General features: G+C 38.6%; 2 protein-coding genes across 6 annotated transcripts; one reads left to right on the top strand and one right to left on the bottom strand.

Moving 5' to 3' along the window:
* Positions 1 to 46,239: 46,239 nt before the first annotated feature.
* Positions 46,240 to 111,654, top strand: LOC134315183 (regulator of microtubule dynamics protein 2). Of its 5 annotated transcripts, XM_062996205.1 has the most exons (13): positions 46,668 to 46,796; positions 46,930 to 46,965; positions 48,810 to 48,880; positions 54,701 to 55,123; positions 79,006 to 79,180; positions 80,279 to 80,381; positions 81,252 to 81,312; positions 94,058 to 94,133; positions 95,821 to 95,898; positions 96,859 to 96,957; positions 100,901 to 100,954; positions 101,055 to 101,135; positions 104,470 to 107,280. In XM_062996205.1, exons 4-13 carry the CDS (start codon positions 54,702 to 54,704, stop codon positions 104,515 to 104,517), a joined length of 1,197 nt encoding a protein of 398 aa, XP_062852275.1. In that variant the 5' UTR covers positions 46,668 to 46,796; positions 46,930 to 46,965; positions 48,810 to 48,880; position 54,701; the 3' UTR covers positions 104,518 to 107,280. The 5 variants fall into 5 exon arrangements, with proteins under 5 accessions (XP_062852277.1, XP_062852275.1, XP_062852279.1 ...); XM_062996209.1 differs by lacking the exons at positions 46,668 to 46,796; positions 46,930 to 46,965 and adding an exon at positions 111,514 to 111,654 and having other exon boundaries at positions 46,988 to 48,880; positions 104,470 to 104,545; XM_062996208.1 differs by lacking the exons at positions 46,668 to 46,796; positions 46,930 to 46,965 and adding an exon at positions 111,514 to 111,654 and having other exon boundaries at positions 46,988 to 48,880; positions 104,470 to 104,550.
* A 4,079-nt stretch (positions 111,655 to 115,733) lies between these two features.
* On the bottom strand, positions 115,734 to 119,560 carry LOC134315182 (cytochrome P450 1B1). Its single transcript, XM_062996203.1, has 2 exons — positions 118,554 to 119,560; positions 115,734 to 116,456 (listed from the first exon to the last, which is right to left on the bottom strand). Exons 1-2 carry the CDS (start codon positions 119,558 to 119,560, stop codon positions 115,904 to 115,906), a joined length of 1,560 nt encoding a protein of 519 aa, XP_062852273.1. The 3' UTR covers positions 115,734 to 115,903.
* Between the last annotated feature and the right edge of the window lie 24,619 nt (positions 119,561 to 144,179).

The raw sequence follows: 144,179 nt of genomic DNA, 5'->3' as shown, positions 1-144,179 counted from the left end.
CTTTAAACATGAATTAAGCACAGATTACCAAGAATAAATAAATAAATAAGTAATACATCTGTCCTAGGACATCCAGATGCATAAAGTGGTGTATCTATGTTTGTGGTATACTTTTATAAAAAGCATTACATCTATGGCTGTAAAGAAACTTAAAACCAAGAGACTGTACAATTACGACCTAAAACTTATTCCATCTGTAAAGCTTGGTGAAAGGAGTATGTTTTCATCTCCAAACATCGCACAGGGACAGTGTAGCCTAGCGGTTAAGGTACTGGACTAGTAATCAGAATGTCGCTGGTTCAAGCCCCACCTCTGCCAGGTTGCCACTGTTGGGCCCTTGAGCAAGGCCCTTAACCCTCAATTGCTTAGACTGTGTTCTGTCCCAGTAATGTTAGTCGCTTTGGATAAAAAGCGTCTGCTAAATGCTGTAAATGTAAATGGATTCTTGTATCTTTGCCAAAAGACATCTGTCTCATCTGCCCTGAACATCTAGGTGGTCTTTTGTAAATGAAGCTTATTGTAATTAAATAAAGGATTAAAGGATAATAGTGTTTTGTTATTGTATTATACTTTTACATTTGCATTACCTTTTTAATACCTCCAATAATATTGCATGAAGACCACTATTCACTCACTCAGCTTAAATATGGCTCAGACATAATGCATGTGTACTGTCCTGATGGAGTTTTAATCAAGTCAAGTCAAGTCAAGTCAAATGAATTTGTATAGTGCTTTATACAATGGACATTGTCTCAAAGCAGTTTTACAGAATCCAGGACCAACAGACCAAAAACCCCTTTTGAGCAAGCCGAGGGCGACAGTGGCAAAGAAAAACTCCCTTAAATATACAGGAAGAAACCTTGAGAGGAACCAGACATTATTAATCCATTATTTTATGATTTCAAGATGTCCAGGCTACAAGCCAGCAAAGCATCTTCAAACCATGTTGCTACCTCCACCACGCTTTACAGAGGTAATGATGTTGTCATGCAGTACAATCAAATCACTGTGTAATTCTGCCCCAACATTTTTTGTATTCGACTTATTTCTCTTGGAAAATCAATGGAATACTTTGTAGACTAAGCATTTTGGAAAGCAATCATTTTCTCTGTGCCCTGTAAAACCCACAATTTAACATTTTTCTCATAGTGGACAAATAAACAGCTTCTGCAGGTTTTTGTTATTACCCCAGGTGTAGCTTTATACCCTACAGAAGTGTGGAATTATTGCTTTAATTTATTTGCTAAACATAGACATAAATAGACAAATCATTAGCTCAAAAATACCTCAGACATAATTCATATAGCATGGTATTTTCGGAGCCAGTTACCTTTTTTGTATCTTCCTAAAACAAATGTCTTCTCAAATCCTCCTCTTGCTTGAAGATCCACTGTCCAAGATTCTGAATAAATCAAATTTAATGCAGTCTCTCTTTTCCTTCCTTTACTCTTTGCCTTCAAGCCTCTTAGCCCTGGAAGTCTGTTTCTCCAGGCAGGACGTCTGCCGGACAGCTGTTTTTGAATTCCTTTAGGTTGCAGTGTGCAGCTCCTCTCTTCTGCGTTCTGCTCGAGGAGAAATCTCCTCCTTCTTTTTTTCTATCCCGTATTGCAGCACCTGCCTCTGTCTGTCTGTATTCGTCTGCTGCTCCTTTCCTCATACAGTGGTTTCTTAGCTTAGCTTTGGTCGGTCTGCTGCTATGTCCAGGATGCACAGGTCAGGTTTTGTGAGGCTAATGCTGCAGTGCTTTGTGTATTTACTCCTCAAACCAGTGGTGTTCGCACAGCCCTGTAAGGAAATATGTAGCTTTTCATCCTCCCTGCCTCTCTCCCCCTCTCCCTCTCTTTATTCGAACACTCTCTGCCCTCCCCTTGTCGTTTTTCTTTCCTCCTGTGTACTCCTCTCTGAGTTTTTACACATATTGATACAAGCATCAGTGTAAATACAACAGAGAACAGTCTACCCTTTCATTATCATAAATACAACTTCACTGTTAGTTATATGGTTCTTTATAAGTCACTCCCTGCTGGTCAATAAAGCCACGTGCATTTCTGCATTTATTTATTAGCAAATTAACTTTTCTGAAATTATCTTATTAAATTTCTTACTCCAGTTTTAAATTTCTTGTTTCTACAATGGCTTCAAGCTAAGACCTTGAGTCAGCAAAACAGCTATAATCCGTGCACCCTTCACCACACTTTACCATTGCTATGAGGTTATAATGCTCATTAGAATTCTTTTTTTTCACTCACTGTAGCTTAAGTGAGCTTTAGCAAACTTAAATGCAGCAAGGTGTTTTAAAAAGCAGTGTGTTTGCAGCATTTTTCCAGTGGTATCTGTGCAAGACATCTACTCATTGGGAGTAATCTATTAAAATGATTAATTGCTTGTAGACACTTTGTCTTATTCCGAAGTAAAAAATAAATACCAATAAATGTTTTTGGCATCATGCATTTCTACATTTCCTTTTCTGTAGTTTTTTGAAATGTGTAATTAGAGGTTACCTCTAAAGCCCAACCTTCAATGTCATAAACTGTCTTGGATAGACAGGTAAATAGATAGATGTATGGATGGATGGATAAAGATAAACAAATACACATCATGTAATAATGTGTAGCAAAAATACAATGTCCATTTTTACATTATACAGTGGTTAAAAATACACCAATCAGCCATAACATTTAAACCACCTCCTTGTTTCTACACTCACTGTCCATTTGATCAGCTCCACTTACCATAGAGAAGCACTTTGTAGTTCTACAATTACTGATTGTAGTCCATCTGTTTCTCTGCATGCATTGTTAGCCCCCTTTCATGCTGTTCTTTAATGGTCAGGACCCCAACATGACCCCCACAGAGCAGGTATTATTTGGGTGGTGGATCATTCTCAGCACTGCAGTGACACTGACATGGTGGTGGTGTGTTAGTGTGTGTTGTGCTGGTATGAGTGGATTAAACACAGCAGTGCTGATGGAGTTTTTAAACACCTCACTGTCCCTGCTGGACTGAGAATAGTCCACCAACCAAAAGTATATTCAGCCAACAGCATCCTGTGACCACTGATGAAGGTCTAAAAGATGACCAACTCAAAGAGCAGCAATAGATGAGCGATCGTCTCTGACTTTACATCTACAAGGTGGACCAACTAGGTAGGAGTGTCCCATAGAGTGGACAGTGAGTGAACACGGTATTTAAAAACTCCAGCAGCGCTGCTGTGTCTGATCCACTCATACCAGCAGACTCATTGTCACTGCAGTGCTGAGAATGATCCACAACCCAAATAATACCTACACTGTGGGGGTCCTGACCATTGAAGAACAGGGTGAAAGCAGGCTAAAAAGGTATGTAGAGAAACAGATAGACCACAGTCAGTAATTGTAGAACTTCAAAGTGCTTCTATATGGTAAGTGAGCTGATAAGATTGACAGTGAGTGTAGAAACAAGGAGGTGGTTTAAATGTTATGGCTAATCAGTGTATATCAGTATAGTAATAAAAAAGTAGTGAAAGTAACGGGGTGCGTGATTAAGGAAGCATATAAGTAATTTAAGATGTACATGGCAAACCTTTGAAGCAATTGTAAGCCCAAAGGTTCATATGTTTTACATGGATTGTGAATATATAATCAGCATGATTAATAAAAACATTAAAAGTGATGTGTTCATCTGTTTTCATGGCTTAAGATCAGACCACATTGTATGAGTAATTAGTGCTCAGTAATTAAATAACCCAAGGAACCCGGGTCATTCATAAAGGTTTGTAAACTATTTCTTACAATCGTATGCATGATTTGTCTTTATATTATCCTGACTAGGACTGGCTCGATGCCACTTTTTTATGTCCGATACCGATACTGCAAATTTAGTATCTGCCGATAATGATACCAATCTGATACCGTCATTTCTCCTCTCAAACAACTAAGCAGTAATAATACACGTCTCAATGCACCATGGTTAAACTAGCTATCTAAATAACAATGCTCAGACTGTAAAACAAATATTCTAAAGGAATAAATACAGAAGCCACAACATCACACTTATACAAAACTGCTGTTTTTATTTTAACTTTTACACACAGAACATTTAGCAGCATTTTTGGCTTGTTTAACAAATTGGAAGATGTAGATGTCAATCAAACGCGATGGACCAATTAGAATTGAGTTGAAAGTTCTGTCACATTTTTAGATTATTAAAAACCCCTGCTGGATTTTGAAGAGGACGTCTGTGGCTAAACGGGAAACGGTGTAGTTTGTTTTATTTCATTACACTAATGGATTAATCGTTGAGGATGTGAGAGATCTCCATTTTATTGTGTTTAAACAGTGTTTTTAGTTGTGGCAGTAGTAGATGATTTTTTTTTAAATGCTAAAAGTTTAAGTAGATCAGTGTGTTTTAATTTCTGAATGGCTGTTGCGGATGAGTTGTAGATCAGTGGCACATGTTAATGATGTTATCAAAAGTGAGTGGCAATAAACAGCACTCTGTTGGAACGTATCTTCGTGTGTTATTTGCTTTACACACAAACAATGGCCTTATTTACATTAAGTGTTATTTACATTAAGTGTTATTTACATTAAGCAACAGTATCAGATCGGATTACACATTGTTTTCCTTCCAATATCCGATCCAGTGATTTGGGCCAATATTGGACCGATACCGATACAGAGTATCAGATCGGGGCCAGCCCTAATTCTGACATCCTTTTTAAAAAAAATATTCTCCTATTTACAATTCATCTTGATTTGTCTCTCCTCCCTGGGGTAGAAGAAGAAATAGAAAAAAAGCAAGCAAGAGAGCACATGACAAATTGCACAACAGGATCTATTTAAACCATGTGTGAGAGTTACAACCCAGGCTCATTACAACAAACAACATTGGTCTTCACTGAGTGGCCTCAACAAACACACACACAACACACTACAGGCTCATCTTGTTGGAATTGCCTCAGGTTTCACAGGATCTGCCTGACTGTGGAGTAGTAAAAGGAAAAGCGTATTTACAGAGCATGCATGCTCTACATTTCTGAGCACTGGAGTGAGTACTGTTTAAGAATATACACCAGTTTTAGTAAGGCTGTGCCATCCGTTCACACATTTTCTCTAATCCTGGTTTCCTTGGCAACAATCGCTGCTCTGCAGTGATGTCACATTTTAGGGAGGTGAGGCGTGTGTGTATAGCGCCTGTGTGTACCTGCCTGAGAGGCATGAAGCGTGCGTGTAAGAGTGTTTAGGTGCAGTTAGTTTCTGGCATGTTCTCGCAGGTTGACTTTAAAGCTCTGTGATTTGTCCGAGCAGCGTCAGCATTCGACAATCATCTCCAGCACATAAAAACATCATAAATCTCTTCTTTCTTTTAACTGACTCCTCAAGCTTCTTAACCATCTGCACCCTGCTCTGCAAAACATTCAGGCCTTTTCACTTTATTTTCATGTTTTATGACTGCTTTATCTTGGTAAGGGTTATGGTGGGTCTGGTTTGCCTTGGGAGCAATGCCAACACACCTCAGACAAGATGCCGATCCACAGAGGGGCAACATTTAGACTTGAGTTACCAAATTTCAAAATAATAGCATTGTATGACTTTAAAAAGCCAAACTGCTTTATTTTCATCACAATCTTCATATGTGTTTTTTAATATTAGTTTTATTTTTTGCATATAAAATTTGACAGTCTAATTGTTGTGTACAAATCCATAGTCATAAATGCCTGGTTTCTGTCCCTGATAGGCTGGGGAGGGCGCATTGCCAGATGGCGTCCAGCAGCTGACCGGTGGCAATGTCGAATTTCAAACCGAGGAGTTCAGAATCTCGGTGCTGGTGTGCTAGCGAAATATCCCGTTGTGCCACCTGGCACCTGATGTGCTTTCATTTTAATTGCGTAGTTGATTGTCAGTGAGAGATTTTCTGATTTCTTATTTGCCCTGATGTATTTAAGTCAAACAAGAGAGTGCATAATGCGCTACTGTTCATATAAGTTAGACTTTGCCGTACCACCTGGGGTTTAAATTTAGGATTTTCTGTTATTTTAGTGACTGATAATTTTAGTTGTTTGTTGCCCTTTAGCTACAGTATTGTTCTATAATGATTAAGTGTCCTTTAGTTGGGCTTTTATCCCGAGCTCACAGATACGAAGCTTAACCTGTTGCCTCAGTAGTGAGGCGTGACTGGTCTCCGGCTAATTATTCACAGCTGCACCTCGTCTGAGGTAATATGCTAAGAGCATTTAAGCAAGCAGCGGTGGACCAGTCAGCTGAGGTTATTTTGATGTTGATGTAGCTTTGTTTGCTCCTGTAGTTTTGTCTTTAGCTCTTGTCCATGCCTTTGTCCATGTTAGTCATGTTCATGTTAGTCAATCAATGTTCTTCATTAGTTTAGCGTAGGGTTTAGGTTCATGTTCATGTGTGTTTAGATTAGTGTTAGCAAAGCATTAAGTTTAGCTTTAGCATTGTTTATGTGTTTGAATTAGTTTGTTAGCTGTTAGCTTAGTGATTAGCTTAGTTCACGTGTTTGTATGTCTTGTCTTGTGTTTTTCTATTATTAAACGTTTAGTATAACATCCCTGCATGTGTGTCCACCCTTCTTGTCTCGTCTAGCCCTAAATCGTTACCCCCACCCTATATGTTTTATGCTTGGTTATGACAAAATGCCCAACATTACATATCCATTAAAGCAAACACCTAAAACCAAATTACTTGTGTTATTTTTCTCAATTTAAGGCACAAATCTACATATTTACTTTTGGACTTCATTCCACATATTAAAGCACATGCCGATGTCATCAGGTTTGTGAGTTTTGACAGGTAAAACAGGGTCTTAGTCATGTAATAGATGGTAAAAAGAGTCTCTAAGCATGTTTCTGCAGGGCTGGATGATGTGACTGATGACTGATGAACTTGAACCACCCACAAATTATGTGAAACAACCTTCATTTGGTAGCATCTAAACAGCTCTCTGAATGGTCTTGAGGGTGGTTTCTCAAAGATTAAAGTCGTTGATGCAGGCATGTGAAAAGCACATGGTTTTAGAAAGAATACAGAGTAGTGTCTTTAAATAGTTCAAGTTAAACAAGTTTAAGGCTTGCCCCTACACACCCAGAATGAATTTTCTCAGGGGAAAAAGGCTTCATTCTATTTCATGTGAAGTACACTGTCTTATATTAGATTTTAGAAAATCATCCAAACTATTCAGTAAATTTTTGATTCAGGCTGTGAGACTTGTCTGCAGGAGTAATTACAACAAATATTCACAGTTTAAACTTATGACCAGCAGCCAGGAATCTTGTGGTCATCTGAGTCTGCCACTGTGAGTTTTCATCTTTCAAACAGACATATTTCACCACCGAGGGGTCTGAGTGGAGTTTCTGAAAGGGGTTTCTGAAGGTATTACCACATTTCCCCAGTTTCTGAGAATTTTGTTTTTGCCAAAATGAAGAGAACAAGTGAACAATTGTGATGTGTGGTCTCTATTTCCAGAATGTCATGTGCTGACTAACTGCTTCCACTGTGGTAACTTTATTTACTCACCGAGCTCTCGAGAAGGCTAAAGGAGCCTTCTGTATTTCTGTGTGTTTTTTTAGTTGTATGCTTTTTAGGTAGAATGTATCATTTAAAGGTCTACTCAGCAATTTTGGTGAAAGTTGGTGGACGCTGTTTTGAAACACCCTCTCACTAGTTATTGCACCAAAGCTACACCCATCAAACAATCATGTACACTGATCAGATCCTTGTTTCTACACTCACTGTCCATTTTATCAGCTCCACTTACCATATAGAAGCACTTTGTAGCTCTACAATTACTGACTGTAGTCCATCTGTTTCTCTACATGCTTTGTTACCCCCCTTTCATGCTGTTCTTCAATGGTCAGGACCCCCACAGGACCACTACAGAGTAGGTATTATTTAGGTGGTGGATCATTCTCAGCACTGCAGTGACACTGACATGGTGGTGGTGTGTTAGTGTGTGTTGTGCTGGTATGAGTGGATCAGACACAGCAGCACTGATGGAGTTTTTAAACACATCACTGTCACTGCTGGACTGAGAATAGTCCACCAACCAAAAATACCCAGCCAACAGCGCTCCGTGGGCAGCGTCCTGTGACCATTGATGAAGGTCTAAGATGACCAACTCAAACAGCAGCAATAGATGAGCAATCGTCTCTGACTTTACATCTACAAGGTGAACCAACTAGGTAGGAGTGTTTAATAGAGTGGGCAGTGAGTGGATATGGCAGTGCTGCTGTGTCTGATCCACTCATACCAGCACAACACACACTAACACACCACCACCACCATGTCAGTGTCACTACAGTGCTGAGAATCATTCACCACCTAAATAATATCTACTCTGCAGTGGTCCTGTGTTAGTCCTGACCATTGAAGAACAGGGTGAAAGCAGGCTAAAAAAAAGCATACAGAGAAACAGATGGACTACAGTCAGTAATTGTAGAACTACAAAGTGCTCCTATATGGTAAGTGGAGCTGATGAAATGGACAGTGAGTGTAGAAACAAGGAGGTGGTTTTAATGTTATGGCTGATCGGTGTATACTGCCTGTGAAGGAATTATAAGAGCACTAGCCTACATTTAGTTAAAACTAGGGCTGTCGAAGTTAACGCGATAATAACGCATTAACGCGACCTCAATTTAACGCGATTAAAAAAATTAGTGCCATTAACGCAAATTCTAGTTCATGTTGACACTTGACTGGTAGAACAAACGTTTTAATGTCGGACTTGCCACCGTTTTTCATTTGCGGTTTGTTAACATAATGTAACCGATCGTGGTAGTGATGCACTTGCATAATAAAGAAATAAATACACGCTATATTCACAAGTTGTCGGGAGCAGAACACTTTATTACACTTAATTAACTTCTTCTTCTGTACCGAATACCGGAAAGCTGAGTCGAGCGCGTTAGTTCATGAACTATGGAAGCCCCAAAGGGTCAAAACACACTCACTTCGTGTAGAAACGTCCATCAAACCATCGTCACGATACAACCACAGACAAGTCTGTTACAATAACTACGCCTTATCCCACCTAAAGCACCGCTGATCTACAATGTTTGCTGATGGAGAAATTCTAACCTACAATCTGACATTTACTGCCTAGTATGTGAGTGAATAAAACTCCCTTACAGTTTTCTCTTGTCCCAGCAGTTTTTAACATAAGTACATTTAGCATAAAATGTGTTCACCATTTTAATTGTAACATTTCACTTAAAAATCCTTGTTTTCTATAACATTTACACAGATTTTTTTTAATGCGATTAATCGCGATTAACTATATGAAATTCTGAGATTAATCGCGATTAAAAATTTTAATCGTTTGACAGCCCTAGTTAAAACCCATGAGGCCTGCCCCATCAAGACTGTACAAGTGTCAGGTGCTGTCGTTGTGAATATTATTTAAGCATTTAATGCTACATGATAGAAGCAACTATTGGCTACTAATAAAGTTTTTGATGCGTTATGTGTCTAGTAATAATAATAATAATAATAATTTAATGTAACAGGGTGAGTCACGCCTCACTACTGAAGCAGCAGGTTCAGCTCCATATCTGCAAGATTGTGGTACCCATAATTATAAGCTGTTTAATAAAGAATGCATAAGCTGTGCATGTTGCTTCACTCTGGCTTCAGCTTCAGATCCGGTCTTAAAATCAACTACTGAGTCACTAAAAGTTCCAGCTGGCCAGCTTCCTAGAACCCCTCTTCCCTTTTAATACACAAATAAATTTCCATCTGACAGCTGACACGGGTGCAGCGCCTCCTTGTTGCACCTAAATTAAGCCTGACTGATAAGCTGGAGTTGTGTGGTGATTAGGAATGGAAGTGTGCATCATGCAGTGGTAGCAGTGTTTATCAAGAATATGATGGACTGGGTACTTTAAAAGCTCTTGTACACAAGGATCTATTCAGGCATCATAAAAAGCACAAATATTCCTAATAAATGCTATGCCATTAGTGTGCTCAGGGCTCTAGACTAACGTTTTGCACTGGTTGCACTGGTGCACCTAACTTTTTTTCTTAGGTGCACCAGCACAAAAGTTAGGTGCACCCAAATTTTCGACCGCATCGCATTTAACACCGCAGTTTTACAGGTTCACTTTTTTTATTTATTTTTTTATCACTGTCCATACAGGCAATATTGACTTGGAAATAACTAACAATCTGGTCAACATGGCCTCGTCTGATGATCTGTTTGCTGCTGCCTGACAATGAAGGGCAGTGGGGAGAGGGGACACTTGGGCAGTGCATTTATCGCGGCATGTAATGTGTTTTATAGATGCATTGGGCTTTTTCAGCCTTTCAATTCGAAATGTATTAGAACCAGTCACAAATATACTATTGCCGGCCATGGTCTTCCCATGCTCTTTACAGTTAATATACTGTAGTAATTATACAGTTAATACAGTTAATTATAGTATTATAGACTAATTATAGCACACTTATAAAAATTATAAAAATAATAGAGTAAATGTGTATGTATGTGTGTATATCTATTTATATGTGTGTGTATATTTAAAATTATATGTATATGTTTGTGTGTGTGTTAGAGTGTAATCTTAAATGCAGTGCATTATATTATCGGCTTTACTGAATCTTTTACACAGATTCCCAAAATCGCTTGCGGTGCACTCACTGCGTATTTTGACTACATGTATTGTAATATATTTTGGTCTTTTAGTTATTTTTATATTTTACTTAACGAAAATATTGTCGTGTTTTTACTTTCACTATCGCCACACTTTACCGCTAGCATTAGCCCCTTGCTACTGTAGAGGGTCGGCTCACCTAGCCGCTGTCCGGTGGGGATGCTGCGGGTCTTTTGCTGTGCGGTGGTGGAGGTGTGGGAATAAAGACACACGACAGGGTCGAGTCACTTTAACTGTTTAGTCAGGACTTAAGTGAGCGGTTCAACACTTTACACCGCCGAGCTCCAGAACCCGAACTTCCATTCTGGAACATCCGGCGAGTCTCGTACACAAAACTAAACTTACTGCAGAACGTCCGAACGCACGTGTGCTGCATTCTGATTGGCTGAGCTGAATGTCGCTCACATATCACCGCTACAATATTGTCCCGCCCTTCACTATCTCTGATTGGTTTAGACCATGTTATTGGCCTAATGTGTGTCTGTTGTTTTTTTTTTCCCTCGGACGCCTGGTCGCACCGGTGCGACCTGAGATTTTTTTTAGTCGCACCATTGAGAAATTAGGTCGCATGTGCGACCAAATTGGTCGCACTCTAGAGCCCTGGTGCTTATTAAATCATGGTTCACTGAGGTTTGGCACACTTCCACAAAAAAGAGAATGAAGAAAACAATTTCAGAGGGAGTTAATGTTCTCCGAAATCTTCCAGCCTCCTCCACAGACATTAACGTCGTGTAATCAGATTGCAGTTGGCCAAAACAACCGGCATCAGAGTTGCCCCTGAGGACAACTTCAGTACACATATATTTATTTGCTGAGAACAGGCAGCACACTTAAATCTTATTACAGAGAGAAAATGGGACGGGAAAAAGAGCCACAGGAAGAGAGAGACACTGTGACCAATGTAAAGACTGACCTGAGGCAACTTCCACTATACCACTGTTTATGTACACAGTTCATTTAAAGACATACAATATTAGTTCCTCATTAACAGTGATCTAAAATAAGCAGCAGTAATTGAATTAAGCAGTCTAATAAATCAGACATTCTTTTAGTTTCAAATCAAGACCAAGACAAGAGTAAGACAAAAATAAAAGACAGAGATTAAGATCACCCACAGTTTAAATGTTTTAGTACACTTAGTATTTATGTATAAATTATTCATTTATGTCTGTTTTACGACTGCTTTATCCAACTCAGAGTTGCAGTGGGTACAATTCACTGGGCGAAAAGTAGGAAACACCAGTCCATCACAGGGCAAACACACATACACACACACATACATATATGGCAATTAAAGTATCTCCAATTAACCTGACTGCATTCTTTGGACTGTGGGAGGAAACCAGAGCTCCTGGTGGAAACCCACACAGACACGGGGAGAACATGCAAACTCCACACAGAAAGGACCCGGACCACTCCACCTGGACCTTCTCGCTGTGGCAACAGTGCTACCCACAGAGCCACCATGCCACCCTATGTACAAATTATAAATGGAAAACACAGGCCACTCAGGTGGCGCAGCGGTAAAGACACACGCTGTTCACCAGAGCTGAGATCTCGAATACATACTAGTGCAGGTCATAAAATTAGAATATCATGAAAAAGTTGATTTATTTCAGTAATTCCATTCAAAAAGTGAAACTTGTATATTATATTCATTCATTACACACAGACTGATATATTTCAAATGTTTATTTCTTTTAATGTTGATGATTATAACTGACAACTAATGAAAACCCCAAATTCAGTATCTCAGAAAATTTGAATATTGTGACAAGGTACAATTTTGAAGCCACCTGGTGCCACACTCTAATCAGCTAATTAACTCAAAACACCTTTAAGGCCTTTAAATGGTCTCTCAGTCTAGTTCTGTAGGCTACACAAGCATGGGGAAGACTGCTGACTTGACAGTTGTCCAAAAGACGACCATTGACACTTTACACAAGGACGGCAAGACACACAAGGTCATTGCTAAAGAGGCTGGCTGTTCACAGAGCTCTGTGTCCAAGCACATTAATAGAGAGGCGAAGGGAAGGAAAAGATGTGGTAAAAAAAAAGTGTACAAGCAATAGGGATAACCGCACCCTGGAGAGGATTGTGAAACAAAACCCGTTCAAAAATGTGGGGGAGATTCACAAAGAGTGGACTGCAGCTGGAGTCAGTGCTTCAAGAACCACCACGCACAGACATATGCAAGACATGGGTTTCAGCTGTCACATTCCTTGTGTCAAGCCACTCTTGAACAAGAGACAGCGTCAGAAGCGTCTCGCCTGGGCTAAGGACTGGACTGCTGCTGAGTGGTCCAAAGTTATGTTCTCTGATGAAAGTAAATTTTGCATTACCTTTGGAAATCAAGGTCCCAGAGTCTGGAGGAAGAGATGAGAGGCACAGAATCCACGTTGCTTGAGGTCCAGTGTAAATTTTCCACAGTCAGTGATGGTTTGGAGTGCCATGTCATCTGCTGGTGTTGGTCCACTGTGTTTTCTGAGGTCCAAGGTCAACGCAGCCGTCTACCAGGAAGTTTTAGAGCACTTCATGCTTCCTGCTGCTGACCAACTTTATGGAGATGCAGATTTCATTTTCCAACAGGACTTGGCACCTGCACACAGTGCCAAAGCTACCAGTACCTGGTTTAAGGACCATGGTATCCCTGTTCTTAATTGGCCAGCAAACTCGCCTGACCTTAACCCCATAGAAAATCTATGAGGTATTGTGAAGAGGAAGATGCGATACGCCAGACCCAACAATTCAGAAGAGCTGAAGGCCACTATCAGAGCAACCTGGGCTCTCATAACACCTGAGCAGTGCCACAGACTGATGGACTCCATGCCACGCCGCATTGCTGCAGTAATCCAGGCAAAAGGAGCCCCAACTAAGTACTGAGTGCTGTACATGCTCATACTTTTCATGTTCATACTTTTCAGTTGGCCAACATTTCTAAAAATCCTTTTTTTGTATTGGTCTTAAGTAATATTCTAATTTTCTGAGATACTGAATTTGGGGTTTTCATTAGTTGTCAGTTATAATCATCAACATTAAAAGAAATAAACATTTGAAATATATCAGTCTGTGTGTAATGAATGAATATAATATACAAGTTTCACTTTTTGAATGGAATTACTGAAATAAATCAACTTTTTCATGATATTCTAATTTTATGACCTGCACTAGTAGTGTCTCGGCTCTGCCGGCTGGTTGGTGGCGCCTGCACAGAGATGGGAAAGGAGTACGGTAGAGGGTGTGGCTCTCTGTACACAGCGCTGTACTGCACTGCACTCGTCAAGTGTAGGTGATAAAATGTTCGATTGCTGTGCACATGTCGGAGGGGGCGTGGAGCAGCCTTGTCCTCCCCAATCAGGAGCAGGGACCAGCATTAGTGGGAGGATGATTGACGGGCAGAAATTGGATGCGCTAAAGTGGGAGAAAAGGGGGGAAAAAAGGAAAAGGAAAATACTTCCTTACTCAAATAACAAAATCTTAGATACTAGGACAGTTACATTTGAAAATTGACTTTTATTTCTTTGTAACACCTTGATAATGAAAAAGTGTTCACTTACATTTGGAACTATGAGGTTGGAAACCAGGAATTGTTAGCTAACATGAATGCTCTAGAGAAAAGGAGGCAATTTTCACTAATTTAAAAAGGCTATTTTTAATTCTAACTGATCACAAAAATATAGAATAAGTCAAATTGGCAAAATGCTTTAATTCCAGTCAAGCCAGATGTGCTCCCTTCTTTACCCATTTTATTTTTACTCCTATTTACCATTCCGGTACCAAAAATTGTATAAAGCAGAAATAACCATGACAGACACTGAAAGTACCCTATTACAGATGGAACTCCCTGAAACTGCTATACCTTAAGGTCTGAATTCTATAGGCCTAGTTGTGAAACCATGCCCACTTTCTCAGTTTATTTTTCGAGCATTTATTTATTCATTCTGTGGCCTTGCCTTTTTTTTCTTTTCTTGATTTCTTTACGTTTTTATTATTCCATGGATTAGGTAGCTGTTATATTATATTATTAGTGTTTAAGACCCCTAATTTTTTGCACTTTTGCCCTCAATAAACTTTTGCAAAGGGATGTTCTGGGGTTCAGTCTATATTCTTACAGTGTGTATGTAAACATTCACTGAGCACTATAGGTATGTCTATTTGGTATGTCCACTGATTATTTTTCAAGCTCCACCTGCCATACATGTTGAATTCATTGGTATTCATTGACTTTATTGGTATACAATCACTGACTTTATTGGTATGCAATCACTGACTTTATTGGTATACAATGACTGTAGCCTATGTTGCTTTCTACACTTTTTTACCCCTATATCCTATTTATCAATCAACACGGCCCCTATGAGGCTTCCACTGACAAGGCTGGTGCATGACACTAACACTGTAATGACATAATAGTGTGTGTAGTTCTAGTGTACCAGGTGCAGTAGTATTACCAGGATTTTTCAATACTGTTTAAACTTACTGGAATCTTTATTAGAAACACAAACCCTGTTAGTGCTTGTTGTAGATTAATTAAAGACTAGAACTTGTTTTCTTGTTCATGCACAACATGTGTTACTCTTTCATAAGTACTCTACTTCTAGTCTTTTATCAGTGAACACAGGCCTACAAACACCTGAGGTGTTTCAAAATCCCAACACTGTAGTACCTGATAAATTCATTTCACTGCAACACATTACCATGTTATTGCCTTTGCAGTGCTGAGAATGGTCCACCACCCACCACCCAAAACACATCTGGTCAGTGGGGGTCCTGTGGTGGTCCTTTTCAACTGATATGTGGGGCAGTAGTAGTGTAGAGTATGATAATAGACAAATAATATAAAATAATAAACATTGTAGTATTGTGTTGGTCCCGCTTTGCTGACCCATACACAACAAACTGTGATGCACTGTGTATTCTGACACCTTTCTATCAGAACCAGCATTAACTTCTTTGGCAGCTTGAGCTACAGTAGCTCGTCTGTTGGATGGGACCACACGGGCCAGCCTTCACTTCCCACGTGCATCAATGAGCCTTGGCCGCCCATGACCCTGTCGCCGGTTTACCACTGTTCCTTACTTGGACCACTTTTGATAGATACACCCCACAAGAGCTGCAGTTTTGGAGATGCTCTGACCTGGTCGTCTAGCCATCACAATTTTACTTTTGTCAAACTCGCTCAAATCCTTATGCTCGCTCATTTTTCCTGCTTCTAACACATCAACTTTGAGGATAAAATGTTCATTTGCTGCTTAATATATCCCACCCACTAACAGGTGCCGTAATGAAGAGATAATCAGTGTTATTCACTTCACCTGTCAATGGTCATAATGTTATGCCTTGTCGGTGTATATATCTATGTCTCTAAGCTCCTGAAAAGTTGGGCAGTGCTGAAAGCTCAAATGAGTGCAATTATACATTTACAATTATACAGTTACACAATTATACAGTACAAATGTGGGACAGTAAAAAAAAACTCTATTATAAAGAGCAAAGTGCCCAAGCAGGTTTGTATGGAAGTAAGAGCTAGGTTGGGGCTCGGTAGGATAAAGACTTTTAAAAGATAAATGATATTATAATATTTGGTAGCCATCGATTAAGATTAAAATGATGGGAGTAATGGGGTATAATTCAGTGCACTGCTGTCTGTTAAAAGATGTATTTGGAAAGTTAAATAATCAGAGCTTTGCAATAATCTAATGAAGAAAAACAGAAGCATGTATTAGCATTTCGTCTGCAGGAGGGGGTTAGTGTAGGACAGAGCTGTGTGAATTTTCTTAAAATTCAAATGCTACTTTCCTCATAAGAATATACCGACTAGGCATAACATTATGACCACTGTCAGGTGAAGTGCATAACACTGATTATCTCTTCATCACGACACCTGTTAGTGGGTGGAATATATTAAGTGAACATTTTATCCTCAAAGTTGATTCCCGGTCTGCAGTGGTCAGTATCTATCAAAAGTGGTCCAAGGAAGGAACAGTGGTAAACCTGTGACAGGGTCAAGGCTACTCAAGCGAAGGCCGCCCTATAGTGGAGTCAAGCTTATTTAATTTTAACCCTTTACATTCCATTACAAATTGAGTAGGAAGGTATGAAGGACTTATTCACTTATATTTGTATTTGATTAAATGTTGTGAATGTATGAGTACATAACAAATAGAACTGAACAGTAATTGTAATGGAATTATTATATATTATATTATATTATTTTAAGAATAAATAAGGCTTTTTCTAATGGCCTGACGGTATCCCTCTGCATAAAGGAAATCTTGTTTTTATATGTTTATTTATGGCTGTTACCCGGACTGCCTGATATCTCTCTCTTTTTTGGTAGATTAATTTATTGTTCCTGGTTTTGCCCTATCAAAGTTTATGATAACAATTATTACTTCGTGTTCAGCCCACTGCCTACAGTTAAAATAAATGTTTGTGAAAATATGTTGAAATTTCCCATAAAATGCATCTCATTAGATTTTATCTGTGACTGGTAATTACTTATTTGTATGAGTCCCAAGAGGGGGCCGGGTTTGTCACTCCCTTAAGGGAATCCGTAAGATCCTCCTGTCTTATCAGTGCTCAGTAAATAGCATTCCACAGACCAAAAGATTAGTTTGAGAAATGTCTGCTGACTTGTTGATATTTGGAATGTTTGCCTGCCCTGAAAACCATGCTGGCTGATATATCTCTATAGCTGCACAATGTGGGGGGAACTAGTATTCAACTATTTTTGTTTTCATAACTAAACATAATTTCAGTGCACATATAGACTTCAATTGTGCACACAACTTTAAAGAAAATGAGTTTGTAAACATTACATACAATTAAAAAGCAGGGAACAATTAATTGGCATATATACATATACTGTATATACTACTGTTGGTTAGAACTTTTTACCACAGATCAAAATTTACATTTTCAGCAGATGCCTTTATCCAAAGAGACTTACATTACAGTTACAGTATACAGTCTGAGCAATTAAGGGTTAAGGGCCCTGCTCAAGGACCCAACAGCAGCATCCTGGCAGTGGTGGGGCTTGAACCAGCGACCCTCTGATCACTGGTCCAGTACCTTAACCACTAGGCTACAGCTGGCCTCTAGTTCATGGAACCACAGATTGTCCCTGGACTGGTGCTTTTAGGCTGATAATGAGGAAGCTTAGAGAGAATTTATTAAAAAGGGGTTGCCAGACAACCTGAAAGCAACAGGAACAGCAGTTACACATAGCAAATGTACTTATCTCTGTACCATAAAAACAATAAATTGTGTAGGTCGGAGCATCATAATAATGCTGCTTCTATGCAAACAGTACTGCGGCATTGCACTTAAGAAAAAAACATGAATTAACTGGGACACATTAGGAAAAGAATTAATCTCTTTGGTTTTTAAGCACACCAAGTTGTTTGAAATATTTACAGCTAATGCTTGTTTTCATTCCCGAACTGCTAAGTCTTAACTTTGGCTCAACACCTAATTAACAGCTGGGGAGGCCTCCAAACTCCCTGCTACAGATTCATTCTGGGGACTCTTATCTTAAGGAATTTCAACATTCTGGAAGTTCTAATTAATGTAAAAGGTAATATCACTAACACATTTTATGGTAATATGGTCCATAATTTCTAAATTTCTAAAAATAGTTTTTTTTTTCTTGTTTCTGTTTTGTGTCCACAATGTTGGATGGGAAATTACTTGCAATGGCATTGGACTTAACATAATCATAAGCTAACCATGGTCTCACTGACAGGGATAGATGGTTCTATCTAGAAAAAAATGTCTAGAAAGTAATGAGCCAAAAGGTCACAGTTTTGCATGAGCACCACTATGACTCAGTCTTAACAAAAGAATGCACTGTGAACTCAAAACAAAACTAAAATTAATGACAGGTCTTTCAATCAGTAATATTTGATAGTTAATGCACTAATAGCTAAAAACTAATAGCTTGGTGCAGGGAACACAAAACCTGGCCCTCTGAGCAAAAAGAATCAGGTAAATGCTACCCACAAATTCTGCATTATTTATATCCATATTTGTCTGAGCAGTCATTTGGTTAAAATTATTAAGGTCAAAAGATTCGCATGACTGTTAAGTAGTAGGGCTGGCACGATCCGATACTCGGTATCGGTCCGATATTGGCCCAAATCACTGGATCGGATATCGGAAGGAAAAAACACGTGTAATCCAATCCAATACTGTTGCCTAATGTAAATAACACTTAATGTAAATAACACTTAATGTAAATAAGGCCATTGTTTGTGTGTAAAGAAAATAACACACTAAGATACGTTCCAACAGAGTGTTGTAAAATAATTAAATGTTCAAACATTCAAGTGGGGTTTCACGAGAATGCTAATTTAATGTCTCAAACACCCAGTGCAAACAGTGCAAACACAGAACAACATAGCACAGCCGAAGACTATCATTTTCTAATCTCTTCCCTACACACTTGCTCCCTATACCCTAGCATTGTACACTTAACATTCTTAAAGAGCCAGACAATATATATATGTAATTCACATTACATGACAAGTGTCGTTTATTGCCACTCACTCATGATGACATCATTAACATGTGCCACTGATCTACAACTCATCCGCAACAGCCATTCAGAAATGAAAACACACTGATCTACTTAAACTTTTACCATTTAAAAAAATAATCTACTACTGCCACATCTAAAATCACTGTTTAAACACAGTAAATCGCTTTATAAATAATAAATCGGACTTGGATAAATTAGTCTTGTCCTGGCTTGGAGATCTCTCACATCCTCAACTACACCATTTCCTGTTTAGCCACAGATGTCCTCTTCAAAATCCAGCAGGGTTTTTAATCAGCGAGCTTTGGTTTTTAATCATCTAAAAATGTGACAGAACTTTAACGGAAAATCTCAACCAAACACTCAGTCAATTCTAATTGGTCCACTGCATTTGATTGACATCCACATCTTCCAATTGTAGACACTTTTGTTAAACAAGCCAAAAATGTTGCTAAATGTTCTGTGTGTAAAAGTTAAAATAAAAACAGCAGTTTTGTGTAAGTGTGATGTTGTAGGTTCAGTATTTATTCCTTTAGAATATTTGTTTCACAGTCTGAGCATTGTTATTTAGATAGCTAGTTTAACCATGGTGCATTGAGACATGGATTATTACTGCTTAGTTGTTTGAGAGGAGAAATGACCTCGGACATGGTATCGGACATAAAAAAAGTGGTATTGAGCCAGCCCTATTAAGTAGTCTACAAAAGATTTTTTCATGACCACTTGCACCCTATGATGCTAATTTTCTTTTTAGATAATGTTTACATATTACAAAATGCTGCCATACATGCTGCTAAAATTGCTTATATTATTTAATAAACAACAGTATGGAGTCAAGCTCGATCTGAGGCCTCTTCAATCAGCAGGGTTAAATATTGTTGAACCTTTCTGGGCAGACTGAATAAAAAAAATTAAGGGAACATGACAATTTAATTACACATCAGATCTCAGTGCATAAAAGATTCAAGATGAATCTTTTTACTCAAACAAATTGTGTTTGTTTTGAAAACAAAATGGCGTAACAATGGTGAAAAAAAAAATTTTTTTTTAGCCTGCTTTCACCCTGTTCTTCAATGGTCAGGACTTGCTTGGGTGGTGGGTCATTCTCAGCACTGCAGTGACACTGACATGGTGGTGGTGTGTTAGTGTGTGTTGTGCTGGTATGAGTGGATCAGACACAGCAGTGCTGATGGAGTTTTTAAACACCTCACTGTCACTGCTGGACTGAGAATAGTCCACCAACCAAAAATATCCAGCCAACAGCGCCTCGTGGGCAGCGTCCTGTGACCACTGATGAAGGTCTAGATGATGACCAACTCAAACAGCAGCAATAGATGAGCGACCTCTGACTTCACATCTACAAGGTGGACCAACTAGGTAGGAGTGTCTAATAGAGTGGACAGTGAGTGGATGTGCTGCTGTGTCTGATCCACTCATACCAGCACAACACACAGTAACAAACCATTTTGTAGAACTACAAAGTGCCCCTATATGGTGAGTGGAGCTGATAAAATGGACAGTGTGTATAGAAACCAGGAGGTGGTTTTAATGTTATGGCTGTTCAGTGTATTACTTTATTTTGATTAAATACAGTAAATACATTTACAACAAAGACTTCTATGATAAGCCATGAATAGTCTTAACTGTTTATAACTTGGTATGTCATCTGTGCAGACATTTCTTTAGAAACTTAACTTTGTATATAGAGTGCATGCCACAGATACTTCAGCTCGGACTTTATGGAGACACAGTGAGTGTGTGCAGAGGGGTAGGAACAAATGGTACATGCTGGCAGCTGAGTGTCTACGCAGGAGCCAGTTTGGAATTTGTGTAGTTGTGCTAAATGTGTTTGTCTGTACGGAGGAGGAAACTCAGTCATGAGACAAATGTGAGGATCAAAAGATTTCAACCCCTTAGAAGAGATTGATTATTGTTTAATTCTAAATCACAAGACTGTGGTTATTAGTCTAAATGCGCCTAATCAGTCATGGCCCGTTTGATGTTTGCTACGAGTGTACAATGCACATTCCTTTCTAGATCTTTTTAGTAATCTAGTTGGTGATTCATGTCCAGATTTTCATACCACATTTATTTAACTATAATAAAACAGCACTGTTTTCATTTAAGGAGCGGCATGGTGGTTTGGTGGGTAGCACTGTCGCCTCACAGCAAGAAGGTCCTGGGTTTGTTCCTCAGGCGGGGTGGTCCCGGTCCTTTCTGTGCGGAGTTTGTATGTTCACCCCGTGTCTGTGTAGGTTTCCTCCAGGAGTTCCGGTTTCCCCAAAGTCCAAAAACATGCAGTCCGGTTAATTGGAGACACTGAATTGCCCCTTAGGACTGACACCGATTTGATACTCTGTATCAGTATCGGTCCGATATTGGCCCAAATCACTGGATCGGATATCGGAAGGAAAAAAACGTGTAATCCGATCCAATACTGTAGCTTAATGTAAATAACACTTAATGTAAATAACACTTAATGTAAATAACACTTAATGTAAATAAGGCCATTGTTTGTGTGTAAAGTAAATAACACACAATTATTATTGCCAGCTTGCATCTTGATGACATCATCAACATGTGCCACTTAAGCAATAGAACAAGAGCGGGCGTGATGTTATTCGCGATAACACACAACCTCAAGTGTTCTATTGCTTTTATACAACAGTTTTTACAAAATAAAGAAAGAAAATAAATCAAAGAAGCCCTGAATTTCATATTGAATACGATTTACGGTAAAACGGTAAAAATTCCCTACCCTGCCTTAACACATTAGGCAAAAAAAGGCATATAGTTTAACAATACAAAGTAACGCTAGTTTGGAATAAAAATAATAAGCGAATATGAATAAGCGAAGATGAAAGGAAAAGGAGAAAAAGCTAAAAAATAAAATTAATTAAGAATTAAAAGATAGAATTGAGGTTGAATGTTATCTGAAAGTGATCCATTTTATTAATTTCTGGATGTGTATGAGCACAAATAGGCCTACAAAACAACCGCGGCTTGTGTACATGAAGCTTGTCGTTACTGGCAACGCGTCAGCGGAGCAATACAGTTGTGGTGTGAAAAGGCCGTGCTGATATTTGTGATAACGCTTCTCAACCAATCAGATTGTAATGTCGGAACTAACTGTTGTATAATGATCTACAACTCATCCGCAACAGCCATTCAGAAATAAAAACACACTCATCTACTTCAACTTTTAGCATTTCAAAAAATCATCTACTACTGCCACAACTAAAATCACTGTTTAAACACATCACTTTATAAATGATAAATCGCTCACTTAAGATAAAGATAAACTATCTTGTCCCAGCTTGGAGATCTCTCATATCCTCAATGATTAATCCATTAGTGTTATGAAATAAAACAAACTACACCGTTTCCCGTTTAGCCACAAACGACATCTTCAAAATCCAGCAGGGTTTTTTAATAAGCGCGCTTTGGTTTTTAATCATCTAAAAATGTGACCGAACTTTACCGGAAAATCTCAACTCAATTCTAATTGGTCCATCGCGTTTGATTGCTCGAACATAAGTAAAACCAAAAATGCTGCTAAATGTTCTGTGTGTAAAAGTTAAAATAAAAGCTGGAGTTTTGCATAAGTGTGATGTTGTAGGTTCTGTATTTATTCCTTTAGAATATTTGTTTCACAGTCTGAGCATTGTTATTTAGATAGCTAGTTTAACCATGGTGCATTGAGACATGGATTATTACTGCTTAGTTGTTTGAGAGGAGAAATGACGGTATCGGCCCTAATTGCCCTATAGATGAATGGGTGTGTGCATGTGTGTGTTTATGTGTGTCTGCCCTGCGATGGACTGGCGCCCGGTCCAGGGTGTTACTATGTGGCTCCAGGACCCCCCATGCAACCCTAATTGGATAAGCAGTTAAGTGAGTGAGTGAGTGAGTGAGTGAGTGAGTGAGTGAGTGAGTGAGTGAGTGAGTGAGTGAGTGAGTGAGTGAGTGAGTGTTTTCATTTATATATAGTCTGGTAACACTTTATTTGCAGTACCAACAGTGGACTTTTATGACACAAATATTACATACATTTTACATACCTTTGTTGTTTGGTATGTTCTATAGCTAGACATTAGTACAGTCATCCAACATTTAGATAATCTTATAAAGACAATGCACTTGGTTTTGTAGCTTGTTTTTTCATTGGAGTTAAAACACACCATGTCATTATGAATCTCATTTTGCACGTGAAGCATTGCCATGTTCAGTAGGTCTGTAAAATGTAGCTCCTAATCCAACAACATGTATTTATACTTAAGTTGAAACAGTAGGAAAAACTACTGTTGACAGATAGGAGTATCTTTCTTGCCACAGTAACCGTATAAGGCATTTGAGCAATGAGCTCAATCACAGGGATTCATTTCCACGTTTGAGGTCCTTTAGAGGGGTGTGGTTTGAGTTTCTTCCATGAAAGCAAAACAGCTGTGGTCAGTGCATTCCTTCTTTGTGTCTGACATGCTTCTCTTGGAGTATATACTGTCATGCTCTGGTTTGTATTACCAGATAACAGTTTAGCTATCATATCAACAGTTCATTGTCATGGTCTCATTTTATCTTCCTGACATTATTTGATGCATCTGCATCAGCAACCCACAAGGAGAAATATCATGGTTTGTTATTAGTTCATTTTTCTTATATGTTCAGTCATCAGCATTATGCAGAATGGCTAGAGTTGTAATTTAGTTTACGTTATGACTTAATATGACTTTAATATTCAGTGCCTTAACAAAGGACATTTACATGTATGGCATTAAACCTTTATCATAAGTGACTTACAACCCCAAATCAAAAAAACTTGGGACAGTATGGAAAATGCAAATAAAATAAAAATGCAGTGTTCTTTATATTTACTTGGACTTTTATTTAATTGCAGACAGTTTGAATGCCGTGATCTTTGAAAACCACATGGGTGTGGGATGACTTTGGCAAACCTTTGTTAAGCACTACAATACGGAGTTGTACATGCACAAATGCCACTTAAAACTAAGTGGTGAAAAGGAATGGAAACATTACAAAGTGGTAAATGTGTTGCAGGCCTGAAATGCAGGAATGGATGTTTATTAATAAATGAAATGAAGTTAAGCAGATAAAACATGAAATATCTCAGGTTCATCCTGTCTGCAATCAAATAAAGATCAAAGTAAGTGTAAGAAACTCTGTGTTTTTATTATTTGCATTTTTCTTGCTGTCCCAACTTTTTCTGATTTGCGGTTGTACATTAAATTACAACCACATACAATCCAGGTAATTAAGGCAACCTGGTAGTGGTGGGTCTTTAAGAAGGTCCTGGATTCAATCCCCAAGTGGAGCGGTCCGGGTCCTTTCTGTGTGGAGTTGGCATGTTCTTGCCATGCCTGCGTGGGTTTCCTTCGGGAGCCCTGGTTTCCTCCCACAGTCCAAAGCAATTGAGGTGAATTGGAGATACTACATTGTCCAGGACTGTGTTTGACATTTAGATTGTTATTAAGTAACAAGTGAAATGTTAAAAATATTTTGGGGGCTGAATAATTTTCCAAGGCACTGTATATAATCCACAGTGACATTACCCAGCATCTGTTGTATTCGTTAATAACTGTGCTTTAAAGCAGTATATCTGAAACATACTTGTTATTAACACCCTGATGTCAGAATCAGTTGATGGTGTGTGTGTGTGTGTCATCTCAGATTCTGTTGTGAGAAAGTTTGAGACAGGTATATTGCTTGAAATAAAATATCTGAGGATTGCAGTAGGAAAAGCATCACAGCCCAATTATTCTCAACTATAAATAATAGTTCTGGCAACCCCCACCCCAGTATAATTATGATCTTACTATATAATATAACTGTTGAACAGTGTTCACAATAAAATTATACGTTCTCTGTTCATTTCAAGTTGAAAGAAAAATACCCAGTTGGATTCTCTGTTCTACATATGTGCCAGATGAAAAGGGATTGCTCACACCTCCATGTGGTTTGAATTTCCCTCAAAGGCAGCAGCAGGTTCTTGGGTCCTCGGTTGTCACTGAGCTGGGTGTAAATCATCAGTCGTTCTGTGTCCACTCATCCCCGGTGTCCAGCTGTGCCCAGTTATCTGTCACGCTGGAGCCAAAGTGACCAGTCCATCCATAAGAAGGGAAATATTCCTGGGGTCAAAATTTCTGGGGTAAAATTCCACACTAGGTAGCTCCATATGTGTGTTAATGACCACATTTATAAATGGCTGTTTCATGGCTGTTGTATCTGGACTGTGTCCTGATTCCATTTAACACATGAATTATACCAATCAGCCATAACATTAAAACCACCTCCTGGTTTCTACACTCACTGTCCATTTTATCAGCTCCACTTACCATATAGAAGCACTTTGTAGTTCTACAATTACTGACTGTAGTCCATCTGTTTCTCTGCATGCTTTGTTAACCCCCTTTCATGCTGTTCTTCAATGGTCAGGACCCCCACAGAGTAGGTATTATTTGGGTGGTGGATCATTCTCAGCACTGCAGTGACACTGACATGGTGGTGGTGTGTTAGTGTGTGTTGTGCTGGTATGAGTGGATCAGACACAGCAGCGCTGCTGGAGTTTTTAAAATACCATGTCCACTCACAGTCCACTCTATTAGACACTCCTACCAAGTTGGTTCACCTTGTAGATGTAAAGTCAGAGACGATCGCTCATCTATTGCTGCTGTTTGAGTTGGTCATCTTTGAGATCTTCATCAGGGGTCACAGGACGCTGCCCACGGGGCGCTGTTGGCTGGATATTTTTGGTTGGTGGACTATTCTCAGTCCAGCATGACAGTGAGGTGTTTAAAAACTCCAGCAGCGCTGCTGTGTCTTATCCACTCATACCAGCACAACACACACTAACACCCCATCACCATGTCAGTGTGACTGCAGTGCTGAGAATGATCCACTACACAAATAATACCTACTCTGTGGTGGTCCCACACCCATGTAGCTTTGGCTGAGGGCTCAAATGATATGTAAATTCAACCGTGGTTTCCAGCCTTGCGCCACACAGACTTTTTGGATTTTCTCAATCTTTTTACAATGTTGTTTACAGTAAAAATATCTCAATTATTTGCAGTCATACCTTGTGGTGATTTACTAACCATTTAAGCTTGCATGAGTTAGCTTGAGTCTTTGGGAAATCCTCATAATATCCTCTTTTAACTTATAACTTTTAATACCTTATAAACTTTTCTGTCCTATTATGTCACTTTCCAAACTTTATTACGTTCAAAATTTGTTTTTCAGTTGGTCAGTCAAAACATTAAAATCTACTTCCATAGCTGCTCAGGTGGCGCAGTGGTAAAACACTCTAGCACACCAGAGCTGGGATTTCAAATACATCATATCGAATCTCAGCTCTGCCATCCAGCTAGACTAGACGGCTACATGAGCAAAGATTGGCTGTTGTTCATAGGGTAGGATAAAAGCGGATAGGGACTCCTCATGACTGAGCGAATTACAACCTCTGCTGGCTGGTTGATGGCGTCTGCACAGAGTTGAGGAATAATGCTGATCAGGGTGTGGCTCTCCGTGCACAAAGCTGATCAACACATGAACTCGCCTCGTGCAGGTGAAAAGATGCAGTCGGCTACTGCACACGTGTCAGAGGGGCGGGGCGGGGGTCAGCTCCAGCAGAGAGGAAGCATAACACAATTGGGTAAAATTTGGATGCGCTAAAAAGGGGACAAAATTTATTTAAAAAAATCTACTTCCATGTACTTTTGTGAATAGCATAAAAAGTTTAGGAAAATAAACAAATAACAGATTATTTTACTGCATTGTACAAACTGTCTCAGGGTATCCAGATATGGGGTTACCACACCAGTCAATTTTGAGGTACTACCTATACAACAATCAAAACTGAGTGTCAGATCATTACTGACACCATTAGTAGTAATAGGGTCGTAGAACACCAGTGCCGAGATTCTGAACTCCTCGGTTCAAAACTCGGCATTGCCACCAGTCGGCTGGGCGTCATCTAGCGGGCATGATTGGCAGTGCCTGCAGCAGGCACCGTTCTGCTAGTTTAGGATGACCGGACTATGTGGGTGGGGTCTTCAAACGCTGTGTAAGGACCCTGATTAGCAGATAGAGAGGCACCTGTGCAGAATGCATAGGTGAAAAAGGGTTCCGCTAAGGGCTGCGCGCGGTTCGGAGGAGGCATGAGCAGCAATATACCCACTTCAACTGCAATCAGGGATCCCCCAGCAGTAGAATACAAACTGACTACACTAAACTGGGAGAAAATGCATAAATAAAATATTTAAAAAATACAGCAGTCCCTCTGTTTATCAGACACTCATTTGTTCACATTTCCTTAATCACTAAAATGCCACAATTTAAATGCCAAATGATTTTCTGGAATCAGTCTCCAGCTCTCTCTCTAGCCTTTTTTCTCTTTGCTTTCTCTTTTAGACCGGTTACAGATGGAACGGGGGTGAAACAGGCAGAAATAAAGAGACTGAAATAGTCGAGGGTGTGTAGGCAGAAGCCTGACCACTGGCATGCATAAGGAAACAGGCTCCTCTGTCCTCCACATGGCAGCAGCAGCAGCGGCGCTGTACTCATGCCAGCAGACCACATGCAAGTACTTACTCCTAAACCACCCTTTATTATTTTAATCCTTAAATACTAGATGGTCTGTAAGTTTTTCTACAGGAAACACCATCAAGGGAAGTGAAAAACTTTACAACTTCTGGCAATATTTTTATTTGAACTCTTGAACTAAATGTAGGTTAGGTCTGTCAGACAACATTATTCTCTAAATAAGATCCATCATTAAGCGTCCTTCAGGATGAACCTCTAAGGCCCAAATACACTTGCATCTTAAATATGCATTGTTACGTATTCACCTGAGTAGATTTTTACATCTATGGAGGTGTAAAAACCTCATCCAGGGGAAGATAAGTCAGAGCAAAGTAAATCATATACTAACTTGATTTATGAGGCAAGACATGTTTTAGATCTTCTGTTTTTAAATATTTCATTAATTTAAATAGATATACTCCAATCAGCCGTAACATTAAAACCACCTCTTTGTTTCTACACTCACTGTCCATTTTATCAGCTCCACTTAACATATAGAAACACTTTGTGGTTCTACAATTACTGACTGTAGTCCATCTGTTTCTCTGCATACTTTGTTAGCCCTCTTTCATGCTGTTCTTCAATGGTCAGGACTCTCCCAGGTCCACTACAGAGCAGGTATTATTTAGGTGGTGGATCATTATCAGCACTGCAGTGACACTGACATAGTGGTGGTGTGTTAGTGTGTGTTGTGCTGGTATGAGTGGATCAGACACAGCAGTGCTGATGGAGTTTTTAAACACCTCACTGTCACTGCTGGACTGAGAATAGTCCACCAACCAAAAATATCCAGCCAACAGCGCCCCGTGGGCAGCGTCCTGTGACCACTAATGAAGGTCTAGAAGATGATCAACTCAAACAGCAGCAATAGATGAGCGATCATCTCTGACTTTACATCTACAAGGTGGACCAACTAGGTAGGAGTGTCTAATAGAGTGTACAGTGAGTGGACACGGTATGAGAATCATCCACCACCTAAATAATACCTGCTCTGTGGTGGTCCTGTGGGGGTTTTGACCATTGAAGAACAGTGAAAGCAGGCTAAAAAAGTATGTAGAGAAATAGATGGACTACAGTCGGTAATTGTGGAACTACTATAATAGAAGTGCTTCTATATGGTAAGTGGAGCTGATAAAATGGACAGTGAGTGTAGAAAAAAGGAGGTGGTTTTAATGTTATGGCTGATCGGTGTATACGGTCTCAGCTAACCAACCATGTAAGAGAAACAGGATTTTCATTAAACCAATTTTTATAAATTTTTTTCTTTATTTCATATTTAGATTTTTGCCAAATGTTTGACACACCAAAAGCTGTTTTATTTTGATCAGTTAAACCAAAGTTTGAAGTCCTTAAGTATCTAATAAGGGTATATTATTTAGGGTGGCACTGTGGCTCGGTGGGTAGCACTGTCGCCTCACAGCAAGAAGGTCCTGGGTGGAGTTTGCAAGTTTGGGTTTTCTCTGGGAGCTCCGGTTTCCTCCCACTGTCCAAAAATATGCAGTCAGGTTAATTGGAGACACTGAATTGCCCTATAAATGAATGTGTGTGTGTGTGTGTGTGTGTGTCTGCCCTGTGATGGACTGGTGCCCCGTCCAGGGTGTTACTGTGTACCTTGCCCCTATTGAAAAGCTGGGATAGGCTCCAGCAGACCCCCCAATATAATCAATGTTCCTGGGCAAAAAAAGATGCCAGGCTCCAAGTCAGGCTCTTCGTATATTTTAACCTAACCCATCTTATGTATTCCTATATTTTTGTTTTTCCAAATAAATAGATTAATCCGCTTAGACACACACTAAACCTGTATGTATGTATGTATGTATGTATGTATGTAACCTGCATGGTCAGGTGAAGTTTCTTATATATTAATAGCTGTTGGGTACATTGCTGTTAATTGAAAAACACTGTTACTAGCTCATTAAATCAACAGGTTGTGTTAATTAACCAGCTAGTTTCCCAGAGGCCACACAATAAGGATTAACAGTACACTGCTTTGTACACTATTTGGTTAAACATGTGAGTACACCTGACAGTGAGCTTGATGGACATGGACAAGGACTAAAATGACATTTTTTGTTTGTTTGCAAAAGTTGTTGCTAAATGTGGTGTGAAATTAAAGGGACAATTACTTTTTACTTTAGTGTTGGATAACATTTTCAGTTACAAAATATGTTCCCTTAGTATATCGCTTCGTTTAAAGATTTAAAATAAGATTAGTGTATAATAATTTAGTGTTACAAATTTCAATAATAGATAAAACAGATCAGAAAGTGAACGATAACTACACCATTGTATTTGTCCAAAAGTGGCTATATTAAATAAACTATACGCTTCTATTTTTATGACAACAAATGGAGAAATGCGCTTTACCATTTTCTGTATAATTGTGCCCCTATGCACAAAGCAAGGTTCACAAATACTTAGTTTATTAAGTTTAGTGTGGAGAAACTTCAGTGGCCTGCAAAGAGCCGTAACCTTAACCCCACTGAACACATGTAAGCTAAACTGGAACACTCAATGCCAGGCTTTGTTGTCCCAGTCAATGACTGAATCGTGCCGTGCTAAAATGCCAAAGCTGTTTCAATAACAGTGATACAAGCGCCACCTGCTGGTATTACAGGGAGATTACATTTATCACAGTAGATGCTTAATCACAGACAAATATACAGTATTACCAACATGTCTGTGTTTAATCATACAGTTCTGAAAGCAGTGTAAGCTACATATAACAATATCCTAGTTAGTTTTTTTGTAGTCCATGAGCTGCAGACTGAATAAGGCATTTAAATACAGCATTCAAGTAGAAAAAAAAATAATGAACATTGTAATTAATTTATTAGAACTTTAAGTTTTTATACTTATGAACCCTTTAGTTATGTTTTCTGTATTACTTACTCATAGAAATAATAATAATCAAGCTTATTTAACTCAAACTGTAAACACACAAACAATAGCACTTTTTGTGTCTTTCTTGAATACTTTTGGTGTGTTCGAAAACCTAGTGAGCTGCCTTGCTGTCTAAATACACTTGTGCAAGTTTATACAAATTAAAAATCAATAATCATTTAATTACGTTTGAAAATCTTTTATTTTTCTGTAAAAAAAGTTGTGCTGCACTGAATGCTGGGATTGCCTTCACCGCTAAGGCAGAATCGGATGCTCTCTCGTTCTTGAGTCAAGGGTGGCACGGTGGCTAAGTGGGTAGCACTGTCGCCTCACAGCAAGAAGGTCCTGGGTTTGATCCCCAGCTGGGGCGGTCCGAGTCCTTTCTGTGTGGAGTTTGTATGTTCTCCCCGTGACCGCGTGGGTTTCTTCCGGGAGCTCCGGTTTCTGCCCACAGTCCAAAGACATGCAAGTGAGGTGAACTGGAGAAACTAAATTGTCCAGGACTGTGTTTGATATAACCTTGTGAACTTATGAACCTTGTGTAACGAGTAACTACCGTTCCTGTCATGAATGTAACCAAAGTGTAAAACATGATGTTAAAATCCTAATAAACAAACGATCTTGAGTCAAAATACAATTGAAATTTTGAGATACCTTACTAATGAGGAAATATATTTTGTTATTGACTTACCTTCAAGATTACAGTCTATATCCATATTTTATTGCTTCCTTAATTACTGTAAATTATAAGGCAACAAAGCAGGTCTAAACCAAGATGCTTCCTCCACCATACTTTAGTTGAGGTTAGATTTTGGTGCTTAGGACTTTTTGATTTTGTCTCATTTGTTTATAAAACACTGTCTAAGAAATTTTGGAACATTCATGCTGTCATTTGCAGTCATTACTGCTGTCTCACAAACTACTGTAATTAAAATAGCATTATTAATAAATAAATGTTGTATTTAATATTGTTTTTATTATATCTAATAGATTGATTTTAGATTTTATAATATTACTCAGTAATATTATAATGGAATGCTATTAGTAATCTTATTTCTTCTTATTATTAACGTCTTTATTAACTATTTTATTACTATTATGTTCATCTTGCTCTTTAGTCCAGTTCAGTTTATGTTAATATAATTTACATTTACATTTTTAGCATTTAGCAGACGCCTTTATCCAAAGCAACTTACATTACAGTTACAGTTACAGTCTGAGCAATTGAGGGTAAGGGCCTTGCTCAAGGGCCAAACAGCAGCAACCTGGCAGTGGTGGGGCTTGAACCAGCAACCCTCTGATCACTGGTCCAGTACCTTAACCACTAGGCTACAACTAACCCATGACAACTGAAATTTAATTTAATGTAATTCACACTGGGCTGGGTCACGAATGAGTAAAAGAATTGGCAACAATGACCAGGAACAACATTTCCTGAGGCATTTATAAAATAAGTCCATAGGGAACCAAGACCTAAAGGGAGGAACCCATCCTAATTTAGGCAACACTGGATATTGAATTCAAGCCAAAGGATCTTTTAAAATTAATCCCAAATTATCTATTTATATGTTGCACTAATATAACATTTACTTTAGAGAAGATATAATCTCTACTTCCAAATGCTGCATTTTTTTACAATCAGATCCATTTGGCATTCCAAAGATAAGGACATCATTAACATTATCATAGATACTATGTGTATGCATGCACACTAGCACGCAGACATGAAGACCCTCAGTGACCCTTCGTGTGAGTGGACATGTACACTTTTTTCCTACAGTCTCCTGTAGCTACAGTACAGTAAACTACAGAGAGAAATGTATTACAGCTACAGGTATAAACATACAGACACAAAACAATATCTGTGGTGGACAGGGCCTGATGGTATCTTCTGCTTTTGGTATGCAAGGCTACTGCAGGGTGTCACGTACAGTCACAGTCTGGGTCCAACCTGAAGGTTGTTATATCACCAGTATTAAAGGGCACCGGGTTTGTGTAGATGAACTGTATTAAAGCATATTACAGTTGCAATTGAAAATATTTATTTACCTTATCATAAATGGTATTACAATGTGTGTATGACTAAAAATATACATGATGTCTGTGCATAACAGAATGAAAATACTCTGTTCTGGATTCTCACTCGTTCTTGAGTCAAAATACCGTTAATATTTTAATACCTTACTAGTGAGCATATTAAGACATCTAGGATTTCGAACAGTCTAATTCTCGAAGAGCACGAGTGTCTATGTAGAGAGCTCCCTAGGTTTTCAAACACACCCTTATAGAAACAACATATAGAAACATGTAGAAACATTTATATCACGGTGAGTAAGAGGTTTCTATGTCTGCATTTAATAACAAATACCATTTTATCTGCTGATCATGCTTGTGCAACAGATAGGATGAATTTTTTGACCAATGGTACTTCATGCATCTTATTTCTAGTCCTTTTCAGGTAGTACTCCATATGCAATTTGGTTATAGCAATTTGGTTATTTTGAAAATGGATTTTGGTATTGAACTACTTCAAGATTAGCATCTATATTCATTTTTTATTGCTCCCTTAATGACTGTAAATTATAAGGCAACAAAGCTTTACTCCACCATACTTGAGGTGAGGTTAGATTTTGATGCTTAAGATTTCTCTCTGTAGTTTACTGTACAGTATAATGTGTGTATGATTGAAAATATACATAATGCCTGTGCATAACAGAATGAAAATACACAAGATGTCTTAATAAACAGGGAAAGAATATTTGTTGATGCATACAATCAATTTTGATTTGACATATGATATTGTGTTTAAATTAAAAAAGCATTTAATTTAGTTATTATTCAACCCCCAGATCTAGAACATCATTTTGCCCTGATAACCTTTAATAAGTGATTTCTGTAAATGATATGGAGCTGGTGTTCCAGCCCATGGCTTAAATACTGTAATTGCTTTCATTTAATACCACAAATGTTATCCAGTTATCACCAAGGTTCAGTTTCACCACAGATGGCAGAACATTCTTTCTCAAAATGCCTTGTTATTTCTGTGAATCGAGGATACGAGTTACATGGTTAATATTAAATGCAGCCTTCAATGCAACATTGCAAATAATTTAGGTCTATTAATTGTCTGTCCTATTTAGTATTGGAAAATGATTTAGTGACTCTGGAGGAATTTCTGAGTAGGACAAGGCTGGAAATCATAGTTGAATGTACTGTATATGACCTTTGAGTCCTCAGATGGCATTGCATGAGAAGCCATTGTGCAACTGTTGATACTTAACAGTCTGCTGCTATATCAAGAAATGCAACCGAAAACTGTATTATGTGAAGAAAAAGTCACACATCAATTCTATGTGGAAACGCCAAGGTGCAAAAACCTACATATTTAATGGTATGTGGGTGATCAGTAAAGAAAAAAGTAATTTACTTGTATGTATATATGATGGTACCATTGAGGAGTATATTGGAAGAGACACGTGCCACCATCAAGGCAATGTCTTATCATGGGAAGTCCATGAATAATTCTGCAAGTCAATGCCAGACATTATTTTGCACATTCATAAAAGATTATTACAAATTCTTGGAATGTGATTTTTCAGTAAAGAAGGATTTAATATAACACTGTATCCTCTTAAGTCTGTGTACATTATTATGCTCTGTAAAGATGTAGAAGTACAACTTCTTGTATTCTGGAATTGTACACAGATTAGCCATAACATTAAAACCTTATTTCTACACTCACTGTCCATTTCATCAGCTCCACTGACCATATAGAAGCACTTTGTGGTTCTACAATTACTGACTGTAGTCCATCTGTTTCTCTACATACTTTTTAGCCTGCTTTCACCCTGTTCTTCAAAGGTCAGGACCCCCACAGGACCACTACAGAGCAGGTATTATTTAGGGGGTGGATCATTCTCAGCACTGCAGTGACACTGACATGGTGGTGGTGTGTTAGTGTGTGTTGTGCTGGTATGAGTGGATCAGACACAGCAGTGCTGCTGGAGTTTTTAAATACCTCACTGTCACTGATGGACTGAGAATAGTCCACCAACCAAAAATATCCAGCAAACAGCATCCTGTGACCACTGATGATGGTCTAGAAGATGACCAACTGAAACAGCAGCAATAGATGAGCAATCGTCTCTAACTTCCCATCTACAAGGTGGACCAACTAGGTGTTGGTGTGTCTAATAGAGTGGCCAGTGAGTGGACACGGTATTTAAAAACTCCAGCAGCACTGCTGTGTCTGATCCACTCATACCAGCACAACACACACTAACACACCACCACCATGTCAGTGTCACTGCAGTGCTGAGAATGATTTTAAATACCGTGTCCACTCACTGGCCACTCTATTAGACACACCAACACCTAGTTGGTCCACCTTGTAGATGGGAAGTTAGAGACGATTGCTCATCTATTGCTGCTGTTTCAGTTGGTCATCTTCTAGACCATCATCAGTGGTCACAGGATGCTGTTTGCTGGATATTTTTGGTTGGTGGACTATTCTCAGTCCATCAGTGACAGTGAGGTGTTTAAAAACTCCAGCAGCGCTGCTGTCTGATCCACTCATACCAGCACAACACACACTAACACACCACCACCATGTCAGTGTCACTGCAGTGCTGAGAATGATCCACCACCCAAATAATACCTACTCTGTAGTGGTCCTGTGGGGGTCCTGACCATTGAAGAACAGGGTGAAAGCAGGCTAAATAGTATGTAGAGAAACAGATGGACTACAGTCAGTAATTGTAGAACTACAAAGTGCTTCTATATGGTAAGTGGAGCTGATAAAATGGACAGTGAGTGTAGAAAAAAGGAGGTGGTTTTAATGTTATGGCTGATCGGTGTATATTTTCTCAATCAGTCTGAATTGGTTTCCAAGCCTGTGTGCTCGGTTCCATATTATACTCTGACTGAAGATGCTGTAAGTCTTAGGAACAGTCAGGATGGTAACTGCACTGGGGCCCCTTAGGGCGGTGTTCTGCATTGTTCTTTATTTATAGGACTTAATACCGTTTCTTGGAATGGGGTTCTAATTTTTTTCAAACAACCTTCATTCAGTCAGGGTTGATGACGCTAGAGCCGCTCAAGGCTGTGTCCTCGGTTCCATGGTGTACTTTGTTTATAGGATTTAAAACCACTTTTTGTACTGGGATTACAGATTTTCTCACAACAGGTCTTAGTCAGTCAGCGTTGGTGAATGCACTTGAGCCCTACAGGGTTATCTGCTCACACCCATGCTATCTTCATCTATGACAGCATCCGTAGGCATTAGAATAACCCCATTATGAGGACTGAGGATGACACCACTGTTGGCATGATTACTGACTGGGATGAGTCATACTGTAAGAAGCAGTTCAAGAAGCAGCATGATGCTCAAGCAATAACATCATGCTTAATGTCATAAGAAAACAGGGACTGATTGTTGATTTTAGGAAGTAAGAAAGGGCAGGGCGCACCCCACCAATGTAAATATTTCTTTTGAGTTGTAAACTTACTTGGCAGTCGTTTTCACCCAAAACTTAATTCAAAAAATAAAACAGTTTCATGTTTGTATGAAAACATGCAGAAGTTGAATTGGTGATTGTAATTTCCCCTAGGGGGGTAAATAAAAAAGAGTACATGTTAACGTTCGTTACAGGTCACTGTGGGTAATTTCTATCATTTTAAGTTGTTTATTTAAGTTCAAATTGTATTTCATCTATATCTTTATTTCACCAGTTTTAAACAAAAGCACTTGTATTTTTAAAACACTAACATTACAAATAGATGTGATGTCAATTTCTAAAAACCCCATTTCCAATAATCTGTAATTTTGTTGAACCTTTATTTTACTTGAAAAAGTATCAAGAAAAGATTAAATATACAGTAGACCCTTGACTTACGAATTTAATTGGTTCTGAAGGGCTGTTCTTGAGTCAAAATGTTCGTTAGTTAAACCTATTTTTGCCATAAGAAATAATGTAAATATAAATAATACGTGCCAGACCTCCCAAACCCCCTTACCTAACCTTTCTAATGTCTTAAATGGTCTTTTTTGTTATAAATACAAGTATATTTTCCCTTAAATCTTAAATTATAGAATAGACACTCCTGTAATAAACAATAATAAACAACAAAACACAGTAGTACTGTACATAAACACACATCACATTTCAGTACAGTACGTGTGCTGTACCATACACCATAATACATTTCCTTCTGTTATTATAAAATGCATCTACCAGAAACAACAATAAGGTGTAGGTGTAATTGCACGAAAGAAAGAACACTTTACTCCGAGTTAAGCCGAGTTCCTTCTTCTCTCTCACACACTCACTGTCCTCTCTGTCTGATACACAGTGACAGCTACTGGCAGGAGTAATTATACAACAACAAATATTTTCTCAACACTTCGCTTTCTCTGCACATTCTTTGGGGACATTTTAATATTGAATTTTACAAAATATGAAGAAAACACCGGAAAAACACCGTCCGCTGTCCGAATGTTTGCTCACTGTATATATATGGAGAGAGAGAGACGGTTGGAGTCAACTTGTTCGTGACATCACGTGTTTCGCGAATTTCGGTTCGTAATCCGAAATTTGTTCAGACGTTAAGTTGAAAAAGATCGCTCGTAACCCGAAATGTTCTGATGGTAAACGGTTTGTAACTCAAGGGTCTACTGTATGTAAATATATGTAAATATAATATATATGTAAATATAAACTAAAAATAAAGTTGGGGTGGACTCACCTACCAATCAAATGGCTATATTAATGGGTCAAGAGTTCAAGGGGGATGGTCAACAACAAATTGCCATGGTAACTTGACCCAGTCAGGCAGCCACAGTGGCACCAAAACAAACAGTCAATAAATTACCAAGGGGGCGATACTCCTTAAGTGGTACAATACTAAAGTAGCCTGTAAGCATTTGCAGTTTAATAATAATATAACTATATTTTGTGGTTTTTCTTACTAGAAAATATGCTGCATAACTAATCTATACCACTACTACTGATAATAATAATAATAATAATTATTATTATTATAATAATAATAATAATAATAATAGCATATGCATAAAATCAGCCACATAACGAACACCAGTGTGTTTAACCGTTTGTTTATTGGAATATTTAACCTATTACTTCGATTCAAGGACTGGAGTGAAGCCGGTTCAGCCAAATAATCTGAGTCCGCTGTGTTTCCGGTGACTCTGCTCACTCGCCTTGTGTACATAGCAGTAGCCTGTCAGAGGACTCACAGGATCCTGGTTAATTGAGACCTTGGACTCGTGATTCCTGATTCAGTACGAAGATTTGATTCATTAACCCGGGTGAATCAGGAATCGCCCAGCTCTATCAGTGGGTAGCACTGTCGCCTCACAGCAAGAAGGTCCTGGGTTCGATCCCTAGGTGGAGCAGTCTGGGTCCTTTCTGTGTGGAGTTTGCATGTTCTCCCCGTGTCTGCGTGGGTTTCCTCCGGGAACTCCGGTTTCCTCCTACAGTCCAAAAACATGCAAGTGAGGTGAACTGGAAATACAAAATTGTCCATGACTGTGTTTGACATTAAACTTGAACTGATACATCATGTGTAACCAGTAACTAACTACCTGTCCTGTCATGAATGTAACCAAAGTGTGTGAAACATGACGTCAAAATCCAGAGGATTTTGAGGATACCAGTTATTGAAGTTTTCGTCACGCCTCTGTGGTGTGTGCAGAATGAGGTCTGCATTGTCTTGCTGAAATAACCATGGACTTTGTGGGAAAAGACGTCACCTTGATGGCAGCATGTGTCTCTCTAAAATCCCAAAATACATCTCTTTGTCATTTACCTTCACACACATATGCAAATTACCCATGCTGTGAACAGCCATGCACCCCTATACTATGACAGATGTTGGCTTTTGCACCTCTTGTTGACAAGTCTGGATGGTCCTTTTAATTTTTGGCACTGAAACCCAGCATCCATTGTCCCTAAAAGCTGATCTGAACAGCAGGACATGTTCCCACTGTATTTTGGTCCATCTCAGATGAGCTTGGGACCAGAGAACGTGGCAGCATTTCTTTATAGAATTGATGTAACTGAGATTTCTGCTGATTCCCTAAACAATATTTTCACAACATGATGTATGCTTGTTTTAGGCCCACCTGCCATGGAGATCACCAGATGGGCACAGTTAAAGAATCGTGTCCTCCTGCCTTGCCATTTCTAACCAGCAGCATGGAGGACATGGCAGCACAGATTTATGTGATGGTTTCTCTTAACTGACAGTCACCAGTGCCTTGCTGAGCATTAGTTTGCCCAAATGAAAGTGCTTTTATTTATCATAAATTGTCCTCGCAGACTTGCCAGAATCACTGTTGGCAATCTGCTTTTCACTGTGGTGCCAGGCTTAATCTGATCAGGTTTTATAAGGATGTTTTTGAGTATTTAATTTGTTTCTTTGTTTCCATTATTCTGGCCACTGCTTTTATTTTCATTTGTAGCTTTTTAGCCACTGTATTGCTCTACCTTAGTTAAGCATCCTGCAAACTGGGTTTATTTTTGTAATGAGAGGCTATTAGAGGTAAGGAGAAGATTTAACAGAATATGAACACGGCATTAAAGAAAACATGGCACAGACTAAAACGTTCTAGTTTCTGTGGTACAAAGGAGTACTTCAGATCATTCTTAGAACAGTTATACAACTCAGACAGTTCCAAGATTATCACTGCGGATAATACTGGCAGTTCTTAGAACTAGAATACACAGGAGGACTCAGGTAGTTCTTAGAATAATACAAAGGACTCAGACAATAGATTAGTTAGATTAGTTTGCAAAGGTTAACTTAATTTTTAGACTAGTAGTTTTAGAAAAGTATATAAAAAAGAGGACTCAGACAGTTCTTAGATTATTATGCATGCTTAGTAACAATATACTAGGAAAACAAAAAAACAACACAATGGACAAGGAAACAAGGCTGACATGTAAAACACAGAAAAAAAGCTCATACTACTGAGCTCCCTAAACTAATCAAACCTCAAACCCCAAACAAACAGGAAATGCTAATCCATATGTTAAGCTAATGCCAACCCTATACAAATGATAAACACAAGAGCCAAATAACCGATTCCTAATCTAAATACTCAACTAGAACACATAGGTATACAAGCCAAGGGGATACTACAGTACACACTGATCAGCCATAACATTAAAACCACCTCCTTGTTTCTACACTCACTATCCGTTTTATCAGCTCCACTTACCATATAGAAGCACTTTGTAGTTCTACAATTACTGACTGTAGTCCATCTGTTTCTCTACATACTTTTTTAACCTGCTTTCACCCTGTTCTTCAATGGTCAGGACCCCCACAGGACCACCACAGAGCAGGTATTATTTAGGTGGTGGATGATTCTCAGCACTGCAGTGACACTGACATGGTGGTGGTGTGTTAGTGTGTGTTGTGCTGGTATCAGTGGATCAGACACAGCAATGCTGATGGAGTTTTTAAATACCGTGTCCACTCATTGCTCACTCTATTAGACATTCCCTAGTTGGTCCACCTTGTAAATGTAAAGTCAGAGACGATCGCTCATCTATTGCTGCTGTTTGAGTTGGTCATCTTCTAGACCTTCATCAGTGGTCACAGGACGCTGTCCATGGGGCGCTGTTGGCTGGATATTTTTGGTTGGTTGACTATTCTCAGTCCAGCAATGACAGTGAGGTGTTTAAAAACTCCAGCAGCACTGCTGTGTCTCATCCACTCATACCAGCACAACACACACTAACACACCACCACCATGTCAATGTCACTGCAGTGCTGAGAATGATCCACCACCTAAATAATACCTGCTCTGTGGTGGTCCTGGGAGAGTCCTGACTATTGAAGAACAGCATGAAAGGGGGGTAACAAAGCATGCAGAGAAACAGATGGACTACAGTCAGTAATTGTAGAACTACAAAATGCTTCTATATGGTAAGTGGAGCTGATAAAATGGACAGTGAGTGTAGAAACAAGAAGGTGGTTTTAATGGTATGACTGATCAGTGTATACACGGGACAATAATTGACACATGAGGAACAGCTGTGGGTCATGAACCTGGGGACGAATCAGAAGGAAGAGGTGGAGGCAGAGCTGGTGTGTGACAATAACAAAAACATTGAGTCCATGTGCTTAGGATATCGGAATGGGGACAGAAAACTGGAACTTGTTACTTTTTTTAATAAGTTGGGGGTGAGGAGCCACACATGGCACATCAGTGTGCCATCAGTCAGACGTTTTGTTATAATATGGTAAATTACTAAAATATTTTGTTGAGAAAAGATTTTTGAACATACAGTGTATCACAAAAGTGAGTACACCCCTCACATTTCTGCAGATATTTAAGTATATCTTTTCATGGGACAACACTGACAAAATGACACTTTGACACAGTGAAAAGTAGTCTGTGTGCAGCTTATATAACAGTGTAAATTTATTCTTCCCTCAAAATAACTCAATATACAGCCATTAATGTCTAAACCACCGGCAACAAAAGTGAGTACACCCCTAAGAGACTACACCCCTAAATGTCCAAATTGAGCACTGCTTGTCATTTTTCCTCCAAAATGTCATGTGATTTGTTAGTGTTACTAGGTCTCAGGTGTGCATAGGGAGCAGGTGTGTTCAATTTAGTAATACAGCTCTCACACTCTCTCATACTGGTCACTGAAAGTTCCAACATGGCACCTCATGGCAAAGAACTCTCTGAGGATCTTAAAAGACGAATTGTTGCGCTACATGAAGATGGCCAAGGCTACAAGAAGATTGCCAACACCCTGAAACTGAGCTGCAGCACAGTGGCCAAGATCATTCAGCGTTTTAAAAGAGTAGGGTCCACTCAGAACAGACCTCGCGTTGGTCGTCCAAAGAAGCTGAGTGCACGTGCTCAGCGTCACATCCAACTGCTGTCTTTGAAAGATAGGCGCAGGAGTGCTGTCAGCATTGCTGCAGAGATTGAAAAGGTGGGGGGTCAGCCTGTCAGTGCTCAGACCATACGCCGCACACTACATCAAATTGGTCTGCATGGCTGTCACCCCAGAAGGAAGCCTCTTCTGAAGTCTCTACACAAGAAAGCCCGCAAACAGTTTGCTGAAGACATGTCAACAAAGGACATGGATTACTGGAACCATGTCCTATGGTCTGATGAGACCAAGATTAATTTGTTTGGTTCAGATGGTCTCAAGCATGTGTGGCGGCAATCAGGTGAGGAGTACAAAGATAAGTGTGTCATGCCTACAGTCAAGCATGGTGGTGGGAATGCCATGGTCTGGGGCTGCATGAGTGCAGCAGGTGTTGGGGAGTTACATTTCATTGAGGGACACATGAACTCCAATATGTACTGTGAAATACTGAAGCAGAGCATGATCCCCTCCCTCCGGAAACTGGGTCGCAGGGCAGTGTTCCAGCATGATAATGACCCCAAACACACCTCTAAGACGACCACTGCTTTATTGAAGAGGCTGAGGGTAAAGGTGATGGACTGGCCAAGCATGTCTCCAGACCTAAACCCAATAGAACATCTTTGGGGCATCCTCAAGTGGAAGGTGGAGGAGCGCAAAGTCTCGAATATCCGCCAGTTCCGTGATGTCGTCATGGAGGAGTGGAAAAGCATTCCAGTGGCAACCTGTGAAGCTCTGGTAAACTCCATGCCCAGGAGAGTTAAGGCAGTTCTGGGAAATAATGGTGGCCACACAAAATATTGACACTTCAGGAACTTTCACTAAGGGGTGTACTCACTTTTGTTGCCGGTGGTTTAGACATTAATGGCTGTATATTTAGTTATTTTGAGGGAAGAATAAATTTACACTGTTATATAAGCTGCACACAGACTACTTTTCATTGCGTCAAAGTGTCATTTTGTCAGTGTTGTCCCATGAAAAGATATACTTAAATATCTGCAGAAATGTGAGGGGTGTACTCACTTTTGTGATACACTGTATTTACACTCAACCTACAGAGCTATGACCCACCTTTGCTTGCAAAGGAGTCTCTAAATATACCTTCACCTATTACGTAGTCAACTCTGCCTGGAACCCCTTTGGGGGTTCCTGCCGGTCCCAAGCCCGGACAAAGGAGGAGGGTTGGGCGTAGGGCTAGCAACCCCACCCCGCAAAACAAAACATCCCACAAAAATCACAACAGCATCATCATCATCCCAGCGACAGCCTGGATTGGAAGATTCTCCCTCAGTATGGCCCATGACGTGTGCTGGTGACAGCTTTCGGGAAGACAGTTCATGATTCATCTTCTTACATCCAAGGCAAGAACCAGGATAGGGACCTGGAACATCATAACCTTATCAGAGCGGGGAGGCCAAAACAGATGTGGAGGAGATCAGTCAAGGGCGATCATGGACCCAGCTGCGGAGGGACGCACAGAACAGAGTCTGCTGGAGGGGTGTGGTTACGGCCCTTTACTCCACAAGGAGCACACAGGCAAAATGAAAATAAATGATTACCAAGTCATCTGCTTAGTGTGGAAATTTTAAAATCAGTGTACTGAATATTTTATAAACTTCTGACCCTTTTCCACCCGTTTGAGTGTGTTGCCGCCGGCCAAACTGTTAATTATTGATGTGGTAAAGTCCATTATGGTATATTTCTCAGTCAAATGAAGGTTTAAAAGATGTATTTTATTTATTCATTAGGATTTTAACATCATGTTTTACACAATTGGTAACATTCATGACAGGACAGGTAGTTACTGGTTACACAAGTTCAATATCAAACACAGTCATGGACAATTTAGTATCTCCGAAACACCTCACTTGTATGTCTTTGGACTGTGGGAGAAAACCGGAGCTCCTGGAGGAAACCCACACAGAAACAGGTGAGAACATTCAAACTCCACACAAAAAGGACCTGGACCGCTCCACCTGGGGATAGAACCCAGGACCTTCTTTCTGTGAGGCGACAGTGCTACCCACCGAGTCACCGTGCCACGCGTTTAAAAGAACTAACAAACCCTATATTCTTTTTTTAATGCATTTTTTTTAAATGTCCCAACTTTTCTGAACATGTGGTTTGTATATCTGGTATATCTGAATCTGGAGCCACTCCTTTTATGTAAGGTGCTTATTTTCATTCCATCAAAACCTTCTATTCATGCTCGAAGGTCTGTTTCTAATGTTCTGATAAGCACAGATGATTTTAACCACCTCTTTAAATATAAATTCAGGTGTTCCAGGTCCGTGACTACGATGAGTCACAGTAACAAGTGTTTGCTTCGTGCTGGAGCATGAGGACAGGAGCAGCTGCGGGGCTTGGAAAAAAGTCTCTGCCTTTAGGATAGTCTGTAATCTGCAGGCTTTGACCTGAACCGAGCGAGGCCATGGCTGGATGCATGACTGTTATCTTCTCATCTGTTTTGCTGACTGTGGGGTTAGCCCAAAAAAAGCTGTGTCTCCCTGCCTACGTGCAATCCAGTTCCAGCTATAGAGACTCCTGTATGTGGGCTTGAAACAATAGTGTTCTCTAGGAGGGAAGGTCCTGAAAGAAACTGCACGTAGCCCTCGCAGATGTTCCATGAAGAAAAGCATTTCATCGAAGCTTATGTAATCGCACAAAGTGTGTCTTTCCTGTTTGGAAGCTGTTAGAGTTACATTTGCACCTACAAGACGTGGTATACAGGCTGCTGGCAGTAAGGAGGCACAGTAGGTGGTAACGGTGCCATGCAGTGATTTTAAACCTTGTTTCTGGCCTCTAGTTCTACACAAGTTGGTTTTTACTGGTTATTACTTTCTGTACATTTATTGTTTTATTCTTTTTACTGTGTCTTTAAGGGCGGGTGATTAAACACATCTCTGTGCACTTTTCTGTAAAGCTAACTTGTTTTTAAGGTCGAAAGCATTAAAAATTACATTAACTATTTTGAAAACACCTCTGCTCACCCTTTGCTCACTAGCCATACATTTTCTGCAGCCTTTAGTCCTTTGAAATAGCTTCCAGTACAAACCGTCTATCTTAGCTTGCTTTCGGCCCACCAGTGCACCATGTCAAACTAGGTGGCTAGTAGTGCCTTCAGCCATCTCGCCAACTTTCTATTTGGTGACTTAAAGCTTAGCAGCCAGCTAAGCTAGAGATAGTGCCTGAATTGTTTTACTACCTCCACCACAGCAGCAAGTCCCTTCACGTTATGCAGTAGTTATGCTCTTGATGACTTAACACCCGGTTGAAGTATGGCACCACTCTTTTCCCCCTTTAGCTGACCTGGCTGAATACTGCTCTAATCTCCTGGTCCAGCAGAAACTTTTTTACAAGTTTTTGCAGAGTTAGCACTGGAGGTTTACACAACTGCTTTTTCAGTTAGTCAAACTCCCATTGGCAAGCCTCAGTACATTGAAAATGGGGATTCTTTTTCATCAAAAAGTGCAGGGGTCAGGCTACATCCATGTCAGCTCACTGCCACTGCTTATATCTGCCAGCATCTGGATACCCGGCATTACTGGGATAATGGTGGCACTGAGCATAGCCAGGACATCAAACCCAAGAATGCAGGTATCACCTACGTCTGCCACAAAGAACGGATGACTTTTTGTCCGCCCACCTTCAGGAGTTAAAGACTCCTTGCTCCTTGCTCTTTGTGGCTTACCGTTTGGCCAGTCTCTTTTTCCAACAATCACTGGCTGGCTGCCACTACTGCTGATGGTTGACCGTCCTGAGATGCACCAAGCTGATTGTGGACCACCGGCATCCACCAGAGCTTTGATTAGTTGTCCTTCCAACAAGCATATTACGGTCAGTTGCTTGGCACTTAACAGCCAGAAATTTTAATTGTGGAGAATGTTTTTCAAGCAGTTTGTTGTTGGGCATCACTGCCGCTGGCACTGTGTTTGGAAGTAGCCAGGCTGTGTGCAGTAAAGGTGTAGCATTTAAGGTGTTACTCATATTGTCTCTTTTGGAGCATTTGTGGGTTGACTTGCAACCAAAGCATCAGTGACACTGGACAGGTTTCATTGGCTCCTCTAAATGTGAGTGAGTGAGCGTGATGGATTGTTCCATGTTCAGAATGTATTCCTGCCTTTCAGGGTTTCCAGACGACCTTGAGCCCACAGTAACCCTGACCAGGATTAAGCTACTTATTTGCTTATTTGCTACCGTACATTCTCAAGATTTCTGAGCACTTTCTGCATTGTGTCCTTTTTTTTGGACACATTGATACAGTTTGTCTTCATTGTTCTCTAGCACATTTTGGGTTGGTTTATTAGATTTCCTAATAGCAGACAATGCCACAAAATTGATTTCTTTTATTTAACACCCTAGCCCCTTTTACCCTAACCCACTTTGCTTTTTGGTTTGAGGGAAAATAATGTTACTTTTTCTTTAAAGCTCTGGCATTACACAGCCATGTCTGCTATTTAAAAAAAGCTAAACACAAGTCTGCCCCTTTAAGTTAGCAAAACAGCTTCATAATAGAGTACTTTTTTTTTTCTTAAATAAGTGTTCATCTCTAGTTAATATTAAACTGCATCTGTATCAGCTCTGTTTAAAAACATTATCTGTTAGTTGAAGCAGCACTTTTGGAATGGACTGTGAGGTTCAAGGTTGATCAGATTATACATGTATTAACTACAGTCCACCACTTTGGAGTCCTCAGGGATAAACGTTACAACGGAAATCCAGTCCTTTTCTTCTGACAAGTAAGCTTTAAATGTATACTATTGGATTTGATATGTTACCTTACATTTTTGTACATTAAAGTATGTGTAGGTTGGAAAAAGTGTTAATTAAATCATTGTAAAATACAACAGAAATGACGCTTTGCCCAAAAAATTAATTTGGCTACTTTATTAATATAAAAAACAAAACTTTTTAAGTGTCACCATACTTTTTTCAAAAAACTAACATATACAATATGTATGTGGTCTTATTTACAATGTTTTATCACTGATGCTTGTCTCAGACAACAGTTAATGAGTGACTGTGATGAACTTTGTTCATCACAGGCTTTTGGCTTTGGTATTTTTATGTTTTTAAATGTTTAACTCTAAATGAGCTTCTCCTGTTCTTGTTCTTCTTTAAGTGTCATCAAGTGAAAACTGAGATTTTACTCTCAGGTTAAGCAAGAACATTTTTACATGGATACAGGGGCTCAGTTGCTGCATTTCTTACTGTAAGATGTGTAATTAATTCTATTTAGTTAGCCAAAAATCTATTCTGTATATTCTAAAGGCAGTTAGCAAAAATAAACAATTTGTTAAAAGAATACAGTTGTTTTCTGATGACTGGAACTGTATTTTTTGCAGAAGATGATTAATTTAGCAAGTTTGGAAACATAAAAAGTAAGGCATTGATGATATTTGTTTACTTGTAGAATATAAAGTTACTTTATTTTGTTGCTTTATGTAAACTGGTTTAGTTGGTTGACTAAAATACTTATGCTAACACTCACCAGTGGGGACCAATTACCATTGATGATTATTAGCATACTATTATGTTGTCAATAACAAACATTTTTAATGTTATTAAATGTCTTACAATTTGTTTTTGGCTTGAAAAGCCTGAAGGTGGACTAGCTGCTCTAAATGCCCCTAGGTGTGAGTAAGTGATTTAATGAGTGAGTAAATGGTTAAGTGAACAAACTATATAGACAAAAGTGTTGGGACACCCCTTCTATTCTTTTAATTATTTATGCTTCCAACTTTGTAGTAACAATATAGGGAAATCCATTTTCCATTCCCAGGATGACTGTTGTGTGTCCCTGTGCACAAAACAAGGTATATAAAGACATGATTAAAAGCTTGGTTTAAAGAAACTTCAGTTCTGCACAGAGACCTGATCTCATTGAGGCTTTTAGTACTCAGCCATAAAATGCTTTTTTGATCGAATGGGCCCAAATTTCCACAAACAAACTTCAAAGTCTTGTGAGAAGCCTTCTCAGAAAAGTGTTGTTATAGATTAAAAGATCATGTAGAGGTCACTCTTTTGTAATATCGTGATAAAGTGTCCATAAACTTTTAGCCATACAGTGATGCCCTGTCTAGGGTGTATTACTGACTTGTGTTTAATCTTTCTGGGTTTACTCTGGACTAGGGTTGCCAACCGTCCCGTAAAATACGGAATCGTTCCTTATTTGGTAACTAAACATATTGAACTGATACCGGACGCGCTTTGTTTTTTTTGTTTTTTTATCAATGGGAGAGAAATGCTGAAGATTAAACTGAGACAGGGCGTGGGAATTAGAAAGCGTTTGGTTATTATTTTTAGTAGTTTTCACTTTTAGTCATAGTAACGCCGTATGTGCGCAGGCATATCAGCATAACAACCTGTTTATTATTCCACTGTTTGAGTAGTGCAGTGGGCAGAGCGCATAGCGCATATTTTTCCGCCGCAGGTTCGAATCCAGCTTAAGGCGAAACTAAAGTAACACAAGCAGGTCTGGCGCTATGGGGCCGCTTGGGTGGGCATTGCCTCACTGCCCCCCTAAGCAACGCAGTCCAAAACTGGGGCGGCATGTCAGTGTGAAGATGGATTATGTAAAAATGTTGTTTGCACTATTGAGAAAAAATGTTACATGATTTTCTTTATGCATGTCGTTTTGCCTAAAATATGGTTCTGATTTATTATTATAAATAATGAAAATAATAAATTTTTAAATTTTTGTAAATGAAACATTTTGATAATGTTCCTATGACGTATTTTTTATACGTGCAACCCTAACCGCCCAGGACCTTCTTGCTGTGAGGCGACAGTGCTACCCACTTAGCCACCGTCCGTGCCACCCAGCCTAGGGTGTTCCTTATTTCCAGTTCTGAAAGTTGGCAACCCTACTCTGGACCCATCACAAGCCTTAAAATAATGAAACATGCACATGGGAATGCTGTAATTAGGAAAACATATGAATGCCACGTATGAAGTATTAGCCTCATACATTACATTGTTAGCTCAACAATTAAGATAATGGAGTAGTAATTATTAGGTTGCTTGTTCATGCCTCACTGCAACTGTGTTGACATCTTTGGCAGCTTGAGCAATTATGCTAAGCTAAGCTAAAAGCTAAAAAATGATTGTTGTCAATAATGACAACAAGACAGCTTTATGTTGGTTTTGATAGTTTGACAGTATAATTTGATCTGATTTCTGTTATGTTGTGTGTTGTCGTTTTAACCGGAACGTTTGCTGTGAGACCTCGGGAGTAGCACGGATTGTTGTTGAAGTTGTACCAGGTGCTGTCAGACGAGGGGCATTCGTTTTGTAGTAAGAGTTATATTTTAACTTTTATTCTTCTATATTCTATATGCGTTGTAAATACTTTGGTGTTTTAATGACGGTAATGTTGTATTATTTATGCCGGGTCTGTAGTGGTTATTCAGTGCTCTTGTTAGGTATCGGTGGAGGTAGCTGTGCAGTATTCGCAGTGGTGTTTAAATACCACTGTGTTTACACTTAATGCTAATTTATGTAACGTTGAAAGTATTTAATGCAAATTACATTTTTCCGGGCAGTTTTGCTGCACAACAGATGTAGTTAAAGTTATTTTTAATCTGCATTATAACACCTGGTTTGTTTATTTTGTTTGTTTAATACCACCTGCACATCTTACTGTGTGGAACACTGTTAGTGTTAACCCGAATTTCACTGTCATTCTTTAAAAAATATCAGTGTTTATTAAAATTCCATTCATTATGCTGCTTTTACTGTTTCTTTTCTATTTTTGTTTATTAAACGATCAAATGAGCATGGATTTTGGTTGAGGGATGATACACAGCTTTCAGTCTTGTTTACTGTAGCTCAGTGATTACTCTAATAACCAGTGTTACCAGTCTGTCTGCATATCTTGTTCTCCACTTATGTAGAAAAAAAAACATCTATTAAACCTGACTTCTGATCATATCACATAATCATAACACATGCTTTGAAGAAAACAGAAAGCAGAATAAAAAACAACTATTTAAGTTAATCTGGGCCAGCTGTAGCCTAGTGGTTAAGGTACTGGACCAGTGATCAGAGGGTCGCTGGTTCAAGCCCCACCACTGCCAGGTTGCTGCTGTTGGGCCCTTGACCAGGGCCCTTAACCCTCAATTGCTCAGGCTGTATACTGTAACTGTATTGTAAGTCGCTTTGGATAAAGGCGTCTGCTAAATGCTGAAAATGTAAATGTAAATCAGCAAAACCCTCCATCAGTGAGCATTGGTAGCCTAGTGGTTAGAGCTTTGGGTCGTCAATTGGGATTCAAATCAAGTTGTGGATCTGAATCCCCATTCTGCCATGCAGCCACCATTGGGCACTTGTACATGGCATTTAAACCTCTAGGCTCCAGGGGCATTTTGACCCCAGCTTCCCAACAAGCTGTGAATTTTACCTATGTGTATATGACAAATAAAGGCATTTCATCAACCATCCTCCAGGATGTTGAATCTTGGATGCAGTCGATAATTCAAGACAGTGACCCAAAACTTATATGGAACTGGTTTTGGAATAATGTAATGCTAAAATTAGTCTTTCGAAATGCCCGTCTTAAACTCCTGACCTCAGAATAGATGTACTATGAAAGTCACGATTGTGCCTAACAAATAACTAACAAATTTGGTTAAAGTGCCAGGCAAGGAAATCAAACGTTCAACAAAAGCTTGTTATTGGCCATCAAAACTGTGTGAAGAGTTCATTGAGGGTAAACATATTCAACTATGTTAATTTTTGTTGCTTTTTTATACTTCCAGTGCATGAAGCCACTTTAAGTTGACACACAATGTTTTTTTTTGTTGTTGTTGTTTTTATATTTACGAAAACAAGGTGTTTGCCTTTTGCATTGTCCCAATTTGGGTAAAACTAATTCCCTGTGCACAGCACATGCCTCTACTGACACATGTAAAGCTGCCGGCCACATCTTTGTTATTTAGCCATGACCAGTTGTGTCTGTAAGAAACCAGGTCAGGTTGATAGCATAGCTTGAGCTCTCTGAAGGTTATATGTACAGTGTATCACAAAAGTGAGTACACCCCTCACATTTCTGCTAATATTTTATTATATCTTTTCATGGGACAACACAATAGAAATAAAACTTGGATATGACTTAGAGTAGTCAGTGTACAACTTGTATAGCAGTGTAGATTTACTGTCTTCTGAAAATAACTCAACACACAGCCATTAATGTCTAAATGGCTGGCAACATAAGTGAGTACACCCCACAGTGAACATGTCCAAATTGTGCCCAAAGTGTCAATATTTTGTGTGACCACCATTATTATCATTACCAGTTTTCGAAGGGAGGGGATCATGCTCTGTTTCAGAATGTCACAGTACATGTTGGAATTCATGTTTCCCTCAATGAACCGCAGCTCCCCAGTGCCAGCAACACTCATGCAGCCCAAGACCATGATGCTACCACCACCATGCTTGACTGTAGGCAAGATACAGTTGTCTTGGTACTTCTCACCAGGGCGCCAATTTTGTGTCTACTGTATATACAGAGGGGGCAAAATGTATACACACTTAATTGATGTTATCTGTGGACTTTTCGGAGTTGATTGATAACATGTAGATGCATCACCTGCAGCTGTTTGGGTGTGTCCAGGTGATTGTCAGTGTGTGTGTAGCTTGCAGTAAGTGTGAATGAGGGTGTGTACTGTTCATTTTGCTACTTGTGAATTCTCAAGTTTCTGAAGAAATTCTCCAGAAAAATTGTGTTCTATCACTAATCACTGTTTCATGTTGCGTTCACAAACGCAGAAGTTTTAAAAAGGATTCAGTGCTAATGCTAGTGCTTTGGACAATGTCCCAAACTGCAGATTAAATATATAGGTTATATATAAGTTACAACAATTAATCATATAAATAATTATGAATAATAATAATAATAATGAGTATTATTATTATTATTATTATTGTTATTATTGTTATTGATAATAATAATAATAATAATAATCATAATTATTTATATTATTAATTGTTATTATTATTATGACACTTGACTGTGTATTGATTTAATGTTACCAAGTACGTGGCTATGGTAGCCAGTTTCACCTCATGCACGCTGTATCCGCTTTTATTAGTTAGTATTAAACTATAGTATTGATGAGTATATACAGTCTTTTAGGTCAGATTCCCTATTTTGTTTTGTATCTCTATCTAGCCTTAGAACTAAAACAAGGATGAAGGAGATGTAGGTGGAATTTGCAACCATAGAAACAAATCAATATTATCTTGAAAAGTGACTCAAGCAGAATCATTAACTGCCACTAAGGTATGTGGATACCAGACCATAACCATGGGCATTATTATTTTTTTAACTTCCTGGAGGACTTTTCTGGCAAGAGTTGAGAATATGTGCCTGTTTAGTCATAAAGAGGTACTTGTGAGGTGAGGTCAGGTACTAATGTTACATGGTAAGATCTGGCTCACAGTACATCTACACCGATCAGGCATAATATTATGACCACCTTCCTAATATTGTGTTGGTCCTGCTTTCGCTGCCCCATATGCAACAAACTGTGATACACAGTGTATTCTGACACCTTTCTATCAGAACCAGCATTCACTTCTTCAGCAATTTGAGCTACAGTAGCTCGTCTGTTGGATCGGACCACATGGTCCAGCCTTCGCTCCCCACATGCATCAGTGAGCCTTGGCCGCCCATGACCCTGTCGCCGGTTTACCACTGTTCCTTCCTTGAACCAATTTTGATAGATACTGACCACTGCAGACCAGGAACACCCCTCATGTTCTGACCCATTCGTCTAGCCATCACAATTTGGCCCTTGTCAAACTCGCTCAAATCCTTATGCCTGCCCATTTTTCCTGCTTCTAACACATCAACTTTGAGGATAAAATGTTCAGTTGCTGCGTAATATATCCCACCCACTAACAGGTGCTGTGATGAAGAGATAATCAGTGTTATTCACTTCACCTGTCAGTGGTCATAATGTTATGTCTGGTTGGTGTATTATGCAGTGTAAATGAAACACGAGTGATTAAAGGTACTTTCTGAAGCCAATGTTTTCTTTAAAAAAACTAGATCTAATTTCTAGGACTAATCTGATAATGATTGTCAAGTTTTCAAGAACTGTAACTCATTATTGGCATTTGTGCAGTGAAGGTGATTGTCTGGAAGGACAAGAACCTTTAAAACTATGTTAAATAAAACCATAACCATCAGAGGAAGATTAACACATTTGTTGAAAGAAGACGATGCTAAAAAGAAGTGTGTTTAGAAGTGTATGTAATTCAGTTCATATCCTGCCTTTCATACAGCTGTATTTTACCCACCTGCTTGTGTTACGTTTAAACCAGTCATTAATTGTTTATAGCTACAAAACTTTAGCACTTTAACACCGCCATTTTTTGGGAGTAATTAAGATGATGAGTGAATGTAAAATTACACTATTTCAGGTTGTTAACCTGAAGCATTTAGCAGATACAAACTAGTTTATCCAGCCTTGGAAGAATTATTCATCCAATTCAAATGGCTGCTGTTTGCTTTTCCTTCCCAAGGCTCATGAACTTGAAAACAGGCGAATAAATTTCAGTAATTAGTTTTTCCAAGGTTTTAAAAACAGCAAATGTTTTTAGATGTTTTTTTTATGTATTTTGTCAGTGGTCTAATACACGTGCAGTTAAATGAAAGATGCATTTTGAACTTTATAGATCATAAAAAGAAAGTTTAAGTAGTAGTATAGTAGCTCATTATAATCAGTTTGGAGTGAAATATTTGTATCACTTCTAGCTGAGAGATCAAGAGCTTGATTATTTTCAAGAGTGCTTTTGGTTATACAGACAAATATAGTTTAAAAATAGTTCCTAATTGACATAACTGGCATAAAAGACATTTAACATGCTATTCTAATATTTATTATAATATTTATCTGTATTAAATATGTATTCCAGTATTTAATTTTGGTTTTGTAAACCAATAAATGGAGCTATAGTAAGAAAAATGTACATTTATAATGACTTGTTATCAACTGATCATACACCTCGTATTTGATTTGACACAGTTTTTATGCCGAATGCCTTTCCTGACTTAACCCTCATATGTAGCCAGGCTTAGGATCAACACTAAGGGTGCACTGATAGGGCCGCTCAGGTGGCGCAGCGGTAAAAACACACGCTGGAACCAGAGCTGGGATCTTGAATACATCGTATCGAGTCTCAGCTCTGCCTGCCGGCTGGGCTGAGCAGCCACGTGAACAACGAATGGCCTGTTGTTCAGATATGTGCGGGATTAAGTCGGATAGGGACTCTCTCATAACTAGTGCAATTACGACCTCTGCTGGCTGATTGATGGCGCCTGCACAGAGACAGAAAAAGATTGCTGTCAGGGTGTGTCTCTCTGTACACAGAGCTGATCCGCACTGCACTCGTCAAAAAGTGTAGGTGACAAGATGCATACGGCATGCTGCCCACGTGTCAGAGGGGGAATTTTTTAGCTTCATTCTTTTCAATCAGAGCGGGGATCGGCATTGGTGGAGAGGAAGCATGACGCAATCTGGCAATTGGACTCTCTAAAAGGGAGAAAAAGGGAGAAATTGCATAAAAAAAATATATATATTTTTTTTTTATTTAAAAAGGGTGCACTGATAGTTTTCCCCCAAATGGTTAGGTTTGAATAATGCCATGTGCCTTCTGTTTTTGTGATCCCAGCCTGGGATTCGAACCCCTGGAACTCAGGCACTGCCATTCTTAGCAGCGTTTGCTGTTTTCATTGGCTTTGACTAATTTGCAACACACAAGCTCACATTTTAAATAACATTAAATAGCTTTTATCAAGACTCAATGCAGCAAAGTACATTATACATTGAACAAATAATTGTTATTATTATTACTACTTTTTGGACAAAGTTCTGGCTGATTTTGATTTTGTCCATTTTTAATTGGGCCTTCAAATGAACTACACTAGTATGTAGTTTAAAACAGTAGCCTATGTGTTTTCTATTAGTTGTTGATATTCACACTTAATTACAGGATATTGGTGGTTATTAATTAATCTTGAGTCACTTTTCTAGTAAATATGTTATGTAATGTTTTGCATAAAAAAGACATTATTTAGTAAGCTTCTTCTGTGTCTGCTTGTTTGTGCAGGATGGCTCAGGATGGCAAGGTCCTGGCTCTGGGAGTCCTGGCCGGGGCAGCAGGGATCAGCTTGGCTGCTATATGGTACCAGAGACGAAACTCCGTCGTAGGGGCTGCAGAGAGGGGGAACTATCGCCTCTTCACCAGCAGCAATGCGAGCCAGCTAGGAGGCAGTGTGACTTTGCAAGCAGGCCAGGCCGAGGTGCTGGACCGGCTTGGCGCTCTCATTCAGTGTGTGTCTGAGCTGAAACAGGAAGTCAGGGCATTAAAGGATGCTCTCCCTGACCTGTCGGCCCACGTCAGAGATGAGCTGAGGGGTCGTAGTCACAAAGCCAGCACACTTAACAGAGCCACGCCATCTAGAAGGAAGAGAGCCAGTGGTGCAGCCAGAGCCGAGGGGCAGAGCTCAGAGGAGGCAGAAAGTGAAGGAGGGTGAGTGTTCTGTTTCATTTCTGTCACTCAAACCTTAAGCTGTATGTTTTAAGTAGAAGCTAAAAGAAAATTAGCTTTTAGAATACCCAGAAACACATGCATTAAATTAAACAGCTGTTAATTTTATAAATAGAAGCCTCAGATTAAACTGATTTCTGAAAGAGATTACATAAAGCATCCAGAAAAGTCCACATGATAAAATTAATCATGAAAATGACACCTTTAGCAATATAGTGTACATGGAATATGGGTGTATAAAGTAATAAGTGCCCTACATTCACGTAATAGTAATAATCTTTATTTATATAGCACCTTTATATAGCAGCAGTTCAACGTACTTTACAGGACAGGAAATTACACAGATACAACAATTCAAATTAAAGAATATAAAGGCAAAAATCAAGTGAAAAGAAATATAAAAATATATGGTATTTTAATATTTATTATAATATTTTTGTGTATTAAATATGTATTCCAGTATTTAATTTTACTGATGTTTTGTAAAGAAATAAGTGGAGGTATAGTAAGAAAACTGTACATTTATAATTACTTATCAATGAATCATTCGTCTGCATATTTGATTTTACACAGTTTTTATGCCGGATGTTCTTCCTGATGCAGCCCTTCTATTTAGCGGGGGTTAGGATCAACACTAAGGGTTCTGTTTCACTTCAGACTGTCACTCTCACCATAAGCTATATGTTTTAAGTAGAAGCTAAAAGAAAATTAGCCCTTTTTAGAAAACTACTGTTAATATTATGAATTAAGAACCTCAGATTAGCCGCTCAGGTGGCGCAGCGGTAAAAAGACACGCTGCAACCAGAGCTGGATTCTGAGTACCTCGTATCTGCCTCCCCGGTTCGAGGCTGAGTGGCTGTGTGAGCAACGATTGGCCGGTTGCTCAGTTGGGGGGGTGGGACAAAGAACCGGATGTGGGTCTCTCTCTGTCAGAATGCGATTACGACCTCTGCCGACTGATTAGAGGCGCCTGCACAGAGATGAGGAAGAGTGCCCTTAGGGTGTGTATCTCCGCATGCAACGCTAGGTGGCGCAAAACTCATCAATGTGCGGGTGGCAAAAATGCATCCGGCTGCTGCTCATATGTCGTTATGGGTTAGCTTTGATTTCCTCGGTCAGGGCAGGGTTCGGCATAGACAGAGAGGAAGAATGATGCAAATTAAACAATTGGATGCACTAAAAAGGGGGAGAAAAAGGGAAAGAAAAAAAAACCTCAGATTAAAGTGATTTCTGGAAGCGATTATTTAAAGCACCCAGAATCCAACCTCAGTAACAAACAGAACTTAATAATTAGAAAAAGTGTCCACAGAATTAAATCGACCACATATTTTGGCAATATAGTGTACATGGAATATGGGTGTATAAAATAATAAGTGCCATATATCAATAATAATAATAACAATCTTTGTTTATATAGCACCTTTCATTTACCACAGTTCAAAGTACTTTACAGGACAGGAAATGGCACAGATCAAACAACTGGCAACAATTCAAATAAAAGAATATAAAGTCAAAAATCTAGTGAAAAGAAATGCTTAATTAAAAAATAAAGGAAATAAATGAGCTAGCCATTTAGGTTTGAGCTAGGTTAAATAAATGAACAGGGTGGCACGGTGGCTCACAGCAAGAAGGTCCTGGATTTGATTCCCAGCTGGAGCGACCCGGGTACTTTCTGTCTGGAGTTTTCATGTTCTCCTCGTGTCTGCGTGGGAGGAGCTCCGGTTTCCTCCCATAGTCATGCAAGTGAGGTGAAATGGATACTAAATTGTCCATGACTGTGTTTGACATTAAACTTGTACTGATGAATCTTGTGTAACCAGTAACTTGTCCTGTCATGAAAGTAACCAAAGTGTGTAAAACATGACATTAAAATTCTAATGAATAAATAAATGAGCTCATTTTAAAAGTAAAATTGCTCTTATTGTGGCACTATTTGCCAAACACAGTTGTTGTAAATTATTAGATGATTAGATGATTGTTACAGGATCATTTTTTCTTTGTAATCATGCAATCAAGTGTATAAGCAGTTACTCTGCTACTGTGATTTTTTTTTTTTTTTTTGACTGGTTGGGTTTTAAATGAATTACTGTGAAAGTAATTATGTAAACTGAGACCCAGATTCCAGAATCTGAATCCTTCCAATTGTCTCTTGGGACCATTGTGAGTGTACCAACATTTAACCTGTTGGGCAGCTACCAAAGGTAGCATATAGTAGATATAGAAAATATAAATGATATAGAAAAGTATATACACAGGGTGAGTAAATATTATGTTAACGCTAATGGATCTATCCATTGGATACTTTGGATTTTATTGCTCTTTTAAGTTGCTCGTCCTGTTTTCTGTGTTGTTGAACGTGTAGTGTGTTCAGGATCTAACAGATCTATTTTCTGGTGGACGTTGTGCTGGGAGCAAACTTTATTTAAATTAATACAGTTTCTTTTTTCTAACCAGTCTGTGCAGTTCTTCTAATAAATGTATGTTTTGAATATAGTTGTGTGCTCTGCAATTAGGTCTGTCTGAATTTTTAATTCATTTTGTCATTATAAGCTTCTAGAAGGAACACTTTTTAGTCATAAATAATTTAAAATAATTGAAACAGGGTGATGTTTGTTAGGACTGTACTTTCTTCCTCACTCACTGCATTTATAGAAATATTCTGGATTAAAACAATTGTTAAATTATCTTTCTGATTCCATGTAACTACTTTACCCTGTATTGCTCCATCCCTATTTCAGCTTATAAACACTCATGTTTTAAGTTCACAAACACACGACTAAAGTGCAGGTTTGAAGCATCGCCTGGGGTAGGAGAGACATGTTATTGTGTGCATGTGCACAGGCAGCATCCAGGTACCGCGTGCCAGGTTATCCTTATTTAACCTTAGCCCTAATTACTTAATCGCATGCCAGCATCAAAAAACATAAACAGCAGATTTTTTTTTTTTTAATGATTAAGTCTTAAAAGAAAAACTTTATGAGGATGGTGCAATATTTCATTATGCATTTTTGTGTAATAGCTTTTACTGAGCCTCCTCACCTGAAGGCTCAAGGGCTTAATTGCTTTTTCCACCCAGAGCATTTTCAAATTGCTGAAAAAGGCCAAATAAAAATTATTTTATCTATCACATTGACCTTTATTCTAGCAACTTTCCTCAGATCCAGACTGTATGACTCGGCAGTTTTAATGCAGGCTAAATTGAGGGCCCTTATAGACACAGATGTGTGCCTTTCCAAATTATGTCAACTCTAATTGAGTTCTAGACACTTCTCATGGATATTCAGAGCAAAGTGGATGCACATGACCACAGATTAAAGCATCACAGCAAAGGGTCTAAATACTTCTGTGGACAAGTTAGATTTTTAGTTCATTTTTGCTTCACTTTTATCGTTGTTTAATAAATAGAACCTGTATCGTTATTATACTACGTACAACAACATTTTGTAAGTCAAATTTAGTAGTTATAGTTATTAATGATTAAGTGTCAATATAGCAATTATACACCGATCAGCCATAACATTAAACCACCTCCCTGTTTCTACACTTATTGTCCATTTTATCGGCTTCACTTACCATATAGAAGCACTTTGTAGTTCTACAATTACTGACTGAAGTCCATCTGTTTCTCTACATGCTTTGTTAGCCCCCTTTCACGCTGATCTTCAATGGTCAGGACCACCACAGAGCAGGTATTATTTGGGTGGTGGATCATTCTCAGCACTGCAGTGACACTGACATGGTGGTGGTGTGTTAGTGTGTGTTGTGCTGGTATGAGTGGATCAGACACAGCAGCGCTGCTGGAGTTTTTAAACACCTCACTGTCACTGCTGGACTGAGAGTAGTCCTCCAACCAAAAATATATCCAGCCAACAGTGCCCCGTGGCCAGCGTCCTATGACTACTGATGAAGGTCTAGAAGATGACCAACTCAAACAGCAGCAATAGATGAGCAATCGTCTCTGACTTTACATCTACAAGGTGGACCAACTAGGTAGGAGTGTCTAATAGAGTGGACAGTAAGTGGACACGGTATTTAAAAACTCCAGCAGTGCTGCTGTGTCTTATCCACTCATACCAGCACAACACACACTAACACACCACCACCATGTCATTGTCACTGCAGTGCTGAGTGATCCTCCACCTAAATAATACCTGCTCTGTAGTGCTCCTGTGGGGGTCCCATTATAAATTATGCAAAAAGTAAAGATGGCCACTGTCTGCATTACATTATGTTTGACATCAGATTAGTGATGGCTACTATTGTTCATTTTATCAGTACTACAATAATAATGTGAAAAATATTACATCTTACAGCAAAAGCCCAAAAGCCATGGTCCACGAAGAGTTTACGAGGCATCAAAGGGATCTCATTGTTGTAAAGTAGCAATCTGCAGAAGAGTACAAAAACATTACGAAGGGAATTACATATACCATGGAAAACAGTAAATATAGTCATCAACAACAAGTGAATAAAATATGACACAGCGGTGACACGACCAAGAACTGAACTTTCTTTTAAAGTTGATGTATACAGTAGAGAGGAAGAAAAACTGGTCCGATAGGCTGTCAAGAGGCCTTCAGCAACATTAAAGTACTGGTTGTGTATGACATGTGACAATGTTTTCCCATATTCGTGCCTCAATCTGTGGGTTGTGGGTAGAGTGGCAAGACGGAAACCTTTTTTTACTAATAAAAACATCGAACAGCTGCATTTTGCAAAAACCTCCATCAAGTCTGCCAAAAGCATGTGGGAAAATGTGTTATGGTCTGATGAGATCATGGTTGAACTTTCTGGCCATAATTTCAAGTGGGATGTTTAGTGCAAATACAACATGACACATCACCAAAAGAATACTATATTTGCTGTGAAGCATGGTGGTGGTAGCATTATGCTTTGGGGTTTTTTTCTTCAGCTGGAACTAGGACTTTAGTTAGTTTAGTGTAGGCAGTTATAAACTGTTCCAAATTTCAGTCAATTTTGGCACAAAACCTTCATGGTCCTGCTGAAAAGCTGATGATGAAGAGGAATTTAACCTTTCAACATGACAACAACACAAAGCATACCTCAACAATAACAAAAGAATGGTGTCATCCGAAGTTGATCACAGATTTGGAATTACACAGACCAGAGACCAGATCTGAATCCAATTAAAAATCTTTGTGGTTGCGTAGGTGGCGCAGCAATAAAAACACACGCTGACACCAGAGCTGAGTTATCGAATACATCGTATCGAGTCTCAGAACTGCCTGCCGACTGGGGTGAGCGGCCACATGAACAACGATTGGCCTGTTGTTCAGATATGGGCGGGACTAAGCCGGATGAGGTCTCTCTCTCATGACTGGTGCAATTACGACCTCTGCTGGCTGATTGATGGCGCCTGCACAGAGATGGGAAAAGAGTGCTGTCAGGGTGTGTCTCTCCGTAGACAACGCTGAGCTGCACTGCACTCGTCAAAGTGTAGGTGATAAGATGCATATGGCATGCTACCCACGTGTCAGAGGGGGCGTGGGTTAGCTTTGTTCTAAGGAAGCATGACGCAATGAGGCAATTGGACGCGCTAAAAAGGGGAGGAAATGCATAAACAAAATATAAAAAGTAAAGGGTGTGTATATTTATGCAACCACATTATTATGTTTTTTTATATTTATTTCCCCCCAATAGATTTCAGATTATGGGACACATTAAAGGTGAAATTATTCCTTTTGGAATAATTGTCCTGGCATTTTAACAGGGGTGTGTAGACTTTTTATATCCACTGTAAACTGGGGGTTCTAACAGACGGGTCCAAAACAAAGGTGCAAGTGTGAAAACCGGTTTTGATTTTGGTTATTGGAGAGTGCTGTTTACATAGGCACCTGGATAATCAGAAAGAAATCTGATAACGATTGGATTATTAGCGAGCATGTTAACACACTCATGAACGCTCCAGCAGTAGGAGATTATGTAAGTAGTGAATGAACCAGAAGTGTGTGGGTGTGTGAGTGAGAGAAAAGAGGTGGGTGGTGGTTTGGCAGGATACTCGGCAGTGAGAGTGCTGTAGAAGCTTGTTGCAGGTTAGAGCTTTGCCCTGACTTGGATGTGTGACAGGTTAAGAGAGACGGCAGCTTCACCTGGTTTGACTTCATCTCCCCACACCCACTCTTCCCCCTCCCTACCTGTCTCTTCCTATTTACCTCCATTACTTCCACACTTGCACTACTTTGAACTGCCAAAACATTGAGTGGGTAGTCAGATTGGCATTTCGATAGTATGAATGAAGTTTGCATTCGATTTACGACAGCCGTTCCCAACGTAGGTTATGTAAGGTAATCCACTCTAGATGGAAATAAGTGATTTTATAAAATCAGATTCACATCCGTGATTAAGTAATAAGAGCTGATTATTTTTGACATACAAAACTTTATAACTCTACAAAGTAACTGTTTAACTTCACAAAGTAACTTTATAACTCTACAAAGTAACTGTTTAACTTCACAATGTAACTTTATAACTTTACAAAGTAACTTTAACTTTACAAAGTAACTGTTTAACTTTACAAAGTAACTGTTTAACTTCACAAAGTAACTTTATAACTCTACAAAGTAACTGTTTAACTTCACAATGTAACTTTATAACTTTACAAAGTAACTGTTTAACTTTACAAAGTAACTATAACTTTACAAAGTAACTGTTTAACTTTACAAAGTAACTTTATAACTTTACAAAGTAACTGTTTAACTTTACAAAGTAACTTTATAACTTTACAAAGTAACTGTTTAACTTTACAAAGTAACTTTAACTCTACAAAGTAACTGTTTAACTTCACAATGTAACTTTATAACTTTACAAAGTAACTGTTTAACTTTACAAAGTAACTATAACTCTACAAAGTAACTGTTTAACTTCACAATGTAACTTTATAACTTTACAAAGTAACTGTTTAACTTTACAAAGTAACTATAACTTTACAAAGTAACTGTTTAACTTTACAAAGTAACTTTATAACTTTACAAAGTAACTGTTTAACTTTAGAAAGTAACTGTTTAACTTTACAAAGTAACTGTTTAACTTTACAAAGTAACTTTATAACTTTACAAAGTAACTTTATAACTACAAAGTAACTGTTTAACTTTACAAAGTAACTGTTTAACTTTACAAAGTAACTTTATAACTTTACAAAGTAACTGTTTAACTTTACAAAGTAACTTTATAACTTTACAAAGTTACTGTTTAACTTTACAAAGTTACTGTTTAACTTTACAAAGTAACTGTTTAACTTTACAAAGTAACTTTATAACTTTACAAAGTAACAACCACAGCTGTAGCTTAGCAGTTAAGGGACTGGACTGCAATTAAAAGGTCACTGGTTCAAGCCCCACCACTGCCAGATTGTCACTGTTGGGCCCTTGAGCAAGGCCCTTAACTCTCAAATTGCTTAGACAATATACCGTTACAGTACTGTACTGCCAAAAATGTAAATAACTTTACAAAGTAACTTTATAGCTTATTTTTATTTAAGTATGGGGCAGCACGGTGGCTCACAGCAAGAAGGTCCTGGGTCCTATCTGTGTGGAGTTTGCATGTTCTTCCTGTGTCTGCGTGGGTTTCCTCCAGGAGCTCCGGTTTCCTTCCACAGTCCAAAGACGTGCAAGTGAGGTGAATTGGAGATGGGTAAAAACACACGCTGACACCAGAGCTGGGATCTCGAATACATTGTATTGAGGCATTACGAAGCATTACGCAGTCGGGCAATTGGACGTGAAGAGAGAAAATGGGGAGAAAATGCATAAATAATAATGAATAATAATATTCACGTATGGAGATGTGTGTGGTTGTTATTAAAAGAAAGTAGCTTTTTATAGTCATTAAACAAGCAATTAACTTAAAAAATAAAATAATAATGTCTGCTTTCTGCCTTTAAGTCGTTTTCTTGCACTCAGTGAAGGGATTTGTTTCCAAAAACTGTATGAGATTAAAAAGTTGCAATACCAAACTTAGTGACTACTTACCCACCAGCCGAAGTGCTTTATAATAATTTATATACTTCCCATTTAAAATGAATAAAGAAGTATGGTGGAGGAGAGTGGGATTTCATCCATACAGGACTCCCATCTGAAGGACATTGTGATGTAAATACAGAACAATGTGACAATGTAACACAAACACACGTTTGGACTCCCACTTTATTGGATTTTCACCCAGTAGGGGGAGACAAACCAAGATCTTTGGCTTTGCACTAGTAGCCACAAGTGACTGACAGCTCCTACAGCAATTTCATCTCTTCTTTACTGTGGGGTTATTAAACAGCAACAACACAGGAGTTAGACTTGTGTCTAGCAGCCTCGCTAATTAAGGATCTCCTTTGCTCACTGTGGGATTGTGAAGGATTATAAAATTCCTCCCCCTGAGGCCCCCATTCTGGCACAGGCCTAGCCCTGCTGCATGCACCCTCCTAATCCCTGCATACATTTTCATGTTTTTACTGTCCTACAGGTCTTTTTTGGAGTTTTCAAATACAGTGTCCACTCACTGTCCACTCTGTTAGACACTCCTACCTAGTTGGTTCACCTTGTAGAGTCAGAGACGATCCCTTATCTTTTGCTGCCCTTTGAGTTGGTCATCTTCTAGACCTTCAACAGTGGTCACAGGACGCTGCCCATGTGTGGAGTACCTGAGCGCTTCTTATCACCTGCTCATGCTGGGTTTATATGGAGATCCTTATTACGCATGAAGAGTCATTTACTGATCTCCATTATCCCCCCGTCTTTTGTGTAGGCACCATTTATCAGCCAGCAAAGGTCATAAATGCATTGGTTTTAAGGAATCCCTTTTAGCAGTCCCACCCTCAGCTGGGCCAATAATTGTTTGTAGAGGTGCCCAGCCTGCCTGTAGCAAAGATGAGATTCAAACTCGCTTTGTGATGTGTTTTAGCACTGTACCACTTAAACACTTAGTGCTCATAAGCTACACCTATCTGGTACATACATTCATTGATTATTTTATTTACTACACCTACCATACAGATGAACTACTGACTGTGGCCCACCTGTTTCTCTGTTCCCCTTGTCACCCCCCTACACCATATACAGTGGTACCTTGTACCTCGACGTCCAATAAACTCGAAATCTTTGAAACCCGACGGCCTTTGTACCCCTAAACTCGACATTGCCCTTAAACTCAACGTTTCCCTTAAACTCGACATTGCCCTTAAACTCGACGTTTCCCTTAAACTCGACGTTTCCCTTAAACTCGACGTTTCCCTTAAACTCGACGTTTCCCTTAAACTCGACATTTACGTTTCCCTTAAACTGTACGTTGCCCTTAAACTCTACGTTTCCCTTAAACTCTACGTTTCCCTTAAACTCTACGTTTCCCTTAAACTCTACGTTGCCCTTAAACTTGACGTTGCCCTTAAACTCTACGTTTCCCTTAAACTCTATGTTTCCCTTAAACTCGACGTTGCCCTTAAACTCGACGTTGCCCTTAAACTCGACGTTGCCCTTAAACTCGACATTTCCCTTAAACTCTACGTTTCCCTTAAACTCAACCTGCGTGCGATATAAACAAAGGGGTAAGAGTTAGGGCACATTCACATGAGAAGCATCAAAACAGCTATTTTCAGTGTATAAGTGTCAAAAACAACCCTGTTATTTTTCATTAGCCTAAAATATATGCAGTTTCACAGGACCATTAGAACACATTAACAGGTTTCCCAAACATCCTTATGGGAAAAATACCTTAAAACTTAACACATTTTGAATTTAGTGCCACTCCCAGAACCAAATGATGTCGAGTTTCAAGCTACCACTGTATTAAAAAAAACATAGGACCCCCACTGACCAAATGTTAATCGGGTGGTAAACAATTCTGAGCACTGCAATGTGCGTAACATGATAATGATTGTTTTGTGTGTTGTAGCTGTTTAAATGTAGCTGATGCAGCAGTGTTGTAGTTTTTAGACACCTGGGAATCCTGAAATAATAAAATAAATAAAATAATAAAACAGGCTCATCTGTATAGTAGTTGTAGCTTATACAATAATTAATAAAGGTACATACCAGATAGATGTACCTAATACAGTGCTCAGTAAGTGTATAAATCTCATACAGACAGTAACGTATATATCTATAATATCTAACACAGTCTATTACTGTGATAAGTGCTTTTGGCTGTTTCACCACTCATGTGGATTTTTATCTTATATCTTCTCCTCATACACAAAAATACAGTTGAACTATAAGAAATCCACATTTTAGTCCATATAAACAAGTGGATTAGATGTCAAAATCTTCTGCAAGCCTGATCCAGTCTCAGTAACCATCATTCCTTGGAGCTTTGCAAGACTGCTGTTTGCTTTTCTATATATAGTGTACCTTTACCTGGTGTTTTGTTTTAAGGATTATCTGCTTAATCACCGACAACACTTTGTTGTTATTAGCATTTGGCGTTAGGCTTGTGCATTAAAGAATGGTGGCTAAGTCAAGCCGTCTGTGGAACTGTGGCCTGTCGATACTTATAGTGTTTGTGAATGTTATGTTTGCTTTGTTGTTGAAGATTTTTTTGAAAATGTATTTTTATTTGTTTTGATGTAAGGCAAAATGTTCTCAAAGGATTGATTTCAGTTATCGTGTCTATAGGGTGTGCAACCGGAGTTGAGGATGCCTATCTGGAGTTCTTCATGGAATTATATTAGACTTGATCGATTTTTGTGTTGTTTCAAATGAAGTAAACATGTGAATACGAAGCATTTATAATTGCATCAATTTTCTGAGAGAAGTGGTCCATTTTCTTATAAAAGTGAAGAGGTGCCAATATTTTTGGTCATGACTGTGAAGGTTAAAGACAACTAACAAATTACAGATTCTTGTTTTTGTTGCACTTTACAAAATATTCTACCTGTTCTGAAAATTGGGATTGTAGTTCAAATCACTTTTTGCTGAACTGTCTACAGTTTAAACTCTAATTTGCTAGTAGAAATAAGTAGGAAAAATTATAAATAGGACATGTTTGACAGCACAACAGGATGGTAGTCTTGTTGCTTTACTGCTTCAGGACTTTGAGGTTGACAAATTCCCCAAGCTTATAGGGCCCCCCTCATAGACAATTTAATTTGATTCTGCTCAATTCAAGTCAATGTGATTCTGGCTGGGACATTGGCTAGGCCATCCAAACATCTTTATTTTTTTATTTTTTTATTTTATTTGTTTATTTTAGTTATTTTGTTTGTAAGCGGTCCAAACGCTTTTTTGTTTGATTAAAATATAAATGAATGTCTTGGTAAATCTGTATTTATGCTTTCTTCACACTTGTGTATTGCTTCTGTACCATTTGTAGAGAAGCAGCATTCCTCAACATACTCCAGGTTGCTTTGAACTGCAAAGACAGAGAGACTAGTAAAAAGTGAGGGACCTATAAATGCAGCCAATGTAGAAACATTTTTAATAAAGGCGCCTACATGAACAACAATAGGCTGTTGTTTATACAGGGTGGGAAAAAAGCCAGATAGGGACCTCATAACTGATGCAATTATGACCTCTGCTGACTGACTGATGGTGTCCGCACAGAGCTGAGGAATAATCAGAATGATCAGTGCGTGGCTCTCTGTGCACAAAGCTGATCCGCATATGAACTCGCCTCGTGCAGGTGAAAAGATGCAGTTGGTACTGCACACATGTCGGAGGGGGCGTGTGTAAGTCTCACTCTTCTCAGTCGGGGCGGGGGTCAGCTCCAGTGAAAAGGAAGCATTTGGGTAAAAATTGGACACTCTAAAAGAGAAAAAGGAGAGAAATGCATAAAAAATAAATAAAAATAAAATAAGAACCCAGCAAACACATTTTTGCACAGGAGTTTTTAAACTCTTGCAGAGTGACTGTTGTGTCTTTCTTCAAAATCTCTTCAAAGTTGTGCCAAACTCCTTCCATTTAAGAATATTTGATGCCACTGTTGTCCTGCAAACACTTAGAGCCCTTGATATTGTTTAATATATTTTCCCAGATTTCGTTGGCTTTGTGCTTGTTTACTCTGCACAATGACATTAAAGTTGAATCTAATCAGATCTATTTCTTGCCACATTTTTATTTTATTTATTTATTTGATAGAATTTTAATGTCATGTTTTACACACTTTGGTTACAGTTATGACAGGACAGGTAATTACTGGTTACACAAGATTCATCAGTTCACAAGTTTAATGTCAAACACAGTCATGGACAATTTTGTATCTCCAATTCACCTCACTTGCATGTCTTTGGACTGTGGGAGGAAACCCATGCAGACATGGGGAGAACATGCAGATTCCATACAGAAAGGACCTGGACCTCTCCATTTCTATTTTGAAGATAGACAGACAGTTCTTTGGACCTCATGGCTTGGTTTTGTCCTGATAATGCAGTGTTAATTGTGGGCCCTCAAAGATCCAAGTATGGGCTCCATTTGAGGTCTGGGTACATCCCAAGAAAATGTCTATTTGAAGTGTCTATTGATATGTTGATTTGGAGGGCCCCAGCCGAGGGTCTGTATATTTTTGTAAATGAGATTTTGATTTCTTGTAGATCTGGTAAAAATGTCAATTATGTTCATTTAAAATCAAATCCACAACATTGTAAAGTATGCAAAAAAAGTGAAGGGGTCTGAATACTTACTGAATCCAGTGTTTATTAACCACCCCTACAGAACAGGACACGTTTTCTGGAGGCTGAACATTTGTGGTTGGTAGTTCAGTCACATTTTCTTCCTGTTGTGTTCCTGTAAGTGTGTAGATCCATCAGTGGCTTGAGGGAACTGATGAGCTGTCACAACCTATCATTTACAGCATCATGTATAAACTTGTAATTCTTTTGACTGTGCCGAGTACTGACGTCACAGCTGGCTTTTGTTGCTTAGGGACATCTTATAATTGTGTCTGAAACATTTATTATTTGTACGAGGCTTTGATTTCGAAATGTTTACATAGGCTTAGACTTCAAATTCAAGTGGGCAGTGAAAATAGGGTAAAAACACTTATGATGTTTTCAGGGAAGTATAAGCCTGAATGTATGTTTATATCCACCACTTGGTTAAAATAAACTGGTTAGCAAATTATTTTAATTTACATTTGTTGAACGGAAAGGCATTTATATCTTATCATTATGATGCATTTTGCATAGTACTAATAGGAAATCATTTGTTTTCATTTACTGGCATTGTTAGTATTCAATCTAGCAAATGTTTAGTTCACTTAGCAGCTGACAGAACAATAAATGGGTTTTGGCAAGGATTATTAGTTCGGTGGGTAGCACGGTCACCTCACAGCAAGAGGGTTCTGGATTCGATTTCAAGCTGGAGCAATCCGTGTCCTTTCTTGTGTCTCCTCGTGTCTGCATGGGTTTCCTCTGGGAGCTCCTGTTTCCTCCCACAGTCCAAAGACATACAAGTGAGGTGAATTAGAGATACTAAAAAATTGTCCATGACTGTGTTTGACATTAAAGACTTGAACTGATGAATCCTGTTACTACCTGTCCTGTCATGAATGTAACCAAAAGTGTAAAACATGACATTAAAATTCTAATAAAATAAATTAGTTTGAACTCTGTCATCTAGTCCTGACAGCATGTTTAAGAAATTTCTTTAGATGCATTCCAAAACCATGTGAAAAGCCTTTTAGAAGAATGGTGGTTGTTAAAGTTGAATAGAAAGAAGTGGGTGGTAACTACAAATTAATGCTCATCATTTGAAATCCGATGTCCATGAAGCCCAATGTCGGGTGTCCATTTAGTATATTTCAGTTAAAGTGGAAAACTGACTTTGTTGTCATTGGATGGTGCATATATACACTGATCAGCCATAACATTAAAACCACCTCCTTGTTTCTACACTCACTGTTCATTTTATCAGCTCCACTTACCATATAAAAGCACTTTGTAGTTCTACAATTACTGACTGTAGTCCATCTGTTTCTCTACATACCTTTTTAGCCTGCTTTCACCCTGTTCTTCAATGGTCAGGACCACCACAGAGTAGGTATTATTTGAGTGTTGGATCATTCTCAGCACTGCAGTGACACTGACATGGTGGTGGTGTGTTAGTGTGTGTTGTGCTGGCATGAGTGGATCAGACACAGCAGTGCTGCTGGAGTTTTTAAATATCGTGTCCGCTCACTGTCCACTCTATTAGACACTCCTACCTAGTTGGTCCACCTTGTAGATGTAAAGTCAGAGACGATCGCTCATCTATTGCTGCTGTTTGAGTTGGTCATCTCTAAGATCTTCATCAGGTGGTCACAGGACGCTGCCCACGGGGCGCTTTTGGCTGAATATTTTTGGTTGGTGGACTATTCTCAGTCCAGCAGTGACGGTGAGGTGTTTAAAAACTCCAGCAGCACTGCTGTGTCTTATCCACTCATACCAGCACAACACACACTAACACACCACCACCATGTCAGTGTCACTGCAGTGCTGAAAATTACCCACCACCCAAATAATACCTGCTCTGTAGTGGTCCTGTGGGGGTCCTGACCATTGAAGAACAGGGTGAAAGGGGGCTAACAAAGCATGCAGAGAAACAGATGGACTACAGTCAATAATTGTATAATTACAAAGTGCTTCTATATGGTAAGTGGAGCTGATAAAATGAACAGTGAGTGTAGAAACAAGGAGGTGGTTTTAATGTTATGGCTGATCGGTGTGTGTGTGTGTGTATATATATATATATACTGTATAATACAGTGTATCACAAAAGTGAGTACACCCCTCACATTTCTGCAGATATTTAAGTATATCTTTTCATGGGACAACACTGACAAAATGACACTTTGACACAATGAAAAGTAGTCTGTGTGCAGCTTATATAACAGTGTAAATTTATTCATCCCTCAAAATAACTCAATATACAGCCATTAATGTCTAAACCACCGGCAACAAAAGTGAGTACACCCCTAAGAGACTACACCCCTAAATGTCCAAATTGAGCACTGCTTGTCATTTTCCCTCCAAAATGTCATGTGACTTGTTAGTGTTACTAGGTCTCAGGTGTGCATAGGGAGCAGGTGTGTTCAATTTAGTAGTACAGCTCTCACACTCTCTCATACTGGTCACTGAAAGTTCCAACATGGCACCTCATGGCAAAGAACTCTCTGAGGATCTTAAAAGACGAATTGTTGCGCTACATGAAGATGGCCAAGGCTACAAGAAGATTGCCAACTGAGCTGCAGCACAGTGGCCAAGATCATCCAGCGTTTTAAAAGAGCAGGGTCCACTCAGAACAGACCTCGCGTTGGTCGTCCAAAGAAGCTGAGTGCACGTGCTCAGCGTCACATCCAACTGCTGTCTTTGAAAGATAGGCGCAGGAGTGCTGTCAGCATTGCTGCAGAGATTGAAAAGGTGGGGGGTCAGCCTGTCAGTGCTCAGACCATACGCCGCACACTACATCAAATTGGTCTGCATGGCTGTCACCCCAGAAGGAAGCCTCTTCTGAAGTCTCTACACAAGAAAGGCCGCAAACAGTTTGCTGAAGATATGTCAACAAAGGACATGGATAACTGGAACCATGTCCTATGGTCTGATGAGACCAAGATTAATTTGTTTGGTTCAGATGGTCTCAAGCATGTGTGGCGGCAATCAGGTGAGGAGTACAAAGATAAGTGTGTCATGCCTACAGTCAAGCATGGTGGTGGGAATGCCATGGTCTGGGGCTGCATGAGTGCAGCAGGTGTTGGGGAGTTACATTTCATTGAGGGACACATGAACTCCAATATGTACTGTGAAGTACTGAAGCAGAGCATGATCCCCTCCCTCCGGAAACTGGGTCGCAGGGCAGTGTTCCAGCATGATAATGACCCCAAACACACCTCTAAGACGACCACTGCTTTATTGAAGAGGCTGAGGGTAAAGGTGATGGACTGGCCAAGCATGTCTCCAGACCTAAACCCAATAGAACATCTTTGGGGCATCCTCAAGCGGAAGGTGGAGGAGCGCAAAGTCTCGAATATCCGCCAGCTCCGTAATGTCGTCATGGAGGAGTGGAAAAGCATTCCAGTGGCAACCTGTGAAGCTCTGGTAAACTCCATGCCCAGGAGAGTTAAGGCAGTTCTGGGAAATAATGGTGGCCACACAAAATATTGACACTTCAGGAACTTTCACTAAGGGGTGTACTCACTTTTGTTGCCGGTGGTTTAGACATTAATGGCTGTATATTGAGTTATTTTGAGGGAAGAATAAATTTACACTGTTATATAAGCTGCACACAGACTACTTTTCATTGTGTCAAAGTGTCATTTTGTCAGTGTTGTCCCATGAAAAGATATACTTAAATATCTGCAGAAATGTGAGGGGTGTACTCACTTTTGTGATACACTGTATATATCTCAACATACATATCAACATACATATTGGGGACCTTCTTGTTTTCTTTTATTACCGGCAGAGAATTCCTGCCAAAAACTGCATTACCTGAGCTAATGATTCCCGTCTCTCATCTCCAAACGATCAGGGTGATGGGTTAGAAAGATCAGAGCACTCAGCTACATTATAAATGTGCATGTTTGTGCTGTTTCTTGGGATCCATGGCTGCCAACTGGTGACATCTCTTCAGTACACTGCTGGGTGATATCACTGCTGAGAACTGGTTAAATATGAAGTATTAGAAGAACTGCTGAAAGACGCAGGTGGTGAAGGGTTTTTTGTTGCTTTTATAGTCCTAAGTAATGTCACATGGCTTCCTGCTAGTGAACGATTGTTTGAGCTTAGACTCTGAATGGGGTTCAAGGAGCAAGCTGTGCTTCTTAAAGAACTGTTTGTACATCTCCAGGCAGACTAAACCATTATCTACATACTCCAGGGGGTTTATGTAAATGAGCTTGTCTGAATTCATGCAGAACCTGCAACTGTTGAGATGGCAACGACTTCAAGGGTTATTTTAAAGCCATTCAGCTTGACATCTACTGAGACCAAATCTCTCTTTAAAATAAACTCTGGGATTTGTTGTGCATTGTTCATGACCTACACCGATCAACCATAACATTAAAACCACCTCCTTGTTTCTACACTCACTGTCCATTTTATCAGCTCCACTTATCATATAGGAGCACTTTGTAGTTCTATAATTACTGACTGTAGTCCATATGTTTCTCTGCATGCTTTGTTAGCCTCCTTTGATGCTGTACTTTAATGGTCAGGACCCCCACAGGACCACCACAGAGCAGGTATTATTTGGGTGGAGGATCATTCTCAGCACCGCAGTGACACTGACATGGTGGTGGTGTGTTAGTGTGTGTTGTGCTGGTATGAGTGGATAAGACACAGCAGCGCTGCTGGAGTTTTTAAACACCTCACTGTCACTGCTGGACTAAGAATAGTCCACCAACCAAAAATATCCAGCCAACAGCGCCCCGTGGGCAGCGTCCTGTGACCACTGATGAAGATCTCAACAATGACCAACTCAAACAGCAGCAATAGATGAGCGATCGTCCCTGACTTTACATCTACAAGGTGAACCAACTTGGTAGGAGTGTCTAATAGAGTGGACACGGTATTTAAAAACTCCAGCAGCACTGCTGTGTCTGATCCACTCATACCAGCACAACACACACTAACACACCACCACCATGTCATTGTCGCTGCAGTGCCGAGAGTGATCCACCACCCAAATAATACCTACTCTGTAGTGGTCCTGTGGGGGTCCTGACCATTGAAGAACAGCATGAAAGGGTGCTAACAAAGCATGCAGAGAAACAGATGGACTACAGTCAGTAATTGTAGAACTACAAAGTGCTTTTATATGGTAAGTGGATAAATTGGACAGTGATTGTAGAAACAAGGAGGTGGTTTTAATGTTATGGCTGATCGGTGTACAATTTTTTTAACACAAATAATTTACCTTAATTTTTTTTTTGATCACATCATTTCTCAGCTCAAATGTTGGACCAATTTTGTCTCTTTCACAGCCTCACTTTTTTAAGCCCACCCAAAAAGAACCCAATAAGTTGGCATTTGATTTGTGTTCAAAATGTGCTGTCAGCGTTTTTCAACCATTATAAACAGCAGTGGGTAATCAACAGAAAGGATTTTATTATTTTTACTGTAGTGTATCACGGGATGCAGAGAAGGAATGTGCTGATCCCTTAGCACTGAAAAAGCAAACAACAGTTTGGATTGAAAAAAGTTTTGCTGATGAATGAGTTGATTAAGGGAGCGTGTGAATGAATAAATAAAAAGTCAGAAGCCTGACAAAGTCTTTTCAATGTCCCTTTTTCAAACCCTGCTTAGAAAGCTAAAATTCCTGAATGCCATTCAAATACATGCTAAAGTGGTAGAAAGGCTAGTTACCATCAGAACCAGACCTGGTGAAAAGCATTCATTGTGTGAGCACTACAAAACATTTACATTTTTGGCATTTAGCAGACGCTTTTATCCAAAGCGACTTAGTTACCATGACAGTACTGTATATTGTCTTAGCAATTGAGGGTTAAGGGCCCAACACTGGCAACCTGGCAGTGGTGGGGCTTGAACCAGTGACCTTTCGATTACTACTCCAGCACCTTAACCGCTAGGCTACAACTGCCCTCAAAACCTTTATTCAGCTTTCATATATAGCCATGTTTTTTCATATATACCCATCCTCATTAAAAACAGACCCTCTTCAGAGCTTTACAGATTAGCTTGTTACATTTTATGGCCTAAAGTATGTGGACACCTGACACAACTTGTTCACAACTTTGTTGGACATCAAATATTACAACTATGGGCAATAAAAGGGAGTTTTACCATTCTTAATCGAACTTCTCTTCATTTTTCACTAGTTTTTGCAGTTTGTGGGAGTTTCTGGGATATTTCTGAATGATATGTATGCGTTTACAGGAGTTTGTGGTCCAGAGAAATCTAGATAATAGTGCGTTAGTTAAGCAGTACTTAAGAAAAGCTAATAATCTATCTGTCTACCATGAACTGGCCATTAAACTGGCCATTAATTGATCTGTTGTTTACATGCCACAATGTTTACATACTGTTTCTATATATATACCATTAAAGTTTATTTATATATATTTATTTCATATATTTTAATAAACAGCATATATATATATATATTTATATTTATATATATATACGTATATACTGTATATATGCTGTTTATTAAAATATATGAAATAAATATATATAAATAAACTTTAATGGTCAGGACCCCCACAGGACCACCACAGAGCAGGTATTATTTAGGTGGTGGATGATTCTCAGCACTGCAGAGACACTGACATGGTGGTGGTGTGTTAGTGTGTGTTGTGCTGGTATGAGTGGATCAGACACAGCAGCGCTGCTGGAGTTTTTAATTACCGTGTCCACTCACTGTCCACTCTATTAGACACTCCTACCTAGTTGGTCCACCTTGTAAAGTCAAAGACGATCACTCATCTATTACTGCTGTTTGAGTTGGTCATCTTCTAGACCTTCATCAGTGGTCACAGGACGCTGCCCACGGGGTGCTGTTGGCTGGATATATTTTTGGTTGGTGTACTATTCTCAGTCCAGCAGTGACAGTGAGGTGTTTAAAAACTCCATCAGTATTGCTGTGTCTGATCCACTCATACCAGCACAAATATGAGCTACAACAGTACCTACTCTGTAGTGGTTAAAATGTTTATTCAAATATAAATACAAATGAATATAATATAATTAAATACAAATATAAATACAATATAAATAAATACATACAAATATAAATACAATTATGTGTAGATATTACATGTAGAGAACCCCCAACAGCCGGAAACTAATTCCTTGTGGGTTGAAACATACCAGGCGAATAAAGCTCATTCTCATTCTGATCATTCTGATTCTAATAAAGCAAACTTTTAAGCAAACGTAAGTGAAACCCACCAGTTCTTTACAGAGATGTGGAATTAGTCCTTGGATCTTAAAGTATTATTGTGCTGATTTCTAACAGTTAATATAATTAAAAATAATAATAATAAAAGCAAATCTCTGCTGGTGGTTTTAACAGACATCAACAGCAGCATAAGAGAAGGTCCTGACCCTGGTCTAACTCTTCATTTTGAACGTATTGTAATTTATTTTTCCCACACAACACTGAGGTCTTTGAGACCCCAAAGAACAAGACAGTAAAGTTTGTGTCAACAGTACACTAGGGTTAGTAATGTTGTGTTAACAGGCTAAATGACACATCCATGTCCATCTAGCATTAACCATTGATCAGGAGACTTCATCAGATTGTAGCATTTATTTATTAATTAATTCATTCATTCATTCATTCATTTTTTTATCAATCAAGTCTTTAGCATGTATGTTATATATGTCCGTGTTTGAACAGCTCGCTCCAACACATTCTTATAGAACCACAAATGATGTAAATGTTGCCCCTGCCAATGCGCCAGTGGATCCCTTTCATGTTTTCACTTTTCCTGCCTTTAGTCTTTCATTTGTACCTGAGCCTGTTATTAATGCTGCTTTTTACACATCTCTATCCTCTGATTTGAACTAGTTTGAACTTGGGCACAGTTAAAGTAACTTAAATTGGCTTTTTTTAAGGCTGTAAAATTGAAAGCAGGTTTGCGTGCTTGCACCAGCGCGTGACAAAAACAGACAAGTTTTGCAATGATCTTGCTCAATGTTCAATGCTTAAAAAACATTTGGCACCTAAAACAACTGCCGTACTTCCCTATCTAAATAAGGCTTGTGGATATTTAGCATGTACACTGTACATAAACACTGATCTGCCTCTTGGCTTCATCTGCAGAGTCTTTCTAAGAAAATAAATGGAGTTTGATTGCTGGTTCTCTGATTCTTGTCCAAATGGAGTTCCTTCCCTTCCAAAAGGTTCTAAAAAAAACCACATAAAATTAAACCTAGCAGGGTTTCAGACCGACAAACCTGAAGGAACATAAGGGATGAGTGACATGTATGAAGCTGAAGGGGAAAAAACCTAGCAGCGTTTCTTGATAGAACATAAAATGAGTGACAAGTAAGAGCAGAAAGGGAAACAATCATGTTTGGTTATTTTTAATAACAGATAAAGCTTTGTAATGTCTGAACATTAAGATTTTTTTAATAAAAATGACTTTTTTTGGACATTATGAGTAAAAGCCAGCATATATTGGCCAGTAATATCGGTGTGTATATATCAAGCAGAGAAGCTCTATTACCAACACAGACTTTTCAATAATTAATCACAGCATCTACTATTTTATGTCACAACATTGAATTATGAGAGTTGTGTTCTTCCCTGCATTATACAGGCAAAGTGACCATTTGTCAATTTTTGCCTGTTTCTCATAAATGGTTTTATGGACAAATAAAGACTGACCTTAAACAGTCTTAATTAAAAAAAAAAAATTATTTTCTGTATGCATTTTCTCTCTTTTTCTCTCTTTTAGAGAGTCCAATTGCCCGATTGCGTCATGCTTCCTCTCCACCAATGCTGATCCCCGCTCTGTATGAGAGGAACGAAGCTAACCCACGCCCCCTCCGACACGTGGGCAGCAGCCATATGCATCTTGTCATCTACACTTTGACGAGTGCAGTGCAGCTCAGCACTGTGTACGGAGAGACACACCCTGACAGCACTCTTTTCCCGTCTCTGTGCAGGCGCCATCAATCAGCCAGCAGAGGTCGTAATTGCTTTAGTTATGAGAGAGACTCTATCCGGCTTAGTCCCACCCCTATCTGAACAACAGGCCAATAGTTGTTCATGTGGCTGCTCAGCCGAGGCAGGCAGAGCTGAGACTCGATACGATGTATTCGAGATCCCAGCTCTGGTTCCAGCATGTGTTTTTACCGCTACGCCACCTGAGCGGCCGAGTCTTAATTAATTTAGCCAAACCAAATTGTTTCACTTCAATGCACAAACTGTCATCATTTTAAATAAGTAAAAAAAAATCATATCACTATCATATGATCTACATAAGCAGTAGCATCACTAACCATTTAGCTGCAACATTGGATTTAATTAATGGCTAAATGGCAATTTGAGATAAATTCGGGTTTTGCTAATTGGACAAACTCTACAACTTTAGTTACACAACATTTTTTGACTAGTAGTTTGTCCATACATCTTAGTCATTTTTGCAAGCTTAGCTGACTTGACACCAGACCATAGTTAAACGCTTTAATGTCAAAGACATTCAATCCAGCCCACTTACTGACTGCCAGTAATCCCAATATTTTGGGATTAGTAGTTAATAGCAACATCAAGCACCACTTCTTAAAGCCGCTCAGGTGGCACAGCGGTAAAAACACACACTAGCACACCAGAGCTGGGATCTCTAATACATCGTATTGAGTCTCAGCTCTGCCTGCCGGCTGGGCTGAGCAGCCACCCGAACAACGATTGGCCTGTTGTTTAAATAGGGGTGGGGTATTGAGCCGGATAGGATCTCTCTCATAACTGATGCAACTACAACCTCTGCTGGCTGATTGATGGCGCCTGCATAAAGGCGGGGAAAAGAGTGCAGATCAGGGTGTATCTCTCCGTACACGGAGCTGATTTGCAGCTGATCTCGTCTAGTGTAGGTGAAAAGATGCATACAGCTGCTGCCCACGTGTCGGAGGGTGTTTTAGCTTTGTATTTCTCAAATCAGACCCAGGGCTGGCATTAGTGGAGAGGAAGCATGACGCAATCAGGCAATTGGACGCTCTAAAAGTTGGGAGAAAAAGGGGAGAAAATGTATATATAAAAAAGCACCACTTCTTAAGGTGTTAACACATTAAAACAGTTTATGTATTGGTCATAACATTAATTTCAACTCTCAGCAATGTGTGAAGAAGCTATAAAAGCAACAAAGACTGGCAAAATTAGGGGAACGATTTGAATTGTAACTTTTTTTCCACAATCAATGGTGCTGTTATAGGTGATTTCATTTAAAACAAAAACAACTAAAGCAACATGGTTTTTTTGCTCTGGTAAATACAAATTGCTCTATATTTTATTGTAGCATTTTGTTTATATTTTATGTTAATAACTGTTAAAGCACAAAATAATTTGCACAATAATTTAATTGTAGTTTTATTTACAATTTTTAAACGAATGTTTAAAAAAATATTAAAATATGTTTTTTTTTATGTGTTTGAAATAAATGTAGGTTTAATGTGCATGTTCAAAAAATGGCATCCAACCAGTTTGGCGAGAAAGAAATTGAAATTGATTACAAGGTACAGCTATAGGGTGTGTTTGAAGTGAGCACCTAGTGAGCTGCCTTGCTGTCTAACTGTCTACATAGGCAGCTGCCAAAGTAGAGAGAATTCTAATAAGTCATTGACTTATAAGTCAGGTTATACGAACGCACTACGTAGACAGCGATTCCATCAGTTTTCACTTACTAAGCTAACACAGTTAACATCATGCCATTCAAACCAATGGGATGAGATGGCACAACGCGCTAGCATGTCAACTAACATCTTCCTCTGTGTACTGAAAACGGTTAAATTCGATGACAATTTGCAAATAAATGAAATTTGTGCAAGTTTATACAAATTAAAAATCAATAATCATTTATTTATGTTTCTCCGCACTGTCCGCCATGTTTGTTATTTTTCTGTGAGAAAAGTTGTGCCGCACTGAATGCTGGGATTGCCTTCACCACTATGGCAGCATCGGATGCTCACTCGATCTTGAGTCAAAATAGCGTTGAAATTTTAAGATGCCTTACTAGTGAGGATATTAAGGCATCTAGGATTTCGAACAGCCTCCTTCTTCACGTAGGTTCACGTAAAATGCTGTCTACGTAGAGAGCTCCCTAGGTTTCCGAACACACCCATAGTATAGACATAATTCTATTAAGCACTGCAGCTCAAATTGGTATGAACATTGGTATGCACTTATCACCCTGTTTTGTCCTCCAGCATAAATGATCTGAATCACAAAATTAGTTCCCATGTTTACGATTGGTTTCTGCTCATGTTTTAGGTATATCACAGCACTGACCGACTCTGAGGACGAGGGTGACAGTGATGAAGGTCGCAAAGTTGAAGAACCGGTGGATGAACTTGCTGTCCTGTTAAAGAGAGCTGATGAGCTACATAAACATAATGGAGCTGAGAAGAAGGAGGGTCTCACTGCTTTGCTGGAGAAAAAGGAGGAGGTGAATTTTACCAACACTCAGATTTTTTTAATTGTTTGCATTTGATTTTAAAATGAAACTCCACAGGTATTATGTTTACGATGAATCTTTTGTCTGTATGTAAAGATATCACCTCACTTATATATGTATATAACAGTATACACTGATCAGCCATAACATTCAAACCACCCCCTTGTTTCTACACTCATTGTCCATTTTATCAGCTCCACTTACCATATAGAAGCACTTTGTAGTTCTACAATTACTGACTGTAGTCTATCTGTTTCTCTATATACTGTTTTAGCCTGCTTTCACTCTGTTCTTCAATGGTCAGGACCCTCACAGGACCACTGCAGAGTAGTTATTATTTAGGTGGTGGATCATTCTCAGCACTGCAGTGACACTGACATGGTGGTGGTGTGTTAGTGTGTTAGTGTGTGTTGTGCTGGTATGAGTGGATCAGACACAGCAGCACTGCTGGAGTTTTTAAATACCGTGTCCACTCACTGTCCACTCTATTAAACACACCTACCTAGTTGGTCCACCTTGTAGATGTAAAGTTAGAGACGATTGCTCATCTATTGCTGCTGCTTGAGTTGGTCATCTTCTAGACCTTCATCAGTGGTCACAGGACGCTGCCCATGGGGCGCTGTTGGCTGGATATATTTTTGGTTGGTGGACTATTCTCAGTCCAGCAGTGACAGTGAGGTGTTTAAAAACTCCATCAGCATTGCTGTGTCTTATCCACTCATACCAGCACAACACACACTAACACACCACCACCATGTCAGTGTCACTGCAGTGCTGAGAATGATCCACCACCTAAATAATACCTACTCTTTGGTGGTCCTGACCATTGAAGAACAGCATGAAAGGGGGCTAACAAAACATGCAGATAAACAGATGGACTACAGTCAGTAATTGTAGAACTACAAAGTGCTTCTGTATGGTAGGTGAAGCCGATAAAATGGACAGTGAGTGTAGAAACAAGGAGGTGGTTTTATTGTTATGGCTGATCGGTGTATATACATATTGTACTCATGTCTCTTCAGTACTCTCTTCGTTTTAGGGGTCTTAAAGATTACTTACTTACTTAGATATTCTTTTATTTTTAAACAGTTTGATCAGAACTGTCAGTACCTGTGGCGGCTAAGCAGAGCCTACGCTGATGCTCACGATGTAGCTGAAGACGTGCAAGAAAAGAAGAAATGTGCTGAAAATGGTAAAAGCATATTTACATTCTATAAAGCCTTTAAGGAACTCTGGAAATTTAGGCTTTTTTTGTTCTGTCTTCTTTTGCTTGCTTGTCCACAATGTCACTTATAATTCTGAGAAGACCTGGCTTATTTGGTGTTTTTTGGGTTATGTCTGACAATCCAGATGAGGTAAAAGGGGAAGTGTACTAAATACTTTTTTAAGGAACGAAATCATTTGTGAAGACCCTGTGTATTTTGTGATATACAAAAAGTACACAGGATGTCTTTTAATTGCATGTTACTGTTATCAAAATTGTACACAAAGTTTATGTAATATGAAGAGGTCCAATATAATCACACAGCCTACTGAATGTATTTTTGGTATTCAGTGTAGAAATCTTTCAGTTTATAAGTGTGTTGCATTAATGTTGAAATAAATAGCATCAAACAAAGTACTAATTAAACAAACTACTTTTAGTTTAGCCAGTAAACCTATTTGTGTGGTTATACCCACTTGTTTAATTAAACCCAGCAGTAATGAAGTAGTAATTGATCATGTCTGAGAGACTGAGAGAGTCTTTTTCTTTTCCTTAAAGTATCTTTGAGCTAAGATACTTTAAGGAAAAGAAGATTTTCATGTGATGATGATGCGAAAGCAGAGGTCAGCCAAAAACATTTTTGGCTGATGACTTTAAAGAGTTGGTACGATGCTGGAAAAAATGCATCAGAAGATTATTATGTAGAAAAGTCATGTAATAAATAAAGTTTATTAAGAACTTTTTGAAGAACCCTAATTTATATATATTCTGTGTGTGTATGTGTATATATACTGTATATATACACATTATTTATAATTACTATATAAATACTATATAAATATAATTACTTTTTTTTAGGAAAGCAAGTTGGAGAACAAGCTGTTTTATTGTATCCCACGTGTGCTGAAAGTCATCAGTGGTAAGTGTTCAAAGTCATGTCTCTTATCTCTTATAAAAATCACAATTTATACAGTAAATTATATTGATTTTGACTGTAGTAAAAAGGATTCACCACTCACATGTCTAAATGGTGTTTGTGTGTGTGTTGGGTTAAGATTAGATATTGTTTCCTCCAACATTCACTCTGCTTCATTCATTTTCTTCTTATTAGCTGCATCCCTGTACATTAGCTGCATCACTTTCATACAGCAGAAGGTCATCCAGGCAATTTCTTGATGTATGCTCAATAATCTAGGTACACAAATCCACAAAGTTGAATCAGTTCATCTGGACACAAGTCTGTAATCCAGGCACCATTTTTTTCATGGCAAATCCATGGTTATTTCAGCAAGACAATACCATGTGTCTATTTGCAGCTTTCTCAGTGCCTAAGCACCTTAAACAAAGGACGATAAAAGAGACCCTTAACAGTAATTAAACAGTAACTTTGCAAAAGTTTGGGGTCTTCAGAGTGTTGTGTAAAAAATATTGCTGCTATTGTAACTATAGTAACAGTGTATGTCATTTCAATTGCAACTAAGTTTGCAAAAGACTTAACACTTGTACAATCCTTTTTTAAATGCATATAAATTGAGCGCCAAGGTATCCATTGTGTGTTACCATGGATTTGGCTCAGAAATGGTGAGGTTAGAGTTATATGATGCCCTATAAACTTAAACTAGCAACATGGCGTAAGCTTTAGTACATGGTAGTTTCATAAAATGCATAATAACTTCTTTCAGTAAGTACAACAAAGCATCAAACATTATTCCCTGTATTTACAGATGATCTCTACACAGTATTAAGTTTATTAGGTTAAATGAGGTCAATAGGCTTTCATTTATCTAAATTATACCTTTGAGGCTGGTAGAATTATGTGTTACTTGGCACTGGAGAATTCCCATGAACATTATTTGTTACTTTCTCTTTCACTTACTTGTTCTATCTCTATTTCTCTCTCATCACTTCTTTTCCCTAACATCTCGCTCTGTGTCATTCTATAATACAATAGAACAAGAGACTGGTATCTGTATCTGCAGAGCCCTGAATGTTTCATTCTTTATCTCAAATTCCACTCATGTCTTGACATGAGCATTCACAGCACACCAAATTTATGAATTGAGACTGTGAACGTTTGGGTCACATTAAGTCATTGCATATCTCGAGTTTCACTGTTGAACAATTGAAAGCAATATTTCCCAGTAAACATAAAGATTAAGAGGCTATGGAAGAAACTGACACCCTAATGATGGACATATTGGGGATTATAAACCTGCAGAAAAGTTGTAATAACAGTGCATATGAGAAATGAATACGAATACAGCCATGTGTAGTCTCCTCATCACTGGCATCATTATTGTACACTATTAGGTTTCTCAAATGAAATATAAACATGTCCAAGGTAGATTTTATTGCACAGAGAAGATTTTTCTAAATGAATTTTCTCCTATAATTTTCATCCAATAGACTTTTTGTGCTCTTTGCATGTTTGTCTTTACACAGTTGTTTCAGTGGTAATGAAAAAACATTTAGTTGAATGTATGATGTAATTAGAATAGACACAACCAGGCCTGATTACTGAAAGTATTTATTTAAGCAATATTTAGGGCAGTGGCAACCCAGCAGTTAAGGTACTGGACTGCATTCAGTCGTAATTGTTTGAATAAAAAAGCGTCTGCTAAATGCTGCAAGTATAAATGTAGATTGAACAGCTCTGCCATCCAGCTGGGCTGGGCGGCTATATGAACAACGTTTGGCTGTTGTTCATCCAGGTAGGTGCAGTTACGGTCTCTGCTGGCTGATGCACAGAGTAGAGGAATAATGCTGATCAGGGTGTGGCTCTCCATGTACAAGGCTGATCGGCATGAGAACTCGTGCAGGTGAAAAGATGCAGTCGGCTTCTGCTCACGTGTTGGAGGGCGGCGTGTGTCAGTTCGCTCTCCTCAATCGGGGTGGGGGTCAGCACCAGTAAAAAGGAAGCATGACGCAATTGGGTAAAAATTGGACGCGCTAAAAAAATTGGAAGAAAAGGGAAAATGCATTTGTACAATAGTAGAATAACAAAATTACAATTGTACAACTAAGATGCTAGACAAAGGCATTGGACTGTTGTGTATTTGAACACAACAAAGTAATAACATTATGTTTTTACAGCTGTACTAAGAACCAAAGCTTTAAGACCTCCATGTTTATAAACAATTATTAACATTTTAAATCAATTTAATTATTTTTTCTTGACAAATAATTTTCCTTTTCCCAATGTTATGAGGATTCCTCAAAAAACCCTTCTTTTATTCTTTGTAAATCATCCACTACACATGCAGGTGCCTTGACCAGACAGCAAAGCAGCTCGATAGTACTGCTGAGATTGAAAGTTGAGACATTAAGTTCTCCACGTTGGTGGGCTTGCGTATTACAGCACTGCGCCCCCCGAGCACCCAATCCTTCATCATTTTAAAGGATTCATGTCAAGCTTCTTTAGATTTATTTGTAACTATTGCTTTTAGGTTTTGTCTTAATTTCCTTATTACTCTAGGAGCTCATTGTGTCAAACCTGTCTCAGAACGATTTGTGGTTCCACAAGTTTTTACTTGCAGATTATTAAATAAACCTTCACTGTAGTTGGTACTTGTTGCATGACATGTTTTATCTAATGGCTATATCGTTTATAATGAAACATCTCATTTGTGAAGGTTTTTTTTTGGGGGGGGGGGGGGGCAGCATACAGTGTATCACAAAAGTGAGTACACCCCTCACATTTCTGCAGATATTTAAGTATATCTTTTCATGGGACAACACTGACAAAATGACACTTTGACACAATGAAAAGTAGTCTGTGTGCAGCTTATATAACAGTGTAAATTTATTCTTCCCTAAAAATAACTCAATATACAGCCATTAATGTCTAAACCACCGGCAACAAAAGTGAGTACACCCCTAAGAGACTACACACCTAAATGTCCAAATTGAGCACTGCTTGTCATTTTCCCTCCAAAATGTCATGTGATTTGTTAGTGTTACTAGGTCTTAGGTGTGCATAGGGAGCAGGTGTGTTCAATTTAGTAGTACAGCTCTCACACTCTCTCATACTGGTCACTGAAAGTTCCAACATGGCACCTCATGGCAAAGAACTCTCTGAGGATCTTAAAAGACGAATTGTTGCGCTACATGATGGCCAAGGCTACAAGAAGATTGCCAACACCCTGAAACTGAGCTGCAGCACAGTGGCCAAGATCATCCAGCGTTTTAAAAGAGCAGGGTCCACTCAGAACAGACCTCGTGTTGGTCGTCCAAAGAAGCTGAGTGCACGTGCTCAGCGTCACATCCAACTGCTGTCTTTGAAAGATAGGCGCAGGAGTGCTGTCAGCATTGCTGCAGAGATTGAAAAGGTGGGGGGTCAGCCTGTCAGTGCTCAGACCATACGCCGCACACTACATCAAATTGGTCTGCATGGCTGTCACCCCAGAATGAAGCCTCTTCTGAAGTCTCTACACAAGAAAGCCCGCAAACAGTTTGCTGAAGACATGTCAACAAAGGACATGGATTACTGGAACCATGTCCTATGGTCTGATGAGACCAAGATTAATTTGTTTGGTTCAGATGGTCTCAAGCATGTGTGGTGGCAATCAAGTGAGAAGTACAAAGATAAGTGTGTCATGCCTACAGTCAAGCATGGTGGTGGGAATGCCATGGTCTGGGGCTGCATGAGTGCAGCAGGTGTTGGGGAGTTACATTTCATTGAGGGACACATGAACTCCAATATGTACTGTGAAATACTGAAGCAGAGCATGATCCCCTCCCTCCGGAAACTGGGTCGCAGGGCAGTGTTCCAGCATGATAATGACCCCAAACACACCTCTAAGACGACCACTGCTTTATTGAAGAGGCTGAGGGTAAAGGTGATGGACTGGCCAAGCATGTCTCCAGACCTAAACCCAATAGAACATCTTTGGGGCATCCTCAAGCGGAAGGTGGAGGAGCGCAAAGTCTCGAATATCCGCCAGCTCCGTGATGTCGTCATGGAGGAGTGGAAAAGCATTCCAGTGGCAACCTGTGAAGCTCTGGTAAACTCCATGCCCAGGAGAGTTAAGGCAGTTCTGGGAAATAATGGTGGCCACACAAAATATTGACACTTCAGGAACTTTCACTAAGGGGTGTACTCACTTTTGTTGCCGGTGGTTTAGACATTAATGGCTGTATATTGAGTTATTTTGAGGGAAGAATAAATTTACACTGTTATATAAGCTGCACACAGACTACTTTTCATTGTGTCAAAGTGTCATTTTGTTAGTGTTGTCAAATGAAAAGATATACTTAAATATCTGCAGAAATGTGAGGGGTGTACTCACTTTTGTGATACACTGTATATGTAAAACTTAGTTTAAAGTATTTTTTAACAAAACAGGCATTTATCACATCTCCAAGAAGTTCTTTAGTTCAGTGATTTTCTGATTTTATACAGTTACCTTCCTTGGTTTTTATAAATCAGCCCAACATGTATGAAGGTTGAGTGTTTAAACTGATGTTGTGACAATTTATGTGGTACAACTAATGACAAAAAGACTCAATTTTCACAATAAATTGTCAGAAGCTGCGTCCGAATCGCATACTTCCATACTGAACAGTACGCAAAAGCAGTACATGAGAGTATTTATTAAACATTTATTAATATTTATGAAACAGTGCGCAAAAAGTACCGGAATGACCTACTGCATGGGCAGTATGCAAACACAGCACACTTTGGTCCGATAATCTATCCCATAATTCAACTGTAGCTGAAAGATGGCAGACAGTGGAGAGTCGGCTGTTAACGTGTAAGTAAGACAAAAATTTAAAATGTTATGATTAAGTACAACCCTGAATAATGTTATGAGTAGCTTTGTGAAAAACGACAGGATTAATTTTGTCTAATTTTAAAATTGTTATAACGATTTGACGTCATGCATCACGTAATGTTAGTAAGATGGCGGACGTAGTACGTCCAAGGTTGCGTGCATACCGCACACTTGCGTACTGACAGAGCGTACTGCTTTATGCCAAGTTCACACTACACGACTTTCCAAGTTCACACTACACGACTGGATCTCTTGTAATCGGGAGTCTTTGAAGTCGGTGTGGCTTTCACACTACACGACTGAACGGCGATAGAGGGTTTCACACTACACCATCTATCACCATCTGGAATCACAGACGAGCTTCTCTGGTCTCCCAAACTACGTTTTGTCACGAAAACACAGGCGAGAAGTGCAGAAAGGTTTAATGATACCAAATCCAAAAATGCACGTCAACAAGAAGCGAGCAATCAAAGTTTGTGCGCTGATGAGCAGTGTAAAATCGAAGAACAAAATAAATGAATCTGAGTGGATTTGGCTACGTGAACAGCATGGATTGTTCTGTAGTGAGTTGGAGGTTAATAAATATTTTTTGCAATGCAACACTGGTGTTATGTTTTGTAGAGAATGATCAGGTCAGAAATACTGTAAAACTTGTGTGTGTACCGATGTATTCTGATTATTATGCCCGTCCCACCTTGTTACAACTCCTCCCCTGTGTTTCCCCTCACACTGTATCTTGCGTTCTTGTTGGCTGTTCGACATAGCACTCATTGCCAGCTGGGTGACTCAGATCCAGATATTTGACAAGCTAGATATCTCTCTTTGGTCCGCTCGGATCGAGTTGTTGAGTAGTTCACACATAGCGATTGAGAGCCGAGTTTCGATCGCCGAGCAAACACCGAGTTGCTCCAGAGTCGGCAAATCAGGGCAAAAATTGTGTAGTGTGAACTAGGCATTACCAGCCGAGCAGTGCGCACTGCCTCAAATTTAGTACATACTGTTTAAGTATGCAATTTCGGACGCAGCCTAAGTCTTTTATTAAATTATTCAAGACTGCTATAATGTACCATTAAATTGCATAGTCATATTACTGACTTATTTTACTTATTTTGGGAAAGGCACACAGGTGGTGCTATGGTAAAGCAAGTTAAAATCTCAGCTCTGTTAAGGGCTGCCTGGGCACCTACACAGACAGTGATTCCTTATAACAGCTGCAGTTACAACCTCTGCTGGTTAATCGATGGTGACGACACAGAAACTGGGATGATGGAGATTGGTTCTTGACTCTCCGCGCACAATATTGATCTCTAAATGAACCCTGCCTCGTGCGACTGCACTCGTATCGGAGGGGGCAAATAAAGTCCAGGGCCACAGTGTAAAATAAATTACAAAGCTGAAACTAGTAATGCTGTTATGGTTGAATATTAAAAAAGCATATAGCTTTAAAAATAATAACTGTTCAAACAAGATTGGTGTACTAACACACAAACACAACATTTGGATACAAAATTTAATTCAAAGCTATTCCGCATACAGTTTTTATATAATAAAATAAGTTACCTGTACAAAGCTAGTAGTTACTAATTATTACTTACCTTTATTTGTTCAAACATGTAAAATATAATTAATAAGATTTATTAATATGATCATAATTAATATGACAATTCTTGGAAACCACAGATATCTCTAACATTTCTCATGAATAAGATCAGAGATGACATTCGTTTAAAGCATTCTGAGGTAATGAGCTGCTGTAAAGGGAAACCCCAGATCCCTGATTCAGAGAGCTGTGCCAAACCTGTGATTCATTCACACAGTCGGAAGATGTGTTGCTATTGGCTCAGACACCTTTGGGTCAGCACACATCCCATTAGGCATTGCCAGAACATGTAAACTATGTACTCTTGTTCAGGATGAGCACATCATCGACCACCAAGTGAAAAAAGTGAAAACAAAATTACCCTTAGCAAGTTTATGCAGCGTGAATTTCTTTTTATGAGTGCAATCTTCAAAGCTCAGTACAAATCAAGACATCAGCCATGTTATGCAAATCGAACAAGCTCACCATAAACCAACTTGAGACCCCACAACTAGAGGGACTGCTCTGAGGTGGGGTGTTTATCCACTGAACACAAGTCCTTTTGTGAGCAGCCTTATGATTAGATATGTCTGATTAGAGCCATTTGATTAGCTCAGTGTGTGAGGGAAGGAGGGATGAGACCTTAACCAAAGAGATTTCTACCAGTGTAGTGTGTGCCAACAAAAGGCTTAAAACCTTTCCGAGCAGAAATCTGATCTCCAGTGCCCTGACTTACCCTTTACCACCAAATTCATGAGCGGACACAATGTACACATAAACACCCCAATACAGTATTTATAGACTCAGTCCCCAATGTCGCCCTCACTCTTGCTGCAAATGATACTTTAAAAGTCCCCTGATGTTTTGACTCCTTTAAGCCTGTGTTTAAAAGTGTTTGTAATCAGAATGTAATGTTTGAGTGGGACTACCAGCAGGATTAACATTGCTCTGATAGAGAAGCTTTGATCGTGTCATACCTCCCTCTCATAACACAGTGCTCAAGCTTGTTCATGCACATACACATTCAAAACAACTGACTCCTGTCTCTCAACATACAGACTCTATCAAGCCCCCAACTAATTATACAGAATGATATCAGTCTGAGGCAGAAATCTAACCTGGGTACCTGAAGCGGTGCTGCACCATCCTCTACTGTGCAATAGTGCTGCCCAGAAAAATGATATTAACCAGCAGTGTCTTACCTAACTACACCTTAGCTGTTATAAAAGGAGAGGCCACACCAGGTTTTTGCTTGTAAAATTTTATCTACAAAATTAAATAAGATTTGTGGGAGTTTAAGTGCAAATAAAATTTGATAGAAAATAATTCCTTGGTCAATCTTACAAGTGAAATTGTATTTTGTTTAGGTTTTATACACACAGCTGTATGGTTGTAAAGTTGGAGTGTTTTAATCTGCCACATCACCCCACTGCTGTGTTCTTTTTACTGGCTTCCTGTAGCTGCCCGCATTCAGTTTAAAACACTGATGCTCACCTACAAAGCCAAGAATGGACCAGCCCCAAACTATCTTAGTTTTTTTAGTTTAGATTTTTTTTTTCAATGTTTCAAAATGTATACATCCATGTTGTGTGTGTATAAATAAATAAACAAAAATACTGACAGAAAAGGTGTAGTCAGAGGAAAGAAAAAAGTCAAAGTTTCAAAACATTTCATACATGATCATTCTTCAGTTTTTTAAGTGCTAACCACCTTTTTTAAACATTTTTTTTTATTTGCAGAGTGAGCGACACATTCTTAAATTCTTATCAAAGCTATTCCACAACTGTACCTCTTTGGCAGATATACATCTATCTTTTATATTTGTTCTTGCTCTTGTTTTTTTTTTTAATCATGCCTGTTCCCCTAAGTCCATATTTGCTCTTTTTGATTTCAAATAACCTCTGAATACAGTTGGGAAGTTAATTATTTTGTGCTTTGTGCATTATCTGTGAAGTATTAAGGTTGACTAGATCACTGAATTTTAAAACATGCAATTTGATAAATAGTTTGTTGATTGGTTCATAATAATCTGATGGATTTATAATTCTTAAAGCTTTCTATGTAAAGCTTTGTATGTGTTTCCCCATACTTCCACATAGTAAGTCATATATGGAACTATGAAAGAACAGTACAATATATAGAGTGAATTTTTATTCAAAATATCTTTAGTTTTATACAATATTGCAATAGTTTTAGATATTTTTGTTTTCACATTATTTATGTGCTGCTTCCAACATAATTTATTGATGTTATTTATTTGTACATATTGATATCGATCATCTAGGTAACTCTTGAGCCATGAGTATGCTACTCCTCTAAAACCATATCTTTCCATTTTGTTCATTAGTAAGTCATGATCAATGGTGTCAAATGCTTTTTTTAAGTCTATAAATACCCCAACGGTATATTCCTTGTTAGAGAACTCTTAGAGAACTCATCACACCCCGCTCTGTACGACGCAACCTCCGAGCCACTAGTCTCACTCGACTTGATCCTCCACCCAGAACTCGAGGAAGACGAGCATCAAGGCTCTTCTCTGTTCTAGCACCCAAGTGGTGGAACGAACTTCCTCTGTCTGTACGAACATCTGAGTCTCTCAATGTCTTCAAAAGACAATTAAAACCCCACTTTTTATTTAGCACTTAAGCTGAAAACTAACATGTCCTTACTAACGCTTATTCATTTCTTATTTCTAAAAAAAATTATAATAAATGTTCTAACAGGATTTCAGCAGATTTGTGTTCTTGGACTGTTGTTTTACTTAAACTAGAGTAAGGTAATGTTTACTGTGGAAGCACTTCTGTAAGTCACTCTGGATAAGAGTGTCTGCTAAATGCCGAAAATGTAAATGCATTTACATTTACAGCATTTAGCCGATGCTTTTATCCAAAGCGACTACTTTTTTTTTTCATTACTTAACCAGTGCAAGCAATTAAGGTTTAATTGGCCTTGCTTAAGGGCCCAACAGTGGTGGGGCATGAACCAGCAACATTCTTATTACTCATCTGAGCTACCACAGCCAGTTTTCATTGTACTTACAAAGTCAGCCATGAACTAAAATGCTTAAATGTTTAATCATGACTAAACAACACTATGTTCTAAAAATCTTTCATTCCTTGCCCTACCATGTGACTTTTGCAACCCAATATGAGTAGTAAGTGTCTGGTATAAGGCTGAGTTCACATGGAAAATGTTGTGATTTGTCAAAAATGCACTGTTGCCAGTTTCAATGAGAAAAAAAATTATAGACAGGTCCTAGGCAATTGGGTTTGAACTTTTGAAAGCACTGATTTCGAACCAGTCAGAGACGTAGCCATATTGATTTATATCAGTGAACGACTGAGAGGCATATGTGGCTGTCAGCTCCTATCCAAAATGTTCTAAACCAGCTCTGAAAATCTGTTTTCCCTACATCAATATCCAAAATAATAGGTTAAAATGAAAACACTGTTATTTTTATTTTTGGACATTATGCATCTTGTTGCTATTAAAGACAGTATTGTTTTCACTTCTTATATTCAGTATACAGTGGCTAGGTGGGTAGTAATGTGTTCAATTCCCAGGTGGAGTGGTCGAGTCCTTTTTGTGTACAGCATTGTCTCTTCATGTCTGTGTGGGTTTCCTCCAGGAGCTCCAGTTTTCAGTCCAAAGACGTGTTGGTTAGGTGAACTGGAGATATAAAATTGCCCATGTGTAACCTGTAACTACCTGTCCTGTCAGGGCAGCACAGTGGCTAAGTGGGTAGCACTGTCGTCTCACAGCAAGAAGTTCCTGGGTTCGATCCCCAGGTGGGGCGGTCTTGGTCCTTTCTGTGTGTAGTTTGCATGTTCTCCCCATGGGTTTACTCCAGGTGCTCCGGTTTCCTCCCTCAGTCCAAAGACATGCAAGTGAGGTAAATTGAAGATACTAACTTTTCCATGACTGCTTGATATAAACTTGTGAACTGATTAACCTTGTGTAATGAGTAACTACCATTCCTGTAATGAATGTAACCAAAGAGTGTAAAACATGACGTTAAAATCCTAATAAACAATGTTTTGTTTGTTTATTAGGATTTTAACGTCATGTTTTACACGTTGGTCACATTCATGACAGGAACGGTAGTTACTCATTACACAAGACTCATCAATACACAAGGTTATATCGAACACAGTCATGGACAATTTAGTATCTCCAATTTACCTCACTTGCATGTCTTTGGACTGTGGGAGGAAACCGGAGCACCCGGAGTAAACCCACGCAGACACGGGGAGAACATGCAAACTCCACACAGAACCAAACTCCAGACCGCCCCACCTGGGGATCGAACCTAATAAACAAACAAACAAATCATTCCTGTCATGAATGTAACCGGAGTGTGAAATATAATGTTAAAATCCTAACACAACATTAAGACACAAACGCTGGTAGCTTAAAGCACTCCTGGCTCTGTCCGAAACATTCTGTACTAAATGCATGAAAAATGGTACACCAGTTGTTTTATTACTATTTTATATATGATTCAGTGTGTGGTTTAAGTTATACACTAGCAACACACATCCATGTGATTTTGCTGGATGTTGAGTATACAGTGGGGTCAAAAAGTATTTAGTCAGCCACTGATTGTGCACGTTCTCCTACTTAGAAAGATGAGAGAGGTCTGTAATTTTCATCATAGGTACACTTCAACTATGAGAGACAAAATGAGAAAAAAAAATCTCCAGGAAATCACATTGTAGGATTTTAAAAGAATTTATTTGTAAATTATGGTGGAAAATAAGTATTTGGTCAATAACAAACAAGCAAGATTTCTGGCTCTCACAGACCTGTAACTTATTCTTTAAGAAGCTCTTCTGTCCTCCACTCGTTACCTGTATTAATGGCACCTGTTTGACCTCGTTATCTGTATAAAAGACACCTGTCCACAGCCTCAAACAGTCAGACTTCGAACTCAACCATGGCCAAGACCAAAGAGCTGTCGAAGGACACCAGGAAGAAAATTGTAGACCTGCACCAGGCTGGGAAGAGTGAATCTACAATAGGCAAGCAGGTTGGTGTGAATAAATCAACTGTGGGAGCAATTGTAAGAAAATGGAAGACATACAAGACCATTGATAATCTCCCTTGGGGTCAAGATCTCATCCCGTGGGGTCAAAATGATCATGAGAACGGTGAGCAAAAATCCCAGAACTACACGGAGGGACCTGATGAATGACCTGCAGGGAGCTGGGACCAAAGTAACAAAGGCTACCATCAGTATCACACTACGCCGAGAGGGATTCAAATCCTGCAGTGCCAGGCGTGTCCCCCTGCTTAAGCCAGTACATGTCCAGGCCCGTATGAAGTTTGCCAGAGAGCATATGGATGATCCAGAAGAGGATTGGGAGAATATCATGTGGTCAGATGAAACCAAAATGAAACTTTTTGGTAAAAACTCAACTCGTCGTGTTTGGAGGAAGAAGAAGAACCCAAGAACACCATACCTACTGTGAAGCATGGGGGTGGAAACATCATGCTTTGGGGCTGTTTTTCTGCAAAGGGGACAGGACGACTGATCCGTTTTAAGGGAAGTGGTGAAGACTTACAGGAAACGTTTGACCTCTGTCATTGCCAACAAAGGTTATGTTACAAAGTATTGAGTTGAACTTTTTTTATTGACCAAATACTTATTTTCCACCATAATTTACAAATAAATTCTTAAAAAATCCTACAATGTGATTTCCTGGATTTTTTTCTCTCATTTTGTCTCTCATAGTTGAAGTGTACCTATGATGAAAATTACAGACCTCTCTCATCTTTCTAAGTAGGAGAACCTGCACAATCAGTGGCTGACTAAATACTTTTTGACCCCACTGTATCCATGTGAACATAGCCCAACAGGTAGGGTCAGTGGTAGCCTAGTGGGTAGAGCTTTGGGTTATTACTGGAAAGGTTGAGAGTTTGAATCCCAGCTGTGCCATTTAGCCACTGTTGGGCCCTTGAGCGAGGCCCTTAACCCTCTCTGCTCCAGGGGCGCTGTACAGTGGCTGACTCTGTGCTCTGACCCCAGCTTTCAAAAAAGCTGGAATATGCGAAAAAAGCATTTCGTTGTACTGTACACCTGTATATGTATATATGACAAATAAAGGCTTTTTATTCTATTCTGCTGCTTGAATAAAAAAGGTTGATCTCTTTTAGAGATGTTTTAGAAAAGTCGCTTAAAGCTTTTTAAAATATCCTTATCCAGTAATCATATTGGTAGTATTTGATAATTCTATTCTACTGTTTTAGTCTTGTTTAACTGATCAGTAATAGACCTACTATGGTAAGACGCTGCCTTTTTGTGTTATTAGGTATGCTATTCAGTGTGGACTTTTGTCAGAGTATGAATCTATCCAGAATAAGATAAAGAACGGCTACCTTTTCAAGGTAAGTTTAAAAGAAGCGGAAGCAGTTTTCAGGTAACAGAGCCATGTACGGTGGTTTCAGGAAGTATTCAGACCCCTTGCCTTTTTCTACTTGTGACAATGTGTTGTTGGCTAATAAAGCAGACTAAATGAGCATGTTAATTATTTTAAATAAACAAAACCTGCAAGAACAGAAACAATATGAAACTAAAGATGTACAAACAGAAAAACTCATGAACACTGAGACACGTAAACCAGAAATAGTAAAACAATAAACAGTAATCAAACACTAACGTTAAACAATACAAGATGGTGAAATGGAACAGAAGGGGTACTTATACACTACTAATCCTCAATAATGGAAACCTTCCTACAGTTTGCCTTCTGGCCAAATTGGACATTCCATAAGAAGGCTCTTGGCCAGGGAGGTAAAAAAAAACAATCTGCACTCTAAGCTCAACAGTCCTGTATTGAAATAGGACAACCAGTTGGACAGACAACCATCTCTGAGCCTTCCATAAATTAAGCCTTTATTAAGTGGCAGTTCAGTAAAATGCATATGGCCACTCTGGTCTAATGAATTAAAGTGTTCGAGCAGAACAGCAAACACCATATCTGGCAAAAAAAGCATTCACATCCTGTCATCTGGCTAATACTATCCCAATAGATAAAACATGGTGGTGGGAGCATCATGCTATGTGGGTGCTTTTTAGCAGCAGGGACAGAGAAACATAAAAACTAACAGTTAATTGAGGGACTGGCGCCCAGGTGGCATAGTGGGATATTTCGCTAGCACACCAGCGCCGAGATTCTGAACTCCTCGGTTTGAAACTCGGCATCGCCACCGGTCGGCTGGGTGCCGTCTAGCGTGCATAATTGGCAGTTGCTACAGCAGACACGGTTCTGCTAGGGAGGGATGATCGGACTATGTGGGGGGGGGGGTGTCTTCAAACGCTGTGCAAGGACCCTGATTGGCAGACAGGTGCCTGTGGAGAGGTGCCTGTGCGAGTGCATAGATGAAAAAGGGTTCCGCTTAGGGCTGCACGCGGTTCGGAGGAGACGTGAGCAGCAATATACCTTCCTCGACTGGATCCTCCAGCAGCGGAGGACAAATTGACTATGCTAAATTGGGAGAAAATGGGAGAAAATGCATAAATAAAATAAAAAAATTATGGAGGGACTGATGTATACTGCCAAATACAGCTACATCCTTGTGGAAATAGTCAGTTTTGGTTGACCTTTCATCACAACAGTGACCCAAATCATACAGCTACAGCTAAAACAACAATGGAGTGCCAAAATGAGAGGATCTACAATAAAGAATGGAATTAACAGGTGTGCAAAGCATATAAAGACGTATACAAGAACACATGCAACTGAGATTTCTGCCAAAGTGGCTACTGCAAAGTGGGTCTGGATACTTTGTTGAATACAAAATTTTAGTTTGTGATTAATGTGTGAGTTTAACTTTTTTTAAGAAACTGTCAGATTTAAAAATGAACATAAATTATTTGTCAGATGAAAACAAATATAGATATATTAATACAAATCACAGAAATATTAGGAAGGAATTATTGTTAAAAGGTGATGAAATAATGCTTAAGTGTGACTGGTATGTGGCGATTGGTGTGGAGATAAAAAAAAGTTATGGTTTAGAGTTAAATAATAATGAATACAGCATAATTGTCTCTTTAATCTTTCATTCTCAGGATCATCTTGATAAAGCTATCGAGCTGAGGCCTCAGGATCCGCTGTGTTATTATTTGCTGGGCCGCTGGTGCTACGCTGTAAGTGTGACAGTGAAGCCACTTTATTCATGTCTTTATCGTTCTGATGGTATCCTCTCAACTTTGTATTTCTTCACCGTCACCTGTTCATTAGCACCAGGATCTGTTTGTTGCTTTGAATATGATCCAAAAAGAAAAATGTATTTATTTATTTATTAGGTCTTTAACGTTATGTTTTACACACCTGGTTAAATTCATGACAGAAACGGTAGTTACTCGATACACAAGATTCATCAGTTCACAAGTTTAATGTCAAACACAGTCACAGGCAATTCTGTAGCTCCAGTTAACCTGACTGCATGTCTTTGGACTGTGGAAGGAAATCGGAGCACCCAGAGGAAACCCACACAGACGCGGGTAAAACATGCAAACTCCATGCAGAAAGGACACGGACCGCTTCACCTGGGGATTGAACCCAGGACCAACTTGCTGTGAGGCAACAGTGCTACCCACCGAGCCACTCAAAAAGAAAAAAAGGACAGAATATTGTTTTATGCTTTACAGTAGCCTGAAATCATTGTTTAAAAGAAATTTATCAGTGTTTATTGCAGTGGGTATATGCTAGCGTTGGTTTTATTCCTAAGCAGCAACAAAATATTAAAGACTTTAGTTTACTGTTAAAATACAAAACATTGCAACATGTGTACATTTATTAGATTTTGTTTCCAGACTAGTATTCTAATGTAAGCAGCTGATCTCCAGTCATTTTACTTTCAATAAACCAAAGGAAAAAAACTATTTGGTGCTAGATTATCAGTCGTGTTATTTGATATGTGTGTGTGTGTGTGTGGTGTGCTTCTGTATAAGGGCTTATAGCTAATACATAAAAGATTTTGTTTGATCAGGGGTAGTTGTTGGTCTTAAATGTTCATGAACCGTCGATGTAATGTGATTTTATTATTAAAGTATAAATATATTATGTGTGTGTGTGTGTTTGCGTGTACGTGCTTGTGTGTGCAGGTGGCACAGTGTACTTGGATTGAAAGGAAAATTGCTGCAACACTATTTGGAGAACCTCCAAGCGCAACCATTCAGGATGCCTTACAGAACTTTCTGAAGGTGGGTCAATGTATCTGAATACATAATTATCTTTACATACACCGATCAGCCATAACATTAAAACCACCTCCTTGTTCCTACACTCATTTGAGTGGTGGATTATTCTCAGCACTGCAGTGACACTGACATGGTGGTGGTGTGTTAGTGTGTGTTGTGCTGGTATGAGTGGATAAGACACAGCAATGCTGATGGAGTTTTTAAACACCTCACTGTCACTGCTGGACTGAGAATAGTCCACCAACCAAAAACATCCAGCCCGCAGCGTCCTGTGACTACTGATATAGGTCTAGAAGATGACCAACTCAAACAGCAGCAACAGATGTGCAATTGTCTCTGACTTTACATCTACAAGGTGGACCAACTAGGTAGGAGTGTCTAATAGAGTGGACAGTGAGTGGACACGGTATTTAAAAACTTCAGCAGCGCTGCTGTGTCTGATCCACTCATACCAGCACAACACACACTAACACACCACCACCATGTCATTGTCACTGCAGTGCTGAGAATGATCCACCCCCTAAATAATACCTGCTCTGTAGTGGTCCTGTGGGGGTCCTTACCATTGAAGAACAGGGTGAAAGCAGGCTAAAAAGCATGCAGAGGAACAGATGGACTACAGTCAGTAATTGTAGAACTACAAAGTGCTCCCATATAGTAAGTGGAGCCGATAAAATGGACAGTGAGTGTAGAAACAAGAAGGTGGTTTTAATGTTATGGCTGATCAGTGTACATACAGTGCATTGAAAAAAATATTCAGCCCCTCTGAAAAGTCTCAAACGTTTACATGATCTTTATGTGGGCTGGAAGTCTCTCTGCGACAACAGTGACACCTACTGTCTAATTAAGGTGCTGGTATGAGCAGCGAAGGAATTCAGATATTTGTCATTGACATCTAAAACCCGTTCACTAGTAATGAAGCCATCCTAGACAATCAGCACTGTAGCCCACTGTTGATCTAACAGACCTTCCGACTGTATGCATGAGCACAGAGGTCTGTTTGTGCCGTGATGAGCAGGGACGTGCCCCCAATTTACTCCTGCACCCAGTTAAAACCAAAACCCCAGGTATTTAAAATCGTATAATCTATGTTCCCACATTTCACATGTTTATATAGAGAAGTAAATCACTTCTGGCTGAGACACACACTTGCATGCCTCTTTCCCATCTTGTGTATCTTACCCATCAATTTTGATTTAAGTGGCGTGTGTTGTAACTTGTTGCACCTTGCCTGGGGGCCAAGGGTTGTCTTACTTTCTAACAAACACATCCTGTGAAGTTATACAACATTCCCTGGCAGACGTCAGCTACAAAAACAAAGCTGAGCACCGAAAAAACAGGTTCAGGGTAAAAATCTGAAAAGAAGCAGAAAGATTATTAACTCTCTGCTTTGGGCTCCATTCATATTGTGTTCCAGTTAGGCTAAGCTTCCTAGTTCACACGTAGACCAGCGACTGAGTTTGTTTAAGAGCAAGCTGAATGAGAAGATTAGATTTAAGACTCAGTCTGAATGAGAAGATCCTTTGTAAGACTTGGCTGAAGAAGCAGATTCCTTTTGGCAACAAAGCGGATCCTATTTAGCTACATCCATCCATGAAGATCAGCATTAGATTTAACTCTGTTCTTGATCTATGATCTTGCTGTGTGTTGTACAAACATAATGTCATAATGACTTAGATGATGGTTGTTTGATTGATGCAACATCAGGGTGAAATTTCAAGCGTAATTTTAAGAGAGAAGCCGCTTGGATGCTGCAGTGCTTCTCTTTCGTGCCATGGGGAAATTGATGTAAATCTGAACAAGGTTGTTATTTATTGAGATGATTGGAGGGTGGAGGTTTGTGGCGTGCAAACATGATTGATTGTTTTTAAACTCATTAAATACACAAAATCCTCAGGGAGTTTACAGTAGCCGTTTAGCTGTTTTAGCTTGTTCAAAGTGTTGCAAAAATTCAGTCCTAAAGCAAGTTTTTTTTTTTCATTATTGTTTCACTACTTTATTCCATCTTGGGGATAAAGGCGCCAAACCAGAAAGTCTGAAACTCATCTCAAATGGATGTCTTTAACTACAGAGTTGTTACTAATACAGCAATATTAAACAATAATGCATTTAAATGTAATCACAGTTGAATTAATTGGAATTTAAACAATAGGTTAAAAATCCACTTGAAACTTTATACAGTACATTAAAAAAAAAAAGCATTTTGATTGAAAAGAAAAGAAGATTATTATTATTATTTAGGATGACATTTTTGCTTTGTTTTTTTCTATGCAACCATTATCTTAGGTAACTTGTGTTTATTAGACTTATTATTGTGAATTTCCCCACTGTGGGAGCTCCGGTTTCCCCCCACAGTCCAAAGACAAGCAAGTCCAATGCAAGTGAGGTGAATTGGAGATACTACTGTATATTGTCCATGACTGTGTTCAATATAACCTTGAGAAGTGATGAACCTTGTGTGATGAGTAACTACCGTTCCTGTCATGAATGTAACCGAAGTGTAAAACATGATGTTAAAATCCTAATGAACAAACAAACAAACAAACCACTGTGGGATGAATAAAGGATTATCTTATCTAATTAGTGCAGAAGTAGTGGCTTTCATGCAAAGTGTTAAGTTGTTTTTTTTCCATTAACTTTACAGAAGCACAGATGAGATTCTGTGACTGTGGAAGCACAGTTAGCCAACCAGTGTGTACTGACGTACTGTATATACAAAACTTCTCAATTTTTATTTAATGGCATGAGGTTTTGACGCAAACCCCATTTCTGTAAAAGTTGGCATAAAGAATAGAAAATTTAAGTTACATCATTTTGGATCCTTCAACAATAAGCAGGTAAATTGGTAACAGGTGAGGATATCATGATTGGATATAAAAGGAAAATCCACTAAAGGTCTTTGTAGGGAAAGATTGGTCATGGCTCCCCATGATGTGCCAAACTTTATGAGAGAACTGTAAGTCAGTCCAGATAGAACATTTTTTTAATGCAGGATTGCAAATATTTTACCATATACCGTACATAGTACTGTGAAAAGATTCAGGCCAACCAGAGAAGTCTCAGTCTGTGTAATGCAAATCCATAAACCATTGTTTATTGTGCATAAGCTTTAAGGCCTCAAACAGCATTGCATAAGAAACCATCATGCTACTGTGATAAATATAGCCACATGTGAGTATTTCAGAAAACAGTTTCACAAAACACAGTCCACGGCTGAATCAAGAATGTCACAGTTCTATTTGTCTCATGTTCATTCAGGCTTTTTGGTAAAGAGAACTGTCTTGCTTATCCTGAAGCTGTGCCCTTTTTTAAAACAAAAAAAATGACTGATCAAAATTACCTGATCAAAAATGACTAAAACTAAAACAAAACTATTGAAAATGAGGAATATTATGATTTTAGTGTGGTCGGTTGTGACAGCTGGAATTTTAGCATCATACATTTTAATGCTATAGTAATTATTTACACATCTAATAATTGGTCTAACATGTAGAAACTACGTTTGGATGCAGCACAAATGCTCTTTATGGCATATGTGTGAAATAAAATCACAACACTGACAAGCCAAAATAATATTATTAAATGGGTCTATTGTTGATTTAACATTCAACAGATTGAGTAACCCTAATATCCTAAAACCCTAATAATGTATAACTCAGTTTACAGGGTTACCAAAAAGGTAAAACGAAAAATCTAATTACAAAACCACAAATCAAAACCAACTGCATCTAAACACTGCAACCAGTACCCGGTTTAAGATAAGATTCCTTTATCTTTATTCCTTAAGATCACAACATTTCAGAATTGTTTAATTGGATAGATGCATAACAATGCTCACATCAGGTTCATGATGCTTTGTGTTTGCCCCAGTCAGCAACACTGTCATTTTGTTTGGTAGATCAGCTTGGATCTATTGTTCTATTCTTTTTCATGTTGATGTTCGCAGGCAGAAGAGATTTGTCCCAGGTATTCCAAGTTCAACTATGTGTTTTTAGCTAAGGTAAGTTATTTGTTATTTCTTTACTGTACATTTCACTGTAAATCAGTGCTGGTTTGTTTGTTTAATTGAACCCTCTATAATTATGTGTTATTTATAATAGTGTTACAAAGAACTTGGACAAAGAAGCCAATCGAAGATGATGTGTGATTCTGCAGCTGCTATGAGTACAGTAACTAAAGAGGTGGGTTGTACTCATCAGTACTTTTGTATTATAACTGTTCAATGACTCGATCCGAGCAGCAACGCCGAGCACTCAGCGACTGAAGAAAAATATCTAGCATGTTAAATATCTGGATCAGTCGCCGACTCAAAATCGTGTAGTGTGAAAGGCGTTGCGAGCAGGTTGCGAGTGGCAGCGAGTGCTATGTCGAACTACAGCCAATGAGAACGCAAGATAAGGAGTGAGGGGAAACCCGGGGGAGGAGTTGTAAAAACACAGGGGGGACGGGGCATACTATGATTTCTATCAGAATACATCAGCACACACACACACACAAGCTTTACAGTTTTTTGTGATCTTATCGTCCACACTAAACCATAATACCCACGCTGAATTGCAAAAAATATTTATTAACCTCCAACTCACTACAGAACAGACAATCCCTGCCGGTTGCGTAAATTTTTTTTTCTTTGCTTTTACGCTGCACATCAGCGCACAAACAGCTTTGATCGCTCGCTTATTGTTGGCGTGCATTTTTGGACACGGTATCATTAAACCCCTTGTAACTTCTCGCATGTGTCTTTGTGACAAAACGTAGTTTGGGACAGGGGTTTTCAACCTGTGGTGAGTACTTGTCTGGGGGGGCGCGAGTGCCTGACCGGGAGGCGTGGCATTACGAGATTTTTTTACTTCTAAAACTAAAGCAATTCATTTCTCACCCACGGGAGACATATTTCATTACTCTAACTGACCACGCTCACACGCACGTTTAATGTTATTCAGTTCCATCTGAAAAAAACCTTCAAAATAGAGCTATCAGCGAAGATAACCGGTGTCAAAAGCAACGACCGCTGTTATAGGACGTGTTTGTGTCTTTAAGAGAGACGCTCTGTTCACAGTATCGATTATAAGTGACTCGGGAGTCAATTCATTTTAAGCGCAGCGTAAGTTTCTTTTCTCAGTCATCTCTCCGTGTTTACTGTTATAATGAATGTTGCGGTTGTAAATAAACACCAACTACCACAGAACATTTTGTGCGACTCGCTTACCTTAAAAAGCTCAGGCTTAATTATACTGAGTATTACCACAGAGTCAGAGTCGTTCTGCCTGTGGAGCTAAACGTTTTCAGTCAGAGCAGATGATCCCGAACTAACCAACTTAGTAATTGATGAACTTTTGTGTATGCTCTGTGAAGTAACGTTTTCTGCTCTCATCTACATCAAAAAGCAAGAACCGCTTATGATTTACCAAAATGAACCACGAATTTATATAATGTGCTGATAGAATCGGCTCAGATGGGGTCGGACTGTATTATCTTAAAATAATATTTTCTATCAGCAAATTATATAATGTGCACAACATTAATTACGTTCTTTTAGCTTGTCAGAAGCTTTCTCAATGATTTCTGTGCGGTGGTTGACGAAGGGGAGGGGAGGGGGGGGGGGGGGGGGGGGGGGCGCAAGTTCACGGTTGGCACATGAAGGGGGGTGCATGTCCAAAAAGGTTGAAAACCCCTGGTTTGGGAGACCAGACCAACTTGGCTGCGATTCCTCATGGTGATACATCGTGTAGTGTGTAATCCCCTATTGCCGATCAGTCATGTAGTGTGAAATACAAAACTACTTAAAAGACGCCAGATTACAAGAGACCCAGTTGTGTAGTGTAGAAATAGAATAGATATACTTTATTTGTCATATATACATATACAGTTGTACAGTACAATGAAATTCTTTCTTCACATATCCCAGCTTGTTTGGAAGCTGGGGTCAGAGCGCAGGGTCAGCCATTGTACGGCGCCCCTGGAGCAGGCAGGGTTAAGGGTCTTGCTCAAGGACCCAACAGTGGCTGCATAGCAGAGCCTGGATTTGAACTGCCAATCTTCCGGTTGACAGCCCAAAGCTCTACACACTAGGCTACCACTGTCCTGTACTGTCTGTTCTGTAGTGAGTTGGAGGTTAATAAATATTTTTTGCAATGCACTGTGGGTATTGTGGTTTGGCGTGGATGATTTAAGCAATAGAACACGAGAGGGAGTGTGTTATCGCGAATAACATCATGGCTGTGATTCGGTCACAGCCATGATGTTATTCGCAATAACACATGACCTCAAGTGTTCTACTGCTTTTATACAACAGTTTTTACAAAAGAAAGAAAGAAAATAAATCAAAGAAACCCTGAATTTTATAATAAATATGCTTTAATATTGACGATACCTTCCGCCAAAAAGTAGTTCCACACCGAATATAAAGTTTAACACTACAAAGCAGACATCCCAAGTTGCAAAAACTCATTTCAGGGAGGTAAGAACAAGAAGAAGAAGAAGGCAAGAACCTCCGAAGGGAATAAAAAGAAATAAAAAACCTCTCGCACACACCAAAGTATATGGGTGATAACAGAACTTCTAGGAGCTGTTAACTGGGCTATTAAGCCAACTGTTCGCGTTACGAACACATTAATGTTCCCTACATAGTGCACTAGATTGTGTATCAGATCACGGATTTATGTTCCCTACATAGTGCACTAGATAGTGAATTAGACAATTGGTCATGTTCCCTACACAGTGCACTAGATTGTATATCAGATAACGCATTCATGTTCACTACATGGTGCACGACAATATATTAGACAATTGATTTATGTTCCCTACACAGTGCGCTAGATTGTATATCAGATAACGGATTTAAAACGCGATCGGGAAAAAGTCTGTGTCGCCTGCATGCGCGTTTGTGTGCATGAAGCTTGTCGTTACTGGCAACGCGTCAGCGGAGTAATACAGTTGTGGTGTGAAAAGGCCGTGCTGTTATCACGAATATCAGCACGGTTAGAACGCTTCTCGACCAATCAGATTGTAAGGTCGGAACTAACTGTTGTATAAAAGATCACAAAATACTGTAAAGCTTGTGTAGTGTACTACACAACTGTACAGCGATCTGACGACTTAGAAAGTCGTGTAGTGTGAACTTGGCATTACCTGACTGTACTGGATTTGATTAAAAAAACACAAAGTTACTCTTGTAATAGCTCATTATCTCACCTTGCCATGTAATACTATTGGGAGAAATGTCGGCAAATGTTAATGAATAAAAATTTTAAGTTGTTGGTAGCCGAGTACTTAGTCTATAATGCAAACAGTGACCATTAAGCAGAATATGTGGCTTCTGTACCTGTTTGTGAATTAAGTAAATAGACTGTTGTGCAATTGTATGCTGTTGTTTGCTATTCTTCTTGTTAGATGTGACAAGATGATTGGATAATTACATGAACAAACATGTAAACAGGTGTTTTTAATCAAATGGCCACTGTGTTAATGTAAACTTAATCTAAACTTTCTTTGTTTTTCTTTGTTGTGTTACAGGATGAGGAAGCACAGAAAGAGCTGGACTCTCTTGTCTCTTCTCTTTAGTTTGTTTGCACAAAGGAAGAATCCACAGGTTAGGTGATGGTGTGGACTCAAGTTGTGAACATATGACTGTTATTTTGATGTTTTTCTCATCTTTTACTGACTGCAGATAATTTCTGGACATTAAGGACAACTACAGTTTGATCTGAAATGTTATAATACTGTGACGTACATTTACTATACACTTTAGTATGCAATATGTTACAGGGTGTCCCTAAAGTCTGGACACATAGGCAAAGTTTCAGTACATTTTTCAACAACATTTTATTTCATTTTAAATGTGTCCAGACTTTAGGGACACTGTATTTGAACAATAATTTACTTCTCAGATGTCTTACATTATAACACATTACAGTGATCACAAAAACTGCCTTTTGTTTTATATATATATGTACTGCAGAGAGGTTCAGTGCTGTGTTTGCTGTAACCTCTGCAGTAGTTAGAAGTGTAACATTAATACTGTAACAGCGGTACCAGAAGTCCTTAAATTGAAGAAAACATGCTGTTAACTGATAAAATATGATTGAAGTTTTATAACACAGGTTATGTGCACACTCACATTCACTAAGTACATTCACTTAAGGTAAAAACAGAAACAGGTCAGCAGTGTGGCCTGCTAATAGAGTGGGTGCTCCTCTGCAAAATGGGTCCAAGGACTTGGGTTCGATCCTTGTCTCTGATCACTGTTTGAAGATTTTTAGCACATTCTTCCTATATCCATGTGGGGTTCCACTGGTAGCTCTGATCTTTTCCCACCCCAAAACATGCAGAACATGCAGTAAATCTGTAAATATGGGATTAAATGTGTGGATGTGTGTTGCCCTGCATTGAATTGGCTCACAGTCTACAGAGTGTTTAGAGTAACCCTGACCAGGATAAAGCAGTTAGTAAACATGAATGAATTAAAAAACGGGTTGGATCATTCAGAGAAGGAATAAAATCTTAGGATTCTGTACCTAATAATTCTTTGGATGGCTCATAGTGGCTAACCTGACACTTCACTCTGTAATGACTTTGTTTCATGAAGCTAAGGTGTATATTTATGTTTTTCCTTGATTGTATTATTGTAAACTAATACCAATGTTAGTGTAAAGAAAAGTATCTGATAGCAGGCGGGAAATGAGAGACTTTGTTACTAGCAGAAATTTACCACCACAGAATTTTTCTGACCCACACCCCGATTGAGAGCGAACTGACACACGTGTGCAGTACCGGCTGCGTCTTTTCACCTGCACGAGGCGAGTTCATATGCGAATCAGCTTTTGTGTACAGAGAGCCACACCCTGATCGCATTATCCCTCAACTCTGCGCAGGCACCATCAATCAGCCAGCAGAGGTCGTAATTGCATCAGTTATGAGGTCCTTTCCGGCTTTTCCCTCCCTGTATGAACAACAAGCCAATTACTGTTTATGTAACCGCCCAGCCGGATGGCAGAGCTGAGATTCGATACGATGTATTCGAAATTCCAGCTCTGTTGTGTTAGTGTGTTTTACCGAAAAAATTTAAATTGACTCCACAGCTTTGGCTGAGTTCTTCATGTCTGCTTTATTATTTGCAAAACTATGCAGACCGAACTGATTTGGCGTTTTACTACACACTTTAATGTTAGCAATCTGGTACTAAATTTTAATTAAAGGACAAAAATAATTAAAGAAAATGCTCAAATACTTAAATTATAACTTTGGTACAGATATTAATGTTTATATATTATTATTTTGATGTCTAATGTACAGTATTTTTCTCTTCATGTCACTGAGCACCAATCACCTTTCACCTTTCTTTAGCGCAAGTCAAAATCTGCTGATCTTACAGTTCTCACTGTTCTTTCTTCTTTTTCCCGATTGTTCGCTTTCTGTTAGTTTTAGATGACCACATCCTGTCTTTGGGCTTGACTCTTGGAACAGTATCATATTTATATAGCCATGAAAAGCTATTTCAGTTTTCCCACTTGTACTCATATCAGTAGCATTGTTTAAGCAAACTGATTACTGAGCCAAAATGTGCTGGTGTTTCCTGTTGCTTTTGTAAAAGGTAGGATAGAGATGATTGTGTTTAAACTCAATACTGTTATACTCACTGATTGTAAACGATCGACAAAATTAGTACTTGTGTCAATGTATTTTAATCTGTGTGTCATATCACAACATGTATATGGCTTCAGTTCAATGTTATACCAGTGTTATGGTTAACATGTTCTCATTATACATACAAACTTCCAATCTAGTTATATCCATTTAACACACTGCATTATGCTTCCTCTCTACCGATGCTCATCTCTGCTTGTGATCGAGGAGAGTGAGACTAACACACGCCCCCTCAGACACATGTGCAGTAGCTGACTGCATCTTTTCACCTGCACAGGGCGAGTTTGTATGCACATCAGCTTTGTGTACGGAGAGCCACACCCTGATCAGTGCATTGAGATCAATGGACAGTGAGATTCCTTGACTCAGACAATCAGCCAGCAGAGGTTGTAATTGCATGAGTTATGAGTTATGAGGTCCCGGCTCCGGCTCCCACCCTGTATGAACAACAGCCAATCGTTGTTCATGTAGTTGCCCAGCCTGCCGTATCGACGAGTTCGAAGTGTCAGCTCTGGTGCGCTAGGGTGTTTTACCGCTACGCCACCTGAGCGGCCAGGTTTTATTTTTTATATAAAGTAGGTAAAAGTTGATGGAAACCCTTTGTATTAGGTGGGTATAGATATTTAGCCAGACCTAGTGCTGAAACATATAAAAATAAACTGTCATCTGGTGCAACACCTACTACTGAGTTCCAGACAGTCTATGACAGCAACCTAAACACAGTAATTCAGTAACTGGTTATCAAAAGCTTAATGCAAAGTGTTGCCATGGCACAATGCTAACTGTTGGATGAACAGTGACACTCAGATAAAACAAAATAAAGACTTTCATAGCAGCAAAGAGGGAACCATCTTTATATAACTTTATATAAATGCCCATAGCTTGTGATGTAACGTCCAACCAGCACATATGCGTAGGTGTGATGTTCGGATGTCAACATTTTTGCTTGTGTTATGTATATTTCAGATAACAGACATTATTGACATGTCTGACATTTTTGATTGACCATGATGACATTCTACTCTACTGAAGAATGTCAGATATATCTTATCAGGTTCTGTCCCTCAGACAGCTTTCTCTTCTCCAGGTTTAAAACAGGGAGTTCTTGCCCATACACAATGCCTGGCACGACAACTAATAACGTCTAATCTTTTATAACAAAGCAAATGAAATAGAAACATTTTATCTTTTACCTGCACATCTGAAATTAAAACAATTGGCAACGTCCATACAGTCAGTTATATTCACGTTTGCATTCCATTGTATGGTGTAGTGAACCAAAACTATTAACTGTTAATATACTCTGATCAGCCATAACATTAAAACCACCTCCTTGTTTCGACACTCACTGTCCATTTTATCAGCTCCACTTACCATATAGAAGCACTTTGTAGTTCTACAATTACTGACTGTAGTCCATCTATTTCTCTGCATGCTTTGTTAACCCCCTTGCATGCTGTTCTTCAATGGTCAGGACTGGTAGGTATTATTTAGGTGGTGGATGATTCTCAGCACTGCAGTGACACTGACATGGTGGTGGTGTGTTAGTGTGTGTTGTGCTGGTATGAGTGGATCAGACACAGCAGCGCTGCTGGAGTTTTTAAACATCTCACTGTAACTGCTGGACTGCGAATAGTCCACCAACCAAACATATTCAGACGACAGCGCCCCATGGGCAGCTTCCTGTGACCACTGATGAAGATCTAGAAGATGACCAACTCAAACTGCAGCAATAGATGAGCGATCGTCTCTGACTTTACATCTACAAGGTGGACCAACTAGGTAGGAGTGTCTAATAGAGTAGACAGTGAGTGGACACAGTATTTAAAAACTCCTGCAGTGCTGAGAATCATCCACCACCTAAATAATACCTGCTCTGTAGTGGTCCTGTGGGGGTCCTGACGATTGATGAACAGGGTGAAAGCAGGCTAAAAAAAAAAGCATGCAGAGAAACAGATGGACTACAGTCAGTAATTGTAGAACTACAAAGTACTTCTATATGGTAAGTGGAGCTGATAAAATGAACAGTGAGTGTAGAAACAAGGAGGTGGATTTAATGTTATGGTTGATCGGTGTATAAAATAATTTAATAATATTATCCTGTCACAATCTTCACTTTGGGAACTAGGGTGTTAAATTTAGTAGTTTGTAATGCACATGAAATTAGTTTTATTGTTTTGTTTTTAATTTTATGTACATTTATGTTTATAGGCATTATTGTGTCTCCTACACACTACTTTTTTTTTTTAGATTTACCAAAGATAATCTTAGTCGTTTGTTAATCTACTCTTTCGTCTATAGGTAAGTAATATTTTAGACATTAGGGAAGTAAGAATTTGGATTTACAATGTTTCGTTGTAAGTTTTATAACACTAATTACAAAGATTATTGAATGTAAAACTATTGTAGGCATTCTAGATGATCATGTACAAAATATACTGTAAATTGTTTGGATGGACAATAAAATTAAATGCATTCACACATTGTAAAGTAATACTGTTTTATTATATTAATGTTTGTTGTTATGTACTACTGGGGGTGTATAGAATGATGGGTATAAAATAACAACTACCTTATAAACAAAGCTTGTTTTTTTTTTTAAGCTTTTAAATTAATTAAGATTCACAAACTAAGATGCACCTGTAAATTGTATCCGGTTGATTCCAAATGTCAAGACAACATAAAGCAACTTACTTGGGGCAGTGATCATTTAGCAGTTAAGGTACTGGACCAGTACATTTACATTTTTGGCATTCAGCAGACGATTTTATCCAAAGCGACTTACAGCTGTGACAGTATACAGTCTAAGCAATTGAGGGTTAAGGGCCTTGTTTAAGGGTAACCTGGTAGAGGTGGGGCTTGAAACAGCAACCTTCTGATTACTGTACCTTAACCACTAGGCTAAAGCTGACCAGTAATCAAAAGGTCCCTGGTTTAAGCCCCAGCACTGCCAGGTTGCCACTATTGTATTGACTTGCAATTTCAAAACTCATTTTTGATAGGATTAATAATAATAATAATAATAATAAGTTAAACTTATATAGCGCCTTTCTCAATGCTCAAGGACGCTTTACAACATTTTACAATACAATACAATACAATACTTTTACAATACAATACAAAAACTATGAAAAATGCTCAGTAAAGAGAAGTGTTTTAAGCAAAGATTTGAAAATAGTGAGGGAAGACGCAGAGCGGAGAGCCGGAGGAAGGGAATTCCAGAGGCGAGGGGCAGCACAGGTGAATGAACGGCCACCCATAGAAGCCCGCTTGAACCTGGGTACAGCCAATAAGTCAGAGTCAGAGGACCTAAGACTGCGACAGGGAGAGTGATACGTTAGTAAGTCAGCTAAATATACCGGGGCCAGGCCATGTAGCGCTTTAAATGTAAGTATAAGTAATTTATATTTAATTCTCAAAGAGATAGGTAACCAGTGCAGCTTAGCCAGTACAGGTGTAATATGGTCATATTTTTAGGATTGAAGTCAGAAGATTAAATAGGCGATTCAAGCACTTTCACATTCTTTTAGAAACCAATCTGTTAAGCTATTTAAGCTTCATGTTAATGTTTGTTTTGGTGAAACAGCCCATTTTTATTTGGTTGGTTACAATAAATTGCCCGCTATGTACTTGTTCATCATTTCATTCATGTGTTCTTTGATGACATGTAATGCCTTAAATTATGATGCTTTCATTTCCAAACATCAGTATGGGTATGTTGTTCTCAGGATTATTTATGCAACCCTCCTTTTATCATACGTGACATGCTGAATTATTACTGAAGAGTTCATTTGTTTGTTTGTTTTTTATATTTGTATAAGATCAAATAACAGTACAGTGCTCAATTTGTCAAGGTCAGACAGTAAAACAGACCTGTTACATCAACCCGAAAGGAAATTTGGCCTAATGAACACATTCAGAAAAATTTTAATGTCTACAGGATTTTGCTTTGGGTTCTCTAAAACACTAGCTTTCTGTAGCTTACTCGAGTTTAAATATGATGGTGATGAGATAAATGCAGTACTTTTACAGATTGCAATCATTCCACAGTTTGTGGAAAATTGACCAGCAAATCAGCTATACTGTGCATTGACTTTGTTTGTTGTTAAAATAAAGCCTGAGTCCATCTCATGAATGTGTTCTTTCCTATGATTGGATTACACAGCAGCTACATACTCAGAGAAATGGTAACTTGGAGTGATAATTACGTATCAGTGATAATTGATGGTTATTGTTATACATGTCAGTGGTTATTGTAATACATGTTTTAAGAACCGTAGCAGATGGACAGTTAAGTTTGGACAGGGTGGATTTCTTGAAATCTCATCCACCAAAGTGATGTGAACCAAAAAGAAAGAAAACAGATAAAGTGTCATAGAATGTTTCTATTCATTACTTAAACTTATCTGTGAGATTAACTTAACAGTGGGTGAGTGAATAAGTGAGTAAGCGTGACAGTTGGGTAAATGTTTGCACTGTTTACAGGGGCTCTTGACCTACCGTAATCTTGAGCAGGATAATCAATAAAGAACAATAAATGAATGATGTATAAACTCTGAAATGGGTGAAGAAGAAGTAATGACCTGATTAATGACAGTTTTGATTAGTTGGGCTAAGCACCTTACTTCCAATAGAAAGAAAAATCTTAATGATATAGCATACACATTTTTTGGAAAGCTTTCTAGGTACGCTGATGCTGTTGTTGCAGAAGGCATCATCTATGCAAGATGTCTGTTAGTTTTAACTTGATGCATTATTTATGCTATTTACAGAATACTGTAAATAGCTGTTTGATCTATGTTTTGTCTGGCTTTGTTAACGTTTGGATTAAGTTTTCCTGAGCTATCTATGTGTTTGTGTGGATCAGAGTCCTAAGCACTCATTACATGTATTACATTTTGCTTTCATTTGCAGAAGAGGTCATCGGTCTACACAGGTTTTACCACAAAAGCAAGGACGAGTGTGTACGGGTGAGCGACAGGAGGTGTGCCTTGTTATACAAAAACCCAAGAGCCTATAGGCTTAGTGGGCCTTGCAGTGTTTCGTGGGAATAAACCCAGGGGAAATAATGTTTCATGCTACAGTGCCAGATGCTAGCACTCCCAACAATGTCCTTGTCTCCATGTGTGCCTCCGTTATCTGGATATGTTGACAGAGGTTAGTCAGACCGTGTTTCTTGTGCAACACTGTTAAATATTGTGTTGATTAGGTTAAGTAGCATGTACACCCCTCACATTTCTGCAAATATTTCATTATATCTTTTCATGGGACAACACTATAGACATGAAACTTGGATATAACTTAGAGTAGTCAGTGTACAACTTGTATAGCAGTGTAGATTTACTGTCTTCTGAAAATAACTCAACACACAGCCATTAATGTCTAAATGGCTGGCAACATAAGTGAGTACACCCCACAGTGAACATGTCCAAATTGTGCCCAAAGTGTCAATATTTTGTGTGACCACCATTATTATCCAGCACTGCCTTAACCCTCCTGGGCATGGAATTCACCAGAGCTGCACAGGTTGCTACTGGAATCCTCTTCCACTCCTCCATGATGACATCACGGAGCTGGTGGATGTTAGACACCTTGAACTCCTCCACCTTCCACTTGAGGATGCGCCACAGGTGCTCAATTGGGTTTAGTACATCACCTTTACCTTCAGCTTCCTCAGCAAGGCGGTTGTCATCTTGGAGGTTGTGTTTGGGGTCGTTATCTTGTTGGAAAACTGCCATGAGGCCCAGTTTTCGAAGGGAGGGGATCATGCTCTTTTTCATAATGTCACAGTACATGTTGAAATTCATGTTTCCCTCAATGAACTGCAGCTCCCCAGTGCCAGCAACACTCATGCAGCCCAAGACCATGATGCTACTACCACCATGCTTGACTGTAGGCAAGATACAGTTGTCTTGGTACTTCTCACCAGGGCGCCGCCACACATGCTGGACACCATCTGAGCCAAACAAGTTTATCTTGGTCTCGTCAGACCACAGGGCATTCCAGTAATCCATGTTCTTGGACTGCTTGTTTTCAGCAAACTGTTTGCTGGCTTTCTTGTGCGTCAGCTTCCTTCTGGGATGACGACCATGCAGACTGAGTTGATGCAGTGTGCGGCGTATGGTCTGAGCACTGACAGGCTGACCTCCCACGTCTTCAACCTCTGCAGCAATGCTGGCAGCACTCATGTGTCTATTTTTTAAAGCCAACCTCTGGATATGACGCCGAACACGTGGACTCAACTTCTTTGGTCGACCTGGCGAAGCCTGTTCCGAGTGGAACCTGTCCTGGAAAATTGCTGTATGACCTTGGCCACCATGCTGTAGCTCAGTTTCAGGGTGTTAGCAATCTTCTTATAGCCCAGGCCATCTTTGTGGAGAGCAACAATTCTATTTCTCACATCCTCAGAGAGTTCTTTGCCATGAGGTGCCATGTTGAATATCCAGTGGCCAGTATGAGAGAATTGTACCCAAAACACCAAATTTAACAGCCCTGCTCCCCATTTACACCTGGGACCTTGACACATGACACCAGGGAGGGACAACGACACATTTGGGCACAATTTGGACATGTTCACTGTGGGGTGTACTCACTTATGTTGCCAGCTATTTAGACATTAATGGCAGTGTGTTGAGTTATTTTCAGAAGACAGTAAATCTACACTGCTATACAAGTTGTACACTGACTACTCTAAGTTATATCCAAGTTTCATGTCTATAGTGTCGTCCCATGAAAAGATATAATGAAATATTTGCAAAAATGTGAGGGGTGTACTCACTTTTGTGATACACTGTATATGATCAGGTTAGACTGTGTAGAATAATATAAAATGGGAATAGACATTATTCATTTTTCATTAGTCACTGTCATGTGTCGTATTTTTAGCTACCAAAGTAAAAAAAGCTGTAATTACCCCACACACGCAGTAATCCCTGATCTTAAAAGATCAAGCAGAGGTGTAGTATCTTTGCTCTTTTTTTAGACTGCTGGGTCACAGCGGAACATGGGTGTTAGTGTATCAGTAATCAGCTGGCTCTATCTACAGTTGTCACGCACTCAGGACTGACTGCCTGGCTGGAAGTCTCCAGCTGATCAAGAACAGGATGTACTGGGGGAACAAGATAAGCCTCAGTGCAGGGAAAGGTCTATCCTAAAATTTCCATCATAGTAGATGGAATTGTTATGCTGACGCTGCCCAAATCCAGAAACTCAGTCTACACTTTGTATACGAAACAAAAATATATTTTTATTCTGAAAGGAAAGTTCATCAAAGATCATGATGTCTCACATAAGCAGACAAGGCTCAAGCAACAGTATACAGTCTGTTAATTTTAGGTAATACATTTCAGTAAAAATAATGAAGTTTATAATCATACTGGATTCAAATATAGTAAATGTAATGTTATATGTGGTATTCACTTAATGTATTATCTTAGTGTAATTTGCATTAAACAAACAAATGAGCATCAAAATATAAGCTTATATTAGGTAAAAATACACAACTAATAAAAAATAAAATAATTAAAACAATATGATGTATTAAATATCAGCACAGTTCATTTAAATTTGAAAGCAAAACACTGGTTGTTACATTTGTTTTATAAAACTAAATGCTTAGTAATGGTTAGTAATATAAATTGGTAGTAATTCAGCATAGTACACAACCCCCACCCCCTCACCCCCCAGGCCATTTGTATAAAAAAAAGTCTACAGTCATACAGTCTAATAAAGATCGATAGCAAGCTCAAGAACATTTTGATGCAAAATTTTAAAGCATGACCAAAAACCTAACCCTCCTGCCTAAATCTGTTCAGACTAACCTAGTTTTGACTAAACAATGTTGCTTCTAAATAAGTCATATCAGTGTAAGTTCTAAAATGAGTAAATCCTCAATTAAATCTGTCATGTATTATTATCATAAGATTATTTATTTGCCTAGTATGCCAGGTTGCATAGCAGGGAATTTTTTTAAAGAAAAAAAAAGAGTATTAGTCAATTATAGCATAACTATAACATGAAGTAAAGATGCTAGTTTGTGTAGCTTCAGCAAATAGGACTTAAGAGTGTTCTTCAAAAAGTTTCCGCACTTTTTTTTAACTCTACATTACATGACTTTTCTACAGTTACCTTTCAATGCATTTTTCCCAGCGTCGTACTTTTTTTAAAAATATATTTTGTTTATGCATTTTCTCCCCTTTTTCTCCCTTTCAGCACATCCAATTGCCTGATTGCATCATGATTCCTCTCCACCAATGCTGATCCCTGCTCTGATTGAGGAGAACAAAGCTACCCACACCCCCCCCTCCGACATGTGGGCAGCATGCCGTTTGCATCTTATTACCTACACTTTGATGAGTGCAGTGCGGATCAGCACTGTGTACGGAGAGACACACCCTGAGAGCACTCTTTTCTCATCTCTGTGCAGACATCATCAATCAGCCAGCCAGCATTAGTTTTGAGAGAGAGACCCTATCCGGCTTAATATCCCACCCCTATCTGAACAACAGGCCAATCGTTGTTCATGTGGCCACTCAGCCTAGCCGGCAGGCAGAGCTGAGACTCAATACAATGTATTCAGCGGTGTTCAGCGTGTGTTTTTACCGCTGCGCCACCTGAGCAGTTTCCAGTGTCTTACTTTAATGCCATCAGCAAAAAATGTTTTTGATTGAGCATGTAGCCACTGATGCACCGCTGCTTTCACATCATCATCACATGAAAATCTTCTTCCCCTTAAAACTTCTTTGAGCGTCCAAAAAGGTGGAAATCAGATGTCGCTAAATCCAGACCACAAGCTCTCTCTCTCTCTCTCTTAGTCTCTCAGACACGACCTATTACTACTCCCCCCACCTTCACTGTTTCCAACCAAAATATAAAAGTGCGGAAACTTTTTGAAGATCCCTCGTAATTGCAAACAAATCTAACAGCAGTAATCTGGGCTTCACTTTGCCACACTCTAATGTATCAGTGCATAAATGTTCATTCAGTCTGAATGTCTTTCAGTGTATGACATGATGATCCCACATTAATCAGTTAACCAAAATGATTGGCCTTAGTATAGTCAGTTTATAAATATATTAATAGATTGATATACACATACAGTAGTTTTGACCTGAAAGCACTAAGATTTACTTCATTGTTCATTATACAATAGGTCACCTTCATTTTGATAAGTGTTTGTTTAAAGTGTTTCAGTGTTTGAAGAGTTTTTTTCCCTTTTTTACAACCTGTTACCAACAAAAAGAAAACCCTAACCCTAACCCTAGTTCATAGTCCCATAATTCACATCCTGTGCATGAAGATATGGTCAGACCAACTTCTCCCCCAAATTTATATTGTCACGCAGAGTCACTGCCACATAGAATGGGTTAGGCTTCATTGTGAGCCCGTATGTGTACTCCAGAGTGGGTCGCTCTTTCACAGTAAAGTTACACTGTTGTGCAAGCAGCACTGTAAATAGGAAGAGCTGCATTTTGGACAGTTGTTCCCCAATACACCTTCTTTTTCCAGTGGAGAAGATCAGCACATTGCTGGCCATATCTTTATTTAATGCCCCATTCTCGTCCAGGAAGCGCAGCGGGTTAAAGACATCGGGTTGGTCCCACTTGACTGGGTCATGGTTCAGAGACCACTGGTTGACAAAAACCACAGTGCCTTTGGGGAGGGGGTATCCACTGACTGATGTGTCTGTGGTGGTAGAGTGGGGGATAGTCAGAGGGATAAAACTGGTGAACCGCATAACCTCATAGATAAAGGCCATTACGTATGGGAGGTTCGGTTGGTCATCGATAGAGGGCAGACGGCTTCTGTCCACAACTTTGTCCACCTCCTCCTGAAGTTTCTTTTGAATGTCTGGATACCTATAATATAAGAAAAAACAGTCTAGGTCAGTAGGTGTACTATGCTAAATGTGTTTTATTGTTTTTTTCTAAAAGAACTTTAATTCTTATTATAAGTGGTGAGCCTAGCAGGGGGTCCCAGAACTTTTTTTAACACAAAAAAGGTTGAGAATATATCCACTGATATAGACAATTTACTTTTAGGGATTGTAAAATGGATTATATTCGTTAAATTGCTCAAATAAAAACTTTTTTAAATGAATATATGGAAGCACCCAGGTGGATATTCCGCTAGTACACCAGCACTTGCCACCGGTCAGCTAGGCGTCATCTAGTGGGCATAACTGGCAGTGCCTGCAGCAGAAACTAGGGCAGGATGCTAGGGCAGGTAGACCGGACTAAATGGGTGGGCTCTTCTAACGCTGTGCAAGGACCCTAGTTAGCAGATAGAGGCGCCTGTTCAGAATGCATGGACGAAAAGAAGGGGTCGGCTAGGACTGCGCATGCGACGGAGGCAATCAGCGATCCCCAGCAGCAGAAGACAAATTGACTAGTCAATTATAGGTACCTATTAATTTCCTTTCTTTTATGTGCTCATGTCTAAAAAGCGTGGCGCAGTCACAGAGACCTTCTCTACCAACTTCTCCTCTTTTAATGTTTTTCAAAAGGTGGATTGGTGGCTCCAAATTGCACCTAGTTAAAATGTTTACATGAATCTGACTACACAAAGGAGTACCAAACACCAGTTCTGAAGAGGCAGTCCTTAAGTTTAGTACAACTGCTCATACACACACCATTAAACCTAGCAGGCAATTACCAGGTTTAGTAGGTGTGATAGAGCAGGGATATTGCCAAACCTTTTGTACATTCTGTTCTGCGTCAGTGAATTTTTTTTGAACTGTTTTATTAAGTGTGTAGCGTGTGTGTGCTTCTCTGTTAAGTATGATCTGCTACCTGTGATTTGAGTGGTGTTGCTGACGTTTTTTTCGGAAGGTTCCTGCTCCTCCTATTTAGTACTGCAGACAACACCTGGCAGCACTGCTGCTGATTATGTAATGTGCTTGGCACACACTGACAAGTGCTCTACAGCTAAACACAGACATGAAATGCTCTGCTTATCAGACATGTAGGCTATTGTGCAAATGTTTCAAAAAATCACCTCACACTTTCCGATTCATTTCTTAAACCACTTTTATTAAGCAACTCTCTGCACACTTGTTTTTCTTGTTTATACACCTGTACTGAGTTTACTTTTGGACATTTAGAGATTAAGGTTTTATAGAAGAAATGTGTTCTTGCAAGTGGTTTGCATGGGGAAAATCAGCTGGGTGGCCCAGAATAATCTGACAGTTGCAGGAGTATACTAAATACACATTATGTATTAATTTAGTTTTACTAGTTATAACAACTTTAACCTGGTCTAAGTCCAGTACCACACAGTAATACTGGTTACAAGACAAGAATACACCACTCTTAACACATTTAACACATTTAACACACACTTTGGAGCAAACAATTTTCTGCATGTTTTTGCAGATTGAGTGGAAATTTGGGTATTTGGAAGAAAATTCACACAGGGAGAACATACAGTTGCAATCGAATATATTCACCTTTCTTAAAACAATAAGAATTTAGAACTCCTGACTGTGGAAGAAAGCCCAGTTTTTTGTGCAGTTTTTTATTTGAAGTTATTTTATATCCAGAACACGACTGTTACCCCATTAAGAGTTCTAGTTTAAAATATTTAATCTGCAGTAGGTTAAAATAAAGCACTGTTCAGGCTATTGAACATAATGGCCCAGCTTTTGGGACCACTAAAATATTACACAATGTTTTTACCGATTCGTATCCTAATTCTTGATGCCAAATAGATAATTTGTTATATTTTTCTGAGTGATTAATCTATTTTATTGTGTTTTATTTATGGCATTAAGGGAACAAATTCTTTTTAAGCTCTGGTATTACCCAGGATTTTTAATATTACATAATATTCAAACTGTACTAATATCCTAATATCAAATTTGTTTCAGAAATGTGCCAGATGTTTGAAGTGTGGTAGATCTCCGAGAATGGAGCCTATATCTGTCACCCTATATTTGTTGTGTTATTTTAGCTTACCGGACAAGTACCAGAACAATCCACTGCAGGACGGTGGAGATGGTGTCCTGACTGGCCCCGAATATGTCCCCGATGGTGGGTGGCACGTACTTCCCATCCAGATGGACCCCTGAAGGTCCGTTCATGCCGCGGTCCAGCGTCACGATCAGCGCGTCGGTTATATCACGCACCACGCTGGTTTCTATGGTTTTCCTGTGCTCCACCACCTTGGTCACGATGAAGTCGTAGAACTCTGCGTTAAGCTCCTTGAACTGTCCGAACAGTGTCTTAATTGGGTTGGGAAAGTACTGAAGCCAGGGCATGACGTCCACGATACTACCGGCGCCCACCGTCTTGGAGAACTTGTCGTTGCGCCCGACCAGCTGCTGAAACTCAGAGTCGTCGTACGAGTAACGCTTGCCAAAGCACACAGCGCTGATGATGTTGGCTGTGGACACTACGAGGTAGTAATTGGGCTGAAAGTAACCGTGCTTTCGGGTCTTGTCCACAAAGAGCGTGAGCAGCTCCCGCACCTCGCTCACGACGTGATCCTCGAAGGCGCGCTTGGTGTTGCCGTTGCCGGTGGTAAACTTGCGCACGGTGGCCTGCGCCACCCGCCGGTGCACCTTCCACCACTCGTTGTAGTTCCCGAAAGCCATGCTGCGTCCGCCCGATACATAGCTAAACGAAGCAAAATCAGGTCTTCCGGCAAAATCGACCCCCTTCTTGACCAGCGCCTGTAGGATGGCGTCTCCATTCAGGACCACGACGGCTCGGTTACCAAGCTTGATCTGAAACACGTTCCCGTATTGGCGCGCCAAGCGGCTGAAGTAGAGGTGCGGGTTGCTTCCTATCTGTGGCGCGTTCCCAACGATCGGCCACGGAAACGGACCCGGTATCGTCCGGTATCGCCAGTGGCGCACACATCCGAACAGCAGGTGGATGGAGAGATAAACTGCAAGACAGACGAGTGAGACGCTCCATCTGGACAGCTGGAGAAAATCCGTTATAACTCCTAGTAGTTCCATTCTAGCACCTATAATAAAAAATATCAGTATGCGTATTTTAAACACATTACTTTAAAGAACTAACTTACATGTAGCTTTTTTCCAAATATTTTACCGATGGGTCTCGGTATGCCATATAATTTGGACCTGATTTGTAATGATCTAAACTAAGTCCAATCACTTTTGAAAATGTTTGCTTTCTATAAATATATACAGCGCCCGTTATTTATTTATAAGGATTTTAACGTCAAGTTTCACACACTTTAGTTACATTCATGACAGAAACAGGTCTAACCACCGTCATGGACAATTTTGTATCTCCAATTCACCTGACTTGCACCTCTTAGGACTGTGGGAGGAAACCGGAGCTCCCAGAGGAAACCCACGCAGACACAGGGAGAACATGCAAACTCCACACAGAAAGGACCCGGGCCGCCCCACCTGTGAATTGAACCCAGGACTTTCTTGCTGTGAGGTGCCAGTGCTACCCACCGAGCCAATCTTTTTTACACCCTTTCCACATTTTAAATTCATCCACTGTTGCTTTTTAACTCTTCATTGCTTTTATTTGGTTTTCATTCGCATGCACGAACAAATGCGCCTAAATTCTTGTTTAAGTGGTAAACACACAAAAAAAACATGCTGAAATGGTGTGTAACTTTAGATCACTTTGGGCATTTTTTGCACCTACATGTTGGTGTGATGACACATCGGTTATACAGCACAAATAGTCTCAATTAAAGATGCAGTTGGCAACTTGCATACCCTGTCTTTTTAATTGTACCAGTCTAATTAAAATAAAAGACAATTGGTTGACGCGTTGCATGGAACACTTGGTAGTGCCAACAGTAAGCTATACAGCAGCCTATAATTTTTAGGACATCTTATTCATATCTTAACAATTGTTCATGTGCTGCTGTTTTACTGCTCATGACGCTCATGTAATAAATACACTTGTTCAAGTAGTGGATGACAGAATAAAGCGCACTGTGCAGTAAACATGCATTTGTTCTATTTACATGGATAAAATACAGTAAATATGAAATGTTTTAATTGTCATTTTTGAAAGCTAAGATAATCAATTACGTTACACTTAAATAAATACCATCCTCCTACCTGATTATTTCCAGTTATTCCAGAACAGGTTGCTCTTTTATAGCTCAGACAACTCAGACAGCGTGCGTAAAGCAAAGCTCATTTTAATAAAAACCAGAATAACGCAGCGACATGCAGGTATCACTCGCACAGCTTTTGCACAAAAAATAATAAAAAATAGGTATGCCCATCAGAACGCATTGTACCCTGGTAAATCACAACAAGCGGCTGTCTGTTTTAGCAACTTCATTCAGGTTTACATCAACGCAGTAGTTTCAGACGCGCAGCGCGCAGTAATGCGGATCCTGGACTGACTGAAGTGATTTATCATTAGAAGTAGCGAATTCTGGTGCACATCACCAATGTGCGTTAACTTTACAGGTCTGCACTAAATAAGGTTTCACCTCCTCCTCCTCTTGCTCCCTCCTCCTATAGGTACTCCTACTCCTCTCTCTCCCCCCACAGGTCCGCATTTCCTCACACAGTTTAGCATAAGCGACGCTCAGGCACCAGATATACAAGGTTGCCAGATATAATGTTTGCTATTAGATAGGCCTATAAAGTTGTGATAATTCTCCACAAACTTTATTTGTCCCTAGGTGTGAGAGAGTGTATGGGTGGGTGTGTGAAACGGGGACACGGGGAGAACATGCAAACTCAGACTAAAAAAAAAACGCTCCATTTGGGAATCGAACCCAGGACCTTATTTCTGTGAGGCGTCAGCAACCACCGTTGTGGACTTTTTTCACAAGCTGTAGGAACATTATTGATACTGTCCTTTAATGGATGCAATCAAGTTAGCCCTATTTATATAGTCCTCAGCTGTGGTCAATCATAATCACTAGCAATTCAAAAGCCATAATGAAGTGCAATTACTCTGTAGAATTAACACATAAAAAACGAAATATAAATTAAAAATTAAGTTACTGTATGTATATTTTTGATCTGGTATGTTTTCAGATAACTCACAATAAACTTTAATCAATAAATCAATCAATATTTTGTTTACCTATACACATTTAATAAAAATTAAAACTAAAAGTAAAAAAGAACATAAATTGTCTAATTAAAATGTTAAGCCACTGAAAACAACCTGAATGTCTTCAATGTGCCTTAGTTCATTTTCAGTCTTTGGTATTTTACTATAGTAACACCATTAGGATTGAACACCATTTCTTCAAAATGTATTTCTTTAATTCTTGTTTTGAGGATGGCAGTGGAAAAGGCCTAACAGATGATTAATTGAATAACATTTACTGACTGTGAAGGTCAGCACTAGTTGTCTTTGAAGAGACCACTTATATCATGATAGAAATGTTTTATCATACAGAATAGGTGATTATTCCAAAAACATTTTCAGTGCTGCTTCCCATATAAATGGAAAGCTGAATGCAGCAACATATCTAAAAGCATTAGCTTGTTTATTTATTCAGACCTTTTCCTTTATTCTTCTTTATCACTTTGTAGATTTGTATAGTTACAAGCCATTAAGTGTCCCAAATAATAATTTGCACAACAAAGACAGTTAAAGTACCTTTTCCAGATAGTATGATGAATAATTTTACTTGCATGCATGTAACATTGGCTATATTACATGTGTTTGGAAGTTTATATCATTTAGTATATTCTGTAAACTTGAGGCACCCAGCTGGTGTACCGTTACAAAAGAAACACTGCATTCTATTACGTCACTTTATATACTGTACATATATCATGTCTGTAAGGCATCTGAGCCAGCAAAAGAAAAACTGGACGTGCTGGTTGTTCTCTCATCTCACACAGGTAACATTCCTTCCCTTTTATTTAGTGGTAACCAGTCCAGCCTGAATCAGCAATACTGTATGAACTGCTGACTAAGGAAAGCAGTGTTTCATGTACTGTAATAAAACCTACTGAGTATATATTTTCAACACAATACTGTTCATTGTTTACCTGTCTTGTACTAGAACTTAACATCAAATATGTCTAATATCAAATTCCTCTATCCAGTGTAACAGAGACATGGATCACTTATCAACCCTCTGAGTGATCTTTAAGGTTTCTGCATTTTAAATCTCACATTTTTCTCACCAACCTGGATACTGTTGCATTTGGCTTTCTTATAGTGTTAAAAGTACAATACAGATGAAGCTGAAATAATTTTGCAAAGATCTGAGTCCAGTGAAATAGAGCATACAACCTTTAAAAATTTAAATTAAACCAGCTATCATCAATCTGGCATATAGGCACCACTGGTGCACCACACTGTGGTGCATACAGAACAGATTCCAGGTACAACAATGCCAGCTTAGATGCATGGATTAGACACACCTGTTCAGAATGACGAGAACTATACTGTATGTTTCTATAACACTTGCAAAATCTGGTTTTAGCCCTGCGACAAATGGCCTATAGACACCTAGGCCTGCTGTGTTTCTGTCAAAGGACCTGGAGGTGGTACATGGACAACTAAGAACCTCTGCTGTAAACAAAGCTGAATCTTACTATTCTGCATGTCTGGTGTCCCTAACGGTCTGGGGGTGAATTTACAGACTCTGGCAACTTAGCTTGGATGCCTGTAGCCTTCTTCATCGTTTCTCAGCAACTCAGTTTAGAGTTTACGTTTTGTTCACGGTTAGAGGTAAGGTAAAAGCAATGTTTAACGCCACAGAAATAACCCTACAAAATATTTAACAGTGCAATGATTGTTAATTTATGGTTTTACGGTTAGAGTACGGTAAAAACTAAATCTGAAAAAGGTGATAAAACAATGGGATCAAAGAAAGGATTTCATTTGTTTTATAAAAATTGTAAATTAGTCTGAAACAACACAGTGGTTTTGGATTGGTGGACTGGTTTGTTTACATCCCTCCCATATAACTCTTCTTGACTCTATTAGGACTTTAAACCATGTGTGTGTTTTTCTATGTACATTTGCTATATTCATATAAAAATATTTTTTAAAAAGATTTCGAATTATTCACTTAAATTTATGCCATTGAACTCATATCAGTTACAGCAGTTTCAAGGCTGAACCAACTTGATTAAATGTTTTAAGTCTGGTGTATTCACTGTTGTGTCAAAGATGATGCTTTGGCTAAGTAGACTTCCAGCAATTTTAAATATATATTTTTTTATCATTTAGGACTAAACTTATGCAGCCAGTTAATCAAAACCAATTGTACCAATTGGTCTATGCAATATAAAAGTGTAGAGAGTACACAGAGATAATTATTATGATTTTTTTATTATGATATTATTTACATCATCACAACTGCCTGTTACTGCATGTGACACTGTATCATTTCAAAACATCATTCAAAACCTTCTTTTCTGTTTACTTTTTGTCAAAGAAACCTTATAAACTTAATAAAATATTAAGTTTAAATATTATTAAATATTATATATACAGTGTATCACAAAAGTGAGTACACCCCTCACATTTCTGCAGATATTTAAGTATATCTTTTCATGGGACAACACTGACAAAATGACACTTTGACACAATGAAAAGTAGTCTGTGTGCAGCTTATATAACAGTGTAAATTTATTCTTCCCTCAAAATAACTCAATATACAGCCATTAATGTCTAAACCACCGGCAACAAAAGTGAGTACACCCCTTAGTGAAAGTTCCTGAAGTGTCAATATTTTGTGTGGCCACCATTATTTCCCAGAACTGCCTTAACTTTCCTGGGCATGGAGTTTACCAGAGCTTCACAGGTTGCCACTGGAATGCTTTTCCACTCCTCCATGACGACATCACGGAGCTGGCGGATATTCGAGACTTTGCGCTCCTCCACCTTCCGCTTGAGGATGCCCCAAAGATGTTCTTTTGGGTTTAGGTCTGGAGACATGCTTGGCCAGTCCATCACCTTTACCCTCAGCCTCTTCAGTAAAGCAGTGGTCGTCTTAGAGGTGTGTTTGGGGTCATTATCATGCTGGAACACTGCCCTGCGACCCAGTTTCCGGAGGGAGGGGATCATGCTCTGCTTCAGTATTTCACAGTACATATTGGAGTTCATGTGTCCCTCAATGAAATGTAACTCCCCAACACCTGCTGCACTCATGCAGCCCCAGACCATGGCATTCCCACCACCATGCTTGACTGTAGGCATGACGCACTTATCTTTGTACTCCTCACCTGATTGCCGCCACACATGCTTGAGACCATCTGAACCAAACAAATTAATCTTGGTCTCATCAGACCATAGGACATGGTTCCAGTAATCCATGTCCTTTGTTGACATGTCTTCAGCAAACTGTTTGCAGGCTTTCTTGTGTAGAGACTTCAGAAGAGGCTTCCTTCTGGGGTGACAGCCATGCAGACCAATTTGATGTAGTATGCGGCGTATGGTCTGAGCACTGACAGGCTGACCCCCCACCTTTTCAATCTCTGCAGCAATGCTGACAGCACTCCTGCACCTATCTTTCAAAGACAGCAGTTGGATGTGACGCTGAGCACGTGCACTCAGCTTCTTTGGACGACCAACGCGAGGTCTGTTCTGAGTGGACCCTGCTCTTTTAAAACGCTGGATAATCTTGGCCACTGTGCTGCAGCTCAGTTTCAGGGTGTTGGCAATCTTCTTGTAGCCTTGGCCATCTTCATGTAGCGCAACAATTCGTCTTTTAAGATCCTCAGAGAGTTCTTTGCCATGAGGTGCCATTTTGGAACTTTCAGTGACCAGTATGAGAGAGTGTGAGAGCTGTACTACTAAATTGAACACACCTGCTCCCTATGCACACCTGAGACCTAGTAACACTAACAAATCACATGACATTTTGGAGGGAAAATGACAAGCAGTGCTCAATTTGGACATTTAGGGGTGTAGTCTCTTAGGGGTGTACTCACTTTTGTTGCCGGTGGTTTAGACATTAATGGCTGTATATTGAGTTATTTTGAGGGAAGAGTAAATTTACACTGTTATATAAGCTGCACACAGACTACTTTTCATTGTGTCAAAGTGTCATTTTGTCAGTGTTGTCCCATGAAAAGATATACTTAAATATCTGCAGAAATGTGAGGGGTGTACTCACTTTTGTGATACACTGTATATATTATTATAATATTATATTATATATGTTAAATATTTTATATTATATATAAAATATTGCATAATATTGGCCATAAGGATCAGTGTTTTTTTGGCGCAAGAAAGATAAAGCTTGTGACCAAAAGTATTCTATCCCCAGTCGAGCATGGGGGTGGGTCGGTGGTGATGTGGGGATGTATTTTTCTGATGCAAAAACTGGCATTCTTTACTGTGTGACTGGTAACATTAATTAACAAAAATACCAAGGTATTTAAGAGAGAATGTTATCCTTTCTGTGGGGAAATTGAACCTTGATGATCATTGGATTCTCCAGCAAGACATCCCAAACACTCTCAACCCGAGTAAACTAAAGCTTGCCTGAAATGGCCTTCTTAGTAATTTGCATGAGAAGAATGGGCAAAAATTCTATAGAGAGATAGGATATCTCTTATAAAAGGAAATTATTATCAAGGCAAAAGGATGTTCCAGCAAGTACTGAGGCTGGGGGTTAAATAATAGTGCACATTAACATTAGTCAATAGGACTAGATATTTTCAACTCAAAATTATGTCAACTCATCAAAATTGCTTGTGTTATCAATTAATATTATTTCTCTATTTACTGAGACGTATAGTTAGATATTTTCATTTAATCCTATACACATCACCATTATACCCTTTAGGTAAAGGAATTTAATATTTCCAAGTGCAACTGTATTTGTGTTTAAGCTTAATATTATGATGTTCAGGTTGTTTTGACTTGCTGCATCTCTCTCAACTGTCCTTTCCTGTTTTAAGACTGGCACAACCAAACTGTCCTTTTCATAGTCCTAAAAAGGGGGAATGGGGTATTCTTGTTATTCCTCCAGGAGGATGCAATGACCAGTGCATTTATTTATGAAAAAAAACTCACCGATGTGGTTTAGGCTGTAGTTTATATAGTTGTATAAGCCCTTACCTCATATAAATCAGTTTGGTGTTTACCAGAGAGGCTACACAACTCCAGTACATTTCAAACAGTAAAATAAAAACAATGAAAAGCTTTTAAATTGATTTTGCTAATAGAAGATCTTTTTTTAAAGACATGTCCACGGCGTTTCCTACTTTTCGCCCGGTAAATTGAACCACGACCCTGATTAGGATAAAGCGATAGTAAAACAGACAGTGAATGTATGAATGAATGAATAATCCTGTTATACATTAAAACTTTTATTAAGCACACCCTGGATAGGCTACTTTAAATCTCTCTACTTAAAGGGTTTAGTAAGATAAACACTTTATTGTTTAGTTTTTTTTATTTTTAATACTAAGTGACTTGCGCTTTGCGACCGTGCGCAATTTCTCACTGATCTTCAGTACCACGGACAGCGCATGCGCCAAATAGAACTCCCCTCATTCAGCGCATAACGTGTGGAAATGTTCTTTGTTTCTTATTATTACATAGATTGTTATATAATTTAACAAATAAAATATTCAGAATTATAAATTACAGGACACTCTTAGCAACCACTTTTTGATCATAAATAATATGTTAAATTAAAATGCTTAAAAGTGCTTACATTTAATCGTTATTTTTAAGTAACACAACGGATATAAATACGAATTCCCCATTTAAACAATCTCTAAATTAATATTATATGTTAATGTTAATATTATGTTAAATTTTAATTTTATGCGTGTTATACTATCAAATATAACTGTATATAATTAAATACACACACAGACAAAATGTTCAAAAACGCTAAATACAAATGTAATATTATAAGCAAGATTTAGTTTTCTAAAATTCTAAAACCTTTTAGGTCCATTAGTTCAAAAGATGGTTTCAGGTTGCATTTAAATGGTCCCCGTCTATAACAGTGCATTATTTTCTCTCTACATTCCTCGGCACTAAACTGTGTCCTGATCAGAAACTATCAATAATAAAAACAAAAGCATGTTCTGTCTTTAATGATAACACCAAACACACCATATTTACAAATGCACAATAGAAAATCATTTAAAACCTGAGGTTGAGAAACATGGCATGTGCTTAGATGTCCGAGTAAGCAGATTGTACTGAATTCTGTCAGTTTAAAACTATTTATTTTCTGATAAACAATAACTACAGGTTTGTATGTTGTTCCTGTTGCTGCTGCTTTTATGCTAAATCCTTTAGTCTAAATCCTAGCTCGAGATTATTGTGTTAAATGTAGAGAATGTTGTATACTGTATAAGCCATGTTTTAACAACTAAAAATAAAATAAATACCAGACGATGAAATTAAGCATATTGTATACTGTAAACTACTATCACCTGAACAATTTGGGTGGATTTATACTGGTTAAATTCGACCTTGTTGACAGTGTGCACTTGAATTCTTAAGACAGTGGACTAATCTTTTTTATATTGCAGGGAAAGCGATGGTTTAAAGTCTAACCCTGCTTTTAAGAGCACTGGTACATTTTTCACATATTTGCTGGGAGACACGTGAGCTTGTCACGCAATAAAGAATCAGCGGTGAATGATGTGTGTTTGCGCAATTGATGCTTTTCTCTAATGACAGTATAGCCCTGTGTCTCTATCATGCAGGTTCAGTCTAATTCATTAAAACAGTTACAGAGTGGGGTGTTTGAGTAATCTGTTAAACTAGCCCACCGCCGGGTTCGAATCCCAGCGTTAGTTCTGGCGTATACACAGACATGATTGGCTGTGTCCTGGGGGATGGCTAAAGCGACGGATTGGCACCCGTCTGTGTTTTCCCCCTTGCCCGGACCTGCTGCGACCCTGACCAGAATAGATAGGCTGATTAAAATGAAATGAAAATTAAACATTAAAAAGGTGCTGTTCAAGAGAAATGTCTGAAACTGAAAGAACGTTGTTTTAGTATCTTAATGATGAGCAGCAGTTTCTGCAGTACATCCTCTCATCAAAGTGACTGAAATGTTCTATAGGGATAAAGCTGGTGGGATAAAGCTGGTGGGATAAAGCTGGTGGGATAAAAGGTGGTGATAATTACAGGGGCCACAGCTGGAGGGGATCCCACCTGTACTTTGTGGTAAAATGGAGTCGAAGGTCCTGAATTACAAGCTGCTTTTGTCGTATGTCTTACATGAACCACAACATTTGGCTCACAGGATTTGGCCATTTTTACAAGCAGAAAACGGCTTTGTTTGAAATGACTGAATAAAGCTAAACACATTATGTGATATCGGAAAGCCCGTCCTAAAACATTTGTACATTTTCCCTGGACAAACTGAATTGATCAGTTTATTCTAAAATCGTTTACATGTTAGATCAGGTTAGATGTAGAAAAAAATCGTCACTGTGCCAAACAAAGGTTTCTAGAACTGGTGTGATTAATGTATTTATATTTATTTAATTGTTTGTTTGATTATTTATTTAAATATTTTTTTATTTACGGCTATTTATTTATTTACGTGTAGCAGTACAATATCAACACTTCAAATAAGAAGGTATGTTTTTTATAATATTATAATTTATTTACAGGGTAAGTCTTTTTACAGAGTACAAAAAACTAAAAATGTAAATATCTGTTTGATTATTAATGTGAGCACTAAACTTCAGGTAGGACTACAACACTGGATGTGACTTTTAATTGTATCTTATATACAGATAATTTACAGCTGATTTTTAAGCCAGATATTATCTAAAACTCTAAACTAAATACTGGTTCAAAAATGGTTCCATTTTATATAATGTAAAATATAATTCTGAATTCTCTGCAAACTATTTTGACATTAAGAAGAAATCATGCCTGTATTGTATAGATGTGGGAACTTATTTTGGGAAATATTTTTAATATTATTGGTTTACTATTGCTTAATCGTATAAGTTAAAATGTTGGATGTCGTTATAGTGCCACGACAATTTAAATTTATTAGCGTAAAATGTTGGTGAAAGTAGAATAATAATGTATAAACCAAATCTGCCATAAACTAACACTGTACTACTAATAAAACCCTGAGTCATATTGTATTTAACTATTTAATTGTTAATTGTTTAACTATTTAAATTTTTTTTTTTATTAATTAATAAAATAATTTGCCTAAATATCAAGTCACTAAAGGAAATACTTAAGCTAAAAACGAGAAATGATGCTTTACAGAAATAATATTTTACAGTGACAAAAACATCATGTAACGGTTTAGATTTAAAACGATATAACTATTATTATTATTATTATTATTATTATTATTATTATTATTATTATTATTATTATTATTATTTTTATTATTATTATTATTATTATTATTATTAATATTATTATTGGCAATAATAATAGTAATATAGTAATAATACTAATAATAATACTAATAATAATAGCAATAATAATACTAATAATAATAATAATAATAATAATAATAATAATAATAATAATAATAATAATAATAATAATAGTAATAGTAATAATAATAATAGTAATAATAATAACAGTGTATTGGCAGTTACTACCTTGAAGCAAAACAATACTTTGATTTAGGTTGAAAAAAAATGTATCGTTATAAATGTCAAAAACGCACTTAAAAAAAGAACTTTTTACAGATCTCCTGATAAATAGAACCCAAAAATTTGTAACTTTATGGCAGCATATTTGTCTATTTTCTTTCAATACTGGCAGTTTCATGTGTCCTAAATCCCTTGATAAATGACGGTTTCTGGAATTAAAAATAAAAAGCAATTTTGATACCTGCCGTTTTTTCCTTCTTTCAGTAACAGCAGAGACAATTTTGGAACATTAAAGGTTCGAGGATAGCTGTGGTCTTTTCCTACTGTTTTTCTACACCAGTGGTAAAGCTTATAAACATCTAACATCAATTACATTGATAAATTATAAGCTAAACAAGATCAAACAATAAATATAAGACTATTAATCACAAAACACTAATAAAGTGTTAAGTACTCGTTAAATCAAATTTTTTATTTTGAAAAAAATAAAGTAATAATGCATCTAAGACTTCCTTACCTTAATTTTCTCTTCCTCACTTCCTCAGGAGGTGTCATGGGAAAGCTTGTTAAACAAAAATCCTCATTATAATTAAGTAAGGAGAGAAGAGGTGTAGAGTGATGACACAAAGAGACAGCAGGCATCTCTCACTTCAGCTGGATTCAGATAAGGACAAACATGCATACTGTGAATGGAACTGCCAGTCATTAAATAAGATATATGAGTAATAAATCTGTAATAAATCCTAATGCTTGTTTTTAGTAAAACACTTGACACAGATTAGAAAAGGCATCACACTGTTACTTCAGTACGCACACCTGTGCTTGGTTAATTATCCTGATGATAATTATACTTGAGTGTTTTAACTACACAAACACAAAACCTGTTTAGACCTGCCTGTGATCAGTCAAGTGAAACACTTCCTAAAATATTTTCTATCATTTTTTTTTCTGTTTTTCCTGTGTGACATTAAACTATTGGAAATCAAAAATCAAGAAGTACAAAAACAGGTATGATCAGATCTTTTTGTGAAACAATTTTATGTGACCATTAAGTAGGACACAATTACTGTTAAACTATCAAATTCAGAGGACAACTCTTATTTTCATAAACATGTTTCTTTGGATTTGCATGGATAATACAAAATGGTGTTTTAACTTTTTGTTAACAAAATACAGTTGTAAATATGTGAATTAAAATAAAAAATACTTAATTTACTTAGTTAATTACTTAGTTTTAATTTGATTATTTAATTTAATTATAATAATTAATTATTACTTAGTTAATTATAAATAATTTCTTAATTTATAAACATAACAAATAACAGTAAGAATGAAATGTATAGTTTTCTTTTAAAATAATATAATTTTAACTTCCCTTCTACAACAACTTTTAGAAACGGACCTGAAATTGAGGATGTCAATGGTCATTCTCCTCCACACATTCAAACATTTGACTTAGATACATTTTAAGGTCAAAATGTGTTTTTATTACCATGACACTATTGCCATTAAACTGATGGACAAGTGCTCTTTTTAAATGTATTAAAACTGTCAAAAATGTAATTTTATGTACTTATAGGATGAACAACAGGATAAAAGAGGTTTTCAAGATTTTCAAAAATAAAAAAATAAATGCAAATGGCCAACATAATGCAGACATACTGTTTTTTATTATTTCAGTAGCATATACTGTACATAAATACCAGTTTACAGAAAATGATGAACCCCCTACTATAAAATACACACTTTATTACCATGGTTCCTCAAAACATCATTATATATCAGATATTTAACCCAGTAGCTGTAGCCTAGCGGGTAAGGTAATCAGAAGGTTGCTGGTATAAACCCCACCACTGCCAGGTTGCCACTGCTGGGCCCTTGAGCAAGACCCTTAAGCCTTAATTGCTTAGACTGTGTACTGTAAGTCGCTTTGTATAAAATGTCTGCTAAATGCCAAAAATGTAAATGTAACTATTTACTTCTTTGTCCCATTAAGATCAACTCAGTTACAAGAGGACTTTCTTCACCAATGTCAAAACACAATAAGATACAAAGGATCAAGTGTTAGAATCCCATTTGCCCCTTTGAATTAGGAGCCATCATATATGTGCAATTCTGTCAGCAAAAAATGTTGCTTGTTGTACCTTTAGGACTTTACAAGAAGAATTATTATGTTTGCCTACAGAGAAATGTTAAGGTATCTTTAATGATATATGTCTATGGGGTTAAATCTTCCAGACAAAGACTAAGCAGAATGTCTGATAACATCAGACGTTAGCAGCTAATAATGATACACTCAATAACATCCTGATCAAAGTCTAAAGCCTCTCAGTTGTTAGTTTCTCCTAATAATGTGATCACATGTGCTGTTTACAGACATACACTATGTAATTTAGCATGCCAGAGGGTGAAGACTAACCTATGATTTTAGCCATGAACATAGACATTACAGTGATTTATGGGTGTTATTAAGAGAAGTGCACTTGCTAGAAGAGAGGTGTGCACTGTAGACTGGCAAATCTTCATTACTTTGTCATGTTGGTGACCTTCTGGTAGAGGTAGACATATGGAGAAAAAGCCTTGGGGCATTAAGGCCTGTACACCAGTCACGCACAAGCAGTTCATCATATAGATGACAACACAAATGCCGCAGGAACACTCAGGTTTGTGTGTGACTGGCAAGACGAACTCAGAAGGACTTTATATTGAAATTTGTTTTAAAACTTTGTCTTAGGTTTTACCTGACAGGTAATTGACAATGTACACTATTGTTCTAGTATTCTATTTTTCTACTATCAATCTTTTTAAAAATAAGGAAAGTTTTTGCAAACTTTCTATTTTTGTGAGGTCATTTACTGACCTGTCATGTTTGACAGAGACTGTTGGATAAAATAATTGTATTGAAGTTGTATGAAATAATACTTTTTTATACTAAAAAATTACAAGGATTTTCTGAAGGCTCTGGTAAAAGTCAAAGTTACATGTGTGCATAATTTACTGCATAGTTTAACTGTCAAAAGTTAATAGGAATTTGTATTGAACAAAAAAATACAATACAAAATACAAGGTAAAGGCGCCCAGGTGGCGCAGCGGGATATTCCGCTAGCACACCAGCGGCGAGATTCTAAGCTTCTCAGTTAAAAACTCTGCGTTGCCACCGGTCAGCTGGGCACCATCTAGCGGGCATAATTGGTACTGACTGCAGGGAGGGATGACTGGACTAGGTGGGTGGGGTCTTCAAACTCTGTGTAAGGACCCTGATTGGCGGATAGAGGCGCTTGTGCAGAGTGCATGAGTGGAAAAGGGTTCTGTTAAGGGCATCCCCAGCAGCGGAAGACAAACTGACTACACTAAACTTGGAGAAAAATGGGGGGAAAACGCATAAAATATATATTAAAAAAACAAGGTAAATGAAGTTTAAAAATATTACTAAGAGCCACTATGCCATAATCACATCTTAAAGCTATCTAAAAACTAAAAGCTATCAGGATTGTATCTTTCATTTCAGAAAGAAGTTACAGTATGCCAAAACCAAACTCTTAAAGACTTCTAGTTGTTTTACTGAGTATCGTATATGCATGTTTAATTAAACTGATACTAAACACTGCAGTAAGTCATGTACAGTCAAATGCACCCGTATAAAAAGGTTATAGTATCTGATCATGACATTTCATGGTCTTATGTTGTCTCTTAACTTGTAAATGAAAAATTGGAAGCATATGGCTTGTGGTTTTAAGCATATTAAATTCTTATTTGTTTTCTGGGTGCTTATAAATGTCTTCCTTCACTTACACTGGGCCGTGTTTCACACAAAATTCTTCCAACCGAGTATTCATTTACTAAAGTACCAACATCATGATTCTAAGACCTGTCGGCCAGGGTCCATTCTGTTTGTAGTTGTTCTTACTGTGTCTGCATGGGTTTTGTTGTGTGCCCCGGTTTCCTCTCATGGCAACAAAGTCCAACGGCAAGCAGTCAAACCGACTTGAGCTATTAAAAAATTGCCTTTAACAGGAGTGTGTGTGTGGTTTCTCTGTGTGGCCAGTGATGGACTGGCTACCTGTCTGGGGTGTTTCCTGCCTTTCGTCCAATAAATCAGACACGCCGAACCCTGACCAGAATAAAGCTGTGGTTAAAAAAAAATAATAATAATAATTAATAGATTATTATGAACTACTTAGAAGGATGGTGTGTAGTTTGGGATGCAGTGCCCTCCTGCTTGTATCCTCATTGTGGGACATAAAAACAACAGATTCTTTCACTTCATTATCAAAAAGCTTAAAAATGAACAATGCAGTTATACACTCAGTAATAAATGTGTCTGTGCGAATTTGCCAGTGTAAAGTAAATGTATTTGTTTAGAATGCAATGAAGTTTCCTACATGCAGGAGTAACAGCACTGTCTACAGCACTGCATTTTATTACCAAGGCTCACTATAATCATTATCACATAATAATTCCAGAATGTCCAAAAAATTAAACATCCAGCCTTCTTAGAAGTCCCCATATTTGATAAAGCTAACAAAATGTTAATGAAAAACAGAGGTTAATGAGTATCTCAGCTACCCTAATGACCTTATGGACTAATTGCTAATTGTGGTACCTCTATCAGACCATTCCCTTTTTTCTTGTTTGGCCAACTGTTGCAGGGGCCCTTGTCAAAGTGTAGTCAGTAGCCCGTGAAGGTGTTTCTCTCTTTCTGACAACATGATGGCATCCTTCCCTGGAAATTTGAACTGGCGTCAGATTTTTTTTCTCTTTTTTGGGTGTGTTGAAATCTCTTTGGCATGACAGAAGCTTTACAAAGAATAGAAGTTCAGTTATACGGTGGTACGTGATCAACCGCATGAGTGCGCTTTTAGTTTGGGATGCTCTGCTAACCCACATTTTTTCTCATCTTACAGCCTTACTGCTATTGTGATCTGTGGACATTTGGGTTTCTGGTTTAACAAGAATTATAATAATGCCATACAGGGATTTAGGAAAACATCAGAAATGATGAAATCTTTTTATGTAAGTCAACAAAAATGCACATGGATACAAATACAAATGATACAAATAGTATATAGTAGTATATACATCCACTGGCTAGGTTTTACTATACTATATATGCTTGTTTGCACTAAGCATATTGCTGTATTAGCAAATGGATTTGTAGAGAAAAAAAACACTGTTCGCCGGGGTAACCTCCATTCAGTGGGATTTTTTACTTTTTTATTAGTGTTAATATGCTTATCAGTTTTTATTATTATTATTATTATTATTATTATTATTATTATTACAGTTATCTTTTTACTTCTTTTTAAGAAAATAAGCCAATATAAATGAATTTATAACTTTACAATTAAAATGAATGTAACAGTACTTTCAGTACAATTACAGTTTGTATAAGGCCTTACTAACAGTATAGTAATTATTGAATCCCTCACATTTAAGGATATAGATATTTACTGTGCTGTTAGTAAGGCCTTATAAACACTGAAATGACATTGGAAGTACTGTTACATTCATTTATAGTGACTCAATATAAATGAAAGATAAGTGTAATAATAACAATAATAGTAATAATAATTATAACTTTTTTAATAAGAGTATTATTATTAAGGTCAAAAAATGTATCACTAAATGTAGGTTACCCCTGGCATACAGTGTTTTTTTTTTCTATCCTAGAACTGATAGAACTGGGCACATCAGTTGTAAATTGAAATGGCATGAAAATGACCTCTATGTGATTTTTCAGCTAAAACAACAGTCACTGTTCTGAGAAGGCCCACAAGTATGTCTGTAGGACAAATCTGTGCTCATTTGTGCACTGATGTTGGTCAAGAAAGCCTTAATTGATCCTCCCATTCATTCAAACGCTGTTCAGTGGGGCCGAGGTTAGGGTTCTGTGCAGACCACTGGAGTTTCTTTATAGAGCATGCTTTGTGCACAGGGACACAGTAATGCTGGAACAAAAAGCATTACTGTGTCCCTGTGAAGTATATTCAATAATAAGAAAAGGTGTTACAATACTTTTGCCCATGTATGTTTGGCAAAAAAACATGCACTGCACATCACCATGCTAATACCACACCTACATTGAAATGTGTTGGTGGCAGCATCATGCTATAAGGGTGCTTTTTAGCAACAGGGACAGGGAAACTAATAAAAAATTTGGGATGGATAAAGGCATCCAAAACAAGGAGCATTCTTCAAAAAAACCTCCTGCTGAGTGCACAGAAACTCACACTGGGGCAACAGATCAACTTTCAACCTAACAATGATGACACTGGATTGGCTTTGGGGCAAGTCTTTCAATGTTCTTGAGTCCAATCAAAACCAGACTTAAATACCACCAAACATCTGTGGAAAGACCTGAAGATGGCAGTTTGTAGATGCTTATCATCTAATATAACAGCGCTTAAAAGGATCTACTATGAAGAATGTGATAAACTGACCAAAGCCAGGTGTCCAGAGCTTATCCAGGTTGCAGGTGTAATAGCGGCCAAGGGGGGCTTCAACAAGTTACTGAATAAAGAATCTGAATACTATTGTGATTAAGAGATCAAATTTATTTTTAAATGGGTAAAAATGTTAAAAGACAGCTGTCAAAGGCTTGATAGCACCTACATAAATCATTTATTTAGGTTATGAAAAGCATGTTCCTCCAAGTACTAAAGCTGGGGGTTGAATAATAGGGCACACTGACAACTGTCAAGAGAATATGATGTTTTTAACTCAAAATTGTCAACTTATGTTATCAAAATTGCTAGTATGTTATAATAAACATTTTCTTTGTTTACTGAGACTTTTTAATTGTATGCACATCATCATAGTACATTTTAAGATGAGGGGTCTGATTATTTCTGATGCAAATGTATAACTATAAAACATCATTTTGTTACTCTTGTAAATGCTTAGTTCATGTTAAAACAGTAACAGTTTGAGGGGGAAACTACACCACAAAAATGCTATGCAAAATTATGTTGGTCAATCTGATTTTTCAAAAGCTTTTAATTAAGTTCAGAATTATGTTTGGCTTTGGCTTTGCTATATTGCCCAACGGTGTCAGTAGAATGAGTGAGTGCGTGGTGCCTTGTGATAACTTATGGCCAGTGTTTTCAAACAGCACTGGATCACTGTAACCCTGGTCAGGATAGGGCTGTTACTAAGGGTGAATAGGGTGAATATAATCATTTTTGTTGCCTGGTATGTTATGTATGTAACCTGGATTTAAACTGGGTGAAAATGAGCTCTTCCAATGTTTAGGATTACTGTAGTTTGTTAAACTGGCAGAACAGTGTAGTAGGTGGTGTTGATGCGCTACAGGGTTTCAGATTTGGGCTGCCATCAATAAATCAGATGACACATAACTAAAAAAATATTTCCCTACTTTCTGATTGTAATTTCTTGTCATTTGGCATATACGTCACACTTTTACATTTTAGATAATCAAACTGCTTTTAATATTAGACACAAATTATTTGAGGAAACAATTTTAAATGATGATTTGAAGTAAAAATACTGAATAGCCCTACCTGGCTCCTAGGGGTTCAGTTTTACTAGATAAAAAAAAACAGTAACAGTTTATGTTAAAAGAGGTGCAGACACAAAATGTAAATACACACAATAGAAATGGGATTACTATTTTCTTGAAAATATAATAATTATTAACAATAAGAATATAATAATTATTAACAATAAGAATGGCAGCAGGCTCCAAAAAAACTAGTCACTGGCCTGCATGATTAGGGAAAGTCCAGAGCAAGCTAGCTTAACATTTTATTTCTAAGGTAGCAGCTAAGACAACTCAGACAACTGATCCAAAAGTGTTAAGAAAATAAATCAGGAAAAGTAATTACATGTGATGTTTCACTCTTTACTTTTTAAACAAGAACAATAAAAGAAATCATTTTATTATATACACTGTCAGTACAGCAGTTCTTGAATCTAATGTAATCTCAACTTCAAATCTTGTATCTATTGCAATCCATTAATTTATGACAGTTTCACAAATGCCACAAACTGGTCAGCTCCCTTAAATCACAGAAAATGTTTCCTTTCCATCCTCAAACATATTTATTTCAGACTGCATCAGTGGAGCTCAACTCTTAACCCCCTTGTGTTTACCCAACTCCCCCCTGCTAGAGATCAGAGGTCAGCTAGAGCTCAAAGGGAAACACTGCCCTCCAATCTGCAACCCAGCTGCACTGTTTTCACAAGCAGCTAATGATGATTGACAGCCATGCATGAACGGCAGCAGCCTCCATAGAAGCTAGTCACGCAAGGCCTGCATGACTGAGGAAAGTTTAGAGCAGCGAGGAAACTTAGCACTGTGCTACCTGAATCCGTTTTTAGTTGAGGATTTGATTTCAAAGTTAGCCGCTAAGATAACTCTGGCCCACAAAAATACATTGAGGATTCAGGTAAACATGATTCTGATGTGTTTAAAAATATGGCAGTTTAGCTGTGGTAAATGTTTTATTATGTTTAGGGATTGCTAATGTTAATTATCAATTGAAAATGTTAATAAGGTTTTGATAATTTTCATGTTACCTTAAAATATTTTGTTAATTGAGGCCATGCCTATTTCTAACAGCTTTATAGAATTAATTATATACAATAAATTCTAACTTTTATAACTTTGTGGCTTTTATGTTTCAGTATGACTGTGCCCGTGTGCACAAATCGTGGTCCATAAGTACATGATTGATTAGCTTGGTGTGCAGAAAGCTTCATTAAACAACACTGGGATTAATTTAAATGCCTATTGTGAGCCAGGCTTTTTCATTCAACATCAGTACCTCTCAAACACTCTTTTGACTGAAAGGGCACAAACTGACACAAAAAGGAAAGAAAAGGAAAAACAATTAGGGAAAACTCTTATATTATACTAACACTAACCCTAACTATTTTAACATTGTTTGAACATTTCCTCTTTTTAAAATTATTTATTAAACAATGGCAAACTAAACTAAACCAATGTCAGTGAAATTGTATCTTTTAGACTTGACAGTCCTGTTTATTGGTTCTAAAATAAACCCATTCACTTTCAGTGTCTCCAATTAACCTGACTGCATGTTTTTGGACTGTGGGAGGTAACCGGAGCTCCCGGAGGAAACCCACGCAGACACAGGGAGAACATGCAAACTCCACACAGAAAGGACCTGGACCGACAGCGACAGTGCTACCCACTGAGCCACCGTGCCACCCTAAGCAGACTTAGTCGTGTACAAACACAATAATCTAATAAATAAGCTTACATTAATGAAAATAATAAGGAAAAGGATAGCCATTAAGTGTCTTTCAATTATTTATTCAATTATTTAGTCCCAGAAAAAAACATTTGCAGAAATTCTTGAAATCCCAACAATGCCATTGTATTACTGGTAATTTTGTAACTAAACAAAATCTGCTCTATAGAATTATCTCAAAATAATAAGACATTATATTTCCATTATAGTTTTACTGTCTTTTTTTTACCCAATTATTACCCAATACACAATTATTGCTTTCTTTAAAATATTTCTATGATATTGCCACACCTGCAATGGGCATTAATAAACTACTTTTTAAAATCTAATAAGATAGCTCCAGAAACTTTTAGTCTTTAACTAAAATGAATTAAATTGAACTAAAACGTGTTATTGGTGGTTTACTTCCTTGTGTCTTATTCATTGCGTGTCTAGGCCATTGCGTGCAGGTACAGGAAGGTCGTAGGTGAAACTGCAGGAGAAATCCCCTCTTGTGAAAGTCCCCTACAGCTAATCATTTCTGAGGGTGTTCAGAGTGTATTGTTTCACACAGGAATTTGTATCATTTCCTTTGGGCTTTTTTGTGTGGTTAATAAGCTATTCATCATTAACATGTAAGTCTGAAACCGAGAATGGGACTGATTGTCGCTGACCTTAGATAATGACATCAGTTTCTAATTTGGTATCAGGTGATGCTGTTGCTGTGGTTATTCTGATAGATAATAATGATAGATGATAATACTGATGATGTCATGATCTATAATGCCATAATGCTGGCATGGTATGAATGTCTACTTAGGACTTTAATTTTAAAACGTTTGTAGTCTCCTTCTTTTAATAACAGGTACATGCACATACAGTCCCAACCACTGGACATGTACTCAGTACAGTATTCCCAAGATTCCCAGTGAAAACTAATTACTTCCTCTCCACCCACATCCCCTTTCACCGGGATGATAAATAAATGGCTTCATGAGGGCAATGGGAAGTCTGGCTCCAAAATAAGCAACATATAGTTTGAAGGAAGGAAGAATCAGAGGGGGTTATACGGGATTTTGAAAGGACTGTGTTTAATTTTTATCAAGGTTCATCAGTTAATAAATAATAGGAGTGCTTTTCTTTAAGACCTGCAGTCATATGGCTTTATAGTTAAGAACAATTAAAAAGTCTACAGTAACAATGGTGCTGATACATTACTATCAATGAGACCACCCTGAATTTACAAAGACACTCCTTCATTTATTTAAGGTACAGAAATGTAGGCATACAGTCGCAAGCACTATAAACAACTAAAGCCACATAAGCACAATTACTGGCACCTCTGGTAAAGATAAGTAAAAAGGGTAAATTAGCCAAATCCAATTCAATATTTAATTTAAATAAATGTATTTAAAATATCCCTCATCAAGAAATATATTCATATATACACTGATCAGGCATAACATTATGCCTTATTATTACTGACTGTAGTCAATCTGTTTCTCTACATATCTTTTTTTAGCCTGATTTCACCCTGATAAGACACACCAATACTGATGGAGTGTCCTGTGACCACTGATGAAGGTCTAGAAGATGACTAACTCAAACAGCAGCAATAGATGAGCGATCGTCTCTGACTTTACATCTACAAGGTGGACCAACTAGGTAGGAGTGTCTAATAGAGTGGACAGTGAATGGACACTGTATTTAAAAACTCCAGCAGCGCTGCTGTGTCTGATCCACTCATACCAGCACAACATACACTAACACACCACCACCATGTCATTGTCACTGCAGTGCTGAGAATGATCCACCTCCTAAATAATACCTGCACTATGGTGGTCCTGTGGGGGTCCTGACCATTGAAGGACAGGGTTAAAGCAGGCTAAAAAAAGTATGTAGAGAAACTGATGGTCTACAGTCAGTAATTGTAGAACTACAAAGTGCTTCTATATGGTAAGTGGATATATATATATATATATATATATATATATATATATACAGTGTATCACAAAAGTGAGTACACCCCTTACATTTCTGCAGATATTTAAGTATATCTTTTCATGGGACAACACTGACAAAATGACACTTTGACACAATGAAAAGTAGTCTGTGTGCAGCTTATATAACAGTGTAAATTTATTCTTCCCTCAAAATAACTCAATATACAGCCATTAATGTCTAAACCACCGGCAACAAAAGTGAGTACACCCCTTAGTGAAAGTTCCTGAAGTGTCAATATTTTGTGTGGCCACCATTATTTCCCAGAACTGCCTTAACTCTCCTGGGCATGGAGTTTACCAGAGCTTCACAGGTTGCCACTGGAATGCTTTTCCACTCCTCCATGACGTCATCACGGAGCTGGCGGATATTCGAGACTTTGCGCTCCTCCACCTTCCGCTTGAGGATGCCCCAAAGATGTTCTATTGGGTTTAGGTCTGGAGACATGCTTGGCCAGTCCATCACCTTTACCCTCAGCCTCTTCAATAAAGCAGTGGTCGTCTTAGAGGTGTGTTTGGGGTCATTATCATGCTGGAACACTGCCCTGCGACCCAGTTTCCGGAGGGAGGGGATCATGCTCTGCTTCAGTATTTCACAGTACATATTGGAGTTCATGTGTCCCTCAATGAAATGTAACTCCCCAACACCTGCTGCACTCATGCAGCCCCAGACCATGGCATTCCCACCACCATGCTTGACTGTAGGCATGACACACTTATCTTTGTACTCCTCACCTGATTGCCGCCACACATGCTTGAGACCATCTGAACCAAACAAATTAATCTTGGTCTCATCAGACCATAGGACATGGTTCCAGTAATCCATGTCCTTTGTTGACATGTCTTCAGCAAACTGTTTGCGGGCTTTCTTGTGTAGAGACTTCAGAAGAGGCTTCCTTCTGGGGTGACAGCCATGCAGACCAATTTGATGTAGTGTGCGGCGTATGGTCTGAGCACTGACAGGCTGACCCCCCACCTTTTCAATCTCTGCAGCAATGCTGACAGCACTCCTGCGGCTATCTTTCAAAGACAGCAGTTGGATGTGACGCTGAGCACGTGCACTCAGCTTCTTTGGACGACCAACGCGAGGTCTGTTCTGAGTGGACCCTGCTCTTTTAAAACGCTGGGTGATCTTGGCCACTGTGCTGCAGCTCAGTTTCAGGGTGTTGGCAATCTTCTTGTAGCCTTGGCCATCTTTATGTAGCGCAACAATTCGTCTTTTAAGATCCTCAGAGAGTTATTTGCCATGAGGTGCCATGTTGGAACTTTCAGTGACCAGTATGAGAGAGTGTGAGAGCTGTACTACTAAATTGAACACACCTGCTCCCTATGCACACCTGAGACCTAGTAACACTAACAATGACAATGACTATCACATGACATTTTGAAGGGAAAATGACAAGCAGTGCTCAATTTGGACATTTAGGGGTGTAGTCTCTTAGGGGTGTACTCACTTTTGTTGCCGGTGGTTTAGACATTAATGGCTGTATTTTTAGTTATTTTGAGGGAAGAATAAATTTACACTGTTATATAAGCTGCACACAGACTACTTTTCATTGTGTCAAAGTGTCATTTTGTCAGTGTTGTCCCATGAAAAGATATACTTAAATATCTGCAGAAATGTGAGGGGTGTACTCACTTTTGTGATACACTGTATATATATAGTTTCATATAAGAGGTTACACAGAGATCAAATTCTTTTAGTCATTCTTCAACATGGATTTGCTTTTTGCGGTCACCAGGTCTCCAAAACTATCATCAGCCTCCACCTCTGAGCTAAAACACTATTTGCAAGGCCTGCCAAGAAAAACCCTTTCCTGTCATCTAGTTACAAAGTATGTGCCTGGAGTTTGCCAAAGGCAACTGGGATTTCAACTGAAACCATGTTCTGTGTGTTTTTGCACAACAAACATTTAAGGTAAGTTTGGCATAAAAAAGAGGAATGACTACACTGAAACAAACTTGATGTCTAATGTTAAGTATGATAAACAAATTCACCAAAAGATAAATTTCTTATAACCTCGGTTTACCATTTTTTATATTTTACTCATCATCTGGGTGCCAGTAATTGTAGCTTTACAGGGGAATGTAAAACTCATCTGTTCTTGTTGTGGTACTTATGACTTACAAAGTTCCACACTTCTTTAGCAGGCAAATTAAGTACAATGACATTTTCAAGAGCTTTGTGGATTGGGTTTTCATGGTGAAGTAGTAGTAGGTGTAATGAAAAAAACATGTTGTTGTACGGAATCATTAAGATGCTGGTTAATGAAAGAAGGAAAAAACCACCATCATGGCAAAAAAGTAATAGTGAACACAGAAATAATGAGCAAGAATAAAAAAGAAAGATGAAAGATCATAATGGGATCATTTTGTTCAGGGTAAACAAGTGACAGGATGCTTCGTGTCATGTTAAGTTCTTCACATTCACACTTTGAAATGTTCTCTGCCATGATGAATCACACTTCACGAACTTTCAGTTTGAGTGTGCGTATTTTAATTACACCCACTGCTAACAGATATAACACTGTATAAAAGATAATAACGTACAGAAATTACATGCTTTCAAGTATGTGGCAACAGATAGGGAAGGTTATGTTCCACAATGAGGGTCCATTAAACTGCACAGAACATCTTTGGAATAATTTGACATACCAATTCCCAGCCAGACTTTCGCATCCAACATCAGTACTTGTTTTTGGATTGGACACGAATTCACATGATTCCAGAATTCAGTGTAACAAAATCCTGTCTAATTGTTAAGAGCGAAGGGTGTTTATACCTGTAAATGGCATGTTTAAGCATAAGGAATAGGGGCTAGGATGTTTAGCTAATACATGGTCAGGTGTCTAGATAGCTCGGGCTATATAA

The sequence above is a fragment of the Trichomycterus rosablanca genome, chromosome 5 (genome assembly GCF_030014385.1).
Source record: "Trichomycterus rosablanca isolate fTriRos1 chromosome 5, fTriRos1.hap1, whole genome shotgun sequence".
In the NCBI taxonomy this organism is placed as follows: Eukaryota; Metazoa; Chordata; class Actinopteri; order Siluriformes; family Trichomycteridae; genus Trichomycterus; species Trichomycterus rosablanca.
This window is presented reverse-complemented; position numbering and strand designations above follow the sequence as displayed.

What these genes read in the sequence shown, in the direction of transcription:
- LOC134315183 (XM_062996209.1), top strand. Translation starts at nt 54,702, where the DNA reads ATGGCTCAGGATGGCAAGGTCCTGGCTCTGGGAGTCCTGGCCGGGGCA. An exon ending in GAAGAAATGTGCTGAAAATG is followed by an intron (nt 80,382 to 81,251) that starts GTAAAAGCATAT and finishes ACTTTTTTTTAG; the next exon opens with GAAAGCAAGTTGGAGAACAA. An exon ending in ACTATGTGTTTTTAGCTAAG is followed by an intron (nt 100,955 to 101,054) that starts GTAAGTTATTTG and finishes TATTTATAATAG; the next exon opens with TGTTACAAAGAACTTGGACA.
- LOC134315182 (XM_062996203.1), bottom strand. Translation starts at nt 119,560, where the DNA reads ATGGAACTACTAGGAGTTATAACGGATTTTCTCCAGCTGTCCAGATGG. An exon ending in ATTGTTCTGGTACTTGTCCG is followed by an intron (nt 116,457 to 118,553) that starts GTAAGCTAAAAT and finishes CTTATATTATAG; the next exon opens with GTATCCAGACATTCAAAAGA.